General features: G+C 40.5%; 4 protein-coding genes, 1 long non-coding RNA gene and 20 other non-coding genes across 32 annotated transcripts in view; 23 read left to right on the forward strand and 2 right to left on the reverse strand.

The window, feature by feature from the left end:
- hipk3a (homeodomain interacting protein kinase 3a) overlaps positions 1-34301 on the reverse strand; it is a 44039-nt gene extending 9738 nt beyond the window's left edge. For both annotated transcript variants that reach the window (XM_058396732.1, XM_058396731.1), the window contains exons 1-4: positions 33915-34301; positions 30194-31268; positions 9343-9466; positions 415-534 (exon numbers count right to left, since the gene is read on the reverse strand). In XM_058396732.1, coding sequence (XP_058252715.1) covers positions 415-534; positions 9343-9466; positions 30194-31266 — 1317 coding nt within the window. In that variant the 5' untranslated portion in view covers positions 31267-31268; positions 33915-34301. The remainder of the gene's footprint in view (positions 1-414; positions 535-9342; positions 9467-30193; positions 31269-33914) is intronic.
- Positions 34302-36433: 2132 nt separating this feature from the next.
- On the reverse strand, positions 36434-51992 carry tcp11l1 (t-complex 11, testis-specific-like 1). Of its 2 annotated transcripts, none has more exons than XM_058397525.1 (10): positions 51804-51992; positions 46420-46627; positions 45491-45623; positions 45289-45409; positions 43747-43967; positions 42540-42676; positions 41186-41361; positions 40210-40391; positions 39919-40091; positions 36434-38427 (listed from the first exon to the last, which is right to left on the reverse strand). In XM_058397525.1, the coding sequence occupies exons 2-10, from the start codon at positions 46574-46576 to the stop codon at positions 38210-38212; spliced, it is 1518 nt and encodes a 505-aa protein (XP_058253508.1). In that variant the 5' UTR covers positions 46577-46627; positions 51804-51992; the 3' UTR covers positions 36434-38209. The 2 variants fall into 2 exon arrangements, with proteins under 2 accessions (XP_058253508.1, XP_058253507.1); XM_058397524.1 differs by having other exon boundaries at positions 46420-46624; positions 51804-51991.
- Positions 51993-56639: 4647 nt separating this feature from the next.
- trnam-cau (transfer RNA methionine (anticodon CAU)) lies at positions 56640-56712 on the forward strand. Its single transcript has one exon. It is a non-coding gene; the product is annotated as a tRNA-Met (tRNA).
- A 191-nt stretch (positions 56713-56903) lies between these two features.
- trnam-cau (transfer RNA methionine (anticodon CAU)) lies at positions 56904-56976 on the forward strand. Its single transcript has one exon. It is a non-coding gene; the product is annotated as a tRNA-Met (tRNA).
- Positions 56977-63022: 6046 nt separating this feature from the next.
- Positions 63023-63095, forward strand: trnam-cau (transfer RNA methionine (anticodon CAU)). Its single transcript has one exon. It is a non-coding gene; the product is annotated as a tRNA-Met (tRNA).
- A 244-nt stretch (positions 63096-63339) lies between these two features.
- trnam-cau (transfer RNA methionine (anticodon CAU)) lies at positions 63340-63412 on the forward strand. The gene has a single exon. It is a non-coding gene; the product is annotated as a tRNA-Met (tRNA).
- A 1417-nt stretch (positions 63413-64829) lies between these two features.
- Positions 64830-64902, forward strand: trnam-cau (transfer RNA methionine (anticodon CAU)). Its single transcript has one exon. It is a non-coding gene; the product is annotated as a tRNA-Met (tRNA).
- Positions 64903-65146: 244 nt separating this feature from the next.
- Positions 65147-65219, forward strand: trnam-cau (transfer RNA methionine (anticodon CAU)). The gene has a single exon. It is a non-coding gene; the product is annotated as a tRNA-Met (tRNA).
- Positions 65220-66636: 1417 nt separating this feature from the next.
- Positions 66637-66709, forward strand: trnam-cau (transfer RNA methionine (anticodon CAU)). Its single transcript has one exon. It is a non-coding gene; the product is annotated as a tRNA-Met (tRNA).
- A 244-nt stretch (positions 66710-66953) lies between these two features.
- Positions 66954-67026, forward strand: trnam-cau (transfer RNA methionine (anticodon CAU)). Its single transcript has one exon. It is a non-coding gene; the product is annotated as a tRNA-Met (tRNA).
- Positions 67027-68443: 1417 nt separating this feature from the next.
- On the forward strand, positions 68444-68516 carry trnam-cau (transfer RNA methionine (anticodon CAU)). Its single transcript has one exon. It is a non-coding gene; the product is annotated as a tRNA-Met (tRNA).
- Positions 68517-68760: 244 nt separating this feature from the next.
- On the forward strand, positions 68761-68833 carry trnam-cau (transfer RNA methionine (anticodon CAU)). The gene has a single exon. It is a non-coding gene; the product is annotated as a tRNA-Met (tRNA).
- Positions 68834-70250: 1417 nt separating this feature from the next.
- On the forward strand, positions 70251-70323 carry trnam-cau (transfer RNA methionine (anticodon CAU)). Its single transcript has one exon. It is a non-coding gene; the product is annotated as a tRNA-Met (tRNA).
- Positions 70324-70567: 244 nt separating this feature from the next.
- trnam-cau (transfer RNA methionine (anticodon CAU)) lies at positions 70568-70640 on the forward strand. The gene has a single exon. It is a non-coding gene; the product is annotated as a tRNA-Met (tRNA).
- Positions 70641-72057: 1417 nt separating this feature from the next.
- trnam-cau (transfer RNA methionine (anticodon CAU)) lies at positions 72058-72130 on the forward strand. The gene has a single exon. It is a non-coding gene; the product is annotated as a tRNA-Met (tRNA).
- A 244-nt stretch (positions 72131-72374) lies between these two features.
- Positions 72375-72447, forward strand: trnam-cau (transfer RNA methionine (anticodon CAU)). Its single transcript has one exon. It is a non-coding gene; the product is annotated as a tRNA-Met (tRNA).
- A 1417-nt stretch (positions 72448-73864) lies between these two features.
- trnam-cau (transfer RNA methionine (anticodon CAU)) lies at positions 73865-73937 on the forward strand. The gene has a single exon. It is a non-coding gene; the product is annotated as a tRNA-Met (tRNA).
- A 244-nt stretch (positions 73938-74181) lies between these two features.
- trnam-cau (transfer RNA methionine (anticodon CAU)) lies at positions 74182-74254 on the forward strand. Its single transcript has one exon. It is a non-coding gene; the product is annotated as a tRNA-Met (tRNA).
- A 1417-nt stretch (positions 74255-75671) lies between these two features.
- trnam-cau (transfer RNA methionine (anticodon CAU)) lies at positions 75672-75744 on the forward strand. The gene has a single exon. It is a non-coding gene; the product is annotated as a tRNA-Met (tRNA).
- Positions 75745-75988: 244 nt separating this feature from the next.
- trnam-cau (transfer RNA methionine (anticodon CAU)) lies at positions 75989-76061 on the forward strand. Its single transcript has one exon. It is a non-coding gene; the product is annotated as a tRNA-Met (tRNA).
- Positions 76062-77478: 1417 nt separating this feature from the next.
- Positions 77479-77551, forward strand: trnam-cau (transfer RNA methionine (anticodon CAU)). Its single transcript has one exon. It is a non-coding gene; the product is annotated as a tRNA-Met (tRNA).
- Positions 77552-77795: 244 nt separating this feature from the next.
- Positions 77796-77868, forward strand: trnam-cau (transfer RNA methionine (anticodon CAU)). The gene has a single exon. It is a non-coding gene; the product is annotated as a tRNA-Met (tRNA).
- Positions 77869-82197: 4329 nt separating this feature from the next.
- On the forward strand, positions 82198-84077 carry LOC131358213 (uncharacterized). Of its 2 annotated transcripts, XR_009205358.1 has the most exons (4): positions 82198-83480; positions 83564-83635; positions 83744-83779; positions 83884-84077. It is a non-coding gene; the product is annotated as an uncharacterized LOC131358213 (long non-coding RNA). The 2 variants fall into 2 exon arrangements; XR_009205357.1 differs by having other exon boundaries at positions 82198-83635.
- An 889-nt stretch (positions 84078-84966) lies between these two features.
- On the forward strand, positions 84967-98635 carry LOC131357430 (uncharacterized). 2 transcript variants are annotated; one of them, XM_058396403.1, is made up of 11 exons: positions 84967-85570; positions 87343-87422; positions 87784-87912; positions 89514-89573; positions 89813-89917; positions 91311-91421; positions 91645-91785; positions 92529-92694; positions 92884-94167; positions 94257-94369; positions 95305-98635. In XM_058396403.1, exons 1-11 carry the CDS (start codon positions 85384-85386, stop codon positions 95590-95592), a joined length of 2664 nt encoding a protein of 887 aa, XP_058252386.1. In that variant the 5' UTR covers positions 84967-85383; the 3' UTR covers positions 95593-98635. The 2 variants fall into 2 exon arrangements, with proteins under 2 accessions (XP_058252386.1, XP_058252387.1); XM_058396404.1 differs by lacking the exon at positions 89514-89573.
- An 11256-nt stretch (positions 98636-109891) lies between these two features.
- On the forward strand, positions 109892-129377 carry wt1a (WT1 transcription factor a). Of its 4 annotated transcripts, none has more exons than XM_058396721.1 (9): positions 109892-110682; positions 114692-114814; positions 115835-115937; positions 118696-118779; positions 122700-122799; positions 124333-124477; positions 126320-126409; positions 126984-127067; positions 127488-129377. In XM_058396721.1, exons 1-9 carry the CDS (start codon positions 110286-110288, stop codon positions 127607-127609), a joined length of 1248 nt encoding a protein of 415 aa, XP_058252704.1. In that variant the 5' UTR covers positions 109892-110285; the 3' UTR covers positions 127610-129377. The 4 variants fall into 4 exon arrangements, with proteins under 4 accessions (XP_058252704.1, XP_058252706.1, XP_058252703.1 ...); XM_058396720.1 differs by having other exon boundaries at positions 109894-110682; positions 126984-127076; XM_058396723.1 differs by lacking the exon at positions 118696-118779 and having other exon boundaries at positions 109893-110682.
- The last annotated feature ends 14338 nt before the right edge of the window (positions 129378-143715 follow it).

Here is a 143715-nt window from a genome sequence, read left to right on the forward strand (position 1 = left end):
ACCTATGAAAACACTAACGCACAAAGCAGGCAGCTAACAGACCGGTGAGTATCACTGCTTCTGTAGCATCAGTGGATATTTCTGCTGAATGCCAGACTGGTAAATTTTAAATTAATAGTCTGGACTCGCTGAACTCAGCAGGCACTGACGAGTACAGAGTATTTTCCAAGACCAAAAGTAGTTTAACCACATAGTAAATTTTGTAGAGTACAAAAGGAAAAAAACAACTCTGCTCTATGCACGTTTTTTTTCTGTTGTGAGAACATTACTTTCCCTGATGCTCCTGCCTCGTTTTTCCCTGCTGATGTAACCTGCAAAGACACCAATCGGTTTCTACAAACGTCACCGGTATTGAGAAACCCCCGTTTGTGTCCTACATAGACCCCTTAGCCTGTGACGCAGACATAAACTTGCCTTCAGCCTCCAGGCTGCGTACGGCGAGTCCGACTCCTTGCGGAAGAAACGGGACGTTTTCGTCCCCACGTTTAACAGGTGCTCACCAGGCAGCCCTTGGGTTTGAGAAATGTAGCGAATCTGGAAAGAAAAACAGACAGATAATGATTCACACTTCTGTTTGGAGACGCCGTGATAAGAAACGAATTAAATATTAAATTAATCAAGAAGATCCAGAGATGATTAATTAATCGTAATCATGATTTCTGGTTTGCTCAAATAAACATTCGAATTCCAAATGATAATAATAATGTTCCACTTCTACAGGTTTTAGTTCCTGGACACAAAATCACAGTAGTCCAGACTTGATGATGATCACGTCATTCATGCATATAAATCATAAAGTAAGCTCCTATTACACATTTAAAATATCCCCTGGATTTATTAAACGGATACAAAGACATATACACATGTTCTATTATAATATTTCAGTAACTATTTTCCCGTGTCTGTGAACCAAAGTCAGCTCTTATGATGCTGTCAAAGCTTAGCTACAGATTTATTCATCAAGGCACCAACATGTAATATAGCTCGGTTATAACAAGTGAAATGTGTTCTTGTTCCTTCTCGTTCTCCACACCCTGGTGCTCTTTAATGGTTAAGTGCATGTTTTGACACAACCAGTGATCTCATCACCCAAATCATTACATAAGCATCATCTACGTGCAGCCCTGGCTCACCTCACTACAGTCAATGGGAGGGGTAATATATACACACACACTCACCGATCAGCCATAACATTGTGAACAGTGAGAGGTGAAGTGAATAAGACTGAGTATCTCCTCATCATGGCCCCTGTTAGTGGGTGGGATATATTAGGCAGCAAGTGAACATTTTATCCTCAAAGTTGATGTTAGAACCAGAAAAAATGGACAAGCGTAAGGATTTGAGCGAGTTTGACCAAAGGGCCAAATTGTGATGGCTAGACCACTGGATCAGAGCATCTCCAAAACTGCAGCTCTTGTGGGGTGTTCCCGGTCTGCAGTGGTCAGTATCTATCAAAAGTATCCTTTATGTCCTGTGGGTTGTGAGGTGAAGCTCATGGAGGCCCCACCTCTCAACCTACAGGACTTAAAGTATCTGATGCTAACATCTTGGTGCCAGATACCACAGCATACCTTCAGGGATCTAGTGGAGTCCATGCCTCGACAGGTCAGGGCTGTTTTGGCAGCAAAAGGGGGGACCAACACAATATTAGGCCATTAGGTGATAATGTTATGCCTGACCGGTGTGTATTTGTTTTTTATATACACACACACACACACACACACACACAAACACATACACTATATTGCCAAAAGTATTTGCTCACCTGCCTTGACTCGCATATGAACTTAAGTGACATCCCATTCCTAATCCATAGGGTTCAATATGACGTCGGTCCACCCTTTGCAGCTATAACAGCTTCAACTCTTCTGGGAAGGCTGTCCACAAGGTTTAGGAGTGTGTTTATGGGAATTTTTGACCGTTCTTCCAGAAGCGCATTTGTGAGGTCACACACTGATGTTGGACGAGAAGGCCTGGCTCTCAGTCTCCGCTCTAATTCATCCCAAAGGTGTTCTATCGGGTTGAGGTCAGGACTGTGCAGGCCAGTCAAGTTCATCCACACCAGACTCGGTCATCCATGTCTTTATGGACCTTGCTTTGTGCACTGGTGCACAGTCATGTTGGAAGAGGAAGGGGCCAGCTCCAAACTGTTCCCACAAAGTTGGGAGCATGGAATTGTCCAAAATGTCTTGGTATGCTGAAGCATTCAGAGTTCCTTTCACTGGAACTAAGGGGCCAAGCCCAGCTCCTGAAAAACAACCCCAGACCATAATCCCCCCTCCACCAAACTTTACACTTGGCACAATGCAGTCAGACAAGTACCGTTCTCCTGGCAACCGCCAAACCCAGACTCGTCCATCAGATTGCCAGATGGAGAAGCGCGATTGGTCACTCCAGAGAACGCGTCTCCACTGCTCTAGAGTCCAGTGGCGGCGTGCTTTACACCACTGCATCTGACGCTTTGCATTGCACTTGGTGATGTATGGCTTGGATGCAGCTGCTCGGCCATGGAAACCCATTCCATGAAGCTCTCTGCGCACTGTTCTTGAGCTAATCTGAAGGCCACATGAAGTTTGGAGGTCTGTAGCGATTGACTCTGCAGAACGTTGGCGACCTCTTCGCACTATGCGCCTCAGCATCCGCTGACCCCGCTCCGTCAGTTTACGTGGCCTACCACTTCGTTTCTGAGTTGCTGTCGTTCCCAAACACTTCCACGTTCTTATAATACAGCTGACAGTTGACTGTGGAATATTTAGGAGCGAGGAAATTTCACGACTGGATTTGTTGCACAGGTGGCATCCTATCACAGTTCCACGCTGGAATTCACTGAGCTCCTGAGAGCGACCCATTCTTTCACAAATGTTTGTAAAAACAGTCTGCATGCCTAGGTGCTTGATTTTATACACCTGTGGCCAAGGAAGTGATTGGAACACCTGATTCTGATTATTTGGATGGGTGAGCAAATACTTTTGGCAATATAGTGTATATATATAAAATATAGGACAGCTCAAAATCTCAAACCAGCATTTTTGTATAAGAAAAAGTTTTGCTAATGGAAAAAGGCCACATGCAAGTCACATTATTAGCGATGGCGCTCATCCAAAAACCAGCTTCAATAGCAAGCTGAAAGCAGCAGAAAACGCTGAACGAATCAACTCTGATTGTGTAACAAATTGCTTACAACACAATGCAACAGTCACGTAACAGCTCTACCTGCCCAGGTTACTATAGCAACAGCAAGCGGTAAACTATTTCGCGATTTTATATACTGGAATTACACTGAAATTTAGTTACGGGGGTGTCCGGTGGAATAAAGTGGCTGCCGTTCGGTGAAAGGTCATGTTGATGGCTGTGGAGGATGAGTATAGTCGTTTAAGTGGCTAATTTAAGTGCAGTGATCACAAAGCTTCAGTTTTAATGCCTAGTACTTAAAAATATTGACTCAGTATAAGTATTAAAAGTATTATCATCAGCATCAGAAAAGAAAACATGGTTTTTCTACCAACTATGCAACATAGATGAATTTTAAAGGATCAAACACATCTACCAAAAATCATAATATTTACATTCAGGGTTTTTTCCTTACATCGTGATATGATTTATGATCTTTATCTAGAATGAAAAAAGGCAGCATTTATTTGTTCTGTTATAAAGAAAGAGACACGCTGATTAAAGGAGGTCATGAAAAGACACAGAATACCCTGCAATTGAGGGGAGAAGGCAAAAAACTCCAAATGTCTCAAACTCAGTCCCAGCAAAGAGGAAAAAGATGACTAAAATCACCACAACATGCCTTTTTTTTTTTTTTTTTATATAAAGTGTTTACTCATTTCCTCCCCAATGTCGATGTGGTTCCTCTTGGCCTGGTAATAACAATTCCATAGACACCACTTAAAGCACCATGTTTGGAAGTGGAACCAAAATAAAAAGCCACAAAAACATCCAATACCAAACCCTATCCACAAAAACCGTCTATTTTTTATTACGTGACCAGAGGAACTTCATGTACTGTTATTCTGTGCATTGTTTTCAAACTCCATTTCATTTCCTTTGAACCTACTGAGTTGAGGTTTTTTTTTTTTTTTGTTGTGCAAGGCTCAACACACATTTAAGATCTTTGTGGACTTGCCAAGTCAAGATGTTCTTCACTTCTTTTAACATGACCACACCAGATGACCAAACAGGTCAAGGAGAACCCCATATCCTCCGGTGTGTTAGTGCAGGGAAATCAGTGAAATGTGCAGGACAGAGGGCTCTCTCTTTTCAAAAGAACTACATCGAGCCGTTGAACAGAAGTGAAAGTCTCACAGCGGTGTATTTAAAGATTGATTAAATACTTCGGTGCTTGTTTGTGCATGCCAAAACCGACTGCTCTTTCAAAGCAGGAACCGATAAGTGGACCGTGAAAAAACAAAATAAAAAAAAAAACTGTTCCTGTTCTTCAATCCACACCCTGACATCTTTAATAGTTAAGGGCATGTTTTAACACAGCCAATGATTTCACTGGCATGACAAAAAAACAAAAAAAAACAAAACAACAACAACAACAACAAAAGCACCACCTATGTGTAGTCCTGGTACACTCCAATGCAGCTCAGAGGCAAAATAACAAAAACCATCATGTTGACTTTTAAAGCCAGTGTCATCTCTAATAGCAGGAGCTCTGGGCAGAGAGAGGGAGGGGGAGGACAGAGATGGAGACCGAGAGAGACAGAGAGAGCAAGAGAGGGGGGAGAGGGAGGAGAAGGAGAGGAAAAGGGTGAGAGTAAGGGGGAGAAGGATGCAGTAGCAGAGAGAGAGAGACAGTGTAAGACAGTGAGACAGAATGTATGAGTATAATAGACAGAGTGTGTGTGTGCGCGCGTGTGTGAGAGAGAGAGAGAGAGACTCTAAGAGCAGACTGCCCCTCCCCAAAACCCCCACCCCGAGTCTTTTTCTGTCCCGTCTCATTTTACAAGCTCTGGAGCTCAATGTGGTGGTGTTGAACAAGCGCTGTTACTGTTTGTGGCATCATGAGGGAGTTATAGAGACGCGATCGAGTTGCCACAACGCAAATACAGAAAAAGCACTCAAGTGAGAACCTGCTGATAGTGCAGGCTGGAAAAACTCTGTCTGTCTGTGTACGTGTGTGTGTGTGTGTATGGACGCTGGGGGGGAGAGACGACTGTGGCTTTGGGTTATAAATACATTCTGCTGTGTGGAGCGGAATTGGACCCGGCGCTGGCACAGCCTGAAGTTTACAGTCAGCACAGAGCACGAGTCTCTAACATCACACATGAGCGGATCTGACCAACACACCAGAAATTCTTACCATTTTTTTCTCCCTCTGACGCATCTGTGTCCACAACATTTCTGTTCATAGACAGGACCAGATGTTTTGATTTGGGATGTCAGAGCACTACGGTGACTTCCTGTACTTTACATCAGACACAAATCCATGTATCATGTCCTCCGCTTCCACTACGGCCTGAACTAGAGAAATAGTGCTGCAACGTCAACAGGCTGTATTATAAAAGAACACTACTTTTATTTCGATATTAGGAAAAAAAACACACCCTCAAGGTCTCTCACACCTAGGACATTCAATGTTTAATTACTTTAAAGTAATCTATTTAAACAATGTCTATTTTATTTATTTAACAGCACTCAGACTTTACTAGTAGCCCTGTCCTACATTTGCTGATGTTGACATTTGCTGAAGATAAACGAATGAACCCGATAAACACGTCATACAGCACAACCCACCTCATGCAAATTGTTCCTATGTTAACGGTAATAACCGTCGAATTTCATGTCCCTCAAGCTTCATATCTGACCACACTATCCTGTCTGAATCAAAGTTTAAAAAAAAACACCCACTTCTAAAATAATTCTATATATTTATTTATTTATTTATTTGAGCTTAAAAAATCTCAAAATGTTATGCAACATGAACAATCCAGTAAACTGAAATATACCAAACTGTGCTAGGGTTTGAGTAAAAGTAGCATCTGGATTGGAGCAAACAAATCTTAAAAGAACAATATAAATTTTCAGCAGTCTGAAGCCTTGACCGCTTCTGCATTTTTTTGTATACACCGATCAGGCATAACATTATAACCATATATTGTGTTGGTGCTGCCAAAACAGCCCTGACCCGTCCTGCACTGTGTATTCTGACACCATTCTATCAGAACCAGCATTAACTTCTTCAGCAGTTTGAGCAACAGTAGCTCGTCTGTTGGATCGGATCACATGGACCAGCCTTCTCTCCCCACGTGCATCAATGAGCCTTGACCGTCCATAACCCTGTCACTGGTTCACCACTCTTCCTTCCTTGGACCACTTATGATAGATACTGACCACTGCAGACCGGGAACACCCCACAAGAGCTGCAGTTTTGGAGATGCTCTGATCCAGTGGTCTAGCCATCACAATTTGGCCCTTTTGGTCAAACTCGCTCAAATCCTTACGCTTGTCCATTGTTCCTGCTTCTAACATCAACTTTGAGGACAAAATGTTCACTTGCTGCCTAATATATCCCACCCACTAACAGGTGCCATGATGAGGAGATACTCAGTCTTATTCATCTTCTAACAGGTTTCACTACGTGTACAGGTATACCTTTGTACGCAGTGTTATGCAAATCCATGTTCAATAAATGTCTTCATGACTTTCATGTTCGATTTTCTGTCATTCTACTGAATCAGAACCACTCGAGCAGCAAACAATAAACTACTGTATAAATAACGTAACAGAGTAAGTTAACACATGATTAACTTGGCAGTTACTTGTTAATGAAATAGGCCTGCACTGACTAATGTTTACTCAAAGCACACCTAGAAATAAATGAACAGAAATCGGCCCTAAGCTTTGATTACAGAAAGCTGCTGGATGTTGAGCACTTCCTGAACTCTATGGAATGCAATATACTGGATCTTATCATCCAGCAACTGTTTCATGCTGGAAATCACAGTTCATTTCACTCGTTGCTGGTAAACAGGAATATTAATGCTGAATATAATCTAAAGGATTGTTTTTAGTTAGTCAATCTCTCTCCACCATTTTTAATCGTTTCAGGCTTGACATCCGATTCTGTCGACTCCCCGATTTTGTTTCCCCTCGAGTGTTTATTTCTAGAAAGAAGCTCAATTACGTGCAAACAGAGCTCACTTTAATACCAAGTAAGGAAGTCAAATCTTGAACGTGTAATTAATAAGATTTTAGGGAAACAGGCTTAACTCAAATTTTTTCACACTACATTTTTCTCCTAAATAACACACAAAAAAAAGTACAGGTCAAGGAAAGTCCAGAAAGTGGGGAAAAAGCAAGCTAGCAGTATCAGGTTGAAGCAAACGGCATTTCACGTAGGTCTGCAATCCTAGCTGTGTGTCTACATTTTGTTATAGCAACACAATCTCTAACAAAGTAGTGAGTAAACGTGAGCAGTGTGTTAGTTACTGGGTGCGGTCTTTATTGTTGTTACTCCGAGTCTGACGCCGTTCCAGTGAGTCCTGATTCTAGCTTTAACATTATTACTACTTGTAGGAGCTTTAACCATTAAGAAAAAAAGTTTTTTTTTAATATAAAAACTGACAGAAATGCACATTGGCTTTAAAACAGCTTTGGGTAGATACAATACAAAATAATAATAACACAAAAAAAATAAAAAATCCTCATTCTTCTATTGAGACTATAAAATGTCCTCATCCAAACAAAAGCTTTAACGTTGTTCGCTACTTCCACATTTCACAGCTATGATATCTCGAGTTCTCCGTGTTCCTGCGATCGCACATCTGACAGAGAATAGCGCATTACCTGCAACGCATCGCTCTCGACTGCTGGATGTTGAGGTGTTGATTAGTTTTCTACACCAGTAATATTTCTGACAGCAGTTTTGTCACCGGTTTATATGAATGCGCTCGTCCTAATGTGTTATCGTTTCTATGGCAACAAACTCATTCACTGTGACTCGTATGGAAGATCACATGATTTGAGCGTTTTATTTAATCGCTCGAGTAAACATTTGTATGGAAGGAGTCTCCAGAGTCAGCACTTTGTAAAATTTTCTACCATGGATGTGCAACAAGATGAGGTTTTTTTTTATTATGTATATTACATTTAAGAGAAATAAAAGCCGGCTGATGAGGGAATGTCCTATATATTTTAATGTATATGAGGAATTCATTTCTGTTGTCGATGTTCCATATCTATAATTTTTTGTGCTGCTTGAGGCACGAGGAGGAAATCCGCATTATTTTCGTACAGCAGCACGCAAGTTATTCCGCTCTATAGCTGCGCTTTGCTAACAGTAATTATGGTTCATTTATTTATTAATTAGAATTTGAACGAATGACACGTCATGCATTTTAACAATTTACTGCTGGATTTAAATGGTGTGAAAAGTCAGAGAGAAGAGCTAGTTTTGGGTTTCATCTACATTATAGCTGTGATAAACAGCCATTACCAAACCCCCCCAACCCCTCTCTCTCTCTCTCCCAACCACCCTCTCTCTGAAACCCCCCAGGTCTCCCACTTCCTCTCTCTGTCACTCTCTCCCTGCCCCGCCAACCCCCACCCCCCGTCTCCCTCCCTCTCTAACAGCACAGCCTGTAATTTCACCAAGAAAATGGAAAGCATAACATAAGACTGAGAGACTCCTAAGAGACTCCTTCCATAAACGTTAAATAAGTCTCCTAACCAAAAACTTCACCACATCAACAATTCCAAGAATTTTGTTAAACAACCTCCAACGATACGTCGCTTTGAGCGTTTTTAAAGACACTGCTTTTGTGTTCCCGTAGTTAACACCGTATGCTCTGTCACTGTGTTAGAGTTGAAGCTTAGTGACTGATTTATGCAGCTGCAGCAGTGACGAATAAAACGTTGTCTCTGTTGTTGAAAGATGTGGCATGAAGCCACGCCGGACGGATCTTCTGACACGCAAAATTATGTGAAGTTAAGCATACATTCAGTGCTGATGTCGAATAACCCCTAAGGATGAAAAGTTGACACTGTGCCACACCTAAATCACTGCTGAATAATAACACACAAAACTGGCATCCATGCGACACAGATATACACGATATACTGCACTCATTAACCAGCCGCCTAGAGCTGGGAAGGTTCCTTACATTGTGATTTTGTTTAAAAAGATTTGTGTCTACAGTGTCCTTGTTTATCTAGGTGTGCACCTGCTATGGGGAATGTAACAGGTACATCTAATTAATCTAATGCAAGCAGCCCATCAAAACAAAGCAAGTGCAGGAACAGAGGTAGAGTGAAGAAAGACCTGGCCCTAGGCAGCAAGCGCAGGTGGCAGTGACCCGGTGCAGCAAGTGGACCATTAGCTTACTGAGTTACCTGGTCATATTCCAGAGCTCCGGGGTAGAGCGGCCAGCCGAGAAACAGCTCGGCAATGACGCAGCCCAGTGACCACATGTCTATGGCCTCACAAAAGGGCAGACCCAGGATGATCTCCGGAGCCCTAGGAAGACAGAAAACACACACACACAGTTAATGGAGATGTTACTGTGACAACTGGCTGTTGACTGGACAGCTCAGGGCTGCGTGATTTGTAATGAATGTAATGCACAAGGCCAATAAACGAGGTCAGAGTGAACAGAAAGGACACACACACACAATACAAGTAGCCATGTATGAGCAGATATACAGCACTGAATAAAAACAGGATACAGACTTGCTAAGCTGGAAATCTATGTATAATGCAAAAATGTTCAAAATCACCACGTCACAGAGTCATATTTAAAACCAAGTGTGTGATCCTGGACCTAATGTCTTTCCGCACGTACGCACGCACACACACACACACAGAAGCATCGTGTTCATAGCCGAGAGAGAACTTTTGACGTCACAGCAACACATCTGCTACCTTGACAACGGGGGTTGGGGGTGGGTTTTGGCGGGAATGCTGGCTGCCTAGCGACAGACACGATGATGTGGTCACAGAAAGCTATCGTGGGGGTGATGACTGCGTGGCGGTGAGTGACACTGGGGTGTCAGCGTGGCATACGTGAAGGAATAATGCACCCTGCTGCCTTCAAGATGAAGCCGAGACGTGATCTCAAAGCACAAGAAAGGGAAGATTTAGTATGGGGTAATAAACTGGAGAGAAGAGAGGAGTTTCGCTCCATCTCAGATCTAAAAGAAAGTCCGAATCAGAAAGTGTGATGACGGCAGGACGTTAAAAAAACAACAAAAAAAAACAACGGAACAGAGACAGGTCAAACACATGGACAGTGCAGTAGATTTGCAAGGCAGCGATCAGGGATTAACCCTTTCTAAATCTGCTCTCAGCTCAGAATAGTCAAACCAACAGCAGGCATGTACGTGCTAAATGCCCGATGGGGTTACTCAGGGTCAAAGGTCAGCATGTGTTCTGACTCTGTGTAACACGGCCGTCAAAACAAACAAACAAAAAAAACTGAGATGATCTCTCAGTAGGTGCAGCCATCTTGAAGCCATGTTCCTCGGGAGAACTAATTCAGTTCATTTGTTAGGTTTGTTTGTTCATTTCTTGTAGCAGTATCACTATAATGCAAGTGTGAGATGATTTACTGGAGATCTGATCAGTGAAATCTCTCTGTAAAAGTGGGCAATATGACAAAAATACATGTGTTTTAAGACACTTCTATAACAGACAATATGCATGAGCACCCTAATCAGAGTCTGTGTTATTATTGTGACAGTTTACAACAATAGGCTATTATATTATATCCCAGCCCTAGCTTGCCTAATGCTAGACTGGAAGCCCAAAACATTCCCTCACATGTTAGCAAAGTCATCATCACTGCTCCAAACCTGCATCACCAGGCATGTCTCAGAAATTTCAGGCCCAAGAGAAAACAGAAGTAGCAACACCTCCTATATTCACCTCTGCTTCACAGTTCTTCTAAATTTGGGTTTAAAGTCATTTATGTTGCTACCATAAATAAAAATGAAAATAATTAGAGTTCGGTGTACCCATGCTTACAGGCTGGTGCAGGCCTGCACTACACAAAGACCCAGATTAAGTAATGTAATGTAATACGTGGTAGTTTGAGTGCTACACTATATGACCAAAAGTACAACCTGAATGTAAGACCTTGAGTGTCCTGCAGAGATCCACTGAACAACCCTTTAGGATGAACTGGAACACAGAGTGAACCCCAGATCTCCTGTTTAACCCAACACAAGTGTTTGATCTCGTTAATGCTGAATACAACACAAATCCTCACATTAGCACTCCATCATCTAGTGGAAATCCTTCCCAGAAAAGTAATTTTAATTACTAATCAAATGTTTTGGGGTTGTTGTTTTTTTTTTAGCTATTTTTGGGTACAGTGCGTACCTGAGCATTTCTTCTGGAAGAGTCTTAGAGACAGAACTTCAATTGAGTGCGTGGGAAAAACTGCTCAAGCACTCAAAACTTTGTGTCATGTTAACCTGTGTCATGATTAGTCACAGTGTATGACTAAATACTTACCTCACCACCGAATTTGTAAAAAAAAAAAAAAAAAAAAAAAAATAATTAGAACATATTTCCATCTATTATAGCCTACATGTTCTACAAGCTCCTCGGTGGCACTCATCCTTTCTGTATTCCCTCTGGACTCTGCTACTGCTACAGCTAGCTGTGCTGCTTTATACACTCTACAGCCACACAGAAAATGCACAGCATTAATGACCACTACTAAACCAAACAACTATGCTATCAAGCTGCCATATGCTAGTAAGATTTCTAAAATAATAAAAAAAAAAAAAGAACATGGATTTATCTTTTTCGTTCCCTTTTGGTTTTTGCACCAATTCATCCTTTTCCAAAGTAAGACAGGGCGGAAGAGTCAGGAGGACTTCACGCCCTATGGGCAGTATGTTATTGTGACATACTGTTAACTACGCTACCATGCAGGTTTGGCTTAAAACCAAAGCGTTGGGGTGTGGAGAGGAATTCGACTTGGCCGTGGTGCAATAATGGAGCAAAAAATAAAATTAAAAAAAAGTTACACAGAAAAGGGAAGTGATGCATAGGTGCAAACTTTCAGCCACAGGGTGGTTAAAATCTCACCTCATTTGAATGGCCGTGTTCTCATTCTTTACACGGTAAAGATCATAATCGAGCCTGGCCTGTGATTCTGCAGAAAGTCCTGACGCGGTTTCTGAGAGATGGGGGGGGGGATTACAAGAAATGATAAAAACCCACTCACTATTGAAGAGTCATGAACCTTCTGATTATGAAGAAGCCATTAATGTTGGTTATGAGGTAACAATACAATTCACAATATGACAAACTCCTGTACTTTAAATTTCCGTGTATATTCCCCAATTCCCATATGATCTCATAAGATTCTCACATGATATATCTATCGGGGTGGTTTTGGTGGTCCCTTCGGTGACATCAAGCTTTATCACTTCTACACATACACATCAAGGCCACATCTGGGCTCTCTCTCACAGCTGGGGAGTGGTGCATGACATTTTGATCATGCGATCATAGAAAAGCAAGGTTAATATTTGACACTAAAGCTCTTAACACCCCCTAAGGGGTTAAATGGAAAAACTATTATTAATAGAGCCATGCTCTCTAATAAGCTTCATCACTGAATGACGAGAGATGCAGCGGCGCTTTAATCTTTTAGTCTGTCCGGCTCTACTACTTACTTTGTTTAAAAAAAAGAAAAAAAAACACACATCACAAATATTTCAGCCTAAACACATTTAACATGTTTCAGGGTGGATCTGTCCTTTAAATGAGCAATAAACTGACCGTTTGGATAGAACAGCGTAAATAAGTGAGTTATGACAGTGTAATGAAGCGCGCATGATGTATGACAACAGTATAATATTAGAGTTCAGAGACAGATCCGGGGCAACAGCAGGTTTGTCTAACTAAACTAAGCTGTGTGTGTCCTTGGGCAGGGGCTCTCGTATCCTTGAATACACAGTAACCTCCCAGAAGAGCTCATGATACTGAGACAAGCAGCAACACCCTGCTTTGCACAAAGCCCTGAGGGCTGAAGTCGTGTCAGTGTTCAAGAGATTAGACCAGCTATGTGTCAAAATCCAGGGGTTTACACTTCTCCAGAGAATGTACAGAACTAGAAAAAACAGTGCTGTGCTCTGGCAGGTGCTCTCTCACACACACACACACACACACACACAGGAATTTGCTGTAAGAGCTAATAATCCACACGTGCCTGCTAGAGTGCATATCTGTGTGTGGGGTGCATATCTGGGTGTGGATGGCATAACACACACACACACACACACAGAGAGATGCAGACAGAAAGAGAAAAACCGAGACTGCAAAAAACAGAGAATGAAAGAAAATGAAAACTTTTGGGAGCGAGAGAGAGAGAGAGAGAGAGAGAGAGAGAGAGAGAGAGAAAGAAAAAGAAAGAAAGAAAGAAAGAAAGAAAGAAAGAAAGAAAGAAAGAAAGACAGACAATAGGGAGAGAGAGCGAGAGAGAGACCAAAGTCAAAAGACAAGAGACAAACAGGAAGAGAGAAAATTGAGAGACAGAAATAAGACAATGAGAGCTTAGTGAAATAGAAGGAAATGTTGACACAGAAATACATAGACTTATATGAGAGTGAGAGAGAGAATATGAGCAAGAACTCTCCAGTCACAGAGCTCTCTGTAAACAAATCCCACCCAAACACAGCTTATCTAATCTGTTAGAGCAGAAACTCGGACGTCCCTTTTTCTCAAACAGCCGTCTATCAGAGTCCTCGCTGCACGCCTAAACTGAAACAGATCAAAGTTCTGCGATGGAGAGAGACGAGTCTGTGAGGGGTTTTTTTCTCCTCCCCACACAGCCATGGTGCGAAACGAAACCTGACCAGAGCAAAGGTCAGCTGCTCGGACACGTTAAATTAAACCGGCGGCTCAGGTTTCCTGCACCGCGAGGAGTTTTCGAATGGCAGGGTGGACAGTGACCGGTTGGGCAGCTTTAGCGCATGAAACCTGCTGCGAATTCTAGACCTGAGCCAGGGCCACGCTTCTTTGTTCCTGTCGCATTTACAATAAGCATTTGTTTGTGATAACGTGCGACGTCTGGTCAACAGAAAAAGAGTAGAACCCACAGATAAAGATTTTCAAAGAAACTCAAAGCAACCGAGCACGGATTTTCCTCTTCAAGTCACGACATATAGCCAGGCTCACAGCTCTGTTCTGGCAAACGACACACAGCGAGCAGACTTTTTCCAGAGCAGACCACAAGGGTTTCTGCAGCACTGTCCACACATTTCGTGTGCAAGCTAAGCATTAGCAAACGATGGCACAATGACTACAGCTCTGCACAAACACATCAGTTGAATTCTGATTTACAGAACCGAGGAGGACAGACGACAATGAGCCAACTCATCGAGCATCATTCACACATGTGGAAATTGAGAAATTTCTCAACAGGACATCTGCAATACTTTAACATCGCAAACAGACTCTTCATCGATCAAGAGTCGGGCTAAAATCAACCAAAACATGTCCAATGAGGATTATTAATTTCCTAATTTTCAGGTGCTCCTCTGAGACTTTATTTCTATCTGGATAAGCCATGTAAGAGCTTTTTTTTCAGTTCTCTGAGAAAATTGTGGGCTGAATTCGGCCGCGTCTACACTAACCCGGATAAATGTATAATAAAACGGCATTTTTGTCCAAAAACGCTCCGCATACACGTTATCGTTTTCAATCGTTTCCCAAAGGTTGGCCATCCGCACTGAAACATCTGAAAACACTTATGCCCCTGTACTGCACATGAGGAAAACATGCGGCGCTTCGACCTGCGTTGTTTCCGCCTGCCGTTTATTTACTTTGCCGTTAATCTTTAACGAGGCTGTCAAAACGAAGAGCATCCAAAACTACTGTACAATGTCGTCCACCATCTTAGCTGAATCATTGTTTTCTAAAGCCTCCGTTTTCACAGTCCACACTGCCACGCGAAAACAGCGTTTTCAAACTTATCCACTTTTTCCTTGGAAAAATAAAGCCGTCTCGGTGTGGACGGAAGGCCAAAACGGACAGAAAAATATGGGTTTTTAAATGAAACTGTATTAGTGTGGACATGGTCTAACTTGCTGGTTCTGGCTAAACTCCTATTAGGATTTTAGATTCCTAAAATCCAAAATTTTCTCATAAACTGATTATTGGCCCTGATTCTTAAACTGATTATTAGCATTCACTGAACTACTGGGGTCATTCACTTTCAAGATGGCCGCTTTATTACAGCAGTGTAATCTTTCCATTTTTTAATTTTTTTTTAACAATTTAGACACACAGGAGAGGTGATGATAAACTGGTGGTTTCCCATTCCTGTAAGCAATATTGGCAATAAACAAAGTTCCATTCGGGGTAAAAGGGAAAATTGTGTAATTTATTTATTTTTTTTTTTTCAGCCAAACCAGAGAGTCCAGGCTTCTAGGACACAAGTACTAACTAAACACACCCTTTTACTCCCAAGTAGCGAGTCTCAGAGAAGGGAATTTTGCAACAGTCTGGACCTTGAGACATGGAGCCAGCTATAAATAAGGGTTTGAAGAAGCTGCATCAAATGAAATTACAAAATGAACAAAAAAACGAGTGAGTGAGTGAGTCAGAAAATGAGTAAATCAGTGAGCAGGTGAATCAGTGAACGAGTGAATCAGTGAGCTCATCCATCTGTCAATATATTTAATAAAAATAAAAAAAAAGCCATACTAAGGCTTTTGTAAGTAAATGCTAACTACAAACCAACATTTGTTTAACCAGAGCGCTGTACAAACTTCTAGATCAGCTATAACCACTATAGACAATAACATTCTCCAAGGCTACAGAATAAAATAGCTGTTTGATTTGAAACAGGACAAAAGAGTCATGTTTGAAGTCCAGCATTAGACAGTTATAGTCTTGGTCCAGGCTCTCGACCGCAGATCCGTCATGAGGATGAAAGGGGGGGAAAAAAAGCCTTCCCAAAAACATTTCGGAAAGAAATCTTCGAAGGGGTGATTTAAGGACACGCTCCTGTCGGAGAAACCCGGGAGTGCAAAAACGGGACAAATTCACAGATGTTCAACATAGGAAAATGATTGTTCACCACTTAAAACGGTTCTGGGTTTTTTTTTTTTCTCCCCTAAAATTCTTCTTCTCTCTCCAGGTGATGTGCGTTTCCTTTCTTTTCCTTGGTCTGTGTATTTTTAGTTGAGACCTTTTTCCTCCTGAATGATCAGAGAAGTGTAGTCGAGCGTTTAGGAATGCTTCTGAGCAGTAAGATACAGGAGACCGACTCCCAAAAGAGTAACCCTTATCAGGAGAAGGGCCTACGATAAAAGCACATAACATATCCAGGCTTAACGGCTTCGGGCAGCACAGCCGAGATAAACGCAAGCACGCCAGCTTGCTCCAAAACAAAGGAGATAGTAAACTCATCTGTTCAGCGTGCACACCCACGACGGGGAAAAAACTGCAGCAGACTGTGATAACATCCGGTTGTGGTTTTGACAAACTTTAATACTCTGTCGATGACAAAAATTGCACCTTGGAATTTAACACTCCTGCATAATGCTTGAGCAAGCTTTTCACGCCTAGCTTTCGCAAGACTTACAGCAGAAAAAAATAAATAAATAAAAGCTCTGATTGCTGTCTTTAGTGGTCAGCAGACAGGAAAAAAACATTTTTTCATGCTTTTCTGATATGCTCAAAGAAAAGTGAAATGAAGCAGTTCTCCGACACATTAACTCTCGAAACCTTCCAGAAGCCGTTGCTATAAATCTAACTTGCAGGAACGGATGATAAAATAACCTGTTTGAGGCAGACTCATTTCACTGTGGCAGTTGTACGAGTTTTACGAGTCAAGAAGCTTTAGCTTGATGCTTTCCGTTTTATCTCTGTGTTACTGTGCAGAGGTGTGAACTGTTTGCTCAGCAAGAGCGCTCAAAACCCTCCCCGTTTCTCATCACTCCGCTCACCAGCAACTACCTAACAATACACTCGCCTTCTTTTCCGAAAAAGAAAACTTTTTAAGGTCAATGAAGACCCTGTTGGCTTTCAGAGTCTTCACTGACCTTAAAAAGTTTTCTTTTTCGGAAAAGAAGGAGAGTGTATTGCGAGAAGGCTGACTCCATAGTTACTGTTGCAATGAATAGTACAACTTGAGATATTCATCACTGTAGTATGAAATTTTATGTTTAACCGGCTCTACTCACGAGTCAGAAATTCCTCATGAGCGAGAGAGATGGATATCATGGTGCATGAAATAATGAAATAATTCTGCAGTTGTGGCAGCAAAATAACAGCAATCCGCATTCCTTCCTCCGTAAAATAGCAGGCGGCATTAGTCAGCTACAAGATCCTCTTGTTTACTACGCTCGTATTTCTCTGAGAGGTGTTTAAGATGAAGTTGTTTGAAAGCCATCATCTCAACGTTTTATACACTCATTTGATTTTTTTTTTTTTACACTGTATGTGAAAATTCACAAAGCCTTAAATCAATCAGAGCATCTCCAAAACTCCAGCTCTTGTGAGGTATTCCCGGTCTGCAGTGGTCAGTATCTATCAAAAGTGATCCAAGGAAGGAAAAGTGGTCAACGGGCGACAGGGTCATGCACGACCAGGGCTCTGATGCACGTGGGGAGCGAAGGCTGGCCCGTGTGATCCGAACCAACAGACGAGCTACTGTCGCTCAGATTGCTGAAGAAGTTAATGCTGGTTCTGATAGAAAGGGGTCAGAATACACAGTGCAGGACGGGCCAGGGCTGTTTTGGAAGCACCAACACAATATTAGGCAGGTGGTCATAATGTTATGCCTGATCGGTGTATAAAACACTAAACAGTGCTCCTAACAGGCCTTCCGTAGCGCAGGAGACAAACGTAAACATCCTGCGTGAGAGGAATCCTGTAACACTATCTTAGCCCTAATTCAGACGCTACGCTGAGCCGTCATGGAAAGATTAAGTGGAGCAAGCTTTAGTTTCAAACAGCTTATAAGGAGAATACGAGAAGCTGTGCACAAGGATGCACCAAACTCGAAGGAATTATGGGAACATCCATTGCTTTCTTTTCATTCATGCTAAGAATCACATTACCCTGAGTCTTATTTATTCGAGCTACATTGCTGCGAAGAATCAAACTTTAAAACCGTGTGTTTGATCGAGAGGAACTGATTCTTAAAGCAGTACATCACATTTCTAGGTTGTTGGTCACACTTATCTCAAGAGCCAAGAAAGTTGTTGCACAATGCAGCAAAGCACTGCTGTTATCAGTCTGCTAACTGCTGAGAACTTTCCAGAAAGGCACCGAAGGGACTACATATTGGTGTGATGGACATGAGTTCCTAAAACATTTGGCCATATAGTATATAAGGGTTGTGGAATTGCCTGAAGGTAAAGAGACGCCACTGTTCCTATAGGGAAAGAAAGGTTTTGCTGTGGATCATCTATGGGTGGAAATGACCTGAAATGCTCACCATGATGCCTACCATGAGCTTCATAAGCTTAGGGTCTAGTGTGGAAACAGTGAATGCTATCTGCTGATCTAAGTCGCATCCATGTGTTTCACATTATAACTTAAAAAAAACAGACTTGAATGAGTTTTGCTCCTTTATAATAATCTGAATAAAAACACAAAAGGAAAAAAAAAAAAAATCAGATTTTCCCATTGTTCTGTACTCCATTATGGTTCCTTCATTTGACACCGTATGTTTGAAGGGACTACACACGCACACCATGTGCTTTTTTTACCAGGCATGAATTCCATAATGAGGTCTGGAAGCATCATAATCCTGAAAGAAACCCACACAAGGAAAGGAATCTGAACTGACGTTCTTCAGTGCAAAGAGGTCAGAAATTCCACAGAGAGACCTCGGGTGTGACCGTGTCACCAAGGAGCACATTTCTCCCTAGAATGAATGAATTTTGATTTTGGCATATCCAGACATTAGACTTTCTCACTGTGGAGGTCTTTAGATTATTTGTATGAGGCTTGAACGTGGATTCATGAGGATTATTGTACCAAAAACTAAAGGCAGCGTTACTCTGGTGTAGTGATATGTTGTTGTTAAGTGGTCATGAGCAATACACTCAACACGAGTCCACGTAAAATATCTGCTGCGACGAGCAGATGATGGCATGAGCCACATGGACATGTCGGTATTTGTTGTGACAGTAATCACTTCAATACAGTCGAAAGTAATCAGATTAAAAAGGTATTACATAACAGATTGTATAACCACGATTAATGCATGCAGAGTCATAAGGCTTAAACACAGGCGGCAAAACCGAAAGTGTAAATTTCCTGATTGTGTTTCTGATCGATTCCTGGTTTTTAGAAAGATCCATATCTTCTTCAGAAGGCATAAAAAGTAACACTGTCATATTTATTTGTATTTCTTGGGCATAATCCTGGGGATTCACATCCTGTCCTCAAGTAGGAAATAAAACGGCCAATGGGAGCCAAAAACGATTCTGAAAATGGCCGTGCAAAAACGTCCGTGTGTGAAAGTATCACTCTCTTCCCTGTCAATCACAGTGATAGCCAATCATGGTTATCTGTCAGCTCACGTATGCGGAACAGGGCAGACAGCACTTTTTCTGTCCAGCACTTGAGTGTGATGTGCTGTCATGTGATGCAGCAGTTAAAGATGTCCTGGCTAGCTTCATGTGTCTCAGATGAAGCCCGTATGGTAGAGGAAAGCTAGTTTAATTAGGTTTAATCCACCATATTTAACCCCAACCATTACAAATATGTCAAAAATGTTTTGTAGTTCATTTAGCAAATTTTAAAAGCTTGGACAGGAAATTCTGTCATTTTGATGGATAAAACTGCTCAACTCGCAACTGGGGGGGGTGGGTTGGGGCAGGGGGGATAAAAATAGACTATGACCAATCAACTTGACAACCTCATCCAAGCCCAAAAAAAATGTTTACGACTTTATTTAGCATTTCCTGCATCAGAGTTTAAATCAGGTTTTTTAATCAGATTTACCATTAAAAATGTAAACACTGTGCAAATCTGAATAGCGCTGCAAGAGTGGAAACTGTGCGAAACGTCATCCCTCACAATGCCAGGTTTATGTACACAAAGCAGTAATCTCCTGGAAGCACTAAGCATTCACACAATGTGTGATCTGTGAGATTTGGTGGTGTTTATATAGAAAAAGCAGGTTTCTTAAAATTTGCATGGGGCATTTTTCTAGTCACCATGCTAACATGTGCCTGCTTTAGCCTGTAGATTTAATTCTGAAACTGACTTTGCAGAGAAATTACAAACACTTCACAGCACCGAGCAAAAACTTTGAACTTCCATATCAGAATCAACAGCTGCTGTGCGGAGAGGCAGAAAATGACTTATGAGGCAGAAAACGACTTATGAGGCACAAGAATAAAAACAACAAGCTGCTGCTGGACAACCCTATCAGAGGTATGATATAAAAGAAAGAGCAGCATTAAGTGCTGGGGATTTAACAGCTCATTGCGAAAGACATGCTGAACCTCGCCAAAGGGGTGTGAAAATCCCTGAAAGCACGAACAAGAAATAATCAAATGGCGGTACTGTTGAATCCTCAATCTATCCCATAACTCATCATATACACAGATCAGCCATAACATTATGAGCAACATAACACCGATTATCTCCTCATCATGGTACCTGTTAGTGGGTGAGATATATTAGGCAGCAAGTCAACATTTTGTCCTCAAAGTTGATGTGTTAGAAGCAGAAAAAAAAGGTCAAGAGTAAGGATTTGAGCGAGTTTGATGATGAAGGGCCAAATTGTGATGGCTAGACCACTGGATCAGAGCATCTCCAAACGTGCAGCTCTTGTGGGGTGTTCCCGGTCTGCAGTGGTCAATATCTATCAAAAGTGGTCCAAGGAAGGACATGGTCATGCCCATGAACGGCCAAGGCTCACTTATGCACGTGGAGAGCGAAGGCTGGCCCGTGTGGTCTGATCCAACAGACGAGCTACTGTTGCTCAAACTGCTGAAGTAGTTTATCCGATCCATGGAGGCCCCACCTTGCAACTTACAGGACTTAAAAGGATCTGTTGCTAACATCTTGGTGCCAGATACCACAGCACACCTTCAGGGATCTAGTAGAGTCCATGCCTTGATGGGTCAGGGCAGCAAAAGGGGGGACCAATACAATATTAGGCAGGTGGTCATAATGTTATGGCTGATCGGTGTATGTCTCATTGGTGCTTTATGACATTGTGACCCATTAAGAGATTAGGATCAAGATGTGACAAACCAGCCATGTTAAAATTGATATTGTGTTAAAAATAAGCTCCATTGCACTAAATGTTTTCTTACAGTTCAGGGCACATGTTTACTTCCATGCCTTTGCCCCTTTGCCCTATACTCCGATTTATCTACAATTTAATGAAATTCAGTGGAATGTCTCAATAAATTACTGCAAACAACAAAACAATGTCAGGCAGAAAAACACAGAATTTTACCCCAAAGAGCCCAGACAGATGTTTTTCCTCCAGACATTATGGTGAAATACATCACAGTAAAGCAGCTCGTCCATTTTTCTGACAAACCAGAGAGACGACATTCCGGCCAGTTGGGAGTTCTTTTGGCTCACAAGACTGAAGTTTGCAAAATTTACAGTTCACAGCTTTCCCCTTGGCATTATACAGTAGAGACTTTCTGTAATCACTTCTGCTTTAGCTGAAAACAGTTTTCATAAATGTTACAGCTAAACCATATAAAGTTTGCTTCTCTGCAACAAGTAGCTTACATTCAGAACGAAGCAAAATCTACTAAAAAAACAAATTAAAAAAAGAACTAACATTTCTGCCATAAGCTTTTCATTTCCCTGGAAAAGGCAGTGATGCCTGACAAGCAAATACTACACCTGAGGAGATACGAAATCTACATAGATCCATTTAGAGACTGTTATAAACAAACAGCGGCAGTTCACTCGATCCGTTCAGACCGGACCCGTGTTTGGTCACTCACTGCTCCAGTAAACGTGAGTGGCAGGGTTATGCAACCTCAAAGTCTCATGAATATCAGCTTTCTTACTCTTTCAGTCCTGTTCATGCAGAGCGGTCTACACAGAACAAGAAGTGGGAACGTTTCACAACCTGGAGCTGTTCTGTGGAAGAGGAGCCAGAGATAAAATTGGACTCGTTTTGAAATTTCACACAAGTGCACAGATTTCATGAAGACTCTGAGGTGAACGGAGACGTGGTTACAGATCGGTGTGAAATGGAGTCAGTGGTTTATGACGAGTACGCAAGCTACCTTTTGCAGTTTTATCACTGTATAGCTGCAAAGGTATGAACACAGGTGAAGTCACACCAGAGAAACCCAGCACCTCCAACCAAACACAATTGAGCAACAATATACTATTATCTTGTACTTTTGTACCCAACACTTGCAACTCTCAATCATTTGAGATGGCATTTAAAAAAAGAAAAAGGAATAAATGCACTCTGATGCAAGATCGCCTGCATTATTATTGGCCATGGGCTGATGGTACAATCTTTGGATAACAGTGTAATGTTCCTTGCATGTGCTCTTCCACCTCTAACACCGCTTTCGGCCTTCAGAGCTCACGAGCGAACGTCCATTCACGTTAGCAGCACTCGCCGCATCCCGTTATTGTGGCCACATTTCGGCACGGGTCCGTTTTTTGCTCTTTGTGAGCACCAAAGCAGAAGTAGAGCTCAATGTACTCTCCTCAGCCATTTCCTCATTAACGTAACATCGTCTCACCACATTTAGCACACCCTGCCACTTTTGACATGCGAACCACACCATGCACAAAGAAGGCAATGTTTTTTCAGCATGCCTGCTTGTGTACTGGTCAGCATTTAGCCACATATGTGCAGTGTATGACTTCCATTTATGCATGTATGGGCTCTTTTCATTTAATGTCACATTTAACGTGCTGCATAAGTAGGCTAGTTAAGAACATACCTAGGTGCTGTCCAGGGTATGCTGGAATCTGATTGGCCAGGATGTTTTATTAGGGGAAAAAAAATAACAGCAGCAACTCTTCTTTGCATCAGACTCCATCACACCACCAGTCATCGATTAGTTTCCTATAACATGACGTCCTTAGGTCTCAAATCCTTCAGCAGATTGGTGACTTCATAATTACACTCGCTGACCTTTAGAGCCAAATAAAAACGTCATCCGAGTACAGGCAGTGTCTCCGTGTAGCTCTTCTCAAGCAGCTCATTAGAGTGATGTCTGTCCTTACGTCAGAGCTGTGAGCAGAGACTCTACATGCTTTACACTTGACATTTGATCTCTAGTTCGCTTGTCAAATACAGAACAGAATGAAGCTAAATGACAATTAGGCACACAAAGAACTACGATAAAAATGGCGTGTGCATTTTATTTTATCGGAAAGCGATTTAGAAACGTCTGAAAGAAGTGATACTGAAGTAGTCACCTTAGTTTACATGGAAACTTACACATGTTAACCTGAGAAACATGCTGAATAATGCAGGCTGCTTATTTTGGTAAAAGCACACAAATACCAGGGCTAAAAGAGGATGATAAAAGCCAGATAAAGGCAACCTGGGTTCGCTTTTTTTCCTTTATTGCCAGGATCAAGCTTAAAAGCTGTTTAACAGCGCTAGTAAAAATAAATAAATAAAATCAATCATCCGTTTGACAGACACTGATCTAAAACGTCTGAGACAGAACTTGAGTACGGAACCCGGGCGCTTGTGTCAAACGGTGTCTCTCGGCTCGGGTCTTCGAGCCTGAACTCGACTACCTGCTATTTTGAGACCTCCTACACGACGGGTTTATTCAAATTTCTATGTAAAAGTCTGCTGCTGAATAATACGGCAAAGAAAAAGCGGAGGTTAGTGCCACAGCTAGAATAGCGAGAATTGAAAAACCTTTTGTGTGACACATGAGCTGTGAGGCGACGATCGGGTTCACTTCCTGGAGGCGTTGCTGCGTGCTTGCTGTAACAGAACGCTCTGCTTGTCATGACATGGTGACTGGGAAGAGCACTAACACATGCCCTACATTCATGCCAGCCAGAGCTGCGTGCATGTGCGTGTGTGTGTGTGAGAGAGAGAGACCAACCTAACCTGTAACACTCTGCAAAAAGGGGAAATTCATTCAGAAGGGAAAACAGTCCTGGTAACACTTTCCACCATCTGCATGACACCATTTACATACTGAAGGTCAATTCTCCAAGACAAAAGCCCAGAGAAACCATTCTGCACTTTCATACTTCGGGGGTTTTTTTTTTTTTTTTTTTACATCGCCTCTATAGTGTTACCCAACTTGTTAATAGGGTTAACACGTCACACACACACCATATCAAAAGCAGGAATTTCCCCACGAGATCTGTAGCAGCTCGCAAACCTGTGCACACCTTTTCTTGCGCTTAAACACGAGTCGGCTCGAGTCTAGTTGCGACAACACGCTTTACAACATTTCGACCAGGAATGTGCATTTCTCCGATTCCGACTCTTCAAGTAATAGGAGGGGTGTCGAGTTATTCGGATTCCCAGAGAAGGGAGTGGCTTGAACCACGCGACAATAGATAGAACTTATCTCGCTTCCACCACAACCATCTAACGGGTAACGCGTTCTCATCGCTTGATGGCGGTGTTGCACGTGACACGAGACTGCACGTGCTAATGCAGAGCTACAGGATCGTCAGCATACTCTCCAGCATACCTTCTGTACATCTGACGGATTTATTTTTTTTGTTTGTTTTAGAGCTAACATATTTGTTGTTTATAATCAGGATGTTTTAACTTAGGCTTTTACGTTGCATCTGGTAAGTAACGCTGTCATTCGATGTCGGGGATGACTCAATAATTCACAGGGGATGAGTGAGCGAGTCCAGGGACACTTCACAGAGATGGGAGTGCCTCGATGATGTGCACACGGACGTCACTCCTCGTTTTAACACAAACAATTTTGACCTTTTTTTAGTTGTAAGGGGCGTGGCCACATAGGTTCTGCTTTAAGTCACATGAGCATAATACATATGTCTATATAAGGTCCTTCAAGCACACAAGAAACCAGTGCACTGGTGTGCAGTCATGTTGGAACAGGAGGGGGTCACCCCCAAACTGTTCCCGCAAAGTTGGGAGCATGAAATTGTCCAAAATGTCTTGTTATGAAGCTGAAGCATTAAGAGTTCCTTTCACTGGAACTAAAAGGCCGAGACCAACCCCTGGAGGCGTGTCCCAAAACTTTTGGCAATATAGTGTACGTTCAGGAGCCGCTGCGTTGTTTGTACGCGCTGTTCACGCCCGACTAGCTTTTGTACGTTTGGTAGATTAAAAAGCGACGTCCGTTAGATGACATGTCAGAGCCAAAACTTTCATTCCTCTCAGTCAGGTTTTTAAGCCGAACTGCAAAACGTTTGGTGAAGAGTGAAGGTCACTAACTGTAATAAATAAAACCAGGACTTCACATGGTTTGCTTTAATCAGCGGCAGAGTGATTACATCAAATCAACATGGCCGCCCTACACCTTCCAGAGTCTCTCCAGGATTTTGTGACTTTTTGGTCACAGACATGAACGTGTGAGCTCATCACCATCACCGCATGCATTCAGCCAAAGCCCTCTTCGCTCACGTGCGTCCCACATGAGCACAGCTATCATAAAAAAGTAATTACAAACATGTCTTCACTTGTAGGAGTTTAAAAGGACAAACTTTGCCAATTAAACTAAACTTTAAATACCGAAAAAGGCTTCAGCAAAAACGAGCATCTTCAATTCACTAAAAATCGAGGAATATCATGGAGGGACTGCCCTTCTCTTAGATCAGTTAGCATACAGATGCAGTATTTAAATCTAAAACAAACAATCAGCACACACTAATAATCATTCAGAGATAATCATTAACGTCACGGTTATCACTCACATTAACAGGCTAGCTTGTAGTCCAGCAGCTCGCTGTTGTAGCTGCACTGCGATTTCAGTCCAAAATATTGCACGAGAGTTTGAAGGTCACTATAGTAGAACAGAAACGTCAGCCGCTCAGACCTACCATTGTAGAAGCACGCTTAAAGTAGGTGTCTGTGAGCTTAAAATGAGACCGCAAATTAAAACATTTTTCCCTTCACTTTGAGTGAGGAGTGAGAAATTACATTAGTACAGCATGCACAATGGCACCGCGAACACAAGATTAGCTAATGGCATGGCAGCCATCTTGTGTGTGCTTTTAATACATCGTTTATACGCCACAACACTCGGTGCATGCTTATATATTCCTGCATGGTCCCGGATATTTTCTTCCCGTGTGTATGGCAGTTGTTTCTGCTATTTTGGTTACCGATAACGCGTCGGTGTGACCGTGACCGCAAACTTTCATCAGAGCATGAGTGAAAGGGAAGCTATGGAGCTGTGAATCCTTCTGAAGGGAAAGAATATCTGATGGAAAAAGTCCCTGTTCGTTTTTTCCCCCTCTCCACAGGCAAAAACATGTTTACTTCACTCCGTAAAAAATAAATAAAAAATAAAAAAATAAAAAAAATAAAAAAAACAAATAGCCACGATTACTGAGAATCGGTCTGTGATGAAACGAGCGCACGAAGAAAGACGAGGGCTGGAGTTTAATCACAGATAGCCGTCTCTGAGCACAATATCACTTGCTTTACCATCGGGTTAATTAATGTAGAGCTACAAATCTTTCAATGTGTGTCACTGTGACTCAGTCCTGTGTCGAGGGTGCAATCAGCGTGTACACACACACACACACACACTCTCTCTCTCTCTGTAGGCCAGTGTACAAACACACAACAGCCACATTCACAGGTGCCAAAGTACAAAAACCATGGCTCGGGCCATTTAAACCACTGAGAGAAGCATCCAGTTCCTCTTTATCCATTTCAGCTGATAACCGAACCGCAAAAAGGTCATGTCTGTGCGCTTACAAAGATAGGCTGTTCTCTTTGGTGTAACACAATATAATGTCCTCTGGCCTATTTAAACACTTTGGGGAGGAAGATGGCGATGTTGCACATAAGAATTATGGCTATAAAGGGAGAAAAATTCCTTCTGCTAATTATATAGATATATTTAAAATAAGCATACTTCCACTTTCCCGTGCTCTTACACTGATATCTACACCATACATCTCTGTCAGAGTGGAAGAATGGGACGTGGCTACACATTTCATGCAAGTCGTGTACACGCTACAACACAAAAATACCAGACACCAAGTTGGCTGCAATTGGCTGCAATTAACTAATTACCTGCTAACGAAGTCAGGAATGCTTTCAAGCCTGAACGGTAAGGACTGTAAGTCCAGTTGTTTTTATTTGTCACATATACATTATCGCATAAGGTCAGCCACGATGCATGGCCGCTGGAGCAGGGTGGGTTTAGGGGCCTTGCTCAAGGGCCCAAAGGTGGCGGCTTGGAACCCCCCAAAAAAATAACCACTTGAGCTAGCACGTAGCTGTAACTATTCTCATTATAATATCTGATACATTTCTCTGTGATGAACCTTAGCTGAGAAACTTGTTGAATTCTTGCACAGCGTAGTTGCCCTGATAAACAACACATCTGCGTTCATATCTCGCGAGTGGAGACATTCATGGCTTTATCTGATTGGCAGCACAGACACGAGGAGATAAGATCCATCAGAGAACTTTGCTGTGTTTCTCTGTTCTGAAGTCAGAAAGCATGTTAAGGTTCGATATACGATACAAAACTGGACAAAAAAGAAAAGTAAACTGCAAATAAATGTATACATAAGTCTATCTGTGATTCTGATCTCATCTTAAGCTCAGTAAGACGTGCCTACTTTGTTGTAAACGGACGGCTGGAATTGACGTCACTTATAGAAATCAAGGGTTTGAGGTACGTTGAAATTCTGAAAAAAAGAGAGAGGAGTAGAGCAGTTTCTCTTTGGCTAGAGAAAACCTTTCAACTGCAAGACTCCAAGACTTTTCAAACATTCTCTTCTCTTCAGTGAAGACCCAACATGAAGGGAAGCTCATCAAATGTTCAGAAAATCTACTTGATACAAAACAAGCAGGACTTCATGGCTGACCCTGCGCTCTGACCCCAACCTCCAAGGATGGCATATGAGAAGAAAGAATTTCACCTTGCTGTAATGTATATGTGACAAAATAAAGACTTCTTAACTTTTTACTCGCTGTGCCTGTGCAGCCTCCATCACCGAGGTGTGGAGAAAGGAGGAACAAACCCTCCAGATCATCAAGCGCAGCAAACAGACCTTGATTTTAACCTGTATTATAGATCCTACTTGTTTGTGGAAACTACCTTAAATTCTGGACAGTTCTGGACATGTAAACATGGAGCAGTAGTGCAGTACTTTCAGTTTCACGGTTAATTTTTACAGGTCCTAATAAAACAAGAAAACAGGAAAAATGGACAAGTGTAAGGATTTGAGCGAGTTTGATGAAGGGCCAAATTGTGATGGCTAGACCACTGGATCAGAGCATCTCCAAAACTGCAGCTCTTGTGGGGTGTTCCCGGTCTGCAGTGGTCAGTATCTATCAAAAGTGGTCCAAGGAAGGAACAGTGGTGAACCGGCAACAGGGTCATGGGCGGTCAAGGCTCACTGATGCACGTGGGGAGCGAAGGCTGGCCCGTGTGATCCGATCCAACAGACAAGCTACTGTTGCTCAGATTGCTGAAGTTGTTAATGCTGGTTCTCATAGGAAGGGGTCAATACACAGTGCAGGACGGGTCAGGGCTGATTTGGGAGCACCAACACAATATTAGGCAGGTGGTCATAATGTTATGCCTGATCGGTGTATAATATAATGAATATTAAAACAGAAATATTGAGGCAGAGAAGCAAAATTCAACACAGCATGATTTTGTATCGCAATATTATATCAAGGCAAATCATAAATTCATTAGCTCAACATCCTGACAAGTGAAAGCACCATTCTTGTGTTGAAAAACTGCTTAGAGGAAGACTTATGCTGATAATTTAATAATTCATTTATTTCACACAGAACATGTCTGAGGCCTGAGGAAATCATGCTTGAGCCACAAAGCCAGCAAGTCAACAGCCAAAGGTTGGATACATGCCGCAATGTTTCCTCTTATTGTTAAAATTCAGGTGAACCGATCTAAACTTCTCCGGCTAACACAATCCACCTCAGACTGTTTATTTAGTCCCATTACTAGCTTTGTACACAACTCACTCAAATGGTGTGCCCTCGAGCCAACTCACAGTGCCTCGACAGAGGGGAGACGAATGAGAGGAGTGTACCAAAACTTACGAGCAAACAGCTCACTAAGCGCGTAAACAACACGTCTGTGTGGTGGAAGGGTCAGTAACGTCAAACAAAAGAACCAGAGTGGACTTCTTGTTTTCTTGTGTACATTTTAATTCCCTTTCTCTGCAAACGTTTGGGTTCAGGTTGCTACATAAGAGTTTGGGTGTGACTACATAACAGTCGAGTGAGGTAGGTAACGCTGCAGAAAATCAGAATTGCAGTACGAACGAACGAGGGTTGCAAAACCGTCTTGGCAAACTACAAAACTCTTTTCGTTGAACTTCCTCAAATTGTACAGCAGCAAAAGCAACAGCTCGGGTTAGGTACAGACAAATCAACTGCGACGAAGCAGCAGGATGTTCAAGCACCATGGACCATAAACACACTCGAGCATCTTAGAGCAACAGCACTGGAATCCTATAACTAAGTTATTCATACAATTATACACACCGTCTCATGTAACACTCATATAACATACACTACTCTGTTTTATTACTGCTTTGGTGCAAAGAAAAATCCCCCCAAAAAACATAACTTATACAGCTACATGTATAAACACACTCTTAAATCTCTTCTAAAGATACCTGAAGTCTGCGTCAAAAAACAAACAATATTTAACCGAAACGCATCCGAGGAACAATTCAGCCTGAAATGTATGGGTCCTGCATGGAGCAACACCAAACTGTGTGCTGAGGAAGAATGTGAAGGAATTTCCTCCTACTGCTGTTGGAGTTACGAGGCATGCAAGCTGCGAGATCCCTGCCTTACTCGTTGTAAACATTAGCCCGGAAGCTTCACTGTCAAAGCTCACAGTGAACCTGTCACAACCGAATGAACGGCTTTGAAGTAAGGGGAGAATAATTAACTTCCATTTGGCTTCTTTGTCCATACACACACCAGGGTGTGACAAAAATCTAGTTTACATTTTTATTACATAATCTTTTCAACTATGACAACTTTATCAAGTCGTAAGTGGATTCAAGCAAAGTCTCCATACACACATACACACACACACAGCAATGCAAGGACACACGACTGACCTGTAGTAGCGCGACTGCAGGTAGGTGGAGCACACGGCCTTGGAGACGTGGCTGGCCGAGCCGAAGTCGATGACCTTGACGCGGTATGGCTGCCTGCGCGGATCCACCAGCATGATGTTCTCGGGTTTGAGGTCGGCATGAATCAGTCCGAGGCTCTTGAGCTTGCGGAGCGCTGTGGCCACCTGCTGCAGCACGGCGCGGATCACCTTCAGCGGCAGCGGGCTGAACTTATTCTGCTTCAGGAAGTCGTACAGGTTCTGTTCGAGCATCTCGAACACCAGGCACGTGTGGTTGCGGTGCTGGAAGCACTCGAAGGCGCGCACCAGGTTGTGCTCCTCTGCATTCTCGCTGCTCAGACGTGCCAAGATGCCCACCTCGATCTGACCCTGGCGTGCGTATGACGGATGATTCTTCAGGATCTTCACAGCCACGACCTCGCTGGTGCCGCGCTTCCAACACTTCACGACCTGGCCGAACGTTCCACGGCCCAGAAACTCTAGCACCTCATAAGTGTGCTTCATAGAGCACAGGACCTCATGCTGCACCAGCTGGTAGTCCCCGTCGTTGGCCCCGCCCCCTGTACCGGCCACATTCTGATTGGAGGGCACCGTGCTGCCCACGTTGCTTTGCAACATGGCCGGCAGCGCCGGATGTTCCTCTACGATCTGCATGGTCCTGGTGCTGCTGGCCTGCTCCTCGTCTTTTTTGCGTTCAAACCCACATCCGTCAAACGTCCCGCTGCTCTCCTTCTCCTTTTGCTTTTGCTCTTCCTCTCCCTCCTCCTCCTCCTCTCCTCCGTCTCCTACACACTTGTAGGAGGAAAGAATCCCTCTGCGCGGCTCTCCGGGAGCCACAGTCTGTAACGAATATCCCTCCTGCGCTTGTGGCTTTAAAGATGGGTGGGTGGTGATATTAGTTGGATGCGCGATGCCTAAGTTCACGCCGACCACATAGGTGCGAGGAGGCTTCTCATGGTACACACAGCTGCTGGCCTCCACTTTCCTCACGCTGATAAAGGCACTTGTCTGGGGCTGATGCGCATGCGGTGGACAGACCAAAACCTGTGAGGCCATTCCTAAAAAATAAAAAAAAAGGAGAGAGAAACAGGATGAGCTTAAAGCTAGTGATTATAATGTGGCACCAAACGCATGTCCTGTCTCGCAAAACTAACAAATATGTGAATAAATAAAGGAAATGGAATTAATAAGCATGACAAACATTTGCATCCAGAGCTATTAACCGACAGCCTTGCAGTTGGCTGATAGGGATTAGACACGCTAAGTTACACACAAGAGCTTCTTATGCTAGCACAACATATGGCACAAGTCTGGACAGGAGAACTCACACACACACCCGTGTCTCGGCAACGTGAATCTGAAGACAGCATGCAAACTATGAGAGCGATTATGAAATTCAAAGGCACGTCTGAGAATTTAAAGGGAAGCTAAAGCCGGCATGATGTTCTTGTGTTTTTATTTTTCTTTTTGAAACAAGGGCTAGGCAGGCATGAGTCGACTCGTAACAACTTCATTCTGGATGCACCTGAACGGTTTTTGAATAACTGGAAGACAAAGCCAGGTCAGTCGAACTGTGTGAACAGAGAGCTCGAGCAATACGTTAGCGGATCTTTTTCAGTAGCCTCGGCAGCTTGACTCTGCTGAAGAGCCTCCGGCTAAACGCATCGAGTTACAAGTATCTGTGTTCAACTGCTGCCAGAGACAGGTGGCCTCTCACCCATCTCAGAGTTCACAACCACCAGGGTTTAAGAGCAGGACGAGGAGGAGGAGGGGAGCAAAGTCGAGAAAGACACCTGTTGATACCGCAGCTGTTTCACGTAAACAACGGGAAATTACCAGGAGCCGCGTCAGGTCATCAAACAAAAGTGAGCTTAATGAGCTAGAATTTCACCCCCGGGGGTCAGAAAGTGTTAGTAAACAAAGCGGTTTGTTTCCACCTTTTGTTACTGGGTTCGGTCTTCTGTAAGCACGGCAGCGACGTTTCCCGTTCAGACAAGCACTGCTGTTGACATAAGGTTAATGCGACGCTGCCTTTTAAATCCTGAATTTGTCTCGTTTTCAGATCAAGCTTGATGAGCACTGTTCACTAAAATAAAAAGCAAAACACAATCAGGCGCATATTTACAGCTTTCCTTCATTAAAAACAAAACATCAGTGTGTAGAAATGCATCCTTTCATAATGATCCGAATTCCCATTTACATCAAACTGGACATTAACTGGACCAAACTGGACACTGTGTATATATATGGCCCAGGTGTAGATTCTACCACATCTAGGATGATTTCACATACACAGTGTTTATTCTGTGAGCGATCACACACAGGTGTGGACCAAAAACACCACCGGAGAGCGGCGTGAGAGCGGTCTGATTGGAATCGACCGAACTGCAGGAAGTGAAGCAAACAGGAGTGTTTTAGATCTCTCTTTTTTGTTAGGGTTGATAAGCTGATTAACTGTGCCACGAGATGCAAAAACAAGCCAAAAAGACATCGTGGAAAGGAGGTGTGCTGTGGACACATGGTTCAAAAAACAAAAGCGAGAGATTATTTAAAACTAGACATGAACACGTTAAACTAGTTATATTTGTCTAAAGCGATAACAAATTGTATTTCTGACCAACAAACAAGTCGTTTTTTGTTTGTTTCTTAATACATTACATTAATTTACATTAATTGCAGTGTTCAACCCAAGTGTATGGCAGAGTCTTAACCAAATAATTAACACTCAAAAACCATGTCACGGAGAGTGCAATTTTCCCGGTTGGAGATCAGAAATCGGATAATTCACTACAAATTACTGTTTTTCAGAGTTTTAGCTCAGGTCTAAAACCACAGCAGGAAGGGGGGGGGGGACAAACAAACTAGTGCAACTTAGAAATCTCAACATAATGCAACAGGTTAGTGTCTCGCGAATAAAAACACATCACACAGTCTGCTGTAAAAAAAAAAGAAAAGAAAAAAGAAAAAAAAGGAGGGAATATAGATGCATTGAGAATCAAAATCCTCATATCTGGAGAATATGCGTAAGGAAATAAAAATGAAAATAACAGTCGGTAGGTGAAGAAAAACTGGGCACGAGCTCGTGCGGAAAAAGGCAGCGCGAGCTCGCGCTCAGAAGAACGACCGACTCCTGAGAACGGCGCGTGCTTAAGAAAACGACGCGTTTTTCCAGCAAATGAAATATTTCCTTTTTTTATTTATATTTTGAAGAAATAATAAAATTAGATTATAAACAAATCACTCTTTTCTAGAAAGAAATGATAAGACTTGCTATTTTCTAACCAGCCGACACCTTTTTTTTATCGCTCACGCGCGAGAAGTTGCTAGAAAATCCAAACACAGTAGAATGAATACTTAGTGCGAAAAAAAAATAGAAGTAAAAAAAATCATTTCGAAGCCAAGTTAACTCTACTAAGTTACTTAGTTAACGAGTCTTGACTAAAAAACATGTTATCGTGGATAATTTTATTTTGCACAAACCTATTCAAAGTTTGCAAATAAAAGTTAAAAAAAGCAAGAAAGATATTAAAATAAACTTCGCTTAAGTGTTTTTGTGTGTATCCCCATGGCGAGATAACTTAACTCCCCCCACCACCACCAAGCACGCGCCACCAACTGTTGACTAGCCCAAACTACTGCTAAACTATTAAACTAGCCGACTTAACCAGGTCAATATTCCACCTGAAATTTCTTTCTCGACGTACCTTCACAGCCAGAGACTGTAATGGGACAACAGGGACATGTTCGGGCTTTAATCTTCAACCCTCAGCAGCTTCTAAACACTCGCTATAAGCTGCCATCTTGTCCTCCTGCTGCTGCTGCTGCTGTTGTTGGACAACGAGGGAGAAAACACCGTCATCTCCCTCATGTTGAACTGCTCACAACTCGCGCGTTAAGCCATGCACTCAAAGCGGAATAAGTCCACGGTGGAATTAAGGATCTCCTTGGCAACAAGAGTGAGTTTTGCTCCTCATTTCGAGAGGGAGAAACCCTCTAAAAACAAAAAAAATCCCTTCGCCGAGACCCTTCCTGCTTCCTGCCTCGCTCGCTTTGCTTTTAGCCCTGCTGCAACTTAGCGAGGCGCGAGCTGCTCCAGAATCAGCTCCTTCCTCGTCACTCTCACGTCATCGCTGGAGGCGGAAGTAACTTCTTCTTAATAAATCCGCTTCCCGTTATTTTCGCTCTTTCTTTTCGCTTTCTTTCTATTCAAGCTGGAACGTTTCAGACTAGCCTTGAAGAAATGTTCGGGAATTCTGAAACGTACTAGCATTTTGCGAAAATGGTCAAATCCACGATTTTGCAGTTATTTTTTGTAGTCCCTTTTTTAAACACAACAAATCCCACATGGCACCGCTGATTGTTTGGTCCAATCAGAGACCGAGTTTACATCCGGGTTATCCATTCTGTCTGTGTGTGCGTGTAACCCGTTCGAGGAAACTTCTGGTTATTAATGATCTCATTTATTGTCACGTTGCAATATTTGTACGTATTATTAAAAGGAGATCTCTGTGGCCGTCGTTAAAGATGCGTTAATTAAGTGAAGATTAACTGCAAACTATCATGAGTTCTGTTGGAAAGCGGATGCTTGTTGTAAAGTAAAGTTTTAAACTCTACGGGGGAAAAAGTCTGTAGCGTTACACAAATATGTCTTAAATTAGGGAATGATATAGTTCAATTTTAATGTGTTAATAAGTGAACTGAATTATTCACTAATTTTACATTAATGAAAAGAGTGGCAGAGACCAGTGTGAGTAATAACAGCGTAGTGCATTACTGCCATCTACTGGCATTGTTAGGTAAAGCAGCGACGGTGACGAAGATGCACTTGATGGATGGATGGATGGATGGATGGAACTTTGTCATTGCTAAGTACAGGTACATAGCAATGAACTGTTTAGTATCTGTTTACCAGAAGTGCAAATAGTAGAAATTGTGCAAATGAACAAGTGCAGGTAAACATGTACATCGATAAATAAGGCTGTCAGAGTGTACATAGAGAGGTATGTGCAAGTAGTATTTATTTAGTGTTTATGGGAATTTTTGACCGTTCCTCTAGAAGCGCATTTGTGAGGTCAGGCACTGATGTTGGACGAGAAGGCCTGGCTCACAAATTCCACTCTAATTCATCCCAAAGGTGTTCTATGGGGTTGAGGTCAGGACTCTGTGCAGGCCAGTCAAGTTCCTCCACACCAAACTCACTCATCCATGTCTTTATGGACCTTGCTTTGGTCACTGGTGTGCAGTCATGTTGGAACAGGAAGGGGTCATCCCCAAACTGTTCCCACAAAGTTGGAAGCATGAAATTGTCCAAAATGTCTTGGTATGAAGCTGAAGCATTAAGAGTTCCTTTCACTGGAACTAAGGGGGTGAGCCCAAGCCCTGAAAAACAACACCTGAATTCAATGGTTTGGAGGGGTGTCCCAAAACTTTTGGCAATATTATGCCTATCCTGCCACCTTATGGTAAGTATAGAACGAAAACCCAACCCATAACAACTCCTTTTACAGGAAAATAATTAATGACTGGGTGACGTAATGTCACGACATCATACTTCAATTTTTATCCGTTTACAGTTCTGTTTAATGTTGTGGAAAATACGTTATAGCAGATATAAACCACTTTCTTACCCCCTAGCCCCCTTTTGCCTGTCTCAGAAAAATTACTGTCCTCAAACTTTAAAAAGTACAAGCAATAAAAACAGTTAATAAGAATAAACAGGTGCTGTTATTTAACAGTGATTGATATAGTGAGGCTGTTCATGGAAGGAATCCCCAAGGTCATTGCTTCATAACAGTTAGAATAACTTTAGAAGTCTAAAGGTGGAGGACCTTGCATTTTCTGTAGCAATCAGCTTTTGTTTTCTATTATTAATTTCAAAAAGGGAATAGGAACTACTGTTTATAGCTGCTGGCTTTCCTTTTCATGGCTGTTCATCAGCTTAACTGTAAATGGATATGGATATATTTACATTTCTGGCATTCAGCCTTATCCAGAGCAACTTACATTTTATCATACAATTGAGGGTTAAGGGCCTTGCTCAGGGGCCCAGGGGTGGCAGCTTGGTGGACCTGGAATTCAAAGTCACAACCTTCTGATCCAACACCTTAACCACTAAGCTACCACATCAGGTATTACGTTGTACTGATGCTACAGAAGCTTTAAATAACAGCATGAAGAATGCTCCTGCTTGTATTGTAGAGTAAGAAAGCAGCGACACACAAGCTTGGTTGCAGTCCAGTTTATTAAGGAAAGCTGTTGGGTTAAAGATAAGGTGAAATTCTGACACGTTTATGGTACACAGTGATGATAAGCAGAAACACCTATACAGCATGTAACTGCGAATAGACTCGGTGTCTGTTGCAAAACGTGTCTCATGAACACACAGTTTGGTAAATATAATGCTACAGGAACAGTTAAATACACCATCGCCTTTAATGTCTTGGCCCCGTCTTAAACACTACTGGATCCTAATGACTCCAGTGAGACCGAGAATATACATCGCAGAGCAACGGGTCAGTTGTTCACGTGTGTCAAAGTCCGTTTTATATAGTTAAAGTTGTTGAAAGAAGAATTCTTTCTCTTCTCTCGCTTTAAATACTGCATTGTAACAGTGTGGGACAGAGACACAAAGAGCAATGTGAACATGACCTCTGTGTAAAACATGCGTAAAAATGTTCTCTAGAAAAAAAATGAAGCGGTTTAAAAAGACTACTCAGGGTCTCCTTTTTCCGGAAATGTGGAACGATTACAACCAGCACACACACACACACACACAAAAGAAAAACTAAACTAAACAGGGTATGAGAGCAGGACACATTTAACCGAGGCCAGCCCTCCACTGAGTAAGGCACCAGTCAGTTTCTGTACACCATCACACACATTATAATTATAATCATTATAACAATAAAAAAGAAAGAAAAGAAAGGCAGATTTCTCGGTTTATACACCAGGATGTAATGTGGGTGAGTTTGATTAAAAATATAATAATGTACGGTTGTACAGGGAAGTTATGAAGAAATCACATTTACAGTACTTCATCGACAAAGGGGTGTGTATGTGTGTGTGGGGGGAGGGGTCTTAGTAAACAACCCAGATAGATTGTTTTAGCAGAAGCTGCTGTTTTGTAATAAGCCACAAATTATTACTGAGGGTCATGAGATACCAAAATCCTGGTCATGAACTGGGCGACTTACTGCCCACGAATGAATATACTCTGGAGCTCAAGTTTTGGAGAAACTGCACAAGATGACAACACCAGAGAGTCTAGACGGTTCCCAGATTACAGTGTAATATTTAACCATATTCATCTGTGTTATTAGTTTCCCACAATTGCCTTGGTCTAATTGAACCGATTTCTCTCTCAATCGTTTGGCTGCAACAGGTCTGGAGCCCTCAACTTAATATCTCATGTCCTCTATGTAATAATCCATGGCAGCATTTTATCTCAGTGGCTCTTTAAAGTGTAGAAGACTTCTGAAAAGCCAGGTTTAGTCAGATTTCCAAGAAGTCCAAAATGACCCGGTAGCTAGGAATTTCAAGGTTGAGGTTTTTCTCGACATGATAGAATCCAGAGACGATATTCAGCCTGTAGTCTGACGCTGTCCTTTTCGGGTACATCCTAGCTAGCTGAGCCGGTATCCTCGGTTAATAGCTAGCTTATTCCCAGTTGCTTAGCAACAGCATCATGCTTCATGCTTGCTTTCCTATATCGAAAAATTCACAAGTCTGTTCGACTATACTCGACTGAAAATGAAAAATAAGTTTGTATACATTTTTTTCCCCAATACCAATTCTTTAGTCAACTGAATGATCCCTGATAAGATAATGGCAAGAAATACATGGTACATGAATATAATCAGTGGTATAAATCCTTTGCTAGCGTTGACAGCAGGTGAGCTTTGGGGGAGAAAAAATCGGCAAATCCATTAACCCAGTCGTTCCTAGGACCCTACGGAAGGCTGCCCGGTTCGTTCTCGTCGTCCATTTTGTTCGATGTTGCCTAAGTGGCCGAGCTTCCCTCGGCCTGAACCACGTCCTGTAGGAGTTTCTGATAGAATGGCGAGTAGACAAGCTTGTTGAAGTTCACCAGGTGGCTCAGTCTGATCCCGATTTCCTCCAGTTCTTTACTGATAGGAACCAGACCTCCGGGAACAGCCGGCAGGCTCCTGTTAGGACCCGGTTCCAAGAAGCCCAGGAGGTAGGACTGGATCCGAGAATCTGTGCAGAACAGCAGAAAAGCTGAGTGTGAAAAGGACGACTGTGGGGCTACGAATCTGAGAATTTGTGATTTCTAAATTGCAATACACACCTACAGAGATTACAAAATAAAAATCGGGTTAATGTAAAGTGTTGCCTCCTTACAGTGTAAAGCCCCCCAAGACAAAAATTATATCATACTGATGCTAATTGCAAAGCGCTAATATTACTTTGGCCAATATAATTGTACATGTCAAAACTAGGCATTAAAAGCAAAACGTTTACATAATTTCAAAATAAAAAACAGGCCACTGGTACTACATTGCTGCTGCTTTTCTCTGTAATTTGGGTCACACTGTTCACTGGTGCAGCTCTGGTGTATAATTAACTACTCCACCAGCTACTGGGGGAAGGTGCAAATGTCCATCAACCAACCTGGCAATGATTATTATCTAAATCTTTTAAAATGTCTGATCCTCGTCTATTTTAAGTTCAGTTTATTCAGTTTAAGCCATCAGATGGATTACGAGCAAAATATTAAGCAGCACCAAAGATTCTGCTGCACTGTATGTTGAACATCTGTAGACTAAACGTCTGGAACAGTAGTGTAGCTTGTACAATGAACAAGAGTTGGAAAATATGATGTGGTCATATTTTTGTTACATTTTTCTTTAAAAAATATATGATGAATATAAAGTATATAATTGTATAACAATTACATGAGATGAATTAGAGCGGAGACTGCAAACTAGGTCAAAATTGGGACGTTTGCCTTTACCTGCACATGAATGTAATATGGAGTTGTCCCGCCCTTTGCAGCTATAACAGCTTCAACTCTTCTGGGAAGGCTTTCCACAAAGTTTAGGAGTGTGTTTATGGGAATTTTTGACCGTTCCTCTAGAAGCACATTTGTGAGGTCAGACACTGATGTTGGACGAGAAGGTCTGGCTCTCAGTCTCCACTCTAATTCATCCCAAAGGTGTTCTATGGGGTTGAGGTCAGGACTCTGTGCAGGCCAGTCAAGTTCATCCACACCAAACTCACTCATCCATGTCTTTATGGACCTTGCTTTGTGCACTGTTGTGTAGTCATGTTGGAACAGGAAGGGGTCATCCCCAAACTGTTCCCACAAAGTTTGGAGCAAGAAATTGTCCAAAACGTCTTGGTATGAAGCTGAAGCATTAAGAGTTTCTTTCACTGGAACTAAGGGTCCAAGCCCAACCCCTGAATTCAATGATCTGGAGGGGTGTCCCAAAACTTTTGGCAATATAGTGTACCTTGATATGTTGTTTTTCCTCGTATCAGCCACCACAATGGACCAGAACGAATGTATATACTGGTTGTGATTAATGAGATGGAGTTTCTAATCTAATCATGTATATTCCAGAAAATACAAGAAGAATTTAATTTTTCCAGCTTCACTAACACTTCCAGGAAGGATTTCTTACATCTAAGCCAATAGAAACCCTGTTATATAACGTAAACGTTATTCTAAAGGAATAAAGTAATTACCGACGAGTTTACGGATGGGGTTATCTTGGGACTTGACAGCTGCGATCTGGCCTTTCAGAGTGTTCTGTCGGTCTGGGTGAAAAGGAGAGAAGCCATGCTGAGTCAGACATTCCCCCAGCTCCAAACACAACTTCTCCCCAATGGCGGTGAACGTCTCGTCTGCTTTAAAAGAGCTGAACACACACACACACACACACACACACACACACAGTGAGAGAGTGATTGCTCTTGTACATGTGTAGGGACAAAAGCAGAGCGTATGTGATCCCCAGTGTGCAGAGTCATGCTTACGGTGTGTGCATGTCAGCCAGCAGGATCCTGACTGTGTTCTTCAGCGTGTCCATGAGCCCTGGCAGCCCGGAGATCGCCTCCCCCGCGCTGTTATACACGATCAGCAGCACAGACGCCACCAACGTCAAGCGCTCCAGCTCCAACTGCATCTCCAGAAACCTGCCACGATCCATCAGCACCGTCTACGTGAGAGAGAGAGAGTTATATTTTATATTCTAAAATAGACAGGACAAAAAGAAAGAGGGAGAAGAGGAGAAAAGGTCTGAGAGAAAGTGACGAGAAGGAAAGGTAGAAAAGGTAGATAGAGAAAACCAGATTAACAGTGAAAAGGAGGCAGACAGGATACAAGCAAGGGAGGAACAGAGAGAACGGTATGAAAAGATAAACAGACAAATAAATTTATAGATACGTAGAGTCAGACAGACAGATGGACGGAATAGGAAAAACAAAGTGACAGAAATGGAAGGTAAGACAAAAATGACAGACAGGTGGATTGACAGACAAATAGACAGACAGACAGCTAGACTTACAAATAAACAGACAGACAGATAGATAGATAGATAGATAGATAGATAGATAGATAGATAGATAGATAGATAGATAGATAGATAGATAAACAGACAGAAATATAGACTTACAGGTAAACAGTCAAAAAAGATAGAGACATATGTACAGACAGACAGATAAACAAATAGAAAGACAGATAGATTGACTACAAATAGACAGATAAACAAACATGAAGAAGTAGAGACAAGGGCAGATGTGTGGGGAACAGAGAAAGGAGACAGACAGAAGGACAGGCAAACGGAATAGCAAGGAAGGAGTGAGATAATGAGAGCATGGAAGTAAAGCTCACATATGTGTGAAAGCAGTATATAAGTGTGTGTGTGTGTGTGTGTGTGTGTGTGTGTGAGCTTAATGCTGTTACCCCAATTCTCCAGGATAAACACCGAAATGTCAAAGACTCTTAGCCCACCTCTGGGAATGTGTCTATGCCGTGCTCCCAGTGCAGCAGTCGTAAATAGGCATGGTTGTGCACGTGGAGCAGCAGCTGTGAGGAGGAGACGGGCGAGCTCGTAGCGCCGCCTTCAGCACCTCTGACCACCGAGTCCGCCGACTCCTGCAGCCACTTCTGAGTGAAGTCCAGAGCAGCTGAAAACAAGCGTACGTAATTATGAATCGGGTTCAAAACGTTTCAAAAAAGGTGTTTTTTTTAAATCATTATTTAATTATGTATAAGGAATACTACACTACTGAAGGGAGATGGGGCTTTTGGTTATAAGAAAACTAATCAGTGGTGTAGTGGCTTAAATCCATGTTACTGGAAGCATCCTGAAGTTGATTGGAACTCTGTATATCAAAGAACGTGTCAGGGTTTTTTTTTTGTCTGTTTCTAGTTACATTTAACGCTGTGGAACATCTTTTTGAATTAAGCGCATTCCTGTTATTGCAGCTATAAAAAATCCCTCCCTCCCCAGCTTCTTTTTATCCTCTCTAGATACAAACAAGAACAAAAAAATATGAAGCTTGTCATGTTACCAAGAACCTTCAAATCAAAAACTTCTCTGTTGCTGGAATTTACAGCTTTACCTCTGTCTGTTGCTCTTAAACTGGAGACTCGTTAAATAAATATCACCTTACTGCAAACCGCACCATATCGATGGTTAGAATTTTGTTCAATAGTTTATGCAAGTCCATGCTATTTTCCCAAACATTTCCCCTTTCCCTATTCCACATATTGCCAAAAGTTTTGAGACGTCTGCCTTTACATGCACATGAACATAATATGGAGTTGCCCCGCCCTTTGCAGCTATAACAGCTTCAACTCTTCTGGGAAGGCTTTCCACAAGGTTTAGGAGTGTGTTTATGGAAATTTTTGACCATTCCTCTAGAAGCGCATTTGTGAGGTCAGGCACTGATGTTGGACGAGAAGGTCTGGCTCACAGTCTCCACTCTAATTCATCCCAAAGGTGTTCTATGGGGTTGAGGTCAGGACTCTGTGCAGGCCAGTGAAGTTCCTCCACACCAAACTCACTCATCCATGTCTTTATGGACCTTGCTTTGGTCACTGGTGTGTAGTCATGTTGGAACAGGAAGGGGTCATCCCCAAACTGTTCCCACAAAGTTAGGAGCAAGAAACTGTCCAAAATGTTTTGGTATGCTGAAGCATTAAGAGTTCCTTTCACTGGAACTAAGGGGCTGAGCCCAACCCCTGAATTCAATGATTTTGAGGGGTGTCCCAAAACGTTTGGCAATATAGTGTATGTCGCATGTGTACAATAAATCTCCACACTTTGTTGATTTGGTATAAATTAGTAAAAGTCTCTTACAAGGCTGTTTGTTGAGAAAATCCTGAAACTTGTTCCTCTCGTACTCCACTGAATGCTGCAGCAGGTGCGGCCGGAGACTGCTGACAGCAAAGTTGGCCATGTCGATCTTCATTTTGTCCAACACTGCAAAAATAGACCTGCAAGACACAGAACATTGATTCGTTCTACAAATACGGAAATTGTATAGTCCTGAATAGTCCTAGTAAACTCTGTGTAAACAGAATCCTGACTTTTTTTGTTTGACGTTTCACCCGGGTTTAAAAATCAATCCTGGCTCTTCATAATATGACATTTCAAACTGTACACTGCTGAACCCTGGCTTAACATTTTTATTTGCATACAAATAAATGCCATTTGTGGCATCGACGACTATGAGTAGAACGCTTTAAGTAACTGCTCCTCTCTCGGCTTTTCAAATCAGAAATGAGAATTTAAAAAAAAAAGTCGTCATGTAAATACTTTTTGGCAGTTTTTAGCCTATTGAGATGCACAAAGGCAAGAAAACAAAGATGAAAAGACAAAAGAAAGAAAACATACAAGAGCAATGATTCACATACCTCAAATTCCTTTTAAGCATGGAGAGACTTGTGTTTACGTGGTCAGTAGATCATCTCTGACCATAAGTGTAAAAAAAATAAACTTCACTTCAATTTATGACATTATTATTTTTTCTTTCTCCCTTAAATGCTGTAACTATGGTTTACACAATGCTCAGGGTTTCTCCGAGTGTATAAAGCATGTGATATGAGGCACAGAGGCACTGTTCAGGTTCTGACTGCACTATAATAATGAGGCGATGTGGTAGCTTAGTGGTTGAGGTGTTGGACTACTGCTCAGAAGGTTGTGAGTCTGAATCCCAGGTCCAACAAACTGCCATCACTGGGCCCTTGAGCAAAGCCCTTAACCCTCTATTGCTCAGTTGTATAAAATGTGATAAATGTAAGTCGTGGGTGTCTACCAAACTCCATAAATGTAATGATTGCTAAGGATCTAGGTGTAACATTCTAACGCTGCATGGTTTCACACTGTACACATCTGGCACCATAGTGTGGATTCAACACTGCAAAAGTGCACTAATCCTTTCTCAGAGCAGAGTTTAACAATCCCGGATGTGAAATGGGTTAAAAGCAAGGTCTAAGCACAGAGGCACGACAATACCCTGGGCTACTGTTAAGTGCAGTCTGAAAAGCCCTGGTCCTTCCCTCACCTAAAAAGTTGCACGATGTCTGTGATGTCCCGGAGCTTGCGGACTTCTTCATCTCTACATGGTGCGCAGAAGGCGCCCATGGTGTTGATGATGAATTGAGCCACTTTGCTGATGTCCAGTGCTCCGTTCTCCGCCTGCTGCTGGATGAGTGATAGGTCCAGCGCCTCCTCGATCTGTGCTTTCAGACGTGTCTGGTACGGCATCAGGAAGGACAGCAGCGTCTAAAGAGGACAATCAGAACTGAATTGCATTGGCAAGGTGCAGAAACAACAATTAAATATTTTGATATTTACAGATGTTACATTAAAAATATTCTGAGATAACTTGACTAATTGGCATTAAATATTAGACAGTCATTAACAATTTATTACTTTGTATGCTTATGCATTTGTGTGCATTTATTCTCAAATGTACAAAAAATTGTAGCACCTGTACAAAAGTATAATATTTGTGTGTATTTTGGCTCATTTTTGGAAAAGTCATCACAATTACCATGATGGATGAAATGTGATGGAAATGCTAGCTAACATTATAACAGCACTGCTGAATTCTCAAGTCTGATTGGTCAGGAGGTATTGCTTATTTTACCATTTAATTAATTCTAAAATAGTGCACTCATTCTAATACATTATCATTTCTATAACCAGCAGCTCATGCACAGGGGCTTGTACAAGAAGGTGCTTTACGTAATCTAAGCTAAATAATAAACCAGTTAAAAATGTTGAGATGGTGACGTTTTCTGTTAGAGATGTTTATTTAATGTTCACCAGTTGGAGCCGGTGGTAAAAATGTTCTTGTAAGTTTTCCGATATGAGAAAGTCTTTAGGAAGGAGGAGTTTGTGCTTTGTGGTTCATGATCAAGAACACATCAAGCTGTTTTTTATTAACTTCAGGAGAGGAAAAAAAAGAGAGAGACTGGTGTGGGAATTGCTGTGTAGCTGCTACAGCATAAGCGATAACAGGAACTAGGTCTATTTTGGTGTCCTGAAGGTGTCCCCAGGTCTATGTTGGTGTCCTGAAGGTGTCCCCAGGTCTATGTTGGTGTCCTGAAGGTGTCCCCAGGTCTATGTTGGTGTCCTGAAGGTGTCCCCAGGTCTATGTTGGTGTCCTGAAGGTGTCCCCAGGTCTATTTTGGTGTCCTGAAGGTGTCCCCAGGTCTATTTTGGTGTCCTGAAGGTGTCCCCAGGTCTATTTTGGTGTCCTGAAGGTGTCCCCAGGTCTATTTTGGTATCCTGAAGGTCTCCCCAGGTCTATTTTGGTGTCCTGATGGTCTCCCCAGGTCTATTTTGATGTCCTTAAGGTGTCCCAAGGTCTATTTTGGTGTCCTAAGGGTGTCCTCAGGTCTATTTTGGTGTCCTTAAGGTATCCCCAGGTCTATTTTGGTGTCCTTAAGGTATCCCCAGGTCTATTTTGGTGTCCTTAAGGTATCCCCAGGTATATTTTGGTGTGCTCCAACATTTGAATATCCAGCGTGTGTTTTTTAACAGATTTTTTAACTTAGCAAAACTAATCATGTTGCCGCTATAATTTAGACAGTCTTACCTCTTTAATTTCCCCAACCAGTTTGATAGCATGCTCATAGACAGGCGGGTCATCGTTCAGCTGGGATTTAAGACACTCCCAGAATGCCTTGTGAACAATTTCCTTAACTTGTTTCTCTAAACTGTGGAAAAAAAGATCAGAAATTCTTTTAGTTTTCTGATTAATAAATTTAGGGGAAGATTGAGTTTATTAAGGACTTTACCTTCCCTCAGCAGGTTCAGCGGGTTTGATTTTAAAGCCACCGTTCACTACGATTTCGTGAGCCAACGCCATGTTAGTCACGCCTTTAGCCGTCTCCATCAGCTCCTCCACGGACACGAACTTGGACGGGCTGGCTGTGGACGCAATCACACACCTCATATGGTGAATTCAGCATATACAAGGAATATCTCTGTGTGCAGTAAGCAGTAGAGAAATATAAATGTGTAGGCTTGTGCAATATTGGTGTTTAAATTAGATGTTTAGACTTTCTGTCAGGTTTAAGTGAGTTGAGGAGGTTGTGTAATCGGGGGAGAAACTGAACGGTGGATTTTTGAGCGTAGTTATACACAGTATGGAAAAAAAAAACCCAACAATCCTTTTAGAAATCAGTTCTGTAATGTCTTCATAGCTTAGACGTTTCCTCTGTTGATGCTGCTCAGTGTTGCGTGGTGTTGGAGAGAGCACTTTCTAATTTTCACATTATTTGTAAATGATGTCATGGTCTCAGATGGTGCTGAAGGCTGCAGAGGGTTTAGTCATTACCAGTTATTTACTAACTGAACCCTTTTTCCTAGTACGCTGGTGTTCCATTCTGCCGGTGGAATGAAAATCGACTTATCAGAAATTTTTAATCAGATTAAACAAATGAATTACTTTATGGCTGAAAGTCTGATATAAATGAATCAGGACTCTGTTGACTTTCAATGTATTTGTAGCTGCTTATGAACAAGCACTTGGGGCAACTCAGAGAGCTGAAATGAGGTTGATTCCATTTTTGGAAAAATTGTTACATATTCATGGATATATGATGTGTATAAACAGGTACATGTGTGTTAATGGTGTAAGATACCTTAAACAGAGGTTTGAGACATGCACAGCACAGTTACAGAGTGTGTGTTAGAAGTAGAGAAATCGCTAAACTGGTCTTACACGGAGGAGTCTGTCGGTGAGGACTCGGCGTGTTCGTTCGGATTCTTTTCCGCACCAGCTCTTCTGATGCATCTTCCCGGCCTGTGGAATCTTCTGACCCTTTAGCGTCGACCTTCTTTCCCTCTTCATTTGATGACTCATTGGGTTCTTTGGGCATCCTCCACAAGCCAGCTGTGATCTGGACAAAGCCGGGATCAGCTCTGATCTGCTTATAGAGTAGACACATACACAAAAATGAACATAACTTTGTTGTTGTATCATTTAAATGTAAAAGATTTGATGGAGAGAAAACATAGAAAATCTCTAGTAACAAAAATGTATTCAGCAGTGCATTTCTTTCCAGTACACATACAGACAAAAGAATTAATCCTTTACAAAATGTAAAAAAATAAATAAATAAAATAAATTATAATGAATATACACTATATTGGCAAAAGTTTTGGGACACCCCTCAAAATCTGTGAGTTCAGGGGTTGGACTCGGCCCCTTAGTTCCAGTGAAAGGAACTCTTAATGCTTCAGCTTCATACCAGGACGTTTTGGACAATTTCTTGCTCCCAACTTTGTGGGAACAGTTTGGGGATGACCCCTTCCTGTTCCAAAATGACTGCACACCAGTACACAAAGCAAGGTCCATAAAGACATGGATGAGTGAGTTTGGTGTGCAGGAACTTCACTGGTCTGCACAGAGTCCTGACCTCAACCCCATAGAACACCTTTGGGATGAATTAGAGCGGAGACTGTGAGCCAGATCTTCTCGTCCAACATCAGTGCCTGACCTCACAAATGTGCTTCTAGAGGAATGGTCAAAAATTCCCATAAACGCACTCCTAAACCTTTTTAAAAACCTTGTTAAATCTAAACCTCCTAAGCCTTCCCAGAAGAGTTGAAGCCATTATAGCTGTAAAGGGCAGACAACTCCATATTGCATTCATGTGCATGTGAAGGCAGCCGTCCCAAAACCTTTGGCAATATAGTATATCTGCTTTATTGTCACTCTACAGTATGACCACAGAAATTGTTTCCTGTGTTTCTGCTCATCAGTTTTCTTTACGTTATGCTGCATGGAAAGGTTTAAACAGACTTTTGTTGTTTTTACTGTCCCGTGAGTGCGTCATGCTGATTTGACCTCATTCAGATAACGGAAAAACATTTGTATCTAGAGTAAACACTGAAAAATGCACAGAAGCAATTCTACTGGATTATGAGAAAACAAAATGAAGAAAAATAAAGGGAGATTTTTTTATAATTAATGACAAAGGAACATTCAAGCAAAATGAACTGAATTTTTAGAAAACAATGACAAACAAAAAAAAATGACAAAGTCGTTTATTGTGGTGTTTATTTTTCGTGAGTGGAGAGGCTTGTGAGGTTTGTTTTAAAGAGTTCTAGTAAACAAAAATAATAATAATAATTTAAATGTGGCATTACACAAGACTTTGAGTAATACTAATAAAAAAATACAAAGTTTATGAAAATAAATAAATAAAATTAATATTAATAATAAATAAATTCAATAAATACATTTCATTTATTTATGTATTTATTTAAAGCTAAAACATAAAAAACCTAGCACACTAAGGGACGTCCTTGCCTGTGGTATTAACACAACATCATGTTGTTAGTCACAGTCTGGTAAATGTCCAACGCAGAAAAGCTGACATATCACGACAAACAAATTTAATAAATTCAATATGAATACTCTTCAATAGCATGTCTGTCCACTCTGTCATTATGTCCCTTTTTATCTTCTGAACAACTTTTGTTCCGTGTCAGTGGTCATTATTGCTGACATCTCTGCTCTGCTGTCCTGTGTACATTTCAAATCAGGTCTGGAGGTGGATGCTGGGGGAAAAAAGTCATTTCTAGTCTAAACTCTTTTTTTTTAAAATTGAGTCAGGATTATATTCTGCTCAGCTATGCCGTAGAACACACCCACATTTCTACAGATTTCTAATATTATTCATGCTCTCCCTGAAGCTATAAACCTTAGTCAATGATTCTGATCCTAATGAACTGCTCTTTTCAGTCCTTCCACAACATTTCTGTTGGTCATTCCAAAATGCTACACTTCTTCTGCTTTGTCCATTTCTCTGTAGACTTCCTTTTGGGTTCAGGGCCATTATCTTGCTGCATGACCCACATACAGTTAAGCTTCAGCTCATGGACAGGTACCCTGACACTCTCCTGTACAATTTGCTGGAACAGTCTGTGAATCATACACCGGTAAATAATGGCAAGCCGTCAAACTCGAAAGGAAACGTTTCTGGTAACTGGTGATCAATCGTACACGTGTATAGTTTTTTAACCTTATACGTAATGAACGTGGAGGTAAACCGTAGGGATTAAGATTTGAACGCACAAACCGTTCTGACCACATGCTTGGTTAAACAATAGTTACAAATTCGCAGTGTCAGGGCAGTAAAGACTAACCAGCTGGCCAGCACTTGAATGACTTGTCAGGACAACCCCCAGCACACTAAGTGTATTGTTACCCGTTACTGCCACTCAGCTGTTGTCAGGGATCCTAAACTGTCGCAAGCTGGGGTTCGAGAACAGACTAAAGGCTCAGAGGAAAACGACTGTTTAACGTCCTTTTCCCCCGCACGGATATTTAATCTACAGGTTACCAGGCAACCTGACAGTATTCTGCTCTGCAAGGAAGGGCTTTACTGTTTACTCAAACCTTTTGTGGCGTTTAACTAACTCGTTGTTGGAGAAGTGCAGGAAAACAGACCTCAGGCTCGTTTAATTCATGCTAACGTCAATGTCACGCACAGCTGATGGAAATGTGACTCATAGCACGGTATCATTGTCGTGATGTTAGACAGGAGGGCTAAAATCTGTCAATACCGCAAGGAATTTATTACGGACTGAGTAAATGCATAACATCATGACGTCTTATCGATGGCACGGTACGAGTGTGGGAAAGGAAGTCTTTTTTTCCTAAATTAGATCTCAAACAATCAGAGTGGTTTGGCATTTAAATGATCCTGCCCATGATCACAAAGCACCACCTCCACAGTCTACAGCAGCTCATAAGAGTTTCTTTAAAAAGATTTGCACATCCAAAACACAAATGAGTGTTCTGAACCTTTTGCAAATTAATGCATATTTCTATAGTAACAACCTAATCAGTTGTTTTTTATTATGTTTTGCATATCTTTAAAGTTATTTGTATGTTAAATCGACTAATGATGAACGAAACACTCATTTTGTAACGCTACAGTTCCAGTGAGAGCGGCAATATGATTCTGTATGACAAAGTATTTCCTTTTGAAACAGGAAGTCAGACTGACAGCATGTTGTAGAGTTAGATGACAGCTAGCAGTGTCTGAGATACGGCCTTCCCGCCCCTATGACAAATCTACACACAGTAGCTAACAGTAGCTTAGAAAACTAACTACATATGGAGAGCACCGAAGTTTTTTTTTAACTGTCAGGATTTCTCATAACCTCATGTCCACCTTAAACGATGACGATGGGGTATCTGACGTATTCATGTGGCAGATTAAATTATATTACTTTTTAAATTACTCTTACTGATGGAGAAGTTTCAACGGTTTATATTTCTTCCTGTCACGCAACAAAGTCCACCTTCAACCAACTGAATAAACATTTTTCTCACTCAAGAGAAGGGAAAGCGAAGAGGGGAAAAGGGAAGAGCGTTCAGGAAGATCTACAACCAAAAACGCACTAAAGAACACTGACGATCTACTACTGTAGAGCAAGACCCGTAAAAATACAGAAAACAAGTAATAAACCAAATCGACATATACATTCAACCTGAGAACAGATCTTCATCCGAATCCTGAAACTAGAAAAAGAAAACCCAGTTCAACAAATGATGCAAAAAATATTGCTTTCCCATTTATTTATTGTGTAAAATGTACCGACATTAAATATCATTAAAGATTTCCACTAGCTGGTGATCAACTTTGCACAACAGGTTTTTGACCCATTCCTCTTTACAAACCTGCTTCCACTCAGTGTTGTTGGTGACCCACATACAGTATATCTTTAGCTCATGCACAGATACCCCGACACTCTAATGTAGAATCTGCTGCTACAATCTAGGAATCATAGGTCCCTCAATAATGGTGAGCCGTCCTGGACCCGGAGCAGTAAAGCAGCCCCAAACCATGACGGGGCCACCCCCATGCTTCACGGTTGCAGTGGGGATCTTATGTAGAAATGCAGTGTTCAGTTTTGCTTCAAAACATAACGAAAATTAAACCAATATTTTGGATTCCAATAGGCATTTGGCTTATCCACCTCAGCTTGAACAGACGGGCAGTAACATCCATTTATGGGGAGTTGTGGACACCTGCCATACATACCACACCTGTTCAGTGTTTTCCTTAGAGTGGACCCATAAACACTGACAACATCCAAAGATAAAGTTGTCTGTAGGTTCTCAGATGTTACCCTGGGGTTCTCTGTGACTTGCGGTCATATATTTTCATGGCCTTGGAGCATTTTTTTTGCTGGAAACCAAACTCTTTACAAAGGTTTTTAGAACTTTTTCAAGCCCAGTGAGCATTGACAACTTTTTAGGTCCCTTATTTGATCGAAGCATGGCATGACATTTGACAGTTAAGTCCCAAGTTTATTAAATCTTGACTCATAGGTGAGCCTCATGGCCACGCCCTTGATTGAAACACCTGACTTCATTTAAATTAACTCCTACTCTTCGAGCTTCACATACCTTTTCCCATTTGCGTTGGATAAGTTTGCTTAATAAATAAACATAAAAACTACAATGGTTATTTGCTTCATTTGTTAAACCATGGTCTCTTGATGAAGATCTTATCTTATTCAGGTCAGATATATGCAGGAATACGAAACATTGTAAAGGAAATCATAAACTTTTCAGCTGCACTGTAGGTGTAAATGATCTATATACGCTTTCAGTAGGTTATTTACAGCTTTCTCGTGGCAGGAAAATCGTGAAGCTGTCGGTGTGTGTATATTTAGACAATGTGAATGTAAATACAGGATAGATAAGTGGTCTTTTCATGCCCCTCCACCTAATTAGTTTGCACTGATATGACACTGACATGACACTGGCTCAATCCTAAATCCCTACCACTACCCTACACTAGTGCACTATTTAGGGCACGAATGAACAGCTCCTAATCCCTACACAAGTGCACTACATGCACATCAGTCTCCCATGTCGGACGTTACCCTTTTTAAACCTAGCTTCTTAACTTAGCATTGCTTGGCTATCTACGCAGATAATGACAAACTGAGGCTTTTGTTCTTAAATTTAGCTCCGCTGTTTTTCGCCTCTACATTAGCTAAGGTCATGTGATTCATTCATTCAAAAAAAACAAAAACAAGCAAGCAAGGCAACGCGCATTTAAGAACAAACAACCTTACCTGACTTTTTCGATAAACAAGCCAAAGGCGTCAACGCTGTACTTAGAAGCAGAAGGTCGCGTTCTGCCACTTGTAGGATAAAAATAAAGTCTCTAGCTCACTGCCAAACCACCTACGAAACGTTTGCTTGGATTCTCGATGAATCTGATGGCCAAATAAACCTTTCCTATCCGTATTCCGACAAACCCCGCCTCCTGTCCTGGGCTTGACCAGTAGTTCAGGTTTAAACTCGCAAACAGTACGTTAATTTGACAGTTTACGGTTGTTATGTTGTATTAGCCAATCAAAACAAAGGACTCCGGATAGTTTGCACCAATCATAGCGCAGGGAGGCGGGATTACACCGAATGCGATTAGGGAAAAACTTCGAGGCGTCTATTTACGGAAGTATAACCGCACTGTAACCGATTGGAGTTCTTTAACGTTGCAACATAGCTGACTCGTATGCGCACGAGACATGACGGGAAACTACATTTCCCACAATGCAATGCAACTCCAACTCCCACCCCCTTATTTTAAATTCAACGGTTATTTTTCTAAACGGAGATTTGAGGGCTTTGTAAACAAACGTATGAACACGTATTGTATAATCTAGCGTAGTTTTTAATCGAATAATAAATGGCTTTAATTAATTTGTCACGTTGAATACTTTAGTAACGTGCTAATAATAGGTTCAAAAAAATAGGTTTCCTGGTAGAAACTGTAGAATCAGTAGGACATAGAAGACAGGGATAGGTTTTTATTTCCAACAATTTTCTCAACCCATATTGATCAAGACCACACAAAGTAGATTAGAGACTAGAGACGGAGTGTCTGGACTTCTCCTTCTCCAGCTCAGCACTTAAACTGGGTCATGTCATGGAGCCTGTGAATCTATGTTTAGTCATCAGTAAAAATAGACACTAAATGGCATTTGTCTGTGTGGTCTCTCTTCTGCCAGATTCAGCCGACAGAAAACTATAACATAATTTTACCTTGAATCATAACCATTCCTTAAATCCTCTACAGAAACTGTTTTATCCTGGTCAAGCTCAGGGTCAGTGTACAGTATGATTTTTTATTTTTCAGAGGATGAAAGATGGCTTATAAATTGGTTCCATTAGGACATGACATCCTTTATTGCTTTATTAATGAACAGACAAAACGGCCTTGTGCATGGCCATGTTGGACACACTGCTCGGATTTCTTTCTGTTGGTCATTTGTTCATATATTAGGATGTAAACTGAATTTGTCGGATCTCCAAGTTATTAAACCTATCCTCTCACCTCTCTGTAAACTAGAGGATAGTATCTTGTGCTTTTTGTAATGTTTTACTTCCCTAACAGAGTTTTAGACCGATTATATTCTTAGTTTGTGACCTCGTGGACCAGTATCAGGATGTATAACAATATATAACAAAAAAATGTAAAAACAGTATAACATTATTATATTAATACTGAATTGCTGTAAATATATATTTTTTGTCCTAATGAAGAAATATAATGGCAGCACATTTAGCGTCTCGTTCATAATTTATTTGTATAGTCAATCAGCAAAAATACACTATGTTGCCAAAAGTTTTGGGACACCTCTTCAAGTTATTGAGCTCAGGGGTTGGGCTCGGCCCCTTAGTTCCAGTGAAAGGAACTCTTAATGCTTCAGCTTCATACCAAGACATTTTGGACAATTTCATGCTTCCAGCTTTGGGGATGACGCCTTCCTGTTCCAACATGACTGCACACCAGTGCACAAAGCAAGGTCCATAAAGACATGGATGAGTGAGTTTGGTGTGGAGGAACTTGACTGTCCTGCACAGAGTCCTGACCTCAACCCCATAGAACACCTTTGGGATGAATTAGAGTGGAGACTGTGAGCCAGACCTTCTCGTCCAACATCAGTGTCTGACCTCACAAATGTGCTTCTAGAGGAACGGTCAAAAATTCCCATAAACACACTCCTAAACTTTGTGGAAAGCCTTCCCAGAAGAGTTGAAGCTGTTATAGCTGCAAAGGGCGGGACAACTCCATATTACATTCATGTGCATGTGAAGGCAGATGTCCCAAAACTTTTGCCAATAGGTAGTGTAGATTTAACTGTGGTGTTTTATGAACACCAGATAATCACCAGGGAGAGTGTCAAACATCTGAATATCCTCAGTATGTGTACACAAGCCTGCTGAAACTTTCAATAAAATCACGTATCAAGTGACATAGTATTTAATATAAATACTTAAACACCACGGCACTTCTTTCCCTGGAGCCTACTCATCATGTTCAGTTCCAGTGTTTTCTCAAGCACAGTGTTAATACTCCCTAGAGTCATCATCATCATCATCAGTTAATGATTCTGACAGCTTTATTTTGACATGGACCAGGAGATGGAAAAATCTTCACCAACCCTCTTTAAAAGTGATTTTAAAGGATTTAATTATATTTTCAAGTTACCAATTGCTGTTTTAGTTTAGTTTAGAAAATCAGCAGCTATTATATTAAAACTGAGGACATTCTTCATGGAACTAAGACGTGTTTAAATAAGTTATACTTTATGGCTTAAATGAAATACACCGATCAGGCATAGCATTGTGAGCAGTGAGAGGTGAAGTGAATAAGAATGATGATCTCCTCATCATGGCACCTGTTAGTGGGTGGGATATATTAGGCAGCAAGTCAACATTTTGTCCTCAAAGTTGATGTGTTAAAAGCAGGAAAAATGGACAAGCGTAAGGATTTGAGCGAGTTTGACGAAGGGCCAAATTGTGATGGCTAGACCACTGGATCAGAGCATCTCCAAAATTGCAGCTGTTGTGGGGTGTTCCCAGTCTGCAGTGGTCAGTATCTATCAAAAGTGGTCCAAGTAAGGAACAGTGGTGAACCGGCGACAGGGTCATGGACGCAGACCAGTCAGGGTGCCCATGCTGACCCCTGTGCACTGTCGAAGGTGCCAACAACTGGATCAGAACTGGACCACAGAGCAATGTAAGAAGGTGGCCTGGTCTGAATGAATTTTCTTTTACATTTACATTTACATTTCTGGCATTTGGCAGACACATGGCACTAGGATACACTATGGGAAGAAAGCGAGCCAGCAAGGGCAGTGTCATGCTTTGGGCAATGTTCTGCTGGGAAACCTTGGGTCCTGCCATTCATGTGGATGTTACTTTGACACGTACCACCTACCTAAGCACTGTTGCAGACCATGTACACCCTTTCATGGAAACAGTATTCCCTGATGGCTGTGGCCTCTTCCAGCAGGATAATGCACCATGCCACAAAGCAGAAATGGTTCAGGAATGGTTTGATGACCACAACAACGAGTTTGAGGTCTTGACTTGGCCTCCAAGTTCCCCAGATCTCAGTCCAATCAAACATGTGTGGGATGTGCTGGACAAACAAGTCTGATCCATGGAGGCCCCACCTCGTGACTTACAGGAATTAAAGGATCTGCTGCTAACATCTTGGTGCCAGATACCACAGCACACCTTCAGGGATCTAGTGGAGTCCATGCTTCGACAGGTCAGGGCTGTTTTAACAGCAAAAAGGGGACCAACATAATATTAGGCAAGTGGTCATAACGTTATGGCTGATCTGTGTATTCCTACACAGTGAGGAAATAAGACGCAGGTGTGTTTTTGAACATTAGGTGTCACCAAATCCTACATTTCTGGAACAGGCGTAAGCTTTGTGCTGTGGTTTTTTCTACCTTTCTAGAAAGGCTGAGGACATTAAAATCCACAGAGGCCTTTCCAGTATGTTGAGTATTCTTTGTCATCCTCATAAAAAAGACAAATAAAAATTAATGTGATGTTGAATTAATGTGTTTTCCCTATTGTCTGTTGTGTCCAATACTACTACTACTATTACTACTACTACTAAAAAAGATTTTTAGAAATAGGTTATTCATCTTATTACCACTCCCCCAGCAACGGCCGTCATCTCCCGGATCTGATTGGTCCAATCTTAATAGCATAAAGGACTTTGATTGGTTAAAGCTCCCAATATGTTAATCTGAGGTATCATATCGTGATTTGATTGGCTGTTGCTTTTAACGGTGACCCGCGAGCGATTGTAGGCGCTCGAAGGTTCTTCAGGTGATTAGCTACTGGCTAACAAGGTAATTATGAATAATGCAATAAAATAGCCTAACCTGACAACATATGTATCATAAATAAAGAATAGCGTCTAATTAAACATATTTATACTTATACTAATACAAAAGAGCATAAATTTTATGCTAGTTGCTTGAGCTAGTAACCTAGCTAATTTGTCGATTATTAGCTGCTAAGTTGCTATATCGCCATTTTGTAGACCGATGATAGTTTGATAGCTGTCAAAATGGCGTAGTTTGATGAACAAGCTCGACATTTTTAAAATTTATTCGTCATGTTCACCAAATGTCAGGGACAGTTCAGATTCAATCCAGGTAATTTACAGCTATGCAATGCAAAAATACATATGACGTTTAAAAATATAATTAGCTGTAATTAATGGACTCGTAGCTACTCCTTGCAAAACAACGTCAGAACAATTACAACAAGCCGTCTTTTGGATTGCATTAATGTCGGAATTTTAATACACCTAATCGCGACGTGTTTATTGTCATTTTCCCACTGGAACGTGCATATGATATGTATGAAGCATGTAGTAACAGCCAGTATGGAGCAACCTTATGGACATTTATAAATGCACTTAAATGTTACAATAATAACTCTGTCGCGATATTCTTAAGAAACTCCAACTTTCTCCGTAATCCATATCTTCTCTTTTGGTATGTCTGAATATCGCGATAGTCCCTCCCTCCCTCCGTAATTTAAACCCGCCCACCACCGTTCTATGCCGCCACCCATGTGCTCCGGTCAGTGCCTCGTTAGCGCAGTAGGTAGCGCGTCAGTCTCATAATCTGAAGGTCGTGAGTTCGATCCTCACACGGGGCATAAGCATTTTTTCCTCCTTATCCTCTTGGGATTTTCTTCAGAGGGCACATGTATGTCGCGATGAAAGATCAGTTTAACTTTTTAAACGTTATCTTTCGTTTTAACAAGTACTGAGTAACATAGGTGTTTCAATTCAAGCAAAACGTCTCAGTCCTGATCCTGGAAAACTCCGGTTCCAGTTTTTCTTTACAGCCTCGTTAGCGCAGTAGGTAGCGCGTCAGTCTCATAATCTGAAGGTCGTGAGTTCGATCCTCACACGGGGCATGGGCTTATTTTGAAATTTAATAGGTGTTAGGAGAAAGTGTCTTTGTCTGCAAAACAAAATAACAAAACTGAAAACACAATCCAGAAAATGGAATTCATTGAGTGCTGCTTTGAGGAAGGATGTTCACTTGCTGTGATTTTGGATATACTGATAGCGTATCATGGCGTAAAGATTATTTTGCGATCTCTAAAAACACACCTGAACTATTCAAGATTAAAAGATGTAAGTAGCGCTAAAGCAGAGCTGCGTTCATACACATACCAATCCATCTTCTACTGCTGCAGCCTGCTGGACTTCCTGTATATCCTTAGTGTCAGATGTCTCTTCCAATCAGAGGGTAGAATTCTGTTCACAAACTCTACCTACCTTTTCAGCTTTGTGTGAATTGTCATATTTTTTGGATTTGTTATTGTATTTTGCACGTCTTGGCAAGTGTACTAAACCATAAAGTGTACATTTACAATTTGGTGTATAAATTTTTCTCACAGAAATTTTACACCACTTTGTAAATATGCCCTGTAATGCTTAGATATTCAAAAGCCTAAAACAAAATAGGGATGCACGATATGAAAAATTTAAACTGATATTGATAACCGATAATTAAGTCCTTCTCATGGCCGATACCGATTACCAATATGTTCATATTTTTATATTAGAATTTTCAAACAATCTGCAGTTTGTGCACCCAGGAGAATAGAAAATATAATATGGACTGATGAAACTGATATTTTAGTAGCTCTTGCCTAACTGTAATAGCAAACACCAGTCCTGACTTCAGATAATCAGAACAGAAAGGGTTTAACAGAACTATGACAGAACTATGGTTTATCTGCAATTAATACTTCATGCATAACATTGAAATGCATCTATTCAACCTTTTTAGCGCATGAGGATGAGGAAGGTATATGGGTGATTCTCACGAAACCATTGAAACACCATGGCACTAATGATTTTAAATATAAAGTGTGTAATTTAGTAAAATAAAAAAGCATCAGAATAAAGACAATACTGTTCTCTACCTTGCACAATGTGTAATTTCAATATGAGAATGAATTATTTTTCTATTTTACTGCATTTGCTGCTGAAATTCTCATTACCGCAATGCGTCCGGCTGTGTCTGAATGTGTGTTATGTTTTAATTTAAACAAATTAACATAAAAAAAGTAGAAAAAAAATAAATGGATGTTCTACTATATTATTCTAGATGACAGAAAAAAATATTTACTGAATATTCATGTATAATAATCATGAAAAAAAGTAGGAAAATGATGTCTGTGCCTGATGTTCTCATTCTCCACAACATTTCTTAAGGACTGTTTAAACACACATACAGAATGTAAATAAAGTTTGATTATGAGTGATGGAGCACATGGGACAGTTACTTCAAGATGGCGACCAGGTAAGATCATCTTTTTGTATCTCTCCAGTTAAACGTTAAATATTCTATTGTCAGAATGTTAATATGACTTTTTGATTATCATTACCGAAACAGGAAGTTTTCTACATTTCGAAATTTTTTAGAGTTACAATTTTTTTATGAAAATGTACTTTATTAAGGTCTAATTATATGCATTGAGAAAAATTTTTAAAGCCATCATGACTTCTCTATTGTTAGCAAAACATCCTGAGGCACCTCATCCTCTGCAACACCATTCTCATATACCACAACCATTTAAAGCCAGTTATGGTAAAGAGAACTTATATAACGGGAATGAGAGCTCTACCCAACCCCACAACTTCAGGCCCAGTTTAGAACACACACACACACACACACACAGAGTAAGCATCAAGTCTATATTATTTGATGATGTATACATAAAATGTTTTATTCCCCCATGTTATGAGACTAATTTAATGTAATGCTTTCTTTCCGCTTCCAGGAATCAAAAACAAAAACAACCTGGCAAAATAAAGAAAACTGAAGAGCTGACTAAGAAGCAACAGGAAAAGAAAAAAAGACAATGGTCAGTTATTTTTTAGTGCCATGGTAAAATGGTTCATGTTTTTTAGGGACACGCTGAAATGTTGTCCTGTTTATTCCTGTTTTAATGTTTTTCTTAATTTTTTTTTATTTTTGGCTTTTGTATTTTTGAAGCACTACACAATAAAACTCTTTTGAACTTGAATGCATGATTGTGCAAATATTATCTGTTTCTTTCTGCATTATCTCAGACTAGTATACAAGTTTCAGTATAAATCTCAGACTAGTATAGTTAACATTACCGAAACCAATATATCATTACCAAAACTCATGTTTATTAGATGTTAATTTAATTAATAGAAATATAGTACTTTGATTTTAAATGTATGTGCAGAATCTTAAAATTATGTTCTTTCAGGTTTGTTATGTCATTTTGAAAAAATGTCAGGTTTCTTCGAAATATTTTTTAAAAATGGTTGTAAATTGTGGACAGTGTTGCGGTAATGAGAGAAATCAGTCAAAATTTTAAAAACTGTTAAATTAAAAATAAATATTATTTCAGAACTTGAAGTAACTGTGCATAACTATTAATAATCCATTTTTAAAACTGTGAAAATGTATTTGCTTTTCTGACAGTGTTGATGTTTTCACACTGTTGCGGTAATATTTTTTAGGACTTATTTTGGAAATTTTGTTCAAAAAGGTGTTAAATGGTAAGTAAAAGTTTTTAAATTAATGTTCACAAATACTCCCGACTTTGTTGCTAATGTCTGAAAAAAAAGTTGATTTAAGCATTTTTAAAATTTTCATGTTTGAAATTTTTAAAACCAAGATTTTGTGAGAATCATCCATATAGACCTTAAATCACATGTTTTACAAATACATCATAATTAACATGGATTGAGATTTGTCAACCTCAAGAATAAAAAGAAAAACAAAAGTGCATTCTCTACAAAAATAAAGTGCATCCTCAACAAAAGAGCATAAGGCATGGTTGAGATTTCTCTGAAATTATATAGTTTAACATAAAATAAATATGTGGGATGAGGAAGGTATATAGACTTTAAGTCACATGTTTTTCAAATTCATAGTAAATAAGTCATAAACTATAAATTCCATGACTTTGTCGTTTATGGCTTTTGCCTTTTCGCTGTCTCTGGAAAACTTTTTACAATTTTCAAATGCCTGCTGAATGGGGACATTGATGCTCCGTGTTTTAGGCCTCGCGCTGCTTCATATTCTTTTAATACAGCTTCACCACGATGACGACACTTCAAGTGAGATATAAGATTTATTGTGTTAAACTTTGAGACCTTTTTACCTCCTCTCGGAATCGTTGCTGAATATGCGTTTACAAATAGCAATGGCATTGTCCTCCGCTGCCAGAGAGAAAAACTTCCAGACAAGCGAAGCCATGTTCACAGATGATGACTTAATGACCGCAGCACAGGCTCAGAGTCACTGCAGTTTAAAGCTGCAGTCATGTGCACTCGGAAAGCGGACGAGTCTCGGATAAATCAGACTGATGGATTGATGTACCAGCAAGCGTACTTTATCGGATCTGGTTATCGGATTTAATTTATTTATCGGAGCAATAAAAATGACGTCATTTTCACCCATATCGGTCGATAATTTATCTGTCCAATAAATATTGTGCATCCTTTAAAAATAAAACAAAAAAGAAAGAAAGGATCTTGTTTTCAGTAGCTCTTGCTTTGAGATTTCAGTAGTTTTTGCTGCTGGACAAACATTTAAGCTATTTATCTGATTCAGTGTAACTTTATAAACCCTGTCATTTGAATGTCTTCACCGTTCTGTGATGCAACAAGGATATGCAACATATTATAGGAAAGTTAAATGTCCATCGAATAGTGACAAGGCAGCTGGTGAATCTAAGTAAATCTCCTGTTCAGAGTTGATCTTCACACAGGGCAAGAAAGTGTTTTTTCCTCATCTTAACTCAGACATACATTTAAATCGCAAAGAAAGATCAGTGTAAGGTCAGCAGTCTGGCTCGCAGTCTCTGCTCTAATTCATCCCAAAGGTGTTTTATGGGGTTGAGGTCAGGACTCTGTGCAGGCCAGTCAAGTTCCTCCACACCAAACTTTCTCATCCATGTCTTTATGGACCTTGCTTTGTGCACTGGTGTACAGTCATGTTGGAACAGGAAGGGGTCATCCCCAAACTGTTCCCATAAAGTTGGGAGCATGAAATTGGCCAAAATGTCTTGGTATGCCGAACCATTAAGAGTTCCTTTCACTGGAACTAGGAGGCCGAGCCCAACCCCTTGAAAACAATCTCACACCATAATCCCAACAAGTGCAACAAATGGTAAAATTGTTCAAATTAAATGCTCTTATCAAATCTGTGGTTGATACACTATATTACCAAAAGTTTCGGGACACCCCTCAAAATCATTGAATTCAGGTGTCCCATTCGCTTCCATGGCGACAGGTGTATAAAATCCAGCACCTAGGCATGCAAACTGCTTCTACAAACATTTGTGAAAGAATGGGTCTCTCTTAGGAGCTCAGGGAATTCGAGCATGGTACCGTGATAAGTTGTCACCTGTGCAATAAGTGTATTTCTGACATTTCCTCACTACTAAATATTCCATGGTCAACTGTTAGTGGTATTATAACAAAGTGGAAGCAATTGGGAACAACAGAAAGTCAGCCACAAAGTAGTAGTCCATGTAAAATCACAGAGTGGTGTTAGCGCATGCTGAGGCACACAGATTCAAGAAGCTTTATTGTCATTTCAACCACATATAGCTGATGCAGTACATAGTGAAATGAAACAACGTTTCTCCAAGACCTGGTGCTACAGAAACATACAACAACAAGTTCAGCACAAAACAACACCACAGAGCTAGGACAGAAGTGTGTCTTAGCCACGTAAAGTGCACAGTGTGCAGCTAGGTGCAAACAGAGCATAGACAAGACAGTGCAAAAGACAATAAAGACAACACAAAAGAACACAGGACACTTAGCGCCGAAAAGAACGTGTAATGGAATGTACGTGAAATAAAATAGATAAAGTGAAATGATGTAAAAGTAAAAAAAAAAAAAAAAGTATTGTGCAAAAAATACACAGCAGTGGTTGAGGTAGTGCAAATAGAATAAACATAAATATAACTATAGCAGCGGATGACAGGTAGAGGTAGTGCAGTAAGTAATGAACAATATAAATTATGTGTGTATGCGTCCACACAGTCAAGAGAGAGTGTGTGTGTATCTGTGTGTGAGAGAGACAGAGAGTTAATATACAGATCAGTCCTGAGTGAGAGTGTGTGTGTGTGTGAGAGAGTGTAGAACAGTTCAGTCCCAGGTGTTGAGGAACCTGATGGCTTGAGGAAAGAAACTGTTACACAGTCTGGTTGTGAGGGCCCAAATGCTCCGGTACCTCTTTCCAGATGGCAGGAGGGTGAAGAGTGTGTGTGAGGGGTGTGTGGAGTCATCCACAATGCTGTTGGTTTTGCGGATGCAGCGTACGGTGTAAATGTCCGTGATAGAGGGGAGAGAGACTCCGATGATCTTCTCAGCTGTCCTCACTATCCACTGAAGGGTCTTGCGATCCGAGACGGTGCAGTTCCCAAACCAGGTAGGTGGTACGTGTCAAAGTAACATCCACATGGATGGCAGGACCCAATGTTTCCTGGCGTGCATGACCCTGTCGCCGGTTCACCACTGTTCCTTACTTGGACCACTTTTGATAGATACTGACCACTGCAGGCCGGAAACACACCAGAAGGGCTGCAGTTTTGGAGATGCTCTGATCCAGTGGTCTGGCCATCACAATTTGGCCCTTGTCAGACTCGCTCAAATCCTTACGCTTGCCCATTTTTCCTGCTTCTAACACGTCAACTTTGAGGACAAAATCTTCATTTGCTGCCTAATATATCCCACCCACCAACAGGTGCCATGATGAGATAATCAGTGTTATGCACTTCACCTGTCAGTGCTCAGAATGTTATGGCTGATCGGTTGCAGATGCTTGTTGCATGTTGGAAAAGCGAAGCTTTTAAAGCATTCTCTGTGCGGACCCAAGTAATTAAGTTAAAGTGCCTCACGATCAGAACCAGCCCTTTGCGTTCCCACGTACCCACACAGCTGCTGTGTGCTGCCTCGTTAGCGCAGTAGGTAGCGCGTCAGTCTCATAATCTGAAGGTCGTGAGTTCGATCCTCACCCGGGGCATGGCGTCTTTATACGTGTGCTGGATTAGTAAATCAGTGTTCGTGTAAGTCTGTGATCGCAGCCGCAAGATAAAACACGCAAAATGATGCGTTTTTTCCAAAATAACTGTATGAGATGCAGAAACATCTCAGTTCTCAATTCGAAGCATTTTGATTGTGACATGATAAAGCAACAAAGTTTAATTGTTAAGGTTTTTAGGGCTCAGTCCTGATCCTGGAAAACTCCAGATCCCAGTCCCTTTTCAGCCTCGTTAGCGCAGCAGGTAGCGCGTCAGTCTCATAATCTGAAGGTCGTGAGTTCGACCCTCACACGGGGCACGGCGGTTTTATACGTGTGCAAGATGAGTAAATCAGCGTTTGTATGTATAAATCTGTGATCGCAACATAAGATGAGGTGTCTTTTCTAAAATACCTGTATGAGATGCAGTAACGGATGTTCTCAGTTCAAAGCGTTTTGATTGTGACATGATAAAGCAACAAACTTCCACTGGTTTTTGAGTGAATTCCTCAGACCAGTCCTATTAGGCAGTCCCACACTCTCACAACCTCATTTTACGCTCCTGAATGGAAGAAAAGTCATTACCTGCATATTACACATACTGATACTTCAACAAATACTGACTCAAGGTTTTTCAGTGCAACCAAAAGTTCTCAGTCCTAATCCCGGAAAACTCGGGCTCTGTAACTCCGTTCTGCCTCGTTAGCGCAGTAGGTAGCGCGTCAGTCTCATAATCTCATAATCACCTGACTTCATGCGTGTGCTAGATGAGTTAAATCAGCATTCATATGTCAGTATGTATACACCGATGAAGCATAACGTTATGACCACTTGCCTAGTATCATGTTGGTCCCCCTTTGGCTGCCACAGCAGCCGTGACCCGTCGAAGCATTTACTCCACTAGATCTCTGAAGGTGTACTGTGGTATCTGGCACCAAGATGTTAGCAGCAGATCCTTTAATTCCTGTAAGTCGCGAGGTGGGGCCTCCATGGATCAGACTTGTTTGTCCAGCACATCCCACACATGTTCAATTGGACTGAGATCTGAGGAATTTGGAGGCCAAGTCAAGACCTCAGACTGGTTGTTGTGCTCATCAAACCATCCCTGAACCATTTTTGCTTTGTGGCATGGCACAGTATAGTGCTGGAAGATGCCACAGCCATCAGGGAATACCGTTTCCATGAAAGTGTGTACATGGTCTGCAGCAGGGCTTAGGTAGGTGGTACGTGTCAAAGTAACATCCACATGGATGGCAGGACCCAATGTTTCCTGGCGTGCATGACCCTGTCGCCGGTTCACCACTGTTCCTTACTTGGACCACTTTTGATAGATACTGACCACTGCAGGCCGGAAACACACCAGAAGGGCTGCAGTTTTGGAGATGCTCTGATCCAGTGGTCTGGCCATCACAATTTGGCCCTTGTCAGACTCGCTCAAATCCTTACGCTTGCCCATTTTTCCTGCTTCTAACACGTCAACTTTGAGGACAAAATCTTCATTTGCTGCCTAATATATCCCACCCACCAACAGGTGCCATGATGAGATAATCAGTGTTATGCACTTCACCTGTCAGTGCTCAGAATGTTATGGCTGATCGGTTGCAGATGCTTGTTGCATGTTGGAAAAGCGAAGCTTTTAAAGCATTCTCTGTGCGGACCCAAGTAATTAAGTTAAAGTGCCTCACGATCAGAACCAGCCCTTTGCGTTCCCACGTACCCACACAGCTGCTGTGTGCTGCCTCGTTAGCGCAGTAGGTAGCGCGTCAGTCTCATAATCTGAAGGTCGTGAGTTCGATCCTCACACGGGGCATGGCGTCTTTATACGTGTGCTGGATTAGTAAATCAGTGTTCGTGTAAGTCTGTGATCGCAGCCGCAAGATAAAACACGCAAAATGATGCGTTTTTTCCAAAATAACTGTATGAGATGCAGAAACATCTCAGTTCTCAATTCGAAGCATTTTGATTGTGACATGATAAAGCAACAAAGTTTAATTGTTAAGGTTTTAAGGGCTCAGTCCTGATCCTGGAAAACTCCAGATCCCAGTCCCTTTTCAGCCTCGTTAGCGCAGCAGGTAGCGCGTCAGTCTCATAATCTGAAGGTCGTGAGTTCGACCCTCACACGGGGCACGGCGGTTTTATACGTGTGCAAGATGAGTAAATCAGCGTTTGTATGTATAAATCTGTGATCGCAACATAAGATGAGGTGTCTTTTCTAAAATACCTGTATGAGATGCAGTAACGGATGTTCTCAGTTCAAAGCGTTTTGATTGTGACATGATAAAGCAACAAACTTCCACTGGTTTTTGAGTGAATTCCTCAGACCAGTCCTATTAGGCAGTCCCACACTCTCACAACCTCATTTTACGCTCCTGAATGGAAGAAAAGTCATTACCTGCATATTACACATACTGATACTTCAACAAATACTGACTCAAGGTTTTTCAGTGCAACCAAAAGTTCTCAGTCCTAATCCCGGAAAACTCGGGCTCTGTAACTCCGTTCTGCCTCGTTAGCGCAGTAGGTAGCGCGTCAGTCTCATAATCTCATAATCACCTGACTTCATGCGTGTGCTAGATGAGTTAAATCAGCATTCATATGTCAGTATGTATACACCGATGAAGCATAACGTTATGACCACTTGCCTAGTATCATGTTGGTCCCCCTTTGGCTGCCACAGCAGCCGTGACCCGTCGAAGCATTTACTCCACTAGATCTCTGAAGGTGTACTGTGGTATCTGGCACCAAGATGTTAGCAGCAGATCCTTTAATTCCTGTAAGTCGCGAGGTGGGGCCTCCATGGATCAGACTTGTTTGTCCAGCACATCCCACACATGTTCGATTGGACTGAGATCTGAGGAATTTGGAGGCCAAGTCAAGACCTCAGACTGGTTGTTGTGCTCATCAAACCATCCCTGAACCATTTTTGCTTTGTGGCATGGCACAGTATAGTGCTGGAAGATGCCACAGCCATCAGGGATTACCGTTTCCATGAAAGTGTGTACATGGTCTGCAGCAGGGCTTAGGTAGGTGGTACGTGTCAAAGTAACATCCACATGGATGGCAGGACCCAATGTTTCCTGGCGTGCATGACCCTGTCGCCGGTTCACCACTGTTCCTTACTTGGACCACTTTTGATAGATACTGACCACTGCAGGCCGGAAACACACCAGAAGGGCTGCAGTTTTGGAGATGCTCTGATCCAGTGGTCTGGCCATCACAATTTGGCCCTTGTCAGACTCGCTCAAATCCTTACGCTTGCCCATTTTTCCTGCTTCTAACACGTCAACTTTGAGGACAAAATCTTCATTTGCTGCCTAATATATCCCACCCACCAACAGGTGCCATGATGAGATAATCAGTGTTATGCACTTCACCTGTCAGTGCTCAGAATGTTATGGCTGATCGGTTGCAGATGCTTGTTGCATGTTGGAAAAGCGAAGCTTTTAAAGCATTCTCTGTGCGGACCCAAGTAATTAAGTTAAAGTGCCTCACGATCAGAACCAGCCCTTTGCGTTCCCACGTACCCACACAGCTGCTGTGTGCTGCCTCGTTAGCGCAGTAGGTAGCGCGTCAGTCTCATAATCTGAAGGTCGTGAGTTCGATCCTCACACGGGGCATGGCGTCTTTATACGTGTGCTGGATTAGTAAATCAGTGTTCGTGTAAGTCTGTGATCGCAGCCGCAAGATAAAACACGCAAAATGATGCGTTTTTTCCAAAATAACTGTATGAGATGCAGAAACATCTCAGTTCTCAATTCGAAGCATTTTGATTGTGACATGATAAAGCAACAAAGTTTAATTGTTAAGGTTTTAAGGGCTCAGTCCTGATCCTGGAAAACTCCAGATCCCAGTCCCTTTTCAGCCTCGTTAGCGCAGCAGGTAGCGCGTCAGTCTCATAATCTGAAGGTCGTGAGTTCGACCCTCACACGGGGCACGGCGGTTTTATACGTGTGCAAGATGAGTAAATCAGCGTTTGTATGTATAAATCTGTGATCGCAACATAAGATGAGGTGTCTTTTCTAAAATACCTGTATGAGATGCAGTAACGGATGTTCTCAGTTCAAAGCGTTTTGATTGTGACATGATAAAGCAACAAACTTCCACTGGTTTTTGAGTGAATTCCTCAGACCAGTCCTATTAGGCAGTCCCACACTCTCACAACCTCATTTTACGCTCCTGAATGGAAGAAAAGTCATTACCTGCATTTTACACATACTGATACTTCAACAAATACTGACTCAAGGTTTTTCAGTGCAACCAAAAGTTCTCAGTCCTAATCCCGGAAAACTCGGGCTCTGTAACTCCGTTCTGCCTCGTTAGCGCAGTAGGTAGCGCGTCAGTCTCATAATCTCATAATCACCTGACTTCATGCGTGTGCTAGATGAGTTAAATCAGCATTCATATGTCAGTATGTATACACCGATGAAGCATAACGTTATGACCACTTGCCTAGTATCATGTTGGTCCCCCTTTGGCTGCCACAGCAGCCGTGACCCGTCGAAGCATTTACTCCACTAGATCTCTGAAGGTGTACTGTGGTATCTGGCACCAAGATGTTAGCAGCAGATCCTTTAATTCCTGTAAGTCGCGAGGTGGGGCCTCCATGGATCAGACTTGTTTGTCCAGCACATCCCACACATGTTCGATTGGACTGAGATCTGAGGAATTTGGAGGCCAAGTCAAGACCTCAGACTGGTTGTTGTGCTCATCAAACCATCCCTGAACCATTTTTGCTTTGTGGCATGGCACAGTATAGTGCTGGAAGATGCCACAGCCATCAGGGAATACCGTTTCCATGAAAGTGTGTACATGGTCTGCAGCAGGGCTTAGGTAGGTGGTACGTGTCAAAGTAACATCCACATGGATGGCAGGACCCAATGTTTCCTGGCGTGCATGACCCTGTCGCCGGTTCACCACTGTTCCTTACTTGGACCACTTTTGATAGATACTGACCACTGCAGGCCGGAAACACACCAGAAGGGCTGCAGTTTTGGAGATGCTCTGATCCAGTGGTCTGGACATCACAATTTGGCCCTTGTCAGACTCGCTCAAATCCTTACGCTTGCCCATTTTTCCTGCTTCTAACACGTCAACTTTGAGGACAAAATCTTCATTTGCTGCCTAATATATCCCACCCACCAACAGGTGCCATGATGAGATAATCAGTGTTATGCACTTCACCTGTCAGTGCTCAGAATGTTATGGCTGATCGGTTGCAGATGCTTGTTGCATGTTGGAAAAGCGAAGCTTTTAAAGCATTCTCTGTGCGGACCCAAGTAATTAAGTTAAAGTGCCTCACGATCAGAACCAGCCCTTTGCGTTCCCACGTACCCACACAGCTGCTGTGTGCTGCCTCGTTAGCGCAGTAGGTAGCGCGTCAGTCTCATAATCTGAAGGTCGTGAGTTCGATCCTCACACGGGGCATGGCGTCTTTATACGTGTGCTGGATTAGTAAATCAGTGTTCGTGTAAGTCTGTGATCGCAGCCGCAAGATAAAACGCGCAAAATGATGCGTTTTTTCCAAAATAACTGTATGAGATGCAGAAACATCTCAGTTCTCAATTCGAAGCATTTTGATTGTGACATGATAAAGCAACAAAGTTTAATTGTTAAGGTTTTAAGGGCTCAGTCCTGATCCTGGAAAACTCCAGATCCCAGTCCCTTTTCAGCCTCGTTAGCGCAGCAGGTAGCGCGTCAGTCTCATAATCTGAAGGTCGTGAGTTCGACCCTCACACGGGGCACGGCGGTTTTATACGTGTGCAAGATGAGTAAATCAGCGTTTGTATGTATAAATCTGTGATCGCAACATAAGATGAGGTGTCTTTTCTAAAATACCTGTATGAGATGCAGTAACGGATGTTCTCAGTTCAAAGCGTTTTGATTGTGACATGATAAAGCAACAAACTTCCACTGGTTTTTGAGTGAATTCCTCAGACCAGTCCTATTAGGCAGTCCCACACTCTCACAACCTCATTTTACGCTCCTGAATGGAAGAAAAGTCATTACCTGCATATTACACATACTGATACTTCAACAAATACTGACTCAAGGTTTTTCAGTGCAACCAAAAGTTCTCAGTCCTAATCCCGGAAAACTCGGGCTCTGTAACTCCGTTCTGCCTCGTTAGCGCAGTAGGTAGCGCGTCAGTCTCATAATCTCATAATCACCTGACTTCATGCGTGTGCTAGATGAGTTAAATCAGCATTCATATGTCAGTATGTATACACCGATGAAGCATAACGTTATGACCACTTGCCTAGTATCATGTTGGTCCCCCTTTGGCTGCCACAGCAGCCGTGACCCGTCGAAGCATTTACTCCACTAGATCTCTGAAGGTGTACTGTGGTATCTGGCACCAAGATGTTAGCAGCAGATCCTTTAATTCCTGTAAGTCGCGAGGTGGGGCCTCCATGGATCAGACTTGTTTGTCCAGCACATCCCACACATGTTCGATTGGACTGAGATCTGAGGAATTTGGAGGCCAAGTCAAGACCTCAGACTGGTTGTTGTGCTCATCAAACCATCCCTGAACCATTTTTGCTTTGTGGCATGGCACAGTATAGTGCTGGAAGATGCCACAGCCATCAGGGAATACCGTTTCCATGAAAGTGTGTACATGGTCTGCAGCAGGGCTTAGGTAGGTGGTACGTGTCAAAGTAACATCCACATGGATGGCAGGACCCAATGTTTCCTGGCGTGCATGACCCTGTCGCCGGTTCACCACTGTTCCTTACTTGGACCACTTTTGATAGATACTGACCACTGCAGGCCGGAAACACACCAGAAGGGCTGCAGTTTTGGAGATGCTCTGATCCAGTGGTCTGGCCATCACAATTTGGCCCTTGCCAGACTCGCTCAAATCCTTACGCTTGCCCATTTTTCCTGCTTCTAACACGTCAACTTTGAGGACAAAATCTTCATTTGCTGCCTAATATATCCCACCCACCAACAGGTGCCATGATGAGATAATCAGTGTTATGCACTTCACCTGTCAGTGCTCAGAATGTTATGGCTGATCGGTTGCAGATGCTTGTTGCATGTTGGAAAAGCGAAGCTTTTAAAGCATTCTCTGTGCGGACCCAAGTAATTAAGTTAAAGTGCCTCACGATCAGAACCAGCCCTTTGCGTTCCCACGTACCCACACAGCTGCTGTGTGCTGCCTCGTTAGCGCAGTAGGTAGCGCGTCAGTCTCATAATCTGAAGGTCGTGAGTTCGATCCTCACACGGGGCATGGCGTCTTTATACGTGTGCTGGATTAGTAAATCAGTGTTCGTGTAAGTCTGTGATCGCAGCCGCAAGATAAAACGCGCAAAATGATGCGTTTTTTCCAAAATAACTGTATGAGATGCAGAAACATCTCAGTTCTCAATTCGAAGCATTTTGATTGTGACATGATAAAGCAACAAAGTTTAATTGTTAAGGTTTTAAGGGCTCAGTCCTGATCCTGGAAAACTCCAGATCCCAGTCCCTTTTCAGCCTCGTTAGCGCAGCAGGTAGCGCGTCAGTCTCATAATCTGAAGGTCGTGAGTTCGACCCTCACACGGGGCACGGCGGTTTTATACGTGTGCAAGATGAGTAAATCAGCGTTTGTATGTATAAATCTGTGATCGCAACATAAGATGAGGTGTCTTTTCTAAAATACCTGTATGAGATGCAGTAACGGATGTTCTCAGTTCAAAGCGTTTTGATTGTGACATGATAAAGCAACAAACTTCCACTGGTTTTTGAGTGAATTCCTCAGACCAGTCCTATTAGGCAGTCCCACACTCTCACAACCTCATTTTACGCTCCTGAATGGAAGAAAAGTCATTACCTGCATATTACACATACTGATACTTCAACAAATACTGACTCAAGGTTTTTCAGTGCAACCAAAAGTTCTCAGTCCTAATCCCGGAAAACTCGGGCTCTGTAACTCCGTTCTGCCTCGTTAGCGCAGTAGGTAGCGCGTCAGTCTCATAATCTCATAATCACCTGACTTCATGCGTGTGCTAGATGAGTTAAATCAGCATTCATATGTCAGTATGTATACACCGATGAAGCATAACGTTATGACCACTTGCCTAGTATCATGTTGGTCCCCCTTTGGCTGCCACAGCAGCCGTGACCCGTCGAAGCATTTACTCCACTAGATCTCTGAAGGTGTACTGTGGTATCTGGCACCAAGATGTTAGCAGCAGATCCTTTAATTCCTGTAAGTCGCGAGGTGGGGCCTCCATGGATCAGACTTGTTTGTCCAGCACATCCCACACATGTTCGATTGGACTGAGATCTGAGGAATTTGGAGGCCAAGTCAAGACCTCAGACTGGTTGTTGTGCTCATCAAACCATCCCTGAACCATTTTTGCTTTGTGGCATGGCACAGTATAGTGCTGGAAGATGCCACAGCCATCAGGGAATACCGTTTCCATGAAAGTGTGTACATGGTCTGCAGCAGGGCTTAGGTAGGTGGTACGTGTCAAAGTAACATCCACATGGATGGCAGGACCCAATGTTTCCTGGCGTGCATGACCCTGTCGCCGGTTCACCACTGTTCCTTACTTGGACCACTTTTGATAGATACTGACCACTGCAGGCCGGAAACACACCAGAAGGGCTGCAGTTTTGGAGATGCTCTGATCCAGTGGTCTGGCCATCACAATTTGGCCCTTGTCAGACTCGCTCAAATCCTTACGCTTGCCCATTTTTCCTGCTTCTAACACGTCAACTTTGAGGACAAAATCTTCATTTGCTGCCTAATATATCCCACCCACCAACAGGTGCCATGATGAGATAATCAGTGTTATGCACTTCACCTGTCAGTGCTCAGAATGTTATGGCTGATCGGTTGCAGATGCTTGTTGCATGTTGGAAAAGCGAAGCTTTTAAAGCATTCTCTGTGCGGACCCAAGTAATTAAGTTAAAGTGCCTCACGATCAGAACCAGCCCTTTGCGTTCCCACGTACCCACACAGCTGCTGTGTGCTGCCTCGTTAGCGCAGTAGGTAGCGCGTCAGTCTCATAATCTGAAGGTCGTGAGTTCGATCCTCACACGGGGCATGGCGTCTTTATACGTGTGCTGGATTAGTAAATCAGTGTTCGTGTAAGTCTGTGATCGCAGCCGCAAGATAAAACGCGCAAAATGATGCGTTTTTTCCAAAATAACTGTATGAGATGCAGAAACATCTCAGTTCTCAATTCGAAGCATTTTGATTGTGACATGATAAAGCAACAAAGTTTAATTGTTAAGGTTTTAAGGGCTCAGTCCTGATCCTGGAAAACTCCAGATCCCAGTCCCTTTTCAGCCTCGTTAGCGCAGCAGGTAGCGCGTCAGTCTCATAATCTGAAGGTCGTGAGTTCGACCCTCACACGGGGCACGGCGGTTTTATACGTGTGCAAGATGAGTAAATCAGCGTTTGTATGTATAAATCTGTGATCGCAACATAAGATGAGGTGTCTTTTCTAAAATACCTGTATGAGATGCAGTAACGGATGTTCTCAGTTCAAAGCGTTTTGATTGTGACATGATAAAGCAACAAACTTCCACTGGTTTTTGAGTGAATTCCTCAGACCAGTCCTATTAGGCAGTCCCACACTCTCACAACCTCATTTTACGCTCCTGAATGGAAGAAAAGTCATTACCTGCATATTACACATACTGATACTTCAACAAATACTGACTCAAGGTTTTTCAGTGCAACCAAAAGTTCTCAGTCCTAATCCCGGAAAACTCGGGCTCTGTAACTCCGTTCTGCCTCGTTAGCGCAGTAGGTAGCGCGTCAGTCTCATAATCTCATAATCACCTGACTTCATGCGTGTGCTAGATGAGTTAAATCAGCATTCATATGTCAGTATGTATACACCGATGAAGCATAACGTTATGACCACTTGCCTAGTATCATGTTGGTCCCCCTTTGGCTGCCACAGCAGCCGTGACCCGTCGAAGCATTTACTCCACTAGATCTCTGAAGGTGTACTGTGGTATCTGGCACCAAGATGTTAGCAGCAGATCCTTTAATTCCTGTAAGTCGCGAGGTGGGGCCTCCATGGATCAGACTTGTTTGTCCAGCACATCCCACACATGTTCGATTGGACTGAGATCTGAGGAATTTGGAGGCCAAGTCAAGACCTCAGACTGGTTGTTGTGCTCATCAAACCATCCCTGAACCATTTTTGCTTTGTGGCATGGCACAGTATAGTGCTGGAAGATGCCACAGCCATCAGGGATTACCGTTTCCATGAAAGTGTGTACATGGTCTGCAGCAGGGCTTAGGTAGGTGGTACGTGTCAAAGTAACATCCACATGGATGGCAGGACCCAATGTTTCCTGGCGTGCATGACCCTGTCGCCGGTTCACCACTGTTCCTTACTTGGACCACTTTTGATAGATACTGACCACTGCAGGCCGGAAACACACCAGAAGGGCTGCAGTTTTGGAGATGCTCTGATCCAGTGGTCTGGCCATCACAATTTGGCCCTTGTCAGACTCGCTCAAATCCTTACGCTTGCCCATTTTTCCTGCTTCTAACACGTCAACTTTGAGGACAAAATCTTCATTTGCTGCCTAATATATCCCACCCACCAACAGGTGCCATGATGAGATAATCAGTGTTATGCACTTCACCTGTCAGTGCTCAGAATGTTATGGCTGATCGGTTGCAGATGCTTGTTGCATGTTGGAAAAGCGAAGCTTTTAAAGCATTCTCTGTGCGGACCCAAGTAATTAAGTTAAAGTGCCTCACGATCAGAACCAGCCCTTTGCGTTCCCACGTACCCACACAGCTGCTGTGTGCTGCCTCGTTAGCGCAGTAGGTAGCGCGTCAGTCTCATAATCTGAAGGTCGTGAGTTCGATCCTCACACGGGGCATGGCGTCTTTATACGTGTGCTGGATTAGTAAATCAGTGTTCGTGTAAGTCTGTGATCGCAGCCGCAAGATAAAACGCGCAAAATGATGCGTTTTTTCCAAAATAACTGTATGAGATGCAGAAACATCTCAGTTCTCAATTCGAAGCATTTTGATTGTGACATGATAAAGCAACAAAGTTTAATTGTTAAGGTTTTAAGGGCTCAGTCCTGATCCTGGAAAACTCCAGATCCCAGTCCCTTTTCAGCCTCGTTAGCGCAGCAGGTAGCGCGTCAGTCTCATAATCTGAAGGTCGTGAGTTCGACCCTCACACGGGGCACGGCGGTTTTATACGTGTGCAAGATGAGTAAATCAGCGTTTGTATGTATAAATCTGTGATCGCAACATAAGATGAGGTGTCTTTTCTAAAATACCTGTATGAGATGCAGTAACGGATGTTCTCAGTTCAAAGCGTTTTGATTGTGACATGATAAAGCAACAAACTTCCACTGGTTTTTGAGTGAATTCCTCAGACCAGTCCTATTAGGCAGTCCCACACTCTCACAACCTCATTTTACGCTCCTGAATGGAAGAAAAGTCATTACCTGCATATTACACATACTGATACTTCAACAAATACTGACTCAAGGTTTTTCAGTGCAACCAAAAGTTCTCAGTCCTAATCCCGGAAAACTCGGGCTCTGTAACTCCGTTCTGCCTCGTTAGCGCAGTAGGTAGCGCGTCAGTCTCATAATCTCATAATCACCTGACTTCATGCGTGTGCTAGATGAGTTAAATCAGCATTCATATGTCAGTATGTATACACCGATGAAGCATAACGTTATGACCACTTGCCTAGTATCATGTTGGTCCCCCTTTGGCTGCCACAGCAGCCGTGACCCGTCGAAGCATTTACTCCACTAGATCTCTGAAGGTGTACTGTGGTATCTGGCACCAAGATGTTAGCAGCAGATCCTTTAATTCCTGTAAGTCGCGAGGTGGGGCCTCCATGGATCAGACTTGTTTGTCCAGCACATCCCACACATGTTCGATTGGACTGAGATCTGAGGAATTTGGAGGCCAAGTCAAGACCTCAGACTGGTTGTTGTGCTCATCAAACCATCCCTGAACCATTTTTGCTTTGTGGCATGGCACAGTATAGTGCTGGAAGATGCCACAGCCATCAGGGAATACCGTTTCCATGAAAGTGTGTACATGGTCTGCAGCAGGGCTTAGGTAGGTGGTACGTGTCAAAGTAACATCCACATGGATGGCAGGACCCAATGTTTCCTGGCGTGCATGACCCTGTCGCCGGTTCACCACTGTTCCTTACTTGGACCACTTTTGATAGATACTGACCACTGCAGGCCGGAAACACACCAGAAGGGCTGCAGTTTTGGAGATGCTCTGATCCAGTGGTCTGGCCATCACAATTTGGCCCTTGCCAGACTCGCTCAAATCCTTACGCTTGCCCATTTTTCCTGCTTCTAACACGTCAACTTTGAGGACAAAATCTTCATTTGCTGCCTAATATATCCCACCCACCAACAGGTGCCATGATGAGATAATCAGTGTTATGCACTTCACCTGTCAGTGCTCAGAATGTTATGGCTGATCGGTTGCAGATGCTTGTTGCATGTTGGAAAAGCGAAGCTTTTAAAGCATTCTCTGTGCGGACCCAAGTAATTAAGTTAAAGTGCCTCACGATCAGAACCAGCCCTTTGCGTTCCCACGTACCCACACAGCTGCTGTGTGCTGCCTCGTTAGCGCAGTAGGTAGCGCGTCAGTCTCATAATCTGAAGGTCGTGAGTTCGATCCTCACACGGGGCATGGCGTCTTTATACGTGTGCTGGATTAGTAAATCAGTGTTCGTGTAAGTCTGTGATCGCAGCCGCAAGATAAAACGCGCAAAATGATGCGTTTTTTCCAAAATAACTGTATGAGATGCAGAAACATCTCAGTTCTCAATTCGAAGCATTTTGATTGTGACATGATAAAGCAACAAAGTTTAATTGTTAAGGTTTTAAGGGCTCAGTCCTGATCCTGGAAAACTCCAGATCCCAGTCCCTTTTCAGCCTCGTTAGCGCAGCAGGTAGCGCGTCAGTCTCATAATCTGAAGGTCGTGAGTTCGACCCTCACACGGGGCACGGCGGTTTTATACGTGTGCAAGATGAGTAAATCAGCGTTTGTATGTATAAATCTGTGATCGCAACATAAGATGAGGTGTCTTTTCTAAAATACCTGTATGAGATGCAGTAACGGATGTTCTCAGTTCAAAGCGTTTTGATTGTGACATGATAAAGCAACAAACTTCCACTGGTTTTTGAGTGAATTCCTCAGACCAGTCCTATTAGGCAGTCCCACACTCTCACAACCTCATTTTACGCTCCTGAATGGAAGAAAAGTCATTACCTGCATATTACACATACTGATACTTCAACAAATACTGACTCAAGGTTTTTCAGTGCAACCAAAAGTTCTCAGTCCTAATCCCGGAAAACTCGGGCTCTGTAACTCCGTTCTGCCTCGTTAGCGCAGTAGGTAGCGCGTCAGTCTCATAATCTCATAATCACCTGACTTCATGCGTGTGCTAGATGAGTTAAATCAGCATTCATATGTCAGTATGTATACACCGATGAAGCATAACGTTATGACCACTTGCCTAGTATCATGTTGGTCCCCCTTTGGCTGCCACAGCAGCCGTGACCCGTCGAAGCATTTACTCCACTAGATCTCTGAAGGTGTACTGTGGTATCTGGCACCAAGATGTTAGCAGCAGATCCTTTAATTCCTGTAAGTCGCGAGGTGGGGCCTCCATGGATCAGACTTGTTTGTCCAGCACATCCCACACATGTTCGATTGGACTGAGATCTGAGGAATTTGGAGGCCAAGTCAAGACCTCAGACTGGTTGTTGTGCTCATCAAACCATCCCTGAACCATTTTTGCTTTGTGGCATGGCACAGTATAGTGCTGGAAGATGCCACAGCCCTCAGGGAATACCGTTTCCATGAAAGTGTGTACATGGTCTGCAGCAGGGCTTAGGTAGGTGGTACGTGTCAAAGTAACATCCACATGGATGGCAGGACCCAATGTTTCCTGGCGTGCATGACCCTGTCGCCGGTTCACCACTGTTCCTTACTTGGACCACTTTTGATAGATACTGACCACTGCAGGCCGGAAACACACCAGAAGGGCTGCAGTTTTGGAGATGCTCTGATCCAGTGGTCTGGCCATCACAATTTGGCCCTTGTCAGACTCGCTCAAATCCTTACGCTTGCCCATTTTTCCTGCTTCTAACACGTCAACTTTGAGGACAAAATCTTCATTTGCTGCCTAATATATCCCACCCACCAACAGGTGCCATGATGAGATAATCAGTGTTATGCACTTCACCTGTCAGTGCTCAGAATGTTATGGCTGATCGGTTGCAGATGCTTGTTGCATGTTGGAAAAGCGAAGCTTTTAAAGCATTCTCTGTGCGGACCCAAGTAATTAAGTTAAAGTGCCTCACGATCAGAACCAGCCCTTTGCGTTCCCACGTACCCACACAGCTGCTGTGTGCTGCCTCGTTAGCGCAGTAGGTAGCGCGTCAGTCTCATAATCTGAAGGTCGTGAGTTCGATCCTCACACGGGGCATGGCGTCTTTATACGTGTGCTGGATTAGTAAATCAGTGTTCGTGTAAGTCTGTGATCGCAGCCGCAAGATAAAACGCGCAAAATGATGCGTTTTTTCCAAAATAACTGTATGAGATGCAGAAACATCTCAGTTCTCAATTCGAAGCATTTTGATTGTGACATGATAAAGCAACAAAGTTTAATTGTTAAGGTTTTAAGGGCTCAGTCCTGATCCTGGAAAACTCCAGATCCCAGTCCCTTTTCAGCCTCGTTAGCGCAGCAGGTAGCGCGTCAGTCTCATAATCTGAAGGTCGTGAATTCGACCCTCACACGGGGCACGGCGGTTTATATAGTATATATATTTACACTATATTGCTAAAAGTATTCGCTCTATATATATATGTATATACACTATATTGCCAAAAGTATTCGCTCACCCATCCAAATAATCAGAATCAGGTGTTCCAATCACTTCCATGGCCACAGGTGTATAAAATCAAGCACCTAGGCATGCAGACTGTTTTTACAAACATTTGTGAAAGAATGGGTCGCTCTCAGGAGCTCAGTGAATTCCAGCGTGGAACTGTGATAGGATGCCACCTGTGCAACAAATCCAGTCGTGAAATTTCCTCGCTCCTAAATATTCCACAGTCAACTGTCAGCTGTATTATAAGAACGTGGAAGTGTTTGGGAACGACAGCAACTCAGCCACGAAGTGGTAGGCCACGTAAACTGACGGAGCGGGGTCAGCGGATGCTGAGGCGCATAGTGCGAAGAGGTCGCCAACTTTCTGCAGAGTCAATCGCTACAGACCTCCAAACTTCATGTGGCCTTCAGATTAGCTCAAGAACAGTGCGCAGAGAGCTTCATGGAATGGGTTTCCATGGCCGAGCAGCTGCATCCAAGCCATACATCACCAAGTGCAATGCAAAGCGTCGGATGCAGTGGTGTAAAGCACGCCGCCACTGGACTCTAGAGCAGTGGAGACGCGTTCTCTGGAGTGAGGAATCGCGCTTCTCCATCTGGCAATCTGATGGACAAGTCTGGGTTTGGCGGTTGCCAGGAGAACGGTACTTGTCTGACTGCATTGTGCCAAGTGTAAAGTTTGGTGGAGGGGGGATTATGGTGTGGGGTTGTTTTTCAGGAGCTGGGCTTGGCTCCTTAGTTCCAGTGAAAGGAACTCTGAATGCTTCAGCATACCAAGACATTTTGGACAATTCCATGCTCCCAACTTTGTGGGAACAGTTTGGAGCTGGCCCCTTCCTCTTCCAACATGACTGTGCACCAGTGCACAAAGCAAGGTCCATAAAGACATGGATGACAGAGTCTGGTGTGGATGAACTTGACTGGCCTGCACAGAGTCCTGACCTCAACCCGATAGAACACCTTTGGGATGAATTAGAGCGGAGACTGAGAGCCAGGCCTTCTCGTCCAACATCAGTGTGTGACCTCACAAATGCGCTTCTGGAAGAATGGTCAAAAATTCCCATGAACACACTCCTAAACCTTGTGGACAGCCTTCCCAGAAGAGTTGAAGCTGTTATAGCTGCAAAGGGTGGACCGACGTCATATTGAACCCTATAGATTAGGAATGGGATGTCGCTTAAGTTCATATGCGAGTCAAGGCAGGTGAGCGAATACTTTTGGCAATATAGTGTGTATATATATATATATATATATATATATATATATATATATATATATATATATATATATATATATATATATATATATATATATATATTGATTTTAATCCTTAACTCATACTGGTTTGTTTAATCACAGGAGTATGTCCTGTACTTTAATTAATTCAGGAAAGAAACAGCATAGTTCAAAAATATTTTTATTTCAAAATACTTTCTTTGTTCACCAGCAAGATAAAATACGTACAATGACGCCAGTTTTCTAAAATAATTGCGCAAGATGGAGACACATTTGTTCTTAATTCAAAGCAGGTTGGTTGTGACGTGATAAAGCAACAAAATTTTTTAAAAAAATTACATTTTGAGAGAATTCCTCAGACCAGTCCTACCAAACAATGTTTAGTCCACACTCTCATACAGTGGCGGGCCGTGCATTTCACACCTAGGACTTCACTGGTTTCCTTCCTGAATTAATCCACCTCTGTACCATCATTATGATGCCACCATGGGTGCTAGGCCATTTTCTCCTCATCCCTCCTAATATTCTGCGATTCTCCATAAACTGAACACAAATTTGTGATCGCCTCAGTCCCCTTTAAATTTCATATGAAAACTGTGGCATACTTAGGCTCTTCCCCGCCATTCAGCGCGTTCATCAATCCGCAGACCGCAGTGTCGCAGAGCGAGGATCAGAGGACATTTGTGTGTGTGTGATCAGGAAGACTCATATTTGGCTTGTTCAGTACTCAAATGTTATGCACATCTATGCAAAACAGTGGAATGCTGCAATAAATTTACCATCCTACCCTGTTAGTCAAACCTTTATTTTATTTTACTTATTTATTTTTTACTATTATACCCTCATTGGGGGCTGAGCCCCCCTCAAATTAAAATTCTAGAATTGCCCCTGGACACCACGGCAATAGATTAATAGATTACTCATCAACTGTTAAATAGCAAAGTAAAAAAGAAATTAGGCTACAGTATTTCACACCTCACAAGGAATAGTCAATTTTATTACGGTTATTTTTCTCAAAAAATACATTCTTGATGACGTATGCAGCAAACTGCAATTTCCAGAGGACACAGCATCCGAAATGAGACACAGTGAATATAGAAACAATGTATATGTGCAGTTTGCTGCCTCTGACTACTCCAATTATCAAATCAAAGGATGAGAATTTGCTGACGTAATCGTATGCCTACCTACTAGATGGCCCCAGTGATGCCAACTCGAAATCTGATTAGTTAAGGTAACAATTTCATTGCCACTTATTTTAAGCTATGGGCACCTGCACTGTTGATTCTGATTCTGAATAGACTATTGGGAATAATTTAATACACATTCGTGGATAATATATATATAAAACGTATTTAAATTCAAGCCAGTGATTCAGATCACTGCTGTTTAGGCCAGCAGAGAAGGCCTTGCTGGCCCTGATGGCCCACCACTGCTTTCATAATTTCAATTCTTGGTTCTGAATGCAAAAAAGTCATTAACTGCAGGCCAGACATACTGAGGGTCTCATGTACTAGCATTTGCAATATATTCCTGGTTTTGTTCTTTAACTGTAAAATTGTTGTTGTCTGCATATGCTGCCAAACTAAACATTATTGGCAGAAGAAGTTTTTTTCACACACAGTTGTAATGCAGTCTGCCTTCTTTGTTCTCAGGGATATGCCGAGTGGTTCCAAGTGAGTAGTCCTTTATGTCAGAAGGGTCAGTATCCCCATACACAAACTCAATTCGACTTGGAAATACAAAAGATAAAAAAAAACAATTTCTACCCACTATCAGCAGCAGGAAGTCATGACCATATGCCAGTCAACCTACCCTGTTATGAAATAGTTCACAGAAGGTAATGCAGACCATCATGCTGTAGGCAGGGAATTATCCCATTTTATGGATGGTGTCCTTTTAATTTTGCCTTTCATGGCTTATAAAATTGTTTAATATCTGCTGAAGTGAATCAGTGAAGAAGCAAATAAAGACATCGCCCCCCAGGTCATTTGTGATAGTAGCAAATTCTAACAGGATCATTTAATTCCTGCACATGATTGATAACGGCACTAGCTAAATGGACAAAAGCCTTTCTTCTATTAAAGCATCAGGCAAAGTGAAGACCTCCCACTTCTGAAGTCAGGAACACTGAGGATACAGGGGACCAACCACAGGTCAAATTAAATAACTTGTATAATTCCACTCCATGACAGTGCAATCTGTCCATTCAGCTTTTATAGCTCTGACCCCTATTACGGTCTTGGCCTGACATCATTTTTACCTTGATGGGTTAGAACGGTTCATCCAAATTGGTGTCTGTACTTGATAATGCACTGTTGCTGACAGTGGACGCTTGAATGATTGAACTGTTTTACCGTGTTTTGTGTTTCTTGCATTTCTGTGACCTCGCAGGTGATCTGTTCAGCATCAAATGGAGTTTAGAACTGACATTGAAACACACCATTTCGGGTCTGTGGTAGGTAGAGGAGAGTAAAACTATTACGTCCCATAAATTAGCATAGTCAGGTATAATTCTAGTAATAGAAACTCTCTTTTTAAAAAAATTATTTCTTAATTCTAGCCTGACAAGGACTGCGAGAGCTACGAAATGAAGTCATCAGACCTTCCCGAAATGGACAGCGGAATAATTTCAGTACAGCTTCTTGAATTTAAGACAAGTCTCCTTGAAGCAGCAGAGGAACTCCATATTCACAGGGTATGGTCCATCAGTCCTGTTCATTTATTTTAGTCATTATTTATGAAACTGGTATGTGGTGAGGTCATGAGCACACAGTGACTCAGCTTGCAGACACGATAAAAAGCTACCAAAGCTGGTTTTGTTCTGTACTTTAAAAAAAGGGTAAAATCTTTTTAATCTATAGTTTTTACACTATAAATTAGTTGAGATGAAATAAAAAGATGACACAAAGACAAGGCTTAATTCCTTTATTGTACAAAGCAAGATGAATATATTACATAGAAGTATTTTATTTTATTTTATATATTTTTTTATTCCAGTTTAGATAGGATAGGAAGATAGATAGGAAGATGATACCGTGCAATAAACGTCCTCATATTTTAATACTGCACGGCTGCTAGTGCCCTTCAGTTATAGTTATAGTTATGTAAGAGCTCTATTCAGTTAAATCTAGATAGAATAGAAAGATGTAATTTGTTCAGAAGGGGTGTTATGGGTTTTTGAATGAAGACGATGACAGCACTTCTCGTCCGTTTGTACATGAGTGCATTTACATCAGCACGGGGTCATGCGAGCAGGACCTGCCACATTCACGTCTTCATGCTTGTAAAACTGTTTCCCTCAAGCAAGCACTTAAACGCTGACACTGTACACGGAAAAGTTGTAGGACCAAAACTAAGCATTGGATCGCTCTCCTTTTTATTGTTATTATCATGCTGTTGGGGAACAAAGGCATTAAATCAGTCCGCTCCTCAGGCATGCCATTAAACTAACACTTTGTAGTTCCCTGGTTTATTGGGCTGAAGGTTGAGGCAGAGGACGGCTGTCAGGTTCGTCTTACTCAGCTGTATAACATCGTGCATCTTTTAATGTTCATTAAGTACCTCTTTTTATGTTAGGTACAAATCCGTGCGGAAATTCAACCGCTTAGTCTGAGATTAAACACATGACACCACATATAAACAAATTTGTTTTTCTTATTGTACGTTTTTCTCCTAAAAATTTTGTACTGTTAGTTCTTTATACTGTAGTTTATAGTATTTAGTTTTATAATCCCTTTGATATGTTTTCAGCTAATAAATCAGCTCTTCTCCTTTTAAGATTTACTCCGATGACCAAATTTAACATCGCTTTTTTTTTTTCTGGGCAAAATCTCTACAGAATTTATTGTTCAGCTTTACCTGGTGTGTATTTTCAAGTGTATGCTATGCCTGTAACGCACTTTAATGGGAACATATAAATAAACTCCTACATAGATATAAAAAGTGACCGTGTAGAAAACCATTGACTTTTACCTTTCCTGTAGGGGGACGAGGAAGTCTTTGTGCTAATATCTCCTCTTTAATGCACCGGCGGTTTCCCAAACACGCCGCACAAGCCATTAAAATGTGATTTGTGTATATCTTGTTTCTTTTTTTTTAAAGCTTATGTGTGTGTTATGTGTGTGTAGACTGAAGTTTATTGTAAATGTCAGCAATTTCCACTTACAGAAGGATTTTAATTGAGAATATCCATGTGTGAACAATTTACATTCAGGATGCTGAGACACGTCACGAGGCTCAGATATGTAAACTTGTCCTGGAGAAGCAAGAACTAGAGTGGCAGAAGGTGTGTGTTCCAACAAGAGCCTTTTTTTAAGGCTATGTGAACAGCATTAGTATGTCTTAAAATGTTTGGTGTGATATTTTTAGGAGTCTCTACAAAATCAAATCAACAGGATGACAAATGAACTATCAGAATCCCTCGCTGCTGTTAAAAAGAAGGTCTGTAGTCTTTTTTATTTTCTTTTTCACCCAAGTGATTTAAAACTTTCAGCTAATGTAAAAGTACAAAAACATTAGGATGTGCTAAATACTAAATACTATGTTAAGTTTCAGGCTCAGGTTCAAGGAATAGAAGAAGAAAAGGTAGCTTTTCTTTATACTCCCTAATCTAATGCCAGACTTAATAGCATATTATGTATAATAGTAATATGTGCATGTGGCTAATGATATGCTAATGAATTCAAAAGGGGAAACACCAACTGAGTGCTGAATTAAAGGACAAAGAGATCACCAGCCTGAAGGAAGAGTTGAAGCTGCTGCAGGTACATGGATGTGCAGAGAATCGTCATTTTCTCCTTTGTACACATTTTGTCTTCAGTGGGAAAATTCATCTCTTTGTTTTGTCAAACAAATGACATCTTTTGATGGATGCTGTCCTGTAACATTCATCTCTCTCTCTCTCTCTCTCTCTCTCTCTCTCTCTCTCGGTAAAATAAAAATTTATAGTGTCTTTATAAGTTCTTGGGCCACCAAAATCTGCATAATCATCTAAAACAACTTCAGAGAACCTTGGTATTGATTCTGCAGATCTGTAGAAATGTACTGGAGCAATGAATATGTTCTTCCAAAAAGAGTTTGTCCAAAAGTTTGTGGTGATGGTGGTGGAAAGTTGATGATGGTCTTCAGCTGTCCAGTTTGAGTGAGTCTGTACCCATGAGTGCCCATGAAAGCCTTATTTAATACTTTCAGTTACTCTAGACTTCAGCTCAAACCAATTTAACCATTCTCCTCTGATCTGAAGATGTTTCATGCTGCAGAGGATACAGGCATACAGGATGTTTTGTTTCTGAAATACTCAAGCTGCCCCATCGGGCACCAAAAACCTCAAAAATCTCTACAGAGATCAGACTTTTCCAGATGTTTTATGTGAACATAAACTGAAGTTTGTGACGTGCATCTGCATGACTATATGCATTGTGCTGCTGTGATTGGTTGATTTAATAACTGCATGAATGAGCAGGAGAAAAGGTGTTCCTATTAAAGTGGATAGTGAGCATATGTGTGTATATAAACACAGACACACACACTCAGACACAGAACTAAAGGAAGAACTATGTTTGATATACTGTATGTTGCAAAAGATCATTTAGAGGTCAAAAGGAACACAAGAACCCTCTTAACAAACTTTTTTTCCTTTTACTACTGTTTTACAGTTGTCCAAGTACAGTTTGGAGAAGAAATTAAGCGAGCTGGTAAGGATTTACAATTATATAAATTGTTGACAGAGGCGAGTGGGAGAGGGAGAAATTAAAGAGGAGGATGTGGGGAGGAGAGAGTGGCTCATCACAAGTAACGGATAGGGAGTGTGTGTGACACTTGAGCTGCCAGTGCAGCAGAGAAAATACCACCATTAAAATATTTTATATCGAAGCTTCGCTCTGTTTAACCTTTCAAGTGGCAGAGAGAAAATCTGTTTGATACAGACAATCAGAAAGTAACGGTAGAATTGGGGGAGGAAGTTTCATAAAAGTCCCTCAGGCATGCGTAAAAATGAAAACCTTATCTGGCAGGGAGACGATACACTCAGCCAAGATGTTAAACAAAGGACTTCTGCCCCAGACAGAAACCCCAGCATGGCCCTGAACGATTACAATCCTTTAAAAAAAAAAAAACCTTTCTGAAATATAGATAGAAGAGAATGAGCTTGGTCTTGGTCAGATCTTAAAGGTTATCTTTTTTTGTCAAAAATGTGGAGGAATATCACCAAAAGGGGGAGTTATAGTACAAAATCTTTCCAGGAGCAGAAGGTTCAGCTGCAGACTCAGGTGAAGGACAGCCATCTGAATCAACTGGGAGAGGTGGAGAAGCGTTTTAGGACCATATCGAGACAATGTGGTGTGGTCAGACAGGTGCATGAGAAACTGGAGCAGAACGGTAGGCCAGATGCCAGAGAAAAGCAGGACATGACATTCAAATGTAGCCTTAATGGCAATTTTTCACTTCATATTATTACAGAGTGCGTGTGAATTTTTCAGTCTGATTCAGTTAAAAGTGTTGATGAATTTTCTGTAACAGCATGGCGTTTATGTAGTGTCAGCAAATATGAGGCAGTGTATTAATCAGATCACTAAATATATTTTCATACATATTTTCTATTTATATTTAGATTGTTATAGTAACCAGGGAATTTAATCCTCAAATAATTTAACAGGATTTGTACCATTTATGTGTGAATATTAGTGGATTTAACAGCATTGCTCAGAAATTAGTAACAACTTTTTATGAAAGTCAAATTTCATGTCATTTTTTTAAAATAAATGAAAATTGTATTCATTGGCAAATTGTTGTATAAGAGGAATGAAACACTTTGGGTTGTGCTGTCATTGATATATAATCAGCTCTTAAGTGGCAGTAGTGACTCAGCAGCGAACATCTCAACACCTTGTTGTTGAGTGTGTTGTTATAACGGTGCATCCCCATGTCTTTTATAAGTTATAAGAAAATACGTAAATATACACCTTAGATATCTGTGTTTAGGCACACATTTTCTATTTATATACGTATATGATATACAACGATCAGGCATAACACTGAGCATTGCCAGGTGAAGTGAATAAGACTGAGTATCTCCTCATCATGGCACCTGTTAGTGGGTGGGATATATTAGGCAGCAAGTCAACATTTTGTCCTCAAAGTTGATGTTAGAAGGAGGAAAAATGGACAAGTGTAAGGATTTGAGCGAGTTTGATGATGAAGGGCCAAATTGTGATGGCTAGACCACTGGATCAGAGCATCTCCAAAACTGCAGTTCTTGTGGGGTGTTCCCGGTCTGCAGTGGTCAGTATCTATCAAAAGTGGTCCAAGGAAGGAACAGTGGTGAACCGGTGACAGGGTCATGGGTGGCCAAGGCTTGTTGATGCACGTGGGGAGAGAAGGCTGGACCGTGTGATCCGATCCAACAGACGAGCTACTGTTGCTCAAACTGCTGGAGAAGTTAATGCTGGTTCTGATAGAAAGGTGTCAGAATACACAGTGCAAGACGGGTCAGGGCTGTTTTGGCAGCAAAAGGGGGACCAGCAAAATATTAGGCAGGTGGTCATAATGTTATGCATGGTCTGTGTATTTTTGGCCTTTTTCTGTCAAACAAGATCATTCAAGGTCAAGTAATTTATTCTTCAATCTGAGTTTTTCAGATTAAAAGCAAATGCTGAGGTGCCTTTTGTAAGATATCATGTTTTTATACGTTGAAACCCAGATTAAAGCTCAGTTAATTGGCCTGCATTTTTCAGCATGAGATCTAAGACAGCTTGCGAGGGTGAATCCAAGCTGAAATTCCTGTCTGCTTGATAGTTATTTTATTTAAGACACCATATCCTAGATAAGATTTATTATTTTATGAATGTCTGCACTGGTGATAGTCAGAGATTGCTTATTAAAGGTAATCGTTCCTGTCTGGTATTTAGTCATGTTTAAATAGAGTTTATGTTGAGTGGATGGTATAATAAACATTACTATCTGCTCCTTCCAAACAGCAGTATCAGTATTTATGTAAAACAGGCATGGTTTTTAAGGCAACCATTAGTTTCTGGGAGATTTCCCCTGTACAGACTGTATGGTCTGTATCAATAGGCCTCTCATTAGCCCTGTTGAAAAATGCTACTGTGCGATTTAATTTGATTTTTTTTTTATATTTTATTTTGTATAAGTCGAGGAGGCAATGCGGATTAACAATAAAATCGTATCCATCAACAAAAAACAAGAATCTACAATTGCTGCCCTGAAAAAGGTAATGCTTTCAAAGAAATATAATAGAATGAATTCATCTAAATAAATATAATTTTTAAATTTATATATTTTATTTTAGAAAACTAAACAAACAAATATTTAAATCATTTTAATATTTTAAAATAATTTTAATATGAAGGAGATCAGTGGAGTCTGGCACAAACATTTTTCTTTACCTTTTTTTATTTGTTTATGTGAAAGTTAGTAAGGATTAAGAATGGCAGATAAAGAGCTACAGAAATGAATGCTCATTTAACAATAATACTCTCAAGTTAATTTACATCTTATATTTTCTTAAACTGTTGTCTCACTATGCATGAAAGGGTTAAACACCCGAGACTAACCTGAGCTCTTTATATTAGGATGTGGAGAGGCTAAACAGTGAGCTGGTGAAAAGCAAAGTTGTGTCCATCTGCAGATCTGGAGACGAAAGTACTCATTACCTGCTGAAAGCACAAGAACAGCAGGAGCTTAAACAGAGGCTGATTGTGGTATGTTTACTATCTATCTATCTATCTATCTATCTATCTATCTATCTATCTATCTATCTATCTATCTATCTATCTATCTGTTTGTGTGTGTCTATCTATCTATCTATCTATCTATCTATCTATCTATCTATCTATCTATCTATCTATCTATCTATCTATCTATCCATCTATCCATCTATCTATCTATCTATCTATCTATCTATCTATCTGTTTGTGTGTGTCTATCTATCTATCTATCTATCTATCTATCTATCTATCTTTTAATAAAATAAATAAAATAAGATACACTATATTGCCAAAAGTATTCGCTCACCCATCCAAATAATCAGAATCAGGTGTTCCAATCACTTCCATGGCCACAGGTGTATAAAATCAAGCACCTAGGCATGCAGACTGTTTTTACAAACATTTGTGAAAGAATGGGTCGCTCTCAGGAGCTCAGTGAATTCCAGCGTGGAACTGTGATAGGATGCCACCTGTGCAACAAATCCAGTCGTGAAATTTCCTCGCTCCTAAATATTCCACAGTCAACTGTCAGCTGTATTATAAGAACGTGGAAGTGTTTGGGAACGACAGCAACTCAGAAACGAAGTGGTAGGCCACGTAAACTGACGGAGCGGGGTCAGCGGATGCTGAGGCGCATAGTGCGAAGAGGTCGCCAACTTTCTGCAGAGTCAATCGCTACAGACCTCCAAACTTCATGTGGCCTTCAGATTAGCTCAAGAACAGTGCGCAGAGAGCTTCATGGAATGGGTTTCCATGGCTGAGCAGCTGCATCCAAGCCATACATCACCAAGTGCAATGCAAAGCGTCGGATGCAGTGGTGTAAAGCACGCCGCCACTGGACTCTAGAGCAGTGGAGACGCGTTCTCTGGAGTGACGAATCGCGCTTCTCCATCTGGCAATCTGATGGATGAGTCTGGGTTTGGCGGTTGCCAGGAGAACGGTACTTGTCTGACTGCATTGTGCCAAGTGTAAAGTTTGGTGGAGGGGGGATTATGGTGTGGGGTTGTTTTTCAGGAGCTGGGCTTGGCCCCTTAGTTCCAGTGAAAGGAACTCTGAATGCTTCAGCATACCAAGACATTTTAGACAATTCCATGCTCCCAACTTTGTGGGAACAGTTTGGAGCTGGCCCCTTCCTCTTCCAACATGACTGTGCACCAGTGACCAAAGCAAGGTCCATAAAGACATGGATGACAGAGTCTGGTGTGGATGAACTTGACTGGCCTGCACAGAGTCCTGACCTCAACCCGATAGAACACCTTTGGGATGAATTAGAGCGGAGACTGAGAGCCAGGCCTTCTCGTCCAACATCAGTGTGTGACCTCACAAATGCGCTTCTGGAAGAATGGTCAAAAATTCCCATAAACACACTCCTAAACCTTGTGGACAGCCTTCCCAGAAGAGTTGAAGCTGTTATAGCTGCAAAGGGTGGACCGACGTCATATTGAACCCTATGGATTAGGAATGGGATGTCACTTAAGTTCATATGTGAGTCAAGGCAGGTGAGCAAATACTTTTGGCAATATAGTGTATATGGCAAGGATAAAGGAAGCGTGAATCACTGCTGAGTTGATGCAGACTGACCTCTCTGTTTGTAGGAGACTGAACTGAATAAGAAGCTGAGAAATGAAATTGCTGTAGAAAGAGCAGAGAAGCAGGTACATTTATTAGCACAGAATTGTTGGCTACTATTTTTCCCAGGAACAATATTTCAAAGGTATACAAAAATATCATTTAGGTTCTGGCAAAAAAAGAGATGCAGAAGAAAAAAAAATTTATTCTTATAGGTTTCAGTAAAAATGCAGTGGTAACATTTCACAGTAATCCTGGCCTTAAGCTGGTAATGCATCTCACTCACCGGGCTTTGTATGTGTATGTGTGTGTGTGTGTGTGTCAGGAGCTTATGTGCACCCTTCAGCATGCACAGGGGCTGCTGCAGACTCAGACACAGGCTGTAAGTCGAACTGAGCAACAGCTCCTCATACACACAGAGGAGTACCAGGTTAGTCTGTCATATAAAAGCATCACTTTGCATCATACACATCCTACACCCTATGTGTGTGTGTGCTGGTTTGCCAGCTTTAATCTAAGGGCTGTTTGAATACTATCCCCGTTTTCTCACTCACATTTTCAGCATCATATATCCTCATTTAAGTCTTCTAGCGTATATAAGTCTATCGACACACACCTCTGTAAAACTTTTGAGCACCATGACCTTGGTTCTGAATAAATTAACTTAATTATTAACTTAATTTATGGCATGATAAACAGTGTGGCTCATGTGTCATAAAAATGATATAGTTCCAGGCTGAAACTCAAATTGGATTCAGATGTCGTGAAGGTGAAGGATTAATATGAGTATCACATTAATAGCATTAAATAAATAAATAAATAATTTACGATTTAATTTGATATTACATCATTGTGATTTTGCTCAGTAGGTTTGGACATCACTGGTTCAGCACTACTGCTAATACACACTCTTTCTGTGGCAGTATTACATTATATGTTAATTAATATTGATATCTTTTTAACGAACAGACAGCCCTAGTATTTACTGATTGTTTGTATTCATGCAAACTCCTGAATTATTGAATTAAAAACAAAATGTAAAGACAATACCATGATCCAAAAATCCACCCAAAAATGCCAAGAGAGCACTTATTACTGTGAAGATCTCCAGTCTTCTCCAGAACATTACAGAAGAAGATTCAGTGCTGTTCAGTTGTTTAGTTGGTAAAACAAGGGTCTACTAAATCAAGGAGTGGCAATTATTGTAATTGTTAAAAATATTTCTGATTTCATTCGGTTAAAAGATTAATCTTTATATACCACAGACATTTTTATTGACGTTTTGGCACATACTTATGAGAGGGTGCCAATAATTCTGGTGCTGAATGTTAATGAACTAAGAGCAGTTGAATGTTGCAACTCACATAGCAACTAAAAAATTTTTTTTAAAGATGTACAATAACTAAATACTACAGCCAAAAATCCACTCCGAAATATTCTGTACACTTCTTAATATAATGGCTGGCCAGTTATTTTAGTTTAGTATAAAATGCTAACGGTTCAAATTAACGTAAGATCAGAAATAAATGACGTCTCGTAAACACAACCGAGAGCATCGTCAATCACATTTAGGAAGCACGACTTGCAACTCAATAGTGGTGAGTATGTTTATTGTCCATTTACAGAGCCCGCTGCTTTATAGGCTCCATGCCTCTGTTTAATTCACATATTTATTCATTGATTAAAACCATTATCAACGTGACAAAACCCTGCTGATTTGTATGAGCGTCCCTGTCTGTTTAGAACCTTGGGTCCGGGTTGAATAAACGCATAAAAATTTACTATTGCATTAAAAATTTTCCGGGTGATTAATTTCATTGCAGGTCCTTAAACGAGAACATGAAATGGTCCGAGAGAGGAGTAAAGAAAAAGAGGACAGACTTGTGCACTTGATAGACGACTACAAACGTTCCAAAATGACTTTGGAAAAAGAGGTAGTTCTGAAAAATGCTTTATTACGCTACCACAACGAAGGATAAATGTCTTAAAATAAAGTAAAATAAAATTTTAGTAAGAATTAGGCATTAGTACTTACATCTCTAAGACACATGCTGATCTGAAAAGGATAAATTCTTCATAAAGCATGAATGATTTTCATTTTTTCCTATCAGATATCACAGGAAATGCTGGTTCTCTGCTTGATGTGTTGTTAAATAGATGGAGACTCTCCATGCAAAGATGCAGGCAGACCAGGCAGAGCTGAAAGCTGTTAAAAAAGCATACGATCATCTCCATGAGAAACACAGACGTCTGTCCTCTCGTGTGATGCATCAAGCAAGAAAAATTCACGGCTTAGAGGTAGAAATGTTATGGAAGATATTTCAGTCTTTGGAGAATTTATGAAGCGGTGATGAAGTGCTGGTGTTAAAACTTTTACACGTTCATTTATTTATGCTGAACGCAAAACATAACGGCAGCTCTGACAGCACTGTCAATCAAAATCACAGCTTTATACTGTATTAATGCCATTGTTTCCATAGTAACATCAAAGTCACTTTCATCTGTATAGCGCTTTTAACAATGGACATCGTCTCTGAGCAGCTTTGCAGAATATGAGAAGTATTGAACAAAATGTTCAAGATTTAATATTATACTTGAAATTTATTTCTATTTATCCCTAATGAGCAAGCCTGAGGCGACTGTCACAAGGAAAAACTCCCTTTGCCACTGCTTAGTTATAAGCAGATATAAAAATATCTATTGTTCTAAAAAGTAGTTGATATGGTGCATCATTGTGTAAGAAGACATTTATTTAACAAATCTCAGTAGTGCATTGACTTTTTTTTTTATTGCTGCTTTAACATAAGCAACAACAGGGGATAGCTTGTCTTGGAGAAGTTTCACAACATTAAATGTAAAAATCAAAAATAAGGTGCGTCTTTCTCTGATAATTTGTTGGCAATTTGCTGTGGTGTAAAAGGAATAAAACATTTCAGGGCATGCTACTGTTGGAAGAGAAAAGTAAACAGTAGGCTCTGATTTCTGTTGTTGATTATTCTTGATGTAATTGGGGATTGTGTATGGACTCTATTTTATTTCAGACTGGCTTAAAGGATGACTTTGACATCCAAACAAATTCTCCTACCAGCTTAAACTGTGATATGGATGTAGACAAGGACACATCTATAGATGGAGAAGCCTGTCAAGCCAGTCCTCAGAATAACTGTGAGCATATGAGACATTGCAAAGAAGATGAAGACATTCCAGGTGAGAGGAATGCAGGCTTCTGTTCTCCGGCCAAGCCGGGCGCCGTTAAAACTAATATTTTTGCACAGAATGATGTGATGTGGGGGGAGTTGGGATCCTGGGTTGACAGAATATCTTTATCAAGAAAGCTTACCTGTACTTCTTATTTTTCAATCCGTAATGATGCATGAATTTAATTTCCTCATGTAGATGAAAGGACTGCTGAGTGTCAAGAAGCGGCAATAGGCGGAGAAAACGATGAGGTTAATGTTCGTTCACAGATGGATCGAACAACTCTGGCGCTTCTGCCTTCAGAAAGCCTTGATACTTTGGCTCCAGATCAGTCAGAGACAAGTGAGAGAGTCGGTGGAACTGATGTGACAAATCAGCAGATAGATCCAGCTGTCAAACAAGAAGCTAGTGTCAGTGAAAGCACACCAGGTTACCCTTCAGACACAGTGCAAAGTTATACAGAAATCTGTCTCGCTAAGCTATCAGAACCCCAAACCAGGTCTGTTTATGGTGTGGCCAGTGACCCAGTGATGGCTGAACCCAGGGTTACGCTAGTGGAGAAGAGTCTGTGTGTCTATGAAAGACGAGAGCACCAGACACCAGATAAAGACACATCCGAGACATCTCAGGACGTTGAATTGAAAGAACCTCAGATTGTAGCACCTGAGATAAATAAGGTTCCCTCACCAAATAGTGATAGTAAACCTTGTGTAGATGAAGCAGCCATTTTTGTGGACAACAATAAAGTACCCGGACATGCAAATAACAAGAGTCCTACGAATTACGGTCAGTTAGGTGTAGCCAGTTCAAGTCCACAAAAGCGAATCATTCCTCAGGAGCCAGACTTTTCTCATGAAGAGGTTACTTTAGTACTTTGTGCTGCCTCGATTTCTGACACATCCTTAAGTGAACTACAAGGAAGTTCTGACATCATGGAAGATACAAACAACTGCATCATGGTCACTGCAGCAAAATGTATCCCAGAAGCGAAGTCGAATGCCGTTTCCTATTCTGCTGAATCTTCCTCCCAAAGCACTGTGTTTATCACGGCTAATAGAGCAGAAGCTCAAGATGGAAATAAAACAGACGATATCTGTACTCCTGCTTTATCTGTACGGAACAACGAGCAGAATGCAGAAGCATGTCCAGATCCCCAGATCTCAAACCCCCAGGAAGATTCTGTATTCACTGATATGAAAGTAAGCGAACAGCCAAATAATGCAGAAATGCAAATTATTGGCACAGAACCTGAACAGAATGGTGAAAGCAAAAGTTATGGGTCATCTCTTAAGTTGGACGTGCCTTTGAAAGAAACGATGGATTCACAGTTGAACGGTTCACAAAGTGCAGCAACGGCACAAACAAACAAACCCTCAAGACTGTTCATTTCTGAGCAAAAATCTGCGCTGCCCTCTGGCTTCCAGGACCTTCTCAGATCAATGTCTATGCCTGTTGTACCAAAGTCCACACTAAAAAAGAGAGGTATGTGGTTGTTTAATTAAATCTATAGATTTTGAATATCATTAATCTCAGGACGTGTGTCTCGGTCGGGTCTTTTCTTTGTCACTCAGGTGGACCTCCTGACAAGGTGCACTTTTCAGACCTCCATTCTGACCAAAAAATCGATCACTGCACGAAATGGAATGCAATAAAAGAGACGTTTTCTGAAATCTCTGCTGAAAAGGTAAGTTTCTCAAACGTGCAGGGAAGAGAAGGCCATGGTAACTTCCATGTGTATTTAAAATGACCCTCATTCCTAAAAGTATTTTACTTTGCTAAAATGGCTGCATTTTTCTCAATGAAAGGTTGATTGGAACCAACAAGAAAAAGTCTCAGATTATAAATCAGTGGCAAGTCTGAAAGGAAGCTGAGCAGCTACGTGGAGCAAACCAGAGAGCTCATGAAATCTAATCTGTCTGTAACTAACATTTTAGAAAATTCATCTGTATTTTGTTCTCCGACAGCTTCTTTTAGGATCGTGCCATGTGTTTTTTTTAATCTGTTTTTTTTTTTAGACCAAAGGTCTTGTATTTAAGAGAAAAGAAGAGAGCACAGAAAGATATTTGGATATACATGATTGAAATATATGACTTTCTTAAGCTGCTTTTTAAGTTTCTGCCTTGGCCTGAACTTTTACTGCAGGCTTTACAGACGTCTTACCTTAGAAGGTCATTCGAGCGTATATTATATTTGTGTTTGTACTATAAATTTGCTGCTGAATTACAAGCAGCCTGACTACCTCTCACTACCTCAAGTACTTATTGTCTCATACTTTATTAGAGCCAGGTGTTATACTGTCTAGAGAGGGTGACATAAATGCTTTTTATCCCTGGTATTACCAGAGGTGGGCTTTTGCCAGTTTTATCAACAGTCATTTTGAAATAGTGGAAAAAAATGGAGAGAGCAGATTTACGTTTTGTCAGCATGGGAGATATCTCATATCTATAGCATAAATACAGTAACTCAGTACATCAGCATAAAAAATAGTGTTCATTTTTTTAGATGATTATATAACCCTAAGCTGAAAAACTACAGAAGTGTGTTTGTATTGACATTAATTCTCAGATGAGAAGAGTCAGTGTATTACACTATTATATCTGTTTATGTTTCTTTATACAGGAGAGCAAAATTCCCATCTCGTTTGGTTCAGCTCAGCCAAGCAGCCCAGCGGCATGCTCTGGGGGTAATGGGCTGAGACAGAACTGCACTGTTACTCCCCCTCCCAGACGGCACAGCTTGGGAAAAGTGTCTCGGCCCGCGTCTGAGGATCGAACGCCCACGCCTCTTGAGAAAGAGGACCATCAGACGTCTGACATCAGGTCGCAAATCGCCAAGATCGAACAGTTCCTCTCTTCTGAAGGTCTCAGACCACAAAAAAGATGTAGAGTAGATGATTCCCAGGCTTAATTTAAAAGGTTAAATGCAGTATCTTCATGTTAATATGCGAGCTGTTATAGAGCTATTATTATTTTATAATAATTATTTATATAATTATTATTATAATAATTATTTATATAGTTATTTTTTGTTTGTGTCACATGTAACAGAAAAGTATATCAGGCTTTTGTTAGATATATGACAAAAGCCTAATTCTCTTTCTTGTTTATGTGAAACATGGCCCAGAACGATGGGCTCCATGCTTTACCCTACTGATAAACAAGGTAAGCTGTTTCACATAAAACATGTTAATTACAGATGTAAAGCCAATTAACGTTTAATTACTCCCTGGATGGCCTGTCTTTCCCTCTGAGGACATTTAATTTGCCAGCCACAAACTGCCACCAACTATAACTTGTGTTAATTAAAACGTTCGAGTACCAGGAATCAATTAATGCACATTAACCCAAATTTGCAAATGCAAATGATTCTCTCATTAAGTTTATGTTCTCAATAAGGAGGTTGTTTAGAGCATATGGACATATGTTAGGGCGATACAGATGACAAAACGTGTTGGCGCTGCTGGTCAAACAGAGTTTATGTTGTAGAACAGTCAGCAGATGTTAATGAGCTTCTCTGTGCACCTGAAAAGCTGCAAAACTAAAATCTGTGTCATTGTATAATTCTTATTTGATTTTGTTTTCTTTCATTTGGGATGTATGTGTTAGAGTGTGTGTTTGGTTTTTCCCATATGTTATACAGAACTGAAGCTGATGCATGCATTTCGTTCTGTTTTATTGTTCGATAAATCACAGTTCATTTTTAAAATTAAAGCAGTTTAAAGGGCTTCAAACAAAATCATTCTCCTTAGAAGAAATAAAACCACACTGCAGAAAGGAAATGCACACCTCCTGAAGATGGCACAAGGTCCCTCTCAGGTCTGGCTTAATACACTTACTCATTATTAATATGTCAAAATGTTAATGTCCTCATAAAGAAATCTGATGTGTTTTGAGTGTCTGTGCCAGCAGTGCTGACCCTTATCCTTAAAGGGAGTAGGCAATATGGAAAGCGTAATTTTAATACACAATCTGGAATATGAAGTGGCGGTCCTTTGAAACAGTCAATTACACTTGAGCGCGGGAGGAACCCCGGTGTTAATTACTAGTCGGTTTTATATAGAGTGTAAATAAAGAGCTTGCTGACATTCACATTCCATCACTCTGTCCTGACTGCCACAGCAAATTAGCCTGGCCCCTATGGGCTCCACTGGACCCTGAGTGTTCATTTAACACTAGAATAACACTCACTAACACTCGCCGTCACAGGAGGACTGCACAGGCAGGGCTTGCGGAGATTGCGCTGATTACATTTTTAAAGACGCTTTCCTTATCTCTTAGTAAAATCCTTGCGTCTTGTCAAAAGTAGATCATTTCGGAGAAATTGTTTACAAGCAATTCACTTTAAATAGTTATATTTTGTATGATGCACATAAACACTATTAACGTCAGATAAGATTCATTTCAATTCAATTTTTTTTTCGAATTTCAGCATGAAATCCTTAACCAGGATAGTCTTAAGTTCATAGCAGGATTGTAATAAAACGCCCAAACAATTGGTTTGGCTACTAAGCAATTGTTAACTACCTTATGTTTTTTTTTCTTGCCCAAAGACCCCCCCTCGTTCTTTCTACATGGAGGAGGACACTCTTGTGTTGTGAATCACCTCCGCTTTAGCCTTCTCATATTACCTCTCACAGAGAGACGAGAAGATAATCCCTGCCTGCCCAGTACTGTCAGAGGTCACCACAGTTTAAAGTTCACCATCCACATCATTTATATAGCCCTAAATTAGCCCCAACCTGTGGTTTGCTCTCTCTCTCTCTCTCTCTCTCTCTCTCTCTCTCACACTTTTAACTGACTATTGATCATATAATTGCTCTGCACGTCCTTCCAGCGAGAAATGTGAACAATGCTCAGCAGACAATGCATTTGATTGAATTATGCTCCTCGAGGACCACCGTGGGAGCACCACACGTTTTTAATTCTGCAGAGGTTAGGAGCGATCACACGAGTACACGGAACTCCCCCTTACGTCTATATATCTGTGTACAGCACAGTGTGCTTCATAAAGGATGAACTGTTTCAGCTGTTACTGAAAAGTAGTGGACCCCAAAGCCCTGTCTTAACCCGCGTGCTGTCCCGCATTATCCATGTCCCTGCTGACATGTTGGGCCGTAAGTCTCGCACAGCGGGACGCCCCAGCTGGATGATGGAGAGCGCTTGTGCACTCCAGGGGATCTTGTAAAACTGCCTTGCCCCTGATTTCCACTCCGAGCCCGGCCTCCACCTCAGCACACTCTCCATTCTCGGCTTGCCCTAAATCATGGAGCGGGGATGACATGTTGAGATCCATTAAGCAACAAATGTATTTAGTTACTAACTTTTACAGGGTCAGAGAGATGGTCGGGGTCTTGCTGTTTTAAAGTAATGCACTGTGGGGTACTGAATCAGTGTCAGCTAATGAAGAGTAGGTGGCCTGTTCAATTACAGGGGAAAAGGTAGTTTTATTTTATTGACTTTTTTTTTTTTTAACCAAATTGCTGATCTCTCCCTTATAGTCATAACCAGCCATAAGAGTGAGGTATGTTAAGAGGATTTTCTGAAGAGATTTCTTCATCTTTTTGCCTCTTTATCATTTATTATTAAAATCTTTTTACTTAATTATAAGCTTTATATTAAATTAGAATTTCCAGTGTTTAATTTGTATTTTTTATCTTAAGCTGCTAAAATTCTGGAAAGCGTCGCTGTTGCTCTCTTTGTCAGCAATTATTCATGAGTGAAACTTGCTGTTGTTTTTATCAGCATTGTTTTTGATAGTTCTGTGTGTGTGTGTGTGTGTGTGTGTGTGTTAGTCAGAGGGTATGAGATAGATATTGAGGCCACTACACAAGGCCCCAATGACATGCATCATTAATCTCACCCAGCTACCCTTAACTGCTTCTCAGTTATGAAGAGAAAATCTCAATAGTTTTATTGAACCTTATCCATCTCTCTCTTTTCCATCCTCAACCTCTTGTGTTTTTTTTTTTTTTTAAGAAGCACATTTTTGTTCACGGTCCAAAATAATTGTCTTCAACAGTTCTCCTAATGGGCAGCTAATAGGAACGTGTCCTTCACAACTTAATTGAAAATATCTTTGTAATTCTGGAAGACGCAACAAAGCGGTGCTTCCTTCATCGTTTGACTGATGGGGATGGTGTTAATTTCCTCTGCTTGTTGCATTTTCTCATGCCATCTCACTTTTCCGTAATATATACTGCGAAAAGATCCACGTCTGAGTAAGTCTCCGGTATGCTAGAGGATGAAACTCTGAGGATGTTTTTTATGGGACACTTTTCCTAAAGAGTTCATCACAGTGTCTGCTGCCACAGAGCAGGTGCTTTCTGTCAGGATTTCAGTATGACTCACAAAGACACAATAAAATTCATTCTTGCTCCACTGGCTCGTGTGCTGCTCATCAGAGTCGTCTAATGTAGCCTGAGTGTCACTTTGCATTCTCCCTGCTTGCTCGATCAACTCACTCATTTATAAATTTTAATATACGTCCTACGGTGTTGGTTTCTCTTTTATTTATTGATTTTTTTCCCCCATAGAAATACCAAGTTCTGTTGTCATAGCCGCCTTATAAAGATGTGTGTGTGTGGAATTTTGGGCGTAAATCGACTTCTGAGATTTTAAACGGGGACGTGTATTTATCCCTTACTGCCAGATTAACGACCAACAGTGCACTCTTTAATGACCTGTCAGATTGCAAGAAAAATGAGGTCAGAGGTCATCAGATTGAAATCAGTTCCATTCCTGGCTTCGTGGTGCCAGTGCCTACATTTTTCCATCTCTCTTTAGCGATAACAAAATGATTGAGGTTTCCTACTCGGTTTATTTCGGGTGCGATTCGAATCAAGTTTTAAAGACAATTTACAACTTCCTGTTAATCCGAAAGAGAGAACGCACGCTATCACGGCAAGGACTTTTGCCTCTGGCCGTTCATTCTTAATTCAAAAGGGACCCAAATACTGCAAAAACTCTTCACCAAATGACTTCCACTAATCGGAATTATTCAGATGAGACGAGATGAAAAGTAAATCTCTATTAAGTGGTCACACAATCATCCGTTACAGTTACGTCATTAATTATCAGACAAGGAATGCGCAGGCCTTTTCATCTTAATCTAGAGACCAAGCCGGGCCAAGGCACAGCAGGAATTCAGATGATTTAGCTGCCTTTGACTTAATCAGTCTTAGGTGCATTACAATGGCAGTGCACATTGATGGATCACTTTCTAGTCACTGAGTGGTGTTTATATAGTGCGCTTTCACTGACTGTCTCACCACGCTCCTTGGCTGAAAGAAAACGATAGTGACGCTTGAAGGGCCAAGAGGTCTCGTTTAAAGCCGGCCCTGGCGTGTTGGTTATTTTATATATCTGACCAAATGTACAAATATATCATTTGAACAGTTAATCACTTGTAGATATTAAAACAAACCAAATAGTTTAGCTCCTAGAAGTAATTAAATGTGATTGGAGGGATGGGCTTTTGAACTTGGAAAATTCTTTTGTATAAATGATGCTTCTTTTAGCAGTACAAATTAAACGCTGAATAACCTTAAGCTTTATCTTCCCCCAATTGGAAATCTGTGTAACTGACAGGTTGCTGTTAAGTAGTGCAGCAACACTGACCTAACTTGGGAGAGTGCAAAATGTCATAAATGTTATATCGTGATACAATATGCACCATAGTGCAATCTGGTCTAAGCTTTCGCCTCTTTTTAACTGAAAAATGTCCAGTTTTCTACAGACTGTGCACTATAGCAATACACAGTATACACTGAGAAACATTTAGTTTGTTACAGGATCTTTAACTGGAAATCAGCATGACTGACAGGACACTGTTGAGTACAACATCAGCATGAAGCTAACCACACATCCATTACAGCCTGTTCTGTGTCAGTAAACTAATGCAGCCATGTTGCTGTTTCTACAGTTCCTGATTGAGGTCTTTAAAATAGTTTATAATGATATCCTCCAGTTCTGTCTTCCTCATGGAAAGCCCCTCGTGAGCTGACCAGCCGGTGAACCCAGACACCGCCAGAGACATCACTTTTCAAGTAACTGTACTCTTGTTAGTTTTGTTGCCAAATGATCTGGCAAGACAGGCCATTATAAACTTCCCAGCACTAAAATGTCTCTATTAGCACTTTTAACTGCTGAGCTTTAAAGATGGTGTCAAGTGTTAAGAACACGATGACGTGGAGGAACAAAATGTCTCCAGTGATGCGGCTTGAAGATACCACAATAACACTTCCAGCGCACTCACCTGACACTGTGGTACAGTTTGTCGAGTCATTGTTCTGAAAATCATCAAGCCTTACGTCGGCCACGCACTGCCGTGACCTCTTGTCCCCGTCGCTGATATTCTCAGTTTAAACACTGTAACCTTTTTTACCTTTTTATCAAAGCAACCCGTCCTCTGCATTTATTATTTCCAGATTCTGATCCCGCCGCTCTGCTCAAGCCTGACATGTAGCTCAGCTCAGTCGTGGAGTTCAGCTCTCAGGATCTGGCAGGAGATAAGCACTTTGTAGTGATTTACAGGCCTGGTATTTGATTCCTACTAAACCGATGCTGCAGCATTCGAACACCGAGATACTATCTTTGAAGAAATGTCCTGACCAAACATAATTTCTGCTCTCTCCTGGAGCCTGGCCAGGCCCTCGAAAGTTTTTCCTCCTCATAAACTCAAGTGGAGACTGAAAAATTTCATCTCCCAAGATTGATAGTGTGTGCTTAGGATATAGAAGTCTCAGTTTTTATTATACAAGGACTCTATTTCTCTAAGTGTTCCATTGTGTGCTATTTGTAGAACAAAGTGTATGAAGCTTTCAGTGTGCGCGCCGAGTCCAAAACTATCACAGTGCATTAAAAACACAAGTATATATAGATTATGTATAGAAGTAATAGATAACCGCTGTTTTGCTTGTCATGAAATGGTGCCAGATGAAACCACACGTCTGAGGGATGACTGCAATACCCAGCGTCCTTGTGCTTTTTAATTAAGCCGAATGTTGAATGTTTTTTATTCCCACACGTGTTCAAGGCTTTTGCGCTGTGTTACAGGGCATTAATGAACAGTTCTGCAGCTGGTGGTACCACACTCCGAAACTCTTCTGCCTGCACTCTCTCCGAGACTCTCTGTTTAAGTAATGCTGGACGGCAGCCCACATCCGCTCGAACGGCTGAATTTCTCTCTATTTAGCCGTTTGAAGGCAAGCCAGTGTTTTAAATACTTCAGTGGATCTCAGGCAATTCTTGGACTTTGCCTTATCTCCCATTCTTCACAAATCTACTACCACCTGCACGTTATTTTAAGAGCATCTCGCAACACAGCAAGGCCAAGTTCCAGTCAAAGACAGGAATAATAAAGCAAAACTGTTAAACTTGGGATAGTGCAACAAATCCCTTATTGAATCTTTGTCAGGATCCATAGCTGGAAGTTTTTATTATGATGCACTTCACTGTGGTAAATTGTTCATTTTTGTGAAGTAAGATTTAGGAAAACTTTTCCACTCACAACTTTCCAAGTTGTGCTGTTTCATAGAACCTTCTTAAAGTAGTCTTGATCACTGGTGTACATTTAGCATATCTAAATTTTGGTCAAACCATATCAGAAAAGTTACAGTGTACGAGGACATAATTTATATCTGTTCTACTTTCCGTTTCACGTAACGGCTTTATTCATTTGTTCATTTTCCACTTTATCCCTTAAGGTGGATCCCAAGCCATTCCCAGGAACATTTTGCACAAGGCTGCAGAATCTGTCCTCATTCACACTGTTTGATTGTCTGCTTTATCATATCCATCTTGCCTATATGCATGTTTATGGGTGACGAGAGGAACCCAGAGGAAATCCATGATTGGAAAACCTGCAAAAACCCAGGCTTTTAACAAGTTTTCGAAAGATTATGTTTCGGGGAACTCTGATAACTTCACCAAGGAGGTTTAGTTGATCATATTTGCAAGTCATAACATTCTCAGAAAAGTTCCACAATGTTGCTTCTAGGAACTTTGTGAAGGATGCACACTTGCTTTGAACCAGATTTAGTTTCTAATTAATTTCAGAAATTCATTGTGTCACTGCACTGAAAAAAATGATTCATTGAATTTACTCAATTTTCTTAAGTTAAGTGGTTGCAATCAATTTATTTTAGCTACATTTAAATAAATAAATTAAGTTCACTGACTTTGAACTCAATTTATTTATTTAAATGTAGCTAAAATAAATTGATTGCAACCACTTAACTTAAGAAAATTGGGTAAATTCAATGAATCATTTTTTTCAGTGTGTATTGCACTGTAATCCTATTAAAAATAGACAGCGATACATTGCAAAGCTGCAGCCAGCCTCCTCTTGAAGCTGGAATCACTTCTCCTCATACAAATAGTTTACTGCTGCTGTGTGCGAGCATCAGTCTCTGGTACAAAATGTTTAAAATCATCTAGATGATAATATTCTAGATTTTTAGCTGTTTTTTTTTCAAGTAGGTCTTAGTGTCATGCTAAATACAGTGCCAATATCCATGGTTTAGTTTATTGAGACATTGCTACAGTAATGGAAGAGGCACCTGATAACTGCACTTTTATGCTTTACAGCTAAAGCAGCTGTCAGACCAACCACAAATAAAATTCACCTGCTGGAAAAGGCCATTCACTGAAGGGGAAAGGATGAATTGATGTGAAAGATGCATCGCTTTATGTGCTTCCTGTTGGTTATATCTAGCATAACTTTAACCATTACTCTACTGAATTTACAAACTAAATAGAGCACAGAATTGTGGTCTTACTCAGTGTGTTACTGATTATTTAATGGTGGTTCACACCAGATTTCTGACTCTCTGTTTTCTTTATATATTTTGATTGGTACACATGAAAGAATAAGAAAAATGTAAATGTAGCCATCTCGTCCACCAACGTTTTTTTGTACATTTTTTAATAATAATAATAATAATAATAATAATAATAATTATTATTATTATTATTATTATCATCATCATTATTATCATACATACTGTACATTTGGGCTAAAATTCTGGATGTTTTTATTGAACCATTTGGCAAACAAGTTTTTCCAAAATATCAGAGGGTTTAGGGCTTGGTTCAAGGAACCCACCAGTGGCAGCACTGGGATCTGAACTTGTGATTTTCCAGCTAGCCACTATGCCAACAGCTTAGCCAATGAGCTACCAGTGTCTTTCTGATAATAAAGCCAAATTTTATTCAAAATATACACAAATCTGCATGAAGCCCTTTGTTAAAGTATATAACACCTAGACGATAAATTGGTTAATATTTCTTATATCATCATTATTAATGATTTATGAAGTTCCGCTGCATCTTCTCAGTCAAATAAGTAGTTTTCTGGATCAACAGCTGCTTGTTTGTGTTATGGTAAAGGGGCTAGAGGAATTTGTCCCATGGTATCTTTACCTCAAGGCCACTCCTCCCTCTCTGTATATTTCGCCGCTTGTGGTGATAAATCTATCAAACTCGTGACTCCCTGAAGACTGACAAGATGCTCCTCCAGACACCTGCACCATGTTTTCAGCTGCATGTGTGTGCAAGTGTATGTATGAGCGATCAGCCCTCAGTATCAGCAGATAAACCGGTGATGGAGGCCTCCTGGGCTTCAGGCTCTGAAAAAAAACTCTCTTCTTTTCCTCCCGGAGTATCCCCGATTTATATAATTTGTCCTTTCTCAGGGCTTTGAAGTATATTGAAACAGACAGCTAACATTAAGCAGTAGGTACTGATTGGGATTTTTTTAACTCGCACATATGTGTGCATTAGAAGAGTGTCCGGGTGTGTGAATGTGTGTGGGTGTGTGTATGCCGAGAGCACGAACAGTGGGACATTGTGTTGCAGCAGACAACAGATTGCTTTTCACACCGAGCCATGTTACATTGACTGCATTTCGCTGAAGCTGCCACTGATAAGAGTGACGATGATTCATTTGACCGCACATCTGCAGTTCACACAGCTTCAGCGGCGCGAGCCGTGATCTAAGTTGCAATCCGTCGTCCTCACGGCCTTATTTCTTCTGACTTTTAATTACAGTTTTTGTCATGTTTGCGATAAATCTTTGCGCAAAGCGAGAACTCTTAGCTACATGCATATTCAAACTTTGCCATCCCGTTGTCCTGGGTGAACAATAACATTTTTCATTTCCTTTAAACGCTCTCCTAGGATTTCCAGGAAAGATCCATCACGCGAGCGGAAGTCGTCTTGGGGCTATCAATAAAGCCGCTGTGCAAATGACGTTGGCTGCGATTCCACCTTGAAGTCGGGGCCTTTTGATGCAACAGTGGGGTTTATAAAAACAAAATATTTTCAGGGTCAGCTGGACCGCTGTGTTTTCATTACGCCTGGGGAGCACTTGGCTAAAAGTCGGCCACGGCTTTATTTTAAGATAATTTGTTGTTTGTTAAGTGGAAAAATGCATTTGAATGGCCAGGGGAGTCGTTCTTTTTCTGCACTGTTGTTTTTGAAAAGCAGCATTAGACATCCACAGAATGCCTTCGAGCTCCTGGGAGAACCCGCCGGAACCTATGGTCCTTTTTCAAATTGTGTGTGTGTGTGTGTGTGTTTGTGTGTCTACAAATATTTAGGGATTTAGGAACGCAGAACAAAAGATTGGGTACATATCTGGACTCATTCATGCCCACCCCTTGAAAAGTTTTCTCAAGGAAACCTGTGTAGAGAAGCATGTTCGGTTTCTTCCTCCCGGTAATGCAGTTCTGCTTCCTCCCTTCCAAAAATATTGCCTGTACTAACAAAAGGTTATTCAAAAGCCATGTCATGAACTACCAAATGTTGAAAAAGTGTATTTTTTAGGATTGCTACATAGAACCTCCATTTTACATTGTTTTGCATCTCTGTCTTTCATCATGGCTGCCGGATGAAGCCTCACACCAGGTTCTTATACACCACACACTTCAGTTTGATAGCAATGAAAAAAAGGCTTTAACGCAGTGACTTCTGCTGACATAACAGATTTTTCTCTTCCTCATGCTCTCTTTCGCCTCTGTTGAAGAGTTGAGTCCCGGGTCAGCAGCTTTCAGCAGAAGCCCAGACTAGAATTCCAGATGGCGAAGTAAGAGCAGATCTCAGCTCATCAATTTAACAAGCCGTGCTGTCGCTGCTTATCCACGTTCTGCTCCTAGGCCAACGCTTCCGGCTGCAGCGCTGGACAAATTGAGATATATCTCAGCTAACTGGGAACAGCGTAGACACTGTGCGAAATGCGAAAAAACAGTGTTACTCCTCCATGTGTTTTATGACCTTTTTCTGATCTTAACTTAAATATGTCTGTTTCTTACCAGCATGCTGTTATAAGGAGTCTTCTGAGAAATTATAAAAATGGGAAAGGTAAGGAAGAGGAAAGAGCTCTAACGATAGCGTGCAATCGATCCCTTTGGTAATTATTCAGACGAGGGTGTTGTGAAGGGAGCTTAGAAGTTTGCAGATTTTAGATATGAAGTAACAAGTTGGCTGTTTGTGTGCAGACTAACTGTTGCTATGAGAACAAAACGCCTGGCAAGACTAGAAGCGGTGAAGATAACCTTTAAAGTTATCATACATCAAAAGAGAAGAAACATTCAAGGACACCAGTGACCAGCTCCTGTAACTAAACACGGGTCAGTGTGCAGGAGTCTTAGTGCTCATGTGATATAAAAAAAATAACACAAACATGTTAATACATAAAAAGGTCCTCTGTAAATTTATAGTCCTAAAACATAATATAAACATATTTGAAAGATAGCATTTCAATTTATAATAGTAATCTAAATAGATCAAATCTTCATATTTGCAATTCACTGTACTTGTATAGTGCTTTTGACAATGGACATTTTCTCAAAGCAGCTTTACAGAAGTATAAAAACAGAGGAAAAAAATGATAAAGTTTAAAGTTAAGTTACTATTTTATCCCTAATGAGCAAGCCTGAGGTGAGGGTGGTCAGGAAAAACTCAGAACCAGGCTCAGAAGGGAACCTCATCCTCAAGTGGGTGACACTGGACAGGAAATAATGTAAAGGTAAATAATGTCCTTTCTACAACAGCAACCAAGGGCTCACGATAAACTATTAGGTCAGTGAAGTTTCTGAGTTCGTTACAGACTTAACACAAATTCCTTGCAATTCTGTTCAGGTGTCTGAGAGAAGAACAAATTTCTTGTTATTGAAATCTACAAGCACTCCTTTTTAATAAACAATACAAATATCAGACTGTTATACTTTACACTGTAGATTACCTACAGTTCACATTAAACAGTAAAATAAAATTCCATAGAATTACTCAGTATAGATTTATCTCAAACATTATTGTCACGCTTACAGTAGTTTGTGTGTGTGTGTGTTTATTTATTAGCACACGTTTTTTAAGTGCGTACACTTTTGCACACAGAAAGCAAGAGTCCAGTGTAACATCAATTATTGTTTTTGAGTGACTGCGGTTTAGATTTGAAGCCATGAGTGGAAACCATTGCAACCTCGCAGCTTCAGGAGCCTGGGTTTGATCCTGAGATTGGATTTTTTAAAAAATTTTTTCATCTGCGTGCAGTTTCAGTGATCTCTCTACGTTCATGTGGATTTCCTCAGGGTTCTTCAGTGTCCTCCTACACTTCATAAACATGCAGGTAGATGGACTGAACTGCTGAGTTGCCCCTAGGTGTGAAAACGTGTGTGTGTGTGTGTGTGTGTGTCTGTGATGCCCTGTGATGTACTGTACTGGTGTCCCATTCAAAATGAAATATCCTTTCTTGCACCCAGTGTTAATAGGACGTGATCCTGACCACGATAATGTGTTTACTGAAGATGAATGATTGAAACAATTGAAGTGGCCAGTCAAACAAAATAATAATAAGATGAAGAAGAACTTGTATCTAGAGATTAAATAAATAAATAAATAAATAAATAAAACTTTCTGGAGAACTGATCTAGAATTATTAAATCCTGCATTAGTGTTTAATTAATAAACAGTGTGTCCAGATGGATTTGTCTAAAAATCCATGTCACATGAAATATAAAAAAAAACAGTGCCACTATGGCTGGTAGCAGAACTGTATGCATTTATGTGTCTCTATAAGCTCCAGCAGCAGCGTGTAAGTGAGGACAGGCGAATGATGTCCAGTTTGATTCCTCCCTAGCAGCCCTCAGACGGAGGAGGCGAGGCTGGGGAAAGAGCACTTCTCCTCAATGAACACTCCACAGTGAGCTAGAATCGCGTTTGGTATTCATCACTATAACCTTTACATCACCATCTTATCGTACATGATGTGGTTGTTGTGTTTTAAACAAAATATGTTTTTTTTCTTTTCCAAAAATCTTGATTATCAGCCTACAGGCTAATTTCTGGTTGTTGGTCAGGCAGGACTGCTTTTATTAACACACAGCAAACTCATTAGTGCATTAGCATGTACTGTCCAGTTGAATTATTACCATGTGAGTACAAATCCTGATCATGGCATTATATCTGGCTTAAGAATACACTGTAGGTAGAAATGTATTATACCAAGGTATACACTGTAAATGATCGTTCAACGCTTACAGAGTGATCATATTGAATGATCTAAGATTCAGATAATCCCTGATCCTTTTCAGTCATATAACCAGATGCTGTAATATTATTGAATCATTTTACAATATTTCCTTCTAATGATTCAAGGAGGATTTAGAAATATTTCATTAGCTTTAAATTTGATATTTAATAGTATATTTAATAGTGTGACAGTTCAGTCAGCCCTTATGTGTTCATCCAGCGGTCAGTCTTTGTGTAAGTGAACACATGTGAGTCTCACTGCTCTTCTGTTAAACAAGATAAACTCTTCTTCCCAGACAGCTCCCTCAGCCGTAAATTATTATTTTATTTTATTTTTTTCCTTAGAAACAAACTCAATTATAGCTTTTAAATATAGGTTTAATTCGGGGTCTTTATAAATAACTATTGTAGAAGATTTTGTTTTAATTCTCGGCTCCTGGTCAGCACACTCGGAGAAGATGCGTTTATTTGTTCTTACACAAAAAAAGATAATTACAGCAGTGCATCTTAAAAAAACGTAAATAAATAAATAAATACACCATGCGTATATCAATTAATTCGTTCCTTAAAGAACATTATTAGTTTAAACCCACAGGCCGGAAGGGAAAAAAAAGCAATGCGTCTTTTGACACGTTTTGCGCAAAAAAAACTATAAAACAATCCAGAAAAAAATGAATGAATGAATGAATAAATAAATTCGCGCGCCTATTATTATTATTATTATTATTATTATTATTATTATTATTATTGATTATTACGATGATCGTTATTTTGTTGCGTCATATCATAATACCGCAAAAGAAAGCAATTAAAATTGGATTAATTAAAATGGCTGACCGATTAGCTTTTAGGGTTCGCCCTTAATTTTATATGAATTATTTAAAATTGGTTTTAACATGCTTTAAAAAAATATATTTAAGATAATTAAATACGCCTGTATCGCATCGGACAGTGCTAAATAAGTTTTACGCACCGAAGATCTAGTGAAATTAATTACATTTTTTATTCGTTTTACAATCTAACACAACATATATCCGATGCGGTCCTTGTTTTAATTAATTACTTTTGTTTAAAGCATTTATCATTAAATTAATTTAATGAATCCTCTTTACTGAAGATCTCTTTAAAGCTTTTGTCGATACACTGCGATTATTTCGATTGTCTCATTGTCTGGACCTTACTAGCAAAGACTGCGTCATTACAGTTTTTCATTTTTTTTCTGTTTGAAGATATGATTCTTCTACTTTTACTTCTTTACTCACACTAAATAATTGTACTTTTTTTTAATCTTAGACACGCATGCATCTGAGAAATCCGGATCAAAACTAAATCAGATTTCATTATTACAAAGACCTAAAATTTAGGTTTATTTTACGACGAGACAGTTCATATGTTTCATTTTGAAATAAAGCTACAAATATGGAGAGCGATCGTGGGACACACTCATTGAAAATAAAACACAATAAAGTCCCAGAATTATGATCTATCTACTTGAGTACCATAAACACACACTCAGGCTTATTGAGGGTCCCTGTGTGATGTGGAGTGTGCAGGGAAGAATGTCCTATAACGCTGAAGGAAATGAATGAAGTGCTCCTCTCATCCGTCCCGAGCTCTGGCTCCTCCTCCTGCCTCCTCCGTTTGCCTCTATTTGAGCCTTCTGGCCTCCAAAGAAAACAGACACACGAGTAAAGGAGCTACACCTCTCCTCCTCCTTCTCCTTAACCTCCTCCTTCCCCGTCCTAGCTTCCTTTCTCTCTCACTTCACTCCATTCAGGGAACTCGGCCTGGTAGCGACTGTCCCACTGAGTCCTCTCTTTCTCTGTGCTTCGTACCTCACTCTCCATCCATCAGTACCTTGTTCTGCTATTAAGCTTGCGAAGAAAAGTCTCACGCTTATGGAGGCAGCGTTAATGCTGAAGTTCAAGTCTCTTAGTTTCAGAACTCAGCCATGAAATTTCACCGGACTTGATTTTTTTGATTCATCTTTCACCCACCTCGGATTCTGAATTCAGACTCATTCCTTGTCTTTCTATTTTGGAGCTGTTGTCCGAGGTGTGTGAGCCAGCCGCCATGGGTTCAGACGTACGCGACCTCAACACACTCTTGTCTCCAGTGCCGGCCTTGCCAGCAGGGAACGGGAACTGCCCTCTGCCTGTCAGCAATGCCCCTCAGTGGGCACCCGTGCTGGATTTCCATACTGGTGCCCCCTACAGTTCACTGGGCTCACACTCCTTTATCAAGCAAGAACCCACCTGGGGGTCCACAGACCCCCATGAGGACCCACACTGTGGCATCAGCGCTTTCACCGTCCACTTCTCAGGACAGTTCACAGGTAGCGGGGCGTGCAGGTACGGTGCATTCGGAGCACCCACACCGAACCAGACTCCCTCGAGCCAAAGCCGGATGTTCAGTAACGGGCCGTATCTGTCCAACTGCATGGACGGCCAGACGGGATCCAGGAACCAGGGTAAGAAAATGGCTTTCTGTCTCTCTCTCTCTCTCTCTCTCTCTCTCTCTCTCTCTCACACACACACACACACACCTGACATGGTTTAAGATCTGTGGCTCTATTAAATAATTTCCATATATAATAATATTCTTGTTAATATCAGACTTTATAAATACTTTATAAACTTGACAGTTGTAGAAGTCCGGATTGGATATTTATATATATATATATATATATATATATATATATATATATATATATATAAATATATATATATAAATATATATATATATCAGCTCAAGTCTTGGGCTTAATTTTGAAATGAAACAAAGTGCAAAAGTGCTGGTGACTACAGAATACGGGTAATAAATTTCCCTAACTAAAATCAGAACACACACACACACACACAGTGTCAGGAATACACTTGTTTCAGAGAAAGGCCTTTACCAGAGCTCTTGGTGTTATTGATGTTCATGTTTCAGGGTCACAAACTTCATTTCAGAAACCACATAACACATATGTCAGTGTGATTTCACTGAATATGTCCGTGTGATGTCTTGATTTCCAGAAAAAGAACATTTAGGGCCTTCACCAGGGATCGATATGGCAACAACTGAAAAGCAAACGCAGCCAAAAAAGTTTCTTCCTCTTGTAGTCATGTAGTGCTTGTGTGAGATTCCATCATGTGGAGTAACTAGAGGTTAAAAAAGTGCATTAGTAATAAAAATCCATCAGAATAGAAATGGAGCTAAAATCACATCCTAACCCCTTATTATATTCCTAAATATTTTTATTGTTTCTCTCTCTTGAAACATACATAAATTTAACTAAACCGTTCACAGTGACCGATATGATTACCTAGCATTCAGGAGTGACTTAATTCTACTACCGTGAACATAATAATAATAATAATAATAATAATAATAATAATAATAATAATAATAATAATAACATTTCAAAAATTGTATATAATATTCGTAGACTTGCTAGAGTTATCTTTAACAGAATTCTTTAAATTCCATTTAAAATATAAAACAACTCAATTATAGATTGCACTGAAAAAGTATCATTCGAGAGGTTTATTCCACACTGACGAGGCACAAATGAAAGAAAACAATCAGCATGTGGTTGTTGACCTGCTCGTTATTATTTGCTGACCGTCTGATTACAGCCTGTGTTAACATTCTGAAGAGGAGTTGTTTATTTTCTTGCGTATCACACTCGGACATCACAGTCACTGATCGTGTGCTTTCCAAAACAATTTCCAAAACTATTTATTGACATTTTTTTCCAACATGCAGACAAATGTGTTTGTGACTGAAGCCAAGTCCCAGTAACATATCCTCTTAAAATTTAAGACGATTTTTCAGTTAGTGTCTTCATCCCAAATGGAGGTCATCTAGGCCTGCTGTGTGTATTTATTCATGCCAGAGAGGATATGCATGGTGGATGTAAACTTCTTAATTGTATGATTCAGTCCGCCTGCCTGAATTGAATTAATTCAAGTTTTTCCTTTAATTTGTCACTAGCCTGTAGTAGGTTTTGTAGTATGTCCTGTGTGTTGTACCCTAACAAACAATTCCCTTAAATCTCATTAAACAACAACAACAATAATCATTTGGGTGCTTTATAAAATTAAAATTAAAATCCAGACCAATTGTGTCGAAAAGATGCACACAAAGTGATTAATGTTTATCTTTATTAAACACCATTAGACGTGTTGCTTTTGGTCATGGGGAGTGTAGATGAAAAAAAAATTGGGAGTACAGAAAGAAAACAGTCATTTCCTGTGAAAGTGATGGATTTTGTTGTGCGAAAAAGCATTGTGATATTTAAACAAGCAGCATTAGGAAAAATTGTCAATTATGCATCATGCATCATCCTTAACCAACACACTTTCAGTTTGTTTATTCATTTGTTCAGACTCTGGATTATGTCAGTGTGTGCAAGCTGAGAGAAAAAAAAATCTCATAAACTGTCTTTAAAAATTCTCATTAAAAAAATTAAATATTTTCATTAACATATAAAATCAGTTTACTCTATTATATTGTATTCATATTTGTTTAAATAAAGAAAAACATTTTACATTTTACAATATTATATAAAATAAATATTACAATTAAAGTTTATACAGTTCATTGATCTGATCTTAGGTAAAATATAGCACTTAATGTAAAAAAAAAAATAAAAATATATATATATATATATATATATAGTCATTTTCATTAATTTTATGAAAATGATCATTAATTTTTGATCATTTTCATAATTTCTTTGGCAATAAGCTACTACACAGAAACACATACTGCTCGTAAACACTGTACATAATCAAATAATACATTACAGTAATAACTATATTATAGTCCAATTATTATATCATAATAAAATATATTTTCATGATAACTAGTCTCTATGATAACTACATCTCAGGATTTAGTTTTCAGCCTCAAAAACTTTTGAGTTATGATTCATGATGTCCCACAGCACATCCATGACGAAATAACAACACCGCAATACCGATCTGTTTGACTTCTACATAAAATCTCCTGAATGATCCCTCAACCCAACCTATACCAAATGCAGCCCTTTATTTCATCCGCCATACGTCACAAGCATCATAATCTGTTTGATAAACACGATAAAGGATAAAGCACAAGGCGAAGGTTTTATGTTTTCTACCATTAAGGGATTGTGAAGTCACAGTGAGTTATAGAGTACATAAAACCCGAAGAGTTCATGACGGCCACGCGGCGTGTGCTTTATGATTTTGAAACGGCTCCCATGTTAACCTTCGATAAAGTTTTTCTGAATATTACAGTAACATTTTTGTGTTCTTAGTTATGTGTATAGTTTGACTCGAGAAATGATTTGTTAAACGAAAGCTTATCTTTAACTCAGATGTAGTGAAGACATGCTTGGTGCTTATTTCCTTTTTCTTTTTGGCTGGACTGTGTGACACAGATGTGCGTTTGTTGTTAGCCATGTTAACTTTACAGCGTCGATGCAAACCTAAGAAAGCAGAATCTAGACACCAGCCATGTCTTTTTTTTTATTTTTAATTGTTTTTGTATGTGTGTGTGTGTGTGTGTGTGTGTGAACCTTTCCTTTAATAGGAGAGACTTGAACCTAAATGCCTGTACTAATATGTAGTGTATACATGTGTACTGTATGTATTTTGATCAACCTAAAACAGCGACACCATTATTGTATTTCTGCATCATTTTAACACACAACACTGAATTGTCTTGTTATTGCGACAGGTAGTTACAGCCAGGTAAATTTAGGAACATTGCTAAAGTCTCTGGTGTAACCCCAAACACACACACGCACACACATGTTAATGGGCAGACTCTCACACACCCCATGGCTCAGGGTGCTCCTCCCAGTCTCCAGGCCCATCAGCGAGCCCGGTGGGGTGGAAGAGGAATGGCCCTCTTTAATGAGTTTCTCTGTCGTTCCGAGGTGAAAGTGGTTGCATGTAATTAATGAAGGCAGCGTTGGGACGCGATGATTTACGAGGCCGAGGATGACCCGGGGTCACCCCAGGCATGATTCATACCCTAAACCTAGTGTCTGCTCTCGACTGTATCGTCCTGACCAGCGTTTGTTTGCACTCGCGGCTCGTTGTTCCCCCTCCAACTCTGAGTCAGGAGGGCCAAGGGTCATTAGGGTACGAGAGGGTCATTACCTAGCCATTAGCTACAGAGCGCGTCCTTTTAGCCACCCAGCACATTGTTTTTTTTTTGTTTTTTTTTAATTTGATGTAGAAATATAGAACAAAACTTTTTTTTAAGTTTTAGTATACGTTGTTATCTTTCGGAGCTAAAAGACAGATAATAATATTTTTGTCAATAAATATTCGATCTTCCTATACTGGTTTGAAATAACAATTATACATCTTAACTTAAAATAAATTATTTTGTAATATAATACATATATGCAAATTAAAGTTCAACATAAAATGACATGATAATTTAGACAATTTTCACATTGCTGTCGTTTCAATGCTTGAATTGTCTCTCTCCAGGTTACAGTGCAGTTTCCTTCGACGGAGCCACGAATTACGGACACACGCCGTCGCACCACGCCTCGCAGTTCCCCAACCACCCCTTCAAGCATGAAGACGCCATCCCGCAGCAAAGCAACATGGGTAAAAATCAGCACCAATTACAAAGTCTCTTATGAGTTTCGCTTCATCTGTACACATTTCTATGCTCCGGCACGTACCCGCCGAGCGCCTGAGTGTTTTTCCTTTCGCTCCGAAGTCAAAGGGCAAACTCTGTCCAAATCAATCCTAGGTCAAGTTGCACTCAGACTCTTCCCTTGACGGTAAATCAGTACGCTTTTTTCTTGTGGTCTCGTGCACATAATGCTGTGTGTTGAAACACCTTAAGAAACACCTTATCAGGCTCTTCCAGCGTTATAAATCCTTCTGGAGACCACCAAGCTGATAGCTAGTCAGAACAGCAACTTGAGAGCACTTCTGTCAGGTTTAGAGCCGCCATGGGACACGTAAGGGCACCGATTCCTCATTTGCACTTGCGAGCACGAGGTCAGCCTGCTTTACTGCTTCAAAGAGAGCCAGGCCGCTGTTTTCATAAGTGCAGAGTGTACTCGGCTGCATCTCCCCAAATCCTCCCCGAGCTCAGATTCCCACTCTGAATCCACTACACCACACACACTCACACACACATACACACACATACACACACATACACACACACACACACACACGCTTGCTCATGCATTTCATTAAAACTGCAAAGTTACGATACGTGAAGCAGGCAGCCTTTTTTTTTCTTTCCACATGAGACTTAAGATATACAAAGTGTCCACGCAGGATTCGTTCTCGTTAGTTCGAGGAATAAAAGTTTAAAAAGATTTGACTTCCTAAATTAAGCGTGTTTTCCTGGAGTGAGAGCCTCAAGGGCTGAGTAAGGGAGAGGCCTGGAAATCTGACATAGTTTTAAGCCGTTAAGATGAAAATCCCCAAAGCGAATTGGACTATTGGCTGAACCGTATTATTTGTTAGGAAGTTGTTCCACACGCTTGATTTCAAGCACATTATTTTTTGAGCTTGATAAATGTGCGTGTGCATATGGGAAGACACTGAGCGCTATGATTACTGTTTCCCATTGCTAACCCACAGCTTTGGATCTTGTGTTATAAGGTGAGCAGCAGTATCCCGTTCCTCCACCTGTTTACGGCTGCCACACGCCGTCCGAGAGCTGTACAGGGAGCCAAGCCCTGCTCCTGAGAAACCCTTACAACAGGTACGATCATAAACTACCTTCTTTCTTTCTTTCTTTCTTTCTTTCTTTCTTTCTTTCTTTCTTTCTTTCTTTCTTTCTTTCTTTCTTTCTTTCTTTCTTTCTTTCTTTCTTTCTTTCTTTCTTTCTTTCTTTCCTTTTAAAAAAAAACAAAAAAAACTTCTCTTGCCTGTTCATGCTTTTTTTCCCTGCCTAGTAAAACTTTATAGGTGTCTAGAGTGTAGTTACTTTTACAAAGCAACCATTTGCAATGTTAAACATATAATAATATTAAAATCACAGCCACTGATTTGGATTAAAACAGAAATTGCGCCTTGGACCAAGCGGTTTCAGCCGGTCACTGCCAACTTCTACTTTTCCACACACAACCTAGTGTCATAATAACATACACCTCCGAAGAGCTATCCAGAAGCTTCTGAGAGGGCTAGGTGATATATCCCGAGCGTACCATTAACGCAGAGAACATTTACAGGCCCATGTCAAGGGCCTTGTTTACATTATACAAATGCTGTCCTTTAGGCTTATCCATTCACTGTTCGACATAAAAGTAAAATATTTTTCCAGTGAGCATGACAACACGGTATGGACTATGATATAATATGATTTATTAGGTTTGTTATGCAACCAGTGGAGACGGGAAATTAAATTTCACCTCCATTCATCCATAAATAGTACAGGATGTAAAACAAACAGGTTGCAATCAGCGGCTTTCTTTCAACCCATGAAGGTCAGGCTAACACCGAGCATGCCCAATGCATAGAGGAAAGAGGAAGTGATGTAAAAAAGAGCAATTAAGGGGTTATTTTAGAAAGGAATGCTATATACTGATTTATATAAGGGATGGAAAAATACTTGATCCTGATTGGTCGGTAGATGTTAACTATTCTATTCTATTCTATTCTATTGATCAAATATTTAATCAGTGTTGTGTAACCATGTTGGAATGTAACCATGACAACAAGCATAAATAAAGTTTGAAATAAAGGCTTTGGCAAACATAAATAAGAAAAATTTCCCACTTGGATTTTCATGTATGTCAGACGACTGCTTCATTACTTTGGCATTCAAAAGTGCATAAATGTACAAAAATATTTTATATTGTATTTATTTTAAAGAGGAAACAGATCTGCTTCATTTCCTTTGCCTTTGTATCAAATGTTTTGGATTTTAGAGATTTTGTTGTGAAACAATGCATGCGTTTCTGTTCACCATTCAGCCTTCATGAAAGGCCTTGTTTCAACTATATGGACTTTCCTACAAAATTCTGTCCACTTGAGTTAAATTCTGTAAAAAGATCGCTGTACAGAACAAGAGTGTACTGATATAATAGATATGACAGAACATGCTGTTCCATTAAAAACACTTAATATATGTCGATGAAGTCGACCTACAGTATATGAGAACATCAGCTCTAGCTCAAACACGTCTCAGAAAAGAAACATTTCCAGCATTAAAATGACAACATGTGCGATTTTGATTGATGGCACTTTACTTCATCAAGGCTGGGTTTCCGTCCTACAGCCAGCAGCACAAGCTCACCAGAGGTCAAGTGCTGAATAGCAGAATGTACCAGGCCAAGATAAACTGTCCTTTCCACTACTGGCTTCCACTTTTTAACCAGTCCCGAATTCCTTCCCTCTGATAACCGTTCTCCGAGGAGTTCCCTCCGCAGCCCGAGACAGCCGTGCGCTTGCTACCGGGTCCGAAAAACGAGCTGCGGAATTCCTGAAATACTTCAGAGATGTTGTTTTGCAGCTCTGAGGGAACATAACGATTCAAAACAGCAGAATCAGACCGATAGGCGAGCTTCCACTCCGCTCTGGCTTCGTCATCCAGTTCCCGCTCGGCATGTTGTAATAAACAGACTCCTATCTGCTGGAGTTAAGGGGGAACTGGGAATCCTCAAATCAAAATGCTATGCAGCTTTACTTTTTTCTTCTTTTTTCTAATCGAATGCCTGGTACCAGCAGCTCTGTATTTACATAGTGTAAGCTTGGAGCTGCTGTTTTTAGACGTTTCGAGGTGGTTGGAATGAAAACATGTTGAGTTATCAAAAGCAGAGCCAAAGATGGGTCATTGTTGGCGTGTAAAACATGAAGAAATTATGGAAAGTATAAACCACCCCTGTTCCTCCACACTGCAAGGGGAAAAAAGGGGATAACACACACCAAGGGTGTTGCAATTGTGTGTTGTATTAAAACATTATCCATTAAAACCACACGTCATGACATATTGCTAACATTATAAATGTTTAAGCAGTGCAGGCTGCATTCCAATAAAGCTGCAGTTGTGTAGTTAGACTGTACCAGGTACCAGCACACACCAGCATACACATTTCCAGTGGTGTGATGTCAGGGGAACTGAAGATAAATCCAAACTATGTGTTTGGTTAAGCACCTGGCAGAGTAACTAATGGTCCTCCAGTCAACCTCTCAATAACGTATGGCAGTGTCTTGCTCAGAGAAATGGGCTCATTTGATTAACTGATTATCCTGCTGCTCTGGGTGACCCCCTTCTGTGTGTGTGTGTGTGTGTGTGTGTGTGTGTGTCTGAGAAATTCATTTACCGAGGATGCCCCTTTTCAAAACCATTTTTCATTCAAAGTCTAGGTGTTTTTGACAGACAGCACAACAAAGGGGTTCTCTGCATTTGCAACAGTAACAACAAACTAAAATTAAATAATTTCTCTAAAGTAAAATTATTTATCAAAATAAAAAAACCTATTTACTTAAGTGTTGACTTGTGCTTGTTTGAACCCCAGCAGTGACAATTTATACCAAATGGCGTCCCAGTTTGAGTGCATGGCCTGGAACCCTGTCAACACGCTGGCATCCAGCATCAAGAGGTACGTGAAAGGTGACGCGATCTCATTGGAGGAATTCAGCCACATGTGGATTAGTAATACATTTTTCTCAGAGTTCACTACGGAGAAGAAAACCGTGGTTAGGGTGTGTCACTAAACCACACATTTGATCGACGCCATGAGTTGTAAATCAGAATGGAGTAAAGCGGCTTATTGTAGAGCAAAAAATAAAAAGAAAGAAAGAAAATAATGTTTATATTTCAGGAACAGAAGATTATTGCAGTCAGTTTGAGCCTACAGCGTAAACTGCAATGTGACAACGGAATATTTATAATAATGCATGTATTAATTAATCATTTTGTATATTCAACCTTATGTATATGAGGTGTGTAATGGACAACAAAACATAAAGCCCTTGCAACCAAAGCTTAATTTATAGAAATGTAAGTAGAATAGAAGAGAACAGAAGAGATGTTGTGGGAAAATAATCAATGACAGGATGGGAAATTGATTTTTTTCCTAAAACAGTTTATCTTTTATTCCTTTTATACCACTGAAATTCTCTCTTCTTAACTTTTATATCAGTGATTTAGTTTGAAATATGTATAATGAAGCAACAAACATCATTCCTGTTATTACTTCTGTTATAGCAGCAATAATCAGTCGTTCCCTCCACCAGGCTAGCTTTTTTCCTCCTTTGAGATTTTTATTATGCTTATTTACTTAATTCTGATCCACTCTTTGAAACCACATACTATTATTACTATCCGTCTTATTCTAGATTATTTTCTTTAAGTTGAATTAAAAAAAGTAACAACAATAAAAAAATTGCTGTAGCCCTGACTGTTACAGGCTAAGTGCTGAGACTGGAGACTCCTTCCAAAAAAAGTTAAATAGACATTTCTTCTCAATATCATTTCTTCTCATTATCAATAGCTGTATGTTTTAAAATCTCAGTGCAATCTGTTATTATGGAATGATTATGAGCGTATTAGAACGAGTGTATTAATATCAAGCAGCCTGGACTATTGTTTGAGCTGCTGTAAATGAATCAACACTTTCAGAACATAAGATAAAATTAAATCAAGGTCAGGTTCAAAATCCCAGACTGGTCAAACTGACAGCTGGAATATTATATAATTTAGTAGAATTTTAAAAAAGAGAGAGAGAGATAGGAGCTTGCATCTGCCTGCCCCATGCTTTCATGATAAAACTCAGTACTCTTGCCTTGTGTGTGTGTGTGTGTGTGTATGTGTGTGTGTGTACTCTGTTTTGTCTGGACGGAGAGTGATATCCGGCCATATATTTCCCCCGTGGCACCGTAGCCTTGAGCCGGCCCGAGAGCCGGCCCGTAGGGAGGAAGGGAGCGCACTGGGGGAGTAGTGGAAGTGCATCGCTGCACAATGGGACGGCCTATCCTCCTGTGGGAATGAGTATCCACAGCCCCCATCCTTCCAGGATTTAAAAAAAAAAAAAATTAGACGCCCCAGTGTGTCCCCTGGGGATGGATACGCGAATGCTGTTGGTGCTGTTCTATCCAAAGATGATCTCAGACTATATCCATCCATCCGGCTGATCTGTTCATCCCTGGAAAAGCTTCACCTAGACATAGACGTACAAGCAGGGCGCTCTGCTCTGTGAACGAATGAACTGTGAGAAGATTTATCACAGGATGCCGTTTTGCACTGTCCTTCAGTCTGGCTGGCTTTGCGTACGTACAGACAAAGAGAGCTTTATAGTTACCGTTTCACCCTTACTTAGTCAGGATAAAGACGTCTTTTAATAACATTTGGCTTGTGAAGGGGAAAAAAAGGGAAGGAAAATTAGCTCCTTTTCACAAAGCAATTCTTCTCTATCTACTGCTATGTTATTTCAAGATAGTGATAGTTCCGGCTGTAAGACAAATCACACGTTTGTATTAATATTCTTATACACAGTCATTGCTGTAACAACGTCTTACACACAGCATTATATGTCCGCGTAAAAGAGATTAATTTGAATTGTTGAGATGATGAAGTTTTTGCATTTAGGAAAGGAGTCTCCAGTGCAGAGTTTTGCATTGATCAGAAGTAAAGCTGTAACTCAGCAGGAGGGAGGATTCGTTTCACAGAGGCTCAGCTCCATAACATTACGTCTAACTAAAAATAAATCGACTAATATACATTTTGTTAGTATTGCTGTAGTGTACGAGGAATAAACAACATTAAGCGTTATATTCTTTTTATATGTAGCGGGTCAGAGAAAGAAAAATAAAGCTAAAAAAAAAGAAAAAGCAAATAAGGAAAAAAAATATTATGTAATATGAAAGCTATTTATTTACTTAATTCTGATCTTTTCTCCGTGAAATGGCATACTATTATCACTTCATGTTCTAGATTAGTCTATAGTACACATCACTGTCCTCTGAGTTCACACTAAAAAACATGGTAAAAAAATAAAAACAGCTGGATGATTGACTGTAGTTTACACATAGGACAGAAATTTCCCATCACTCACCACAAAGTGCAGAATAAAGAACACGGCTAGCAGTAAGTATACATGCGAGATCTAAACCGAGTGTATAGGAAGTGATTTAAAAGTAGGTTTTATGTGCTGATCTACATGAAACACTTTAAGGTATTTGGTCATACTATGCAGTTTGAGACTGTGCAGCTTATAAATCGTGAGTTGGGAAATGTCTGGGGTGAAACAGAGGAAACTTGTGCAAATCCAGGGTCAGTGTACTTCGGTTCAGGTATAAATTCAGGAGAGAGCGAGAGGCCCAGCGTTCCCCATCCGTCTGTCTAACCGGCCCTACCTCGGATTGTTGAGGTGGATATATTGCACTTCGGAGCAGAGAGCAATTTGCCCCGATGTCAAGATAAGTTATAGAGATGAGCCTCGGTGTTTTACAGCCTGTTTCTTGCCCTATATATGTCACCTAAACCCTACACAGTAAAGCACAAGGAGTAGGAAGAATGCATACTATTCACAAGAGGGGAAAAGTTGTAGAAAAGTGTTTTGGCAGGTGACAGTCATTGTTTTCACATGTTGACGGTTCACTTTTCAGCACATTCTTCACATGCCGTAAATCTGCAAAACTGATCAGCTGCTGATAAAATCCAGCAGGTCAGACTGTGTTCAAGTGGACCACAACGTTATAGAATAACATTTTTGATTTGTTTATCATTATAGGCGTCACTTAATAACAATCAGCAGATTATTTTATATAATACAATTTAGTTTTATTCTCACTAAAGAATATCATCATTATTAAGTAAGAAAGTGAGTACATTTAATTTATATATAATTTAATAATACATTTCTGGTATCCTGATCTTTTTCTGATTCCTGTTTCTGTAGATTTATATAAAATATTTAAGTGATTTTTTGTAATCCATGAACATGACTAAACACTGAAATGTTTTATTGGCAGCCATCTTGGACAATTGGTTTTATTATTATTATTATTATTATTATTATTATTATTATTGTAGTTGTTGTTGTATTTTTGTTGTTATTTTAACAGTTTCGAAATTTTTACAATTATTTTTATTTAATTATTATTTTTTTACTTGCCTTTATTTGGCTTCATTTTGCTTCTAAACTTCGCCACCCAGAGTGTGAAGCCAGAAAAAGTCCATAAACCTGAAACATATAGATACAGAAAATAAAGACAGCTCTTTTATTTTAAAAAATAATGCCTTTTAATAATGATATTGTGCATCTCAATACAACATGAAACAAGTATGACGATTTGAACTACATTGAAGATTTCTATGGAGAGATCTGCTTTCCGTGTCAGACGCAGTATGCTCCTGCTATGGGTTAAAATAGCGTACGTGATTTTTGTTTTTTCTTCTGTCGAGTGATTCCTTGATAACAGAGTGAGCAGAGCATGTTAAATAAATAGCAATGCAAGTTTTGAAAGAGTTGAAAATTTCTCCTGAGGAAAATATTGTGTGTGTCTCCTCCTTACTCAGTCATACACCGGGTTATGAGAATGACCCGAGCACGCCCATGGTGTACAGCTGCAGTACCCAGTACCGAATACACACCCATGGAGTCTTCAGAGGCATTCAGGTCAGTACACACACAAACACACATATGCAAAATGTGCATAGTATTAACTAGTACGTATCTAAGGATTATTAATTTATGTAAACAGCTAGTTATGTTAGCTGGTGTGTGTCAGATGGCAAGATTTGTTTCACTCATACATACATTTCAGTGCAATGTCATTTAGAATGAACTGGAATACATTGGGTGGGTTTTCCCCTGTTTGCTAATACAAGGCCAAGGTGGGGTCAACACACACACACACAAATTTATACACACAAGCACACACTTTAGACTCCCCTGAATCTCCACACAACTCACGACGTGAAAGAGCACGCTTTAAAAAGGCGACGAGTGATAAAGCAGACCCGAATGAACACGTAAGTGAAATCAACAGCAAATAAATAACAATAAAGCCAGGAAGAATGACTCTGATGCAATGAGAGACTTGTGTGAGAGGAAGCAGGAGCCTGCCAGAACATTTGAGACACTTAAAAGGCATTTTTGGATGAGAGAGAGAGAGAGAGAAAACTCCATTAGAAACAAAGCTACAGTTTCCATTTGCAACCACATGCTAATAAATCATTAGGTCTTAATTAATGTCTGTCAGCGGGCTTAAAGCCGTGCTAGCAGAGATTCTCCAGAGCTAGCTCCTCATTGAGCTCCCCTGAGTGTTTTAGAAATCATTAAGCAGTGCAGCATGACGTTAAAGTAGACAATTTTTCTGTAGTAGATATGTTGCGGGAATTAATTACACACCATCAAGCAATAATAATAATAATAATAATAATAATAATAATAATAATAATAATAATAATAATAATAATAATAATGAATCTTAATGAGTAGTGAATATAGAGCAGGCTGTATAATCATGTACTTTCTGACCTTACTATACACACTATAAAAAAATTGCACACTAGCACAATAGCCACATCGGTGACCATGGCATAGACCGGCGCGTTATCATTCCCAGGGGGTCAGCAGATAGAGTCTGGCAGCAGAGCCGTAAAACACTTTAGTAATTTACTTATCAGTAGCATTTACCACACATTCATTACCACACCAGCGTATAGAAAAACGCCATTATGCTAAGCGCTAGCTAATTAAGAGCAGATGGGCCCTAACAGTGGGCAAATGAGGGGTGGGGGAGAGCGGCCATGGGATAAGGGCGGACTAACATCCGTGACTAACAGCTCCCATTTGGCGGCTAAATCGGTGGCCATGGGTGAATCCCAGTGATCATTTCACAGCTAATTTTGCAATAATGAGCTTTGGGTGCACAAACTATTTTTGTCAGGACTAAGAAGCACAACAGCAAAGTGATTGCATCTTATGTGGATGTGATAGCTTAATGGTTAAGGTGCTCAGAAGGTTGTGACTTTGAATCTCAGGTTCACCAAGCTGCCACCATTGGGCCTCTGAGCAAGGCCCTTAACCCTCATTTGTATGAAATGACATAAAATGTAAGTCGCTCTGGTTAAGGGCGCCTGCCAAATGCCAGAAATGGAATTGTAAACTGTTCTCCTTGTTGATCATGGTGCATCTTTACTGTAGGATGTCAGAAGAGTCCCAGGCATCGCTCCTGCCATCGTGCGCTCCGACACCAACGAGAAGCGGCCGTTCATGTGTGCTTACCCGGGATGCAACAAGCGCTACTTCAAACTCTCCCACTTACAAATGCACAGTCGCAAACATACAGGTACCGAGAGCTTCAGAAAGAGATGTGTATGGTTCTCCAGATCAAAAAATGTTACAAACAAAAACTTCTACAAGCTACTTTAAAATTAGGAACACTGTTTTAACATCAGTACACTTTGGTTAATGTTTAATTTCTGAAATTTCCATCCGTTTTCATTAAAATTGTGATCATATTTTTGTCTGACATCATTTTTAATGGTAAACAAGAAAATTCCAGACCCCAAGGGATCACCAGACCCCACTCTGGACACACACTCATTAGCACAGAAAGTACATTCCATGCATCTCCAGTATAGATAGAGACTTTCCTGTACTGCATAATTTCATGTTTTCTCTGCGCATAAACACCAGATCAGATTCCTCCAAGCTTTGGTTCAGTTCCAACTTCCAGCCTCAGAGAGTCAGATAATCAAGACCAATGTAATGCTGATTAACCACAGATCCAGAAACAAGGCCAACATTTTGGAACGGCTGTGTGCCTTTTAGATTATTTAACCGCCGCACAAAGGACTGATGCTTTTTGACACCAGAAAACCGGAACTGTTTTTTTCCATCAGACACAGGATCATTAAGAAGGGTACCAACAAGAGCAACAACACACACTTCAGACATTACACACATCACACAATTAGACATCACACACTTAATATCACACACACACAGACATCACACACTTAGAAAACACCACACACACAGAACACACTATACACTTAGACATCACCATACACTTAGACATCACCATACACTTAGACATCACTATACACTTAGACATCACCATACACTTAGACATCACTATACACTTAGACATCACCATACACTTAGACAACAACACACACGTAGACACAACACAACTTGTTATTTTACAACATATTACTTTATATTATAATTCATTATTTTTTCCACTAATTTCACTGATTCTAGTGTAAGCTAATGCTAGTGTGATTTAATATTTTATAGCACACTATTGCTGAATTCTGGATTCTGATTGGTTACAAAGTGTTGATTCATTTTTATCACAGCAGTTTTGACATTTAGTTATAGGGCTAGTTATCTTTTCTGTAGAAATAACTTGAATTAAGCAGAGACACTTGAATCCTGGATGTTTCATATAACAGCTTATTTTCTCAAAAAGCCCTTCCTAGGGTTCCATAATATTTAATGAAACTTGCTACATGGCCAGAATTTTATGGACACCTGACCATCATAAGCATATGATCTCCACTCTTCTGGAAGGCTTTCTGCTAGATGTTGGAGCATGGGTGGGGAGATCTGTGTGGATTTCATTAAGCTACAAGAGCATTAGTGAGATCAGACTCTGATGTTGATGGTGCAGTCAGTGTTCCAGTTCATCTTAATAGTGTTCAGTGGGGATGGGTCAGAGTCAGGGCTCTGAAAAGTTCTTCCATTCAAACTTTAATCAGCACACCGTGTCCTCATGGAGCTCTGAGCTTTGTGCACAGGAAGTGTGAAGAGAAACTGTAAAGACATTCTGTACAATTGTGTGCTTCCAGCTTGGTGAGATTACTTCAACCTTTGGCCATGTAGTGTATAAATGGTTAAAACACATGATGTTCCATTCTGAAATTTCTAGTGATGGTTTACGAAGAAGGAAATACGTGCTGTTATTGGGAATATAATCAAATTTATTTCCCTGTCTGAGCCCACACTATCACAGTGTTTTATTCTTTACCTAAAACCAGCCAATCAAACAAAGTCACAGTGACCAGACCAGTCCTAGAATAAATTAAGATGGCAATAAATAAAGATCTGTTGCTTCCTGTTTAGTCTGCTTCTTGTTTTTAAAAGTGAACGGAAAAGCACATCTGCTGTCTTTGTGTCGCAGGAGAAAAGCCGTACCAGTGCGACTTCACAGACTGTGGCCGGAGATTTTCCCGGTCGGACCAGCTGAAGAGACATCAGAGGAGACATACAGGTTTGCTTCATCCATCTTCATCTGTCCTGTCCTCTCTTTCCCTTTTCTTCTGGCTTTCAGTTCACTCTTTTACACCAGAGGACAGCTTCTCAAAGCATGATACATATGGTTTGAGGCACAGATTAAGAATCGGTGATAAGCAGCTTATGTTTTATTTTCACCATGACTCCTTCCTTATGGCACTTGTGTATATTATATCTAAGCCATTAACACTGATACAAATGACCCTTCTCTAGCAGAAGAACAACGATGTAGTGTAATAGAGTCTAACGCGGTGATATAACACAGTCGGTTGTCAGTAGGAATGTTTAGAAACGTGTCATAGCGTGGGAGAAAGTCTGTGAGAAAGCGTCAGAGCTGAAGATGGCGACGTTTTCCTGATTCACTGCCTGTTACAGATGTATTGCTACTAGCAGGACACACTCTCACATCATCCATCCTGTATTAGAGAAATGTAACTCTTCTCTTCTAGTCCTCTTCCTCTTAGAAGGGATTCCTTCCTGGCCTCTACTGTAGCCTATACTCTTTCTCTCTTTGTGTGTGTGTGTGTGTATATGTGTGTGTATGCATGTAGGCGTTAAACCTTTCCAGTGTGAGACATGTCAGAGAAAGTTCTCACGGTCAGACCACCTTAAGACCCACAGCCGGACTCATACAGGTAAAACAAGTGCGTAAAACTTTTATTTTTTCACATCTTTATCCTCACTTGATTTTTCAAATAAATGATTTAATGGTGGTTTTTAGAAGTCTTGCCTTCCTTAAAGTCACCCTTAATATCATAAAATCTGTTTGGAAAATACAAAGGCTCATAATGCTCAAAAGGCAAGTGTTATTGCATCATAAAATACAAGAGCCAATCACATTCCAATATGCAAATACAAGCCATGCAGCATGAATTTCCCTTTTTTGTTTTGTAGAACTGCTACATCAAGCATCATAATTCCAAATAGCCGAATCTTCAAAAAATGTTTTTAAGAGTGACTTTAAGATTGAAGATTTTTCCTTTGCAAAACCATCTTCCTTGATCTCCGATCTCAGCTCTCACTCTGAACTAAAGTGCTCTTCTCTCTTCCCTCAGGTGAGAAGCCATTTAATTGCAGGTGGCCAAACTGCCAGAAGAAGTTTGCCCGATCTGATGAATTAGTCCGGCACCACAACATGCACCAGAGGAACCTGACCAAACTTCAGCTGGCCATCTAAAGACCCTGCTGTAACGAAAGCTGCTTCTGCTGTCAGATATATTCCAGTCCTGCAGGTCTCGCCTCTGCATGTTTGGCTCTGAAAGAGCTCGTGAAGACCCTGGTATTTAGTTCATGAATTAAAATATATATATATACAGCAATCTGCAGTGTTTGCAGCCTACAGTGTCTCTCTGACCGGAGATTGAACTTACTTCACTCGCCCAAAGTGTTATATTATTTTAAAAACACCTTGTGAACGTGTGTATTTGACATATGATAAGATTCGGATGATTCAAATCTCGAGAACACTGTTGCTAGGCAACAGGGAAACATGGCAGGCGAGCATAATGCCAGCTAATGACTCAGGCTGTGATTTAGCTAGCTGGCATGTAGCCGTTCGGGCTTTCTGAAAGGTTGAAAATGCACAGTGAGAGCAAAACCCAGATAAAAATGTCTAAAATATAAACATCTTCCTTAGAATTCTTGGCAGTTTAGGACAAAAAGGCTCAGTAAAATTATAATGTGATTACACACAACACCACAAACAGAACTTCCATGGATTCCATCACGCTGAGAAATTTCGACACGGGTGGACAAAAAAAAATCGCAAATCTGGTCTCTTAGCCTACTGGCCAAATATCTTATGTTTTAAATGCGCAATAATGCTAGAGTTATGTTATAATAAACTAACAAAATTAGGTGGTGGAATTCAGAGAGATTCTTTTTTTTTTTTAGCCTTCCACAAGAAGAAATAAAAAGGACATAAAAAAGGCGCCTGTTAGGAAAGAAAAGTTTTTGTTTGTGTTCTAAAATAAACATTGTTGTGGTCAGAAAATTGCCGAATATCAACTATGATGACCTGTGTAAATGGTTGTATTTTTTGGACCCTGTAAACACTTAAAAAGAATTTATGTCAAATTTCATATGTCAAGGTTAAAACCTAATATCCGGGTCAATCAGCTTAGCTTGTGGTTCAGCCCTCTCTCTACATCATCAGAAAATTTTCAGAAAATTTTAAAGCATTAAGTAGAAGAAAAAGCGCTGTTCATGTGAGCAAACAGCCTTGTTTAAATATTCATTATTTCTTCTTATTGTAATCGTTTTGATTTGGGCAGCGGAAGATAGTCTTAGAAGGGCACTTAGACACCACGGCGCAACTCTACGGACACTTCAGTACCAGCACTGGATGCCCCTTTTACCCCAGAGGCCGTGACCATGCCCTCACTAGTGCTGTCGAGATGTATAATAATACCTGCACGTTATATTCACCATGCTATCTCCTAGGAATTGTTAGACTAATTTATTACTTTTTTTTCTTGTAAATTAAGATCTCTTTTCTTTAATAAACCGAGCAATCCTTTCCTCCCACGTATCCAGAAGCCCACTTCATTATATCATGACTCCAGTGTTTGTATTCATGGACCAGTCATAAAGGTTTAACCCCTGAAGCTTTTGTCTGTCTGCTCTGTAAATAGTGTCTCTCTGTAACCATCAGGAGTTAAATTATGAGTAGGTCACACTGGCTATGTGACTGTGGTTTGTGGTCAAGTTGTAAATATTGCTGTCGCTCCACATCTGGAACAAGAAATAAATACTTCATTTTGTTTTGTTTCTTTTTTTCTTTTTTTGCGGAAAATGTGACTCACATTAGCAAAAGACAGGAAATGTGAAAACTACTCGGATGGGATCGTTCTGTTCCTTAAACTGTGTGTAATCTGTATCATATGATTATATGCAGTATGCTATTGATAACCTTTTTTATAATTAAATGTTGATGCCAGACAAAATGTGTGTGTGTGTGTGTGTGTGTGAGAGAGAGAGAGAGAGAGAGAGAGAGAGAGACAGAGAGAGAGAGATTTGGGATTTGGGACTGGTTGCTAAATTTACCTTTTTATTTTTCCCCCCAATAATTTACATCTCTCAAGGTTAGCTAAAGTTCAGAGTCCTTTCATTCCAGTAAATGACTGTGTCCCTGTGGTGTATCTGAAGACCCAAAACAGCACAATATTAAAAGTTATTCAAATTAAAAGCTAACTAAAGCTACATTTGGCTGTTTTTTGGACCTCAAGGCATTTCAAATGCTCAGTAAAGCCTTTATGGTGGGCTGAGTATACATTATAAATACTGTATGTTATATTCTTCATCACAAATTACATATTGGTTATTCTATCTATCTATCTATCTATCTATCTATCTATCTATCTATCTATCTATCTATCTATCTATCTATCTATCTATCTATCCACAGTGCCTTGCAAAAGAATTCATACCCCTTCAGCTTTTCAACAGTCACGTTAAAACCACAAATGTAAATGTATTTTATTAGGATTTTATGTGATAGACCAACACAAAGTGGCACAGAATTGTGAAGTGGAAGGAAAATGATCAATGGTTTTCAAAATTTGTAAACTAATAAATGTCTGCGAAGTGTGGTGTGTATTTGATTCAGCTCCCTTGAGGGAGTACTCTGTAGAACCACCTTTTGGTGTAATTACAGCTGCAGGTCTCTACGAGCTTTGCACATATGGAGAGTGAAATTTTTGCCCATTCTTGTTTGCAAAATAGCTGAAGCTCAGTCAGATTGGATGGAGAGCATCTGTGAAGAGTAATTTTCAATTCTTGCCACAGATTCTCGGTTGGATTTAGGTCTGGACTTTGACCAGGCCATTCTAGCACATGAGTATGCTTTGACTTAAACCATTCCATTGTAGCTCTGGCTGTATGTTTAGGGTCATTGTCCTGCTGGAAGGTAAACCTCCGCCCCTGTCTCAGACTCTAACAGGTTTTCTTTGGCTCCATCTGTCTTCCCATCAACTCTGACCAGCTTCCCTGTCCCTGCTGAAGAAAAGCATCCCCACAACATACTGCTGCTATCACCATGTTTCACAGTGGGGATGGTGTGTCCAGGGTGATGTGCAGTGTTAGCTTTCCGTCACGCATAGCGTTTTTCATTTAGGCCAAAAACTTCAGTTTTGGTCTAATCTGACCAGAGCAACCTTCTTCCACATGTTTGCTGTGTCCCCCCACATGGCTTTTCAACTGCAAACGGGACTTCTCATGGCTTTCTTCTTGCCACAAGGCCAGATTTGTGGAGTGCACCACTAATAGTTGTCCAGTGGACAGATTCTCCCACCTGAGCGGTGGATCTCTGCAGCTCCTCCAGAGTTACCATGGGCCTGTCAGTTTAGGTGGACAGTCATGTCTTGGTAGGTTTGCCATACTCTTTCTATTTTTGAATAGATTGAACAGTGCTCCTTGAGATGTTCAAAGCTTGGGATATATATATATATATATATTTATATATATATATTTAAATTAAACCTAACCCTTCTTTAAACTTCTCCACAATTTTACCCCTGACCTGTCTGCTGTGTTCCTTGGGCTTCACGATGCTGTTAGTTCACTAATGTTCTCTAACAAACCTCTGAGGGCTTCACAGAACATCTGTATTTGTACTGAGATTACACACAGACTCTAGATTTACTGGATCCACTGGATTTTAGTTATGGGGCATCGGAGTAAAGGGGGGCTGAATACAGACGCACACCACACTTTTCAGATATTTATTTTTATAAAAATATTGAAAACCATTCATCATTTTCCTTCCACTTCACAATTCTGTGCCACTTTGTGTTGGTCTATAACATAAAATACCAATACGTTTGTATACAAATACGTTTGTGGCTGTAACGTGACAAAATGTGGAAAAGCTCAAGGGGTATGAATACTTTTGCAAGGCACTGTATCAACACATACATAAACAACTGAATCAACTGAAATATTCAATAAAAAATTTCATGGTTATAGAAGATGGGATCATTTATGAATTTATTAATAAATTGATTTATCATATATATATTTATAGAAAAAGTGGAAAGTACCATCAGGGGATTTAAAAAAAACTGAATTACTTCATAAGAATTAAGAGTTAATACATTTTCTTAAAATAATTGTAAAAGCATTTAAAAGCTTATTCTACAGGTAATAGTTGATATATAAATATCTGCTAATTACGTTAATAGCTAGCAATAATTGTTAAAATAATTTAAAAAGTTTACTTTGGGACAAAAGTGTGAAAAAGATGATTAATTATTAAGAATTAAGAATTAATCTGAACAATTTAAAAACGCAGCAATGAAATATTTATATTTCACAGGTAATTGTTGATTTTGGTAAAATTAGCTTTAAAAAGTTACTGATATAGCCAGTAATTGTTTTCTCTTGGCATTACAACACCTACAATTCATCATAAAGCTCCCTAAAAAGATTATTTCCTAAAACTGATGCTCTGTTTTCCATCTTGGATTTTTCCACTTGCTTCCTGAGCTGTGACCTGATTGGTCTGAAACAAACAAACAAACAAACAAACAAACAAACAAACAAACAAAATCTGATATCACGTTTCTCTTTTTCAGAACAGTTGCAGCTTTCGAAAACATAATTTCTGTTGTTTTTCCTCTTGACTTTCGGCTGCAGGAACATGTAATTATATCTAAATTTTTTTCTGTCTAAAATTGTCTAGCTTTTACTTTTATTTTCCAAATATTCATATAAAGAAAAACACTGAATACCATACACACACACACACACACACACATACAATAAAACATTTCCCTAAAAGCTTTCTGCTTTGCCTCGAGAATGTTTTAGTGGAAATTCCCTTCCTTTAATGCTGAGAAGTAGCACAGGATTTTAATAACTGAGCTAATTCCTTATCTCAAACACGTCAATAAGAAGAAAGACCGTGTCTGTGTTAGTGTTTTCTTTTTAAAAAAACTTACAAAATACTATGACTTTTAAACACTTCGGAAAAGTTACAGTGGACCAGAGTTACATCAGCGGTAACAAAAGGCTCTCTTGAAAAAGCACATACTCCGCATTAAAGCTGCAGCGTTAGGAATGTACATCTCTCTGATTATATTTCATCTCGAGCCAGAGCGCTAGCTGTGGACGTCTAGGTCTGCTCTTCCTTCAGCAATTTGCTTGGCCCCCGGTGCTGTGTAAATTAGCGAGCCTCTCCACCCTATTACTCAGAAGGAAAAGCCCCGCTATATCTCAGAGTGACAGTGCTTAATCTCTGTCCCAGATTTGGCCTGCTTGGCCTTTGAAGGCGAGGAGGCTGCTTTGTGTAACTCTGCCGCAGTCCACTCGTACTGGACGCTCTGTTCAAACTTGCCACTTCAATTGAAGCGGCCATTGGTCTTGTTTCAACTCTGGATCTTTAAAAAGGTGGCGGATGACCAAATGATATTCTAACTTGGTGGAACCGTTTGGACTGACCAAGAGCTGAGAGTCTGGACTTTGTGAAAGAAACAGATCTTTTCTTCTGTTTTTACAGCTTGCCTAGAAAAACATGTTTTAGAGTCATAACAAACGAATAATTAAACACATTTAGCTCCTGCTTATGCAGTATATCTCCTTCTGTTAGAAGGAATAGTCGGGTATAACATCACTCTGCAATCGCATTATGAATTTCTTTAAAAACTGTAAACATTTCCAGTTAAAAAAGATTACATTTCTTTTCCAAGTCCAGGTTTAACTCTTTTACCAGTATACCAGTGTTCCACTTTCTGCTAGTAGAATGGAAATGGACTTATGGGACGTTTACAATCAGAATAAATAAACATATGGTGTTCAGTCTGTGAGTCTGATCTAAAATGAGTCTGTCGGTTTTTAGTGTGTTTTAGATGTGTGTTTTTCCCTCTGTTGGAGAACCTTACACAGAATTTTACTGGTTGAAGATGAAATTTTAAGATGAACAACACTTGGAACATCTCAGAGAGCAGAAATGGGTTTGATTTCCACATTTACTTTGAAGATACAAACATTTCTGTGGGGAAAAAATGAACTGTTTTTGTTTATTTGGAACTTTTATATGAATTTATCTCCCCTAGTAGTCTAGATAAAAACAGAAATACTTCTGAAACACTACAAATTCTTGTACAAAGTCCTGAGTGTCTACTTTCATAAGAGCTTCATTTTAACCACCACTGTGAAGTGGAACATGATGAAGACTGGGTGAAACTGGGTGATAGATCTGTGGCACTCTATCGTATATACCTATTAATTAGAACAACTTTGCAAACAGGAAAAGTGTCATTCTATAGTGAATAAAAATTGCTAGTGTTGGCAAAACCCTCTTGATCATGCTGTTACTGGACAGTAATCAGTTGTAACTGTACTGGACAGTAACTCTGCTTCACGTCAGAGTAAACCTTCTAAGCTGATTATTTTCCCATAACAGCATGCCTCTAAGTGATTTAATTCCTAGAAGGAGAGATTTAAAATGCTTGTTGCATTTCTGTTTAAAAAGTGCCATAAAATGTTTTAAATCTATCTACAGTTTAAAATGAATTCATGTTATATATTATATACAATCAGTAGTTTTCTTTTCATGAAAAGTTATGTATTGATAGGAAAACATTTTAAAACATGAATCTGATGGCTCTTCATTTTTGAGTCATGGTTCTTCCTCCGAAAGCATGCTTTCCCTTTCTTACAAACAACAAACTTGATGATGAGGAGGATGATGAGGAGGAGGATGATGGCTCTGGTCCTCGATTTCTACAAAGCTGAAATTGAGATCTACTGTTATACAGAATGCACAATATCTGAGATGTACAGAGTGCACGCTTGTATACAGAACCACTCATATTTCTTTAATGACCTTATAAATGCCTGGAGTCTGTAGTGAGGCTCAGCGTGGAGCTAATGACCAGAAGAATTCACACAGAGGTGAGAGTGTAAACTCTGCAGGACCGTTCAGCGCTCGCTGCTATCACCACAGCCTTGCTCGACCAGACGGGGCAGCTGGCTGTATCACTGCCCCACCGTTACCAACTGCACTGTGGGACAGAAAGGCCCTTTATCAACCCGATTAGATAAGAGAGATAAGACTCGAGATAAGCACTGATAAGGCACTGGTAGGGGTTGAGGGGAACGAGTGGGTGAATGACAAATGCACATCTCTGACCTGATGCTGTAATGATTTATCAGAGGAACAGATAAAGCAGAAGTGACTCTGAGGCTACTGCCTAAAAATGATACACATTATAAAGGCATTATAACACATGTCTATAGAGATCTAGTACAAGGTTAAAAGGGAAAGTTCTGGCCTTGAAAAAGACAATCATAATTCAATTTCCCTGTAATAGCTCAAGTGGTTAAGGCTCTAGGTTGTTGACCAGAAGATCAGGGTTCAAGCTGCCACTGTTGGGCCCTTGAGCAAGGCCCCAACCCACCCTGCTCCAGGGGTGCTGCATCATGGCTGACCCTATGGGGACACAAATAGTGTGTTTTGATGAAAGAGTCACAGCTATTACCCTGAAAATGACTATTTTCTATAACATCACATTCTTCCTCAGTATTGTAGAGCAGGGTTCCCCAACCTGAAAATTTTTTTTTTTTAGTATTAGAGGTGTGAAGCTTAGTGGTTAGCATGGTGGCCTCACACCTCCAGCGTCATGGGTTTGCGTGTTCTCCCCGTGCTTGGTGGGTTTACTCCCACAGTCCAAAGACATGCTTCCAGGCTGATTGGAGTCTCTAAGACTAGTCTATTTTGTCATTTATCATTCAATTTTTTTTATAACATCTCTAGAAGTTATTAAGTTAAAAATGTTACAGAAATCCAGAAAGCACAAACTCCTCTGTCCTGAAGACATCTGAGAGTGCTGAAAATGGAGACTCCTTCGTAAAAATATGGAAGAAATAATACAGAAAACTTCACCATATCAACTATAGCAAGACGCTTTACAGCTTATAAAGGCACATGGACCCGCTTTATAGCAAGTCTATTTCAGCTGAAATCTTTTTTGTAAATAAATGCAGAGATCTCATACCTTGTAGGCAAATCTAGCAGAAAGAGATTCTTTAATCTTTAAACCTTTAACCTTTCAAAGTGACCGTAATGATATTTCAGTGTTCGGCTATATTACGGCGATATTTTTGTTCATGTTTATATCTGATAATCAGTTAATAAGTCTGGCAGAGATTAATGAACAAAGATTTCCCTTTCTTTTTTTAATTCTATTAGCTGGTAGCAAAACTAAAAAAAGGTATATTCCAACCAGAAGGACTATATTTGAGTTAAGAAGTGTATTTAATTCCCCACACAATTCCTGTAAAATAATCCACGCAAGGGTAAAAAAATCTGTCTCAAACTTCAATAAGCACAATAATTATCTTTGCCATCTCAATTTTCCCCCCAGAACTAAAATATCTTTAACTTTGAAAGTAAAAAGCCAGGACTAAACCTCTCCACACTTTTACAGCCACTAAAAGTGACTAATATTATTACACTAAACTCAACCTGACGAGCATAATGAGGACGTTTTCCAGTCCTCGGCTCGGTGGAAGGCGGAGAGGTTGTTAGATGGAGAAAAAAAAGAGAGAGAGAGAGAAAGACGCTCCCTTCTCCACGCACGTGCATCTCCACCACCAGGCCATAATTTATCTCCGGGTGTAAAAGAGGGTGACCGTGTAAAACTAAGTGACCAACTTTGATTTAAACTGCTTTTAAGATGTTTTTTTTCTTTTCTGAACACGGGAGAACACGGGTAGCATGTGATGGGGTAACTGGAGTTTCTCAGGGGCAGATTGACGTGTTCAGGTTTTGGGGTTAGGAGCAGACATTAGCTGCAGCTCGTACTGATGTGTTTATGATGTGAGGACTACAAAGCTCGTGAAACATTAGTGACAAGTAATATGATCGATTTTGGACAAATATTTACATGATTTAACAAATCCTAAACATTCATAACCGGCTACGTAGAGGTCTTTATAAATAGTTAATAAGTTTATACATTTTGTTAAGTTTATAAATAGTTAATAAATAGGCAATAGTTAATAAGGAAAAAACTATGATGTATTCTTTTTTATATCGACATCACTGTATGTTTTTAAACATATTAAAATTTCTAACTAACTAACCGTTCATATTCAGTACTCTCTCTCTGTTTGTTGGTTACGGGATAAAAACAAACAAACAAACAAACGAACAAACAAACAAAAATAAATAAACAAGGCCCAAAGTCCATTGGTTTATTCCACTTATTCCACAGTGCTCTCGAATTCTCTGATTTGATTGGTCAGATGACGTTCATAAATTCATTTTAATAAAAAGCCCTATGGTTCTCGCTCCACATATAAGGATAAAAAACTGTGTGTAATCACTGATTTTCTGCGAGGAGATGTTTATGTACTATTTTTTAAGGAGTCCCCAGTTTCAGCGCTATTGTAAAAATAAACGTTTTCCAACATAGGGAAAGGTTTTTTTTTGAGCTTTGTTGTATGTTCTTGGTGATATGAGAGAGAAAAAAACGAGATGCTGGTGAGAGAAGAGCTGTTTATAGCTACTATAAAATAATGAGAAGTAACTTGTTTTGCAGAAGTTCCACAAGATTACACGTAAGTAAAAGCGGATAAAAACTGCAACCGGTTTCATTAAAATCAAAAGAAATCTTTAATTAATATGAGTTTATAGTAAACCTCGTCTTAACATTGTTCTGAATCATTGCTGCTTTGTAAGTGGACCAGTAGGATCTGTGTCTGAACCGAATTTGACGTTTTTTTATGCGGATAGCTGATCGTTGATCGCCGCGTGAGCTCAGTTTAGCAAAGGGAGTTTGTAATGAGATAGATTTTTTTTCAGAAAGAAAGAAACACACAGATCCAGCAGAGGTAGAGCGTCTGTGCGCTCACAAAGCCCTCTTGAATACTTTCGAAATGGGCCGAACCCAAAGTAAACAGAGGATACTCAGTCCTCCCGGTAGCAGCCAGAGTTCATTACGTGCTGCCTTCATTTGTCAAGGCTAATTTGGGAACAAGAACAATACTTGGTTTAACAGGGTAAACAAATCGCCTTATCACCATGCTGAAATTTTGATGTATTAGGAAAAGAAACCATTTCCACGAACGGTCCCCAAGGTGATAGGATCTTGCGCAAACAGCATATAACCATTCGCAACCAAAACTAGCGGTGCAAAAGGTTACGTTATTAATAGTCGTAGCCCACACAGAGGTCACTGATAGGATGTTTGTGTATAAATTACTTCGTTTAGACCTGTCTTCTGCCCACACAGTGTGTAAAGGTGAAGCAAAATGAATCAAGCTGGATGGAATGAGATTCGTTTGGGAAGATTATTATTTTACATTCAGACCTCGACTTACAGCTTATAAATCTTTCAGAGGAAGTATAAAGAGCCACAGGATAGAGAGTTGTTGAGCAATTATTATTATTATTATTATTATTATTATTATTACTATTATTATTATTATTATTATTATTATTACTGTTATTATTATTATTATTATTATTATTACTGTTATTATTATTATTATTATTATTATTATTATTATTATTATCCTCTGTGAGATATTAAAAAGAACATGTTGTTAATGTACCTTATACCACAGCGCTGTCAAAGTCTTGATTCTGATTGGTCAAAAGATGCTGATTAATGTTCTGACTCCTGACTCTTGCTGTACATACACCTATACAGGAACTTACAGTGTGGAATAAACAATTAAAGAAAGGAAAATGGATAAACATTGATATAGCATAGGCAGGTTTACACTGTAAGGAGACACTGATTTAACATTTATGGAAGGAGTCTCCAGTTTCAGCAGTCAGTAACAGTCAGAAGCCTAAACAAAAAGGACATTGCACTCTGAACAATTGTGGATATTGCAACTACAAGTGGACAATAAATGCAACTATAAACAGACAAACTTTCTATAAAATTAAAATTTTGTTTGTCACATACACAACTATACACAATACATCGATATGTTCTTGACTGTCCTCAACATCAAAATAGAATCAATAAAAATTAAAATAAAAAATAAAATAAAGAATAAAAACATACTAAGAATAAAGAATTTCAATAGAATTTAGTTGTGAATAGAAGTGAATAGAAGGATTTTTCATTGTATATATAAATGCAGATCAGTGGAACAGTGCGATAGTGTTATATTAAAAAAAAGGGTTATATTAAAAATATGCTGTAATTATTTTAAAAAATATATATTTTATAATATATTTTAAATAATATTTTAAATATTTTTTTTATTATTTGATTTCATTTTTATTAATAAATATTTTAAATATGTAATAAATAAATAATATTCTTTAAAAAAAAAATCTCCTCTTTCTGTCTGTGTTTGCCTTCAAGGAGCTGAATCCCTTAATTGAATTTAATTGATTAGCAAAATGCTGTGATAGAAGAAGAACAAAAGTTCCTATAAAGTCATGCTCCCAGTGTTTTATTCTTCACATCACTGAGACGTTATTAGTGAAAAGATTTACAGTGTGAATGCTGTTTTGGATCTTTTGGATTAATATTGTCTATATGATCATATTCACTATATTGCCAAAAGTTTTGGGACACCCCTCAAAATCAATGAATTCAGGTGTTGTTTTTCAGGGGTTGGGCTCGGCCCCTTAGTTCCAGTGAAAGGAACTCTTAATGCTTCAGCTTCATACCAAGACATTTTGGACAATTTCGTGGGAAACTTTGTGGGAACAGTTTGGGGATGACCCCTTCCTGTTCCAACATGACTGCACACCAGTGACCAAAGCAAGGTCCATAAAGACATGGATGAGTGAGTTTGGTGTGGAGGAACTTGACTGGCCTGCACAGAGTCCTGACCTCAACCCCATAGAACACCTTTGGGATGAATTAGAGTGGAGACTGAGAGCCAGACCTTCTCGTCCAACATCAGTGCCTGACCTCACAAATGCGCTTCTAGAGGAACGGTCAAAAATTCCCATAAACACACTCCTAAACCTTGTGGAAAGCCTTCCCAGAAGAGTTGAAGCTGTTATAGCTGCAAAGGGCGGGACAACTCCATATTACATTCATGTGCATGTAAAGGCAGATCCAATACTTTAGCCAATATAGTGTATGTGGATTTTCCTGTCTTCAATAGTCAGGTGCAAATGTTTGCACTCCCTTAAGGCAAAATGAGAAAGACAAATTAAAATGAAAGCAACAAGACATTTAATGTGTAGGATTTCACGACGTTTCCTACATTATCATAAACAGCAAAGTAGTCTCATAGTGTACTCTAGGTTTTATTTAAAAAACGTGATGCAGATATTATTGAGAGATTCACAGATAAATTTCCTGTGAATTGTTTTCAATGTTGCATCCTTTGACTTATGACCTGCTGCAGCTCTGCCAGTTAAATAATTAAAATATACATTTATAAAAATAATATAAATATAAAAAAGGCATGACTATACATTAAATAAAAAAAAACAAAAACAAACTCATTGTATAGTTACAGGTAGATGGCGCCCTCTAGTGTCCACTAATAACGGTACAGATTGTTGGAAGCAGATGTCATTTAATACTATTATTATTATACGTCTTCTGAATGAGGTAGTGGTGATCAGTTATCGGTCATTGGGATGATTGGTGGTCAGTGACTGGTCAATTGGAAGAATGGTGATCTGTGACTAGTCAGTGCGAAGAATGGTGATTAGTGACTGGTTGTTGGGAACAATAATGATCAGTGATTGGTTGTCAGAAATAGTGGCGATCAATTATTGGTTATTGGGAAGAATGGTGATTAGTGACTGGTCAGTGGGAGGAATGGTGACCAGTTATCGGTCATTGGGAAGAATGGTGATCATTGATTGGTTCTCAGGAATAGTGGTGATTAGTGACTGGTAATTGGGAAGAATGTTGATCAGTGAGTGGTCAGTGGGAAAAATGGTGATCAGTGAGTGGTCAGTGGGAAGAATGGTGATCAGTGAGTGGTCAGTGGGAAGAATGGTGATCAGTGAGTGGTCAGTGGGAAGAATGGTGATCAGTGAGTGGTCAGTGGGAAGAATGCTGATCAGTGAGTGGTCAGTGGGAAGAATGGTGATCAGTTATCGATCAGTGACTGGTCAATAGGAAGAATGGTGATCAGTGATTGGTCAGTGGGAAGAATGCTGATCAGTGACTGGTTGATGAGTTGACCAGTTGACTGAACCGGCTTCTCAGCTCATTTAACCAGCAGCTGTGATGTGATCTGGAGAATTGTATCGAGTGCAGGACAGCAACATCCACTAAAAATTTGATTGGTCATTACAATCCGTCTTTCAAACGACTCCAAAAATCACCAAATCTCCAAAGTGTTGAGGTTTCTAACACTGCAGCACATCATTCTCACTAAAAATGAAGAATAGAGACTTTTTTTTTACACCAGATACCAAAAAGTCCTTGTGAACACAGATTTAGCTGTATCTGTGGAATGTGACCTCACTCTGCCTCGTCTCATGGCGCAGATTGATGATGTAAGCTGCCAGACCTTGGCACAGTCCGGATGAATCACAATGGTGTTAGGACACCTGGTGCTGCACAAACAGCCCATTGTGTCGGTGCCAGAAGTACATCTCGACTGCATGCCTCTGTTTACTTTAACACATGATGAGACGTGGATTAAGCCAGAGAATAAATGACACTATCAATGAGGAATCTTCAGTGAGGAGAAGGGTCAGTCTGGGTCAGGAAGAAACAGGACACACTATTGTACTGTTAAAGGGGTTTGAATAACACTGAGAAAAATGGGCTCTAATGAAGACGGGCTAATTATTACATAAAGACTGGACAATACTTTTATCTATAGGAGGAAAAATCACACTGAGCGACTTAGTTGATTTATTTAATTTAAACTTCTTGGATGTCCAGGTCTATTCTTTTCTTTGGTTAACCATTCCCGTTAATGCTGATAGTCTTGCAGTGGGATTTAGCCCTTGCTTCATCTCCACCTACAGATGGCGCTCAGGCTGCACTTTACTCTCTTTACTCTCTCACCTCCTCATCTCTACACACCGCTCAGACAGCTCGGTTTCTGAAGCTCTAGCTCTGAGTTTACTAGTCGTCATCATCATCATGCTCTTCATCTCGTACATCCCTCACTATCACACGTGCATTCACACTCACAATCTTTGAGCCCTGAGGGCAGTCAAACAGGTCAAAGGTCACATGTCCAGAGGTCAGGTCTTCACATGGGTCACAAGAAACATTATGTTGAAGAACAGGGAGGACTGGCAGAAGGAGGAGACCTTAGTCGAGTTAATGGAAAGATGGCTCGAGGCGGATAATGCTTTAAATGTATCACTGGACATGTTCAAGTTCATTGTCACACTCACACACAAACACTCACACTCTCACACACACACACACAATCCAAGACAGAATGAAATATTCACACACACACACACACACACACTCCAAGACAGAATTAAATACACACACACACACACACACAATACAAGACAGAAAAATACTCAACTGTACACACACACAAACACAATCCAAGTCAGAAGATATATTCACATATATAAACACACACACACACACACACACACACACACACACACTGCAAAGCATTCAAAGATTAATCTGAAGCTGTGTTTGACCACATGAGGGCAATATTAACCAGCAAGTCTGAGCCTCTTCAGTGTATTTTTACTGCTTTTGAACTCTACAGAGACGCACAATGAAACACAATCACACACAGTGTCTGTGAAGCTGTGTGTCTGTTTGTTCAATAAATAGATTAATTACTGAGCTTTCTGAAGCATATAAAAATCAATAACTAACCAAAACACACTGACTTCACCTTCTCCATCTAACATGCACTTTCTTTCTTTCTTTCTTTCTTTCTTTCTTTCTTTCTTTCTTTCTTTCTTTCTTTTATTTCTCTCTGTTTTTGCATAATTGACCAATTTATGATTATAATATTTAAATATTTTCCTGTTCACACTCATAAGCTTAACATTCAGCCCAGTGGACCTACAGCACCTACTTTATTTATTTATTTATTTATTTATTTATTTATTTATTTTTACATAAATTGAACCCGGAGGACTTTCCAAATTAGAGAACATGTCAGATGACCTTCGTCTCAGTGAACGGCGTGAACATATCCGGCGTGGCAAAACCCAAGCCGTTAGCAAGTTAAATGAACGCATATGCTAATGACATGTTTGATTTGCTCATGTCCTGCTCTCAGTATGGAAATGCTCATGTCGGATAAGAGCCTCGGTGACAAACGTGTGCAGCCGTGTGCAGCTGTGTGGAAGCTTCAGCACTAGCCGTGTTCAGTTCGCTCTGCCCCGAGGCTTTGGGCTGCGTCCCCAATCACAGGACCCTACACTGTTTCTGACTAACAGCTGAACACAGAAACACACACTGACTTTCACACACGAACTTCAGCTGTTTCACGACTTTGAAGGAGTTTTTGTAGAGGTTTGAATAGAGTGTTTATAACATGATTATTAATGATTAATTACGGTTTAACAAGGAACTGTCTAAAGTCATGATTAATCCATCCATCCATCTGTCCATCCATCCATCCTTCCATCCATCCATCCACCTGTGCATCCACCCATCCATCTGTTCATCCTTCTGTCCATCCATTCCTCCATCCATCCTTATGTCCATTCAACCATCTATCTATCTATCTATCTATCTATCTATCTATCTATCTATCTATCTATCTATCTATCTATCTATCTATCTATCTATCTATCTATCTATCTATCTATAAATTAATCCATCCATCCTTCCATTTGTTTGTCCATTGTCCATTCATCCATCTGTGCATCCATCCATCCATTCCTCCATCAATTTCCCATCCATCTGTCTATGCATCCATCCATCCATCCACCCATCCTTATGTCAATTCAATCATCCATCCATCCATCCATCCATCCATCCAGCTGTCTGTCCTTCCATTTGTCTGTCTATTGTCCATCTGTCAATCCATCCATCCATCCATCCATCTGTCCGTCCTTTCATTTGTATGTCCATCATCCATCCATCCATCCTTATGTCCATTCAATCATCTATCTATACATTAATCCATCCATCCATCCATCCATCCATCCGTCCTTCCTTCCATTTGTCTGTCCTTTGTCCATTCATCCACCTTTGCATCCATCAATCCATCCACACACACACACACACACAGAAAATAAATATAAGAACAGCAGTGTATTTTTCAGATAAGTCTGAAGGAAAACAGCATAAACTTACTTGTGTGTTTGTGTGTGTGTTTGTGTGTTTGTGTGTGTGTGTGTGTGTGTGTGTGTTTGTGTGTTTGTGTGTGTGTGTGTGTGTGTGTTTG

The sequence above is a fragment of the Hemibagrus wyckioides genome, linkage group LG08 (assembly GCF_019097595.1).
Source record: "Hemibagrus wyckioides isolate EC202008001 linkage group LG08, SWU_Hwy_1.0, whole genome shotgun sequence".
In the NCBI taxonomy this organism is placed as follows: Eukaryota; Metazoa; Chordata; class Actinopteri; order Siluriformes; family Bagridae; genus Hemibagrus; species Hemibagrus wyckioides.

Bases quoted from the DNA above. Each gene is read 5' to 3' on its own strand.
- tcp11l1 (XM_058397525.1), bottom strand. From the start codon at position 46,576: ATGCCCAAAGAACCCAATGAGTCATCAAATGAAGAGGGAAAGAAGGTC. The intron at 43,968-45,288 runs GTAAGACTGTCT...TGTCCTCTTTAG, and splicing joins TGGTTGGGGAAATTAAAGAG to ACGCTGCTGTCCTTCCTGAT. The intron at 40,092-40,209 runs GTAAGCATGACT...GTGTGTGTTCAG, and splicing joins CTGGCTGACATGCACACACC to CTCTTTTAAAGCAGACGAGA.
- LOC131357430 (XM_058396403.1), top strand. From the start codon at position 85,384: ATGTGGAGGAATATCACCAAAAGGGGGAGTTATAGTACAAAATCTTTC. The intron at 94,168-94,256 runs GTATGTGGTTGT...TTTGTCACTCAG, and splicing joins GTCCACACTAAAAAAGAGAG to GTGGACCTCCTGACAAGGTG. The intron at 94,370-95,304 runs GTAAGTTTCTCA...TTCTTTATACAG, and splicing joins CTGAAATCTCTGCTGAAAAG to GAGAGCAAAATTCCCATCTC.
- wt1a (XM_058396720.1), top strand. From the start codon at position 110,286: ATGGGTTCAGACGTACGCGACCTCAACACACTCTTGTCTCCAGTGCCG. The intron at 114,815-115,834 runs GTAAAAATCAGC...TTGTGTTATAAG, and splicing joins CCCGCAGCAAAGCAACATGG to GTGAGCAGCAGTATCCCGTT. The intron at 124,478-126,319 runs GTACCGAGAGCT...TTTGTGTCGCAG, and splicing joins GCACAGTCGCAAACATACAG to GAGAAAAGCCGTACCAGTGC.